The following is a 144,179-nucleotide window of genomic DNA, read 5'->3' on the forward strand; positions in this document are numbered from 1 at the left end:
ATGGCCATGCAGTTGTGGGTGAACAGGGAGTACAGGAGAGGGCTCAGAACGCACCCTTGTGGGGCCCCAGTGTTGAGGTTCAGCGGGGTGGAGATGTTGTTACCTACCCTCACCACCTGGGGGCGGCCCGTCAGGAAGTCCAGTACCCAGTTGCACAGGGCGGTGTCGAGACCCAGGGTCTCGAGCTTGATGACGAGTTTGGAGGGTACTGTGGTGTTAAATGCTGAGCTGTAGTCGATGAACAGCATTCTCACATAGGTATTCCTCTTGTCCAGATGGGTTAGGGCAGTGTGCAGTGTGGTTGCGATTGCGTTGTCTGTGGATCTATTGGGGCGGTAAGCAAATTGGAGTGGGTCTAGGGTGTCAGGTATGTTGGAGGTGATATGGTCCTGGACTAGTCTCTCAAAGCACCTCATGATGACAGAAGTGAGTGCTACGGGGCGGTAGTCGTTTAGCTCAGTTACCTTAGCTTTCTTGGGAACAGGAACAATGGTGGCCCTATTGAAGCATGTGGGAACAGCAGACTGGGATAAGGATGGATTGAATATGTCCGTAAACTATCCTCGACTTCACAATGTCATTTAAAAAATATACTCCAACATTCTACTCAACAAATTGGATGCAGTCTATCACAGTGCCATCCATTTTGTCACCAAAGCCCCATATACTACCCACCACTGCGACCTGTATGACCACCTGTGGTGGTCCTCATGAGAGCCAGCTTCATCATAACGCTTGATGGTTTTTGCGAAGGCGCTTGAAGAAACTTTGAAACTTCTTGAAATGTTCCTTATTGACTGACCTTCATGTCTTAATGTGATGATGGACTGCTGGACTGCCAAAATATATTTTTATTTGTTTAACACTTTTGTGGTTACTACATGATTCCATTTGTGTTGTTTCATAGTTTGATGTCTTCACTACCCATTTGGGGGCAGAATAATAGAATAATAGAAGTTATTGGCCAGTATTCCAGTTATTGCCCTGAAGCTCCTGCACTACCCCATCTGAGTGAAGGAAGCGGGGAGAACAAGCCATGGTCGGGTGGCTGGGGTCCACGATAATCTTCTTGGCCTTCCTGCAACACCTGGTGTTGTAGGTGTCCTGAAGTGCAGGCAGTGTGCACCCAAAGGGGCGTTCGGCTGAGCGCACCACCCTCTGTAGCTCCTTGTCGTCCGTGGCGATGGAGTTGCCGTACCAGGTCGTGATGCAGCCCGACAGTGTGCTCTCAATGTTGCTCCTGTAGAACACTGTAATGCCCTCTGGGACGGGATGAATTTCTTCAGCATCCTGACACCATGGTGTCCTTGTAGTTTGACCATTTCAGCTTCTCAAGATGTGCATGCAAAGGAAGTTGTCCACAATCAGCTCCTTTGTTTTGCTGACGTTGATGGAGCGATTGCTTACCTGGCACCACACCATCAGAGTGCCTACCTCCTCCCTGTAGGCCATCTCATTGTTGTTGGTAATCAGGCCTACTACTGGCATGTCGTCAGCAAACTTGATGATGGAGTTGGAACTGTGTGTGGCCACTCAGTCATGGGTTTACAGGGAGTACAGGAGGAGACTGAGGATGCACCCTTGTTAGCATTGCCTACCTTCACCACCTGGGGGTGGCCGTCAGGAAGACCAGGACCCAATTACAAAGGGAGGAGTTCAGTCCCAGGGCTGTGAGAGTTGCAGTGAGCTTAGATGGCACTATGGTATTGAAGGCTGAGCTGTTGTCGATTAACAGCATCCTTACATATGCCTTACTTTTGTCCAGGTGGGTAAGAGCAGTATTCAGTGCAATGACGATTGCGTCGTCTGTGGATCTGTCAGGGCGGTAGGCGAATTAGAGAGGGTTAAGTGTTTTGGGGAGGGAGGAGGTGATGTGGTCTTTGACCCAACGTCTGGAAGTACTTCATGATGATGGAGGTGAGTGCTACAGGACGGTAGTCATTCAGTTCAGTTACTTGTCTTTCTTAGTCTCAGGGATGATAGTGGACATCTTGAAGCAGGTGGGGGTAGCGGCCTGAGCTAGAAAGAGACTGAAAATGTCAGAGAACACAACAGCCAGTTGGTCTGCACATACTGTACGCTGAGGGCGCGGCTTGGGATGCTGTCTGGGCCAGAAGCCTTGCGAGGGTTAACACATTTGAATGACCTACATACGTCCTCCACGGATACCGTACGTACGTAGCCCTAGCTGTCCTCTGGGGCTCTCCTAGGCAGCTCAGAGTCTTTATTGTGCTGTGAAGGTGTTTAGCTCGTTTGGTAGGGCAGTGTTGATGTCCACAATGTGGCTGGCTTTCTTTTTGTACTCCTGGATCATTAGGAGCCCCTGCCACATACGCCTCGTGTCTGACCCGCTGAAATGCTCCTCCACTTTAATCCCTATACTTGGGTTTCACCATCTTGATCGATCTGCGTAAGTCGTCATTTCCCTGTTTAATTAACCAAACTATTGTCCCCGGTCACCTTGCCATGTTCATAAGCAACATCTCTCTCCTTCAGGTTCCGTATAAGGGTGCCATAAATCTACGGTTTGGATTCAGGTAAGTTTTGATCACTATCGGTATCACATCATCTATGCATGTTTTTATGAAACCAGTGACTGAATCAACATATTCATTGATGTTATCCACAGAGGCGACCCGGAATATATTCCAGTCCAGTGATCAAAATGGTCTTAGAGCGTGGATTCTGATTCTTCAAACCAGCGCTGTACAGACCTGACCCCTGGAACTTCCCTCAAAACTTTGTTTGTAGACGGGGATAAGCAAAATGGCGTCGTGATCAGATTTACTGAATGGAGGACAGGAGACAGACTGCCTTATACCTGTGTCGAAAAGGCGTGTACTGTAGCAGTCAACAAGCTTAGAATTTCCACAAGTATGAAAGTTCATTTGTTGGTAATAATTTGGGAGACGGACCTCTAATTATCTTTGTTGAAGTACTCTGCATCTGGGTATGCGGGTATGCGATCTTCAGTGGAGAGCATTTTTGGTGTCTGCTTGGGGCGGGATGTACACAGCCGTGGCCAAGGGTTAAATGGCTGATGTCAAGGGTTAAATGGTTGATGTCAGGGTGTAATGGCCCTCTGTGTGGGGAACCCTTAGATCACTGAGAGGGTGTTGAACATGTGTACTTAGATTGGGAGATAGATTGAGATAGTGACAAGTGTATGTTTTTTGAGGGGGGATTGGCAATTGGCTAAACTGTAAGCATGGACAATTGTAGTGCTAATTAAACCTGAATTTGATGGAAGTCCTAATCATAGAGTGGTTATTCTGAATTTACAAATGCCAGATATCCCAACAATATGTATTAAAAACAGAATAATCCCTGTTTTGTAGCCACTCCCCTCACTAAATCTTGTTGTCCCAGATTAATGCCGGTGCTGGTGCTGTGGCCAGGCACTGGCTGTGTCCAGGCAGGTAGGGGCTCAGGCCAGGCCAGTGCAGCGCGTCGCTCTCTCACCAGGCCTACAGATTAGAACACGTCCCCCCCCCACCCGCTTTCATCCACAGCCAGCTCCCCAGCAGAGCACAGACAAGAGACGGATCCGCTTTCTCTCTTTTCGCTCTCTCCCCCTCCTCCTCCACCTCATCCTCCCTCTACCTCTCCTCTCACAGGGGGATAGAGAGCTGAGGCGCGCAGGGACAAACCTGGCGCCGTGGAAAGAGGAGGAGGAGAGAGAAAGGGGAGAAAAGGAGAAACGTGCATTGTGCTTTTCAAATGGATGGGAAATGATTCGGTGGGATTTGCTGACAATTATACGGTGGGGTTTAATCAATTCGGCCCATTCACAGTATGGAGAGGGCTGATCCTCCAGTACAAAGGGTCTGGCCATAGGGGGGCGGTACCTGAGAAAGCACCGGCCTGGTGTAAGTAGCATGGGGCAACACTCCCCTCCTCACACACGGCATAGGAGCATATGGCCCCGCTCTGAACTTATTAACTGCCGGATTAAGGGCAATTGCAGAGACCTAAGGGCCACTGTCCGCCCCCCTCCTCACCCCCAGGAGTAGGGTTGACTGACAATGGACATTGTGTGAGGTACCCAGCTCGTCACACCCCTTACTTACCCTGTCATCCGCTCCTGTTTGATGAGGTTATTTAGAGGAGAAACCTGGTTCTGAACAACCATCTACATCCGTCAACACACTTGTCTGGGGACTTTGTTCTGTGTTCAAAATGTTTAACTTCTTAATTCCAAAACTACCTAACACACCCATAGTTTCTACTGTATGTTTTTTTTTAAACATGTTGTACCTAGAGATTTCATATTGAATAGACTAAGTGCACTTGAATGTGCCCACAGATCTAATAATCGTTGCTACTCATCAGGCCTGCTCAACATGAGGACTACGGGCAGAGAAAAGGCCAATTGGCCATGGGGTTGATTAAAGGTCCAGTATGCACCATTGTAATTAGTGTCTGGCTAAGAGTAGAAATGTATGGGAACCGAGAGGGGCTTGGTGGTGGAGTGTGTGTCTAGGGGTGTCGACACGATCTCACGGTATTACTAGTTTGACTTCAGAGTCTGACGCTTATCCACGTTTCTACAAACACACAATTTTGAAGTTGCTCCAAATATCAAATTTCAAAGTGTTTTTTGACACCCTCAGTTGCTAATCCTGCTCGTATAATTTCGAGGTGAAGTGTTAAGGTTTTGGATATGGTTAAAACATTCCATTTAGGCATGAACATCAAACATTCGGATTCGGAGTCATGGGATTGCGCACATCCACCTCCCCCATCCACAACGCCCTAGCAAAACCCAAGCCTACTTAATGGCAATAGCCTAACCCTAATCCTTTTCGTCATGAATCTTGTTCTGGAGGTAGCTCTGCAAAGTGGTCACAAGCTGGCACAGTCACAAAGTTAGAAAATCTGATTTTTAACCTAACCCTAAGCTTAACCATGACCTCAACCACACTGCTAACACCAATACCTAACCATAACCTTAAATTAATTTTGTTTTCATAAATATTTACAATAAAGGCCATTTTAACATTGCACCTGGCCTATATAACGGGAAATCTCTCAGTTCCCCATCCAGGACAATAAACGTCAACCTGCGTCTTGGACAGGAGCTATAGCTGGGAGAGTTCACCCAGTAACACCTGTCTGGCCTGTCTAAGTATTCATGGGGAGATTTGAAGAGAGGGGAGCCTCTCTAAGCCCTCATTTGACCTAGAGAGTGGCAGGTGATCCTGGCTCATTTTGTGTAGCACTGTGGGGGTCCATCTACCCAAGTGACCTCCCTTACCTGGTGTCTATCAGCGTACCTCATTTACGGGGGAACAGAAGGGCTAATGCAGCCTCCGGTGCCCACCCATAGTGAAGCTCCACCTGGTCTCACAGGGTGCAGGGTCACTCGGTCAGCTCCAGACTGCGACGGTGGGGATTTTTGGGGCCTTCTCTGCTAATCCACTCAAACAGAGCAGACCCAAAGGTCAAGGCAGAGCAGAGGAGTCCATCCTCCTCATTCTTAAAACAGGATTACAGGCCCAGCAGGGGTGGGTCTTCAGGAGCCTGGACTCATGCCGGAGACCACAGAGAGACCATACAGAAGACTACAGATAGGACCCTTAAGAATGGACAGACGTGCTCAGCCATCTTCCCCCTCTCCTGAGACCACCTGTGACCTCTGACCTATAATACACTTCAGGCTACACACCACAGCCCTACAAGATTGACAGCCAGTCACACCTCTTTCAAAGCATCCATTCGGGGTCCGTCTCTGCTAATGTCTAGAATCATGTGCCTGTGTCTTATGGTTACCTCCGAGTGTTTGTTTGTTTTCTTCCAGGAAGAAGGGCTCGTTAGTCGGGTGCTGAGCGGTTGATCTTTAATGAGAGGGGAATTGCTCTTCCCCCCTGCCCCCTTTTGCTGCACGGGCTCTCTCTCTATACCTTATCTTTAAAACCCCTCGCTGGCTTTCATGTGGCTTGTCGTTGCAAGGTGAGCGGCTGCTCCTCAGAGAGGCTTCTGTCTTTGAGCACCACTGATTAATGCTCTTTGAGGACAGGCGAGAGGCAACAACACCTCCCCTATTTTACATACAAAGCAAAGAGACCCTGTTTTCTACACAAACAGTAATGCCACGGAGGAAAATGAAAAGCAGAAATATACAGCCCTTGCTGGCATTTCATATTCATGTAGGTAAATGGCTGCCTAATGGTGGAGTCTTTTTCTCTCCCGATCGCTTCCCCACACATGGGCTCAATCAGATGTTTGTGTGTTTTATATCTCACCGCTGGCTTTCTTGACACTACCTCACTTTTCCAAACACTTTGGTAATCCAGTATCATTAAAATTATTTATCGTGACAAAATTAGCCACAGTATGGGTTATGATAGCTATTTCAAGAATGAATAAAAAGAGGTTAAGAAATATAGAATTGCAATGCACTCAACACATATCTTAAAAGCGCAGTGCTGTCACAAATGTGATTTTCCTGTGTTTTATATATATTTCCAAGAGTTTTGGAGTTTTGGCCTGACTGGCAACATCACCAAGTGGTAAATTAGTTAAAGTTGCAATATTTAACTTTTTGGGTGACCCAACCAGATCCATATTGAAATGTGAGTTATAGATCTGTAATTCACATTTAAAGCAAGTCTAAGAAGCAGTAGATCTGTTCTAAGTGTGCTATTTCTATGCTTCCCGTTCTTAAATTTAGTTTTTGCGTCTTTTACTTTCGGTTTTGTAAACCAGCTTCAAAGAGCTGAAAATAAATATAGTTTGTTATTGAAAATATATTTCACAGCGGTTTAGATGGTACAATGATTCTTTACTCTATACATTGCTTGTTTTGTCACATAAACTGAAATTAGGCAAATTATTCACATTTTTTAAACCAGGAAATGGTTGAGCAATTTTTGCAGATTGCACCATTAATAGACTCCAAGTCAAGCACTGGCCTAAACATTCATACATCATCAGATAGAATTGATAGCAAGCATTAGCGAGGGGGGTGGGAAAATTAAAGGGATATAAATTGACAGTAATAATAATTATATATTTTATTTGGCAGATGCCTTTAAGGACACTCAAGGACATCTTACATAAAATCCACTGGTGTAAATTAAATCTATTTAATTTAGGCCTATGTAATGAATTTGAATTATGCTTGATTATTTACTGGGAAAAAACAATAAAAGCAAGTTGTAAAAATAAAAAACTTTCTTATCAATTTCAAAATAATGGGCAGGTTCTGGCACATGTGCTACCCACCATTAGCCAGCTAGTTAAGACTCACTAGCCAATTTGGCTAGCAAAAACAAACAAAAAAGCCAAACATAGCTCACTGTTAACATTTTTCAAGAGGCCATGTATAGAAGAGGACATTGGAGAATTTGCCAAGTTAATTGATATCAGTGATTCCGCCATGAAGGGCTAAGTCCTCCTCCAAATAAATCACTGCTTGCATTGATCTAATCGATGACCCTAATGTCAGTTTCAGTACATTCAGAGACAATGATCAGCACTAAAACAATGTTTTATTTCAATTTATGCTCCGATGTGCTTGCAAGTAATAGGCTACAAGAACTACCCTCTTACCAGTGTTATCATATATTGTAGCTTGAGACTCTAGTTTTGATTTATAATGGGACTACATGGAGAAATTATTATGCATTATTTATAATAAAGGGTAGGCCTACATGGAGAAAATCAAACCTCTCTTATTATATATGAAAATAGGCAAATACATTAAACAATATTTATTTCCAGTCAATGAAAATAGCCTATACATTTTAGAAATTACATTTAATTGGAAATATAACTTTGCCCTGTGTTTTTTTTCCCATGCACTACAGTTAGGCCCTATTGGCTATTTATCATTTAATTGATATCACACAATACATTGTTGTCACACCCTGATCTGTTTCACCCGTCCTTGTGCTTGTCTCCACCCTCCTCCAGGTGTTGCCCATCTTCACCATTATCCCCTGGGTACTTATACCTGTGTTCTCTGTTTGTCTGTTGCCAGTTCGTAATGTTTGTCAAGTCAACCAGCGTTTAGTCTTAGCTCCTGCTTTTCCCCAGTCTCTCTTTTTCTCGCCCTCCTGGTTTTGACCCTTGCCTGTCTTCACTCGGAACCCGCCTGCCTGCCCACTCTGCCTGACCCTGACACTGCCTGCCGTCCTGTACCTTTGCCGCAAACTCTGGATCATCGACCCCTGCCTGCCTTGACCTGCCATTTGCCTGCCACTGTTGCTGTAATAAACACTGTTACTTCAACACAGTCTGCATTGGGTCTTACCTGAAACGTGATAATTGCAGGCACACTTGATCGCTTGCGCCCAGCAGAGAATTGAACTCAGTTTGCATTTTGACTCCTAAAGTGATCTCGACTAAGAAAAGGTAAGTGACAACTGTTCTAGTCTATTTAGGCTATGGTTGGTTATTGTGATTATTACTGTTATATCAGGGCATTATGTTCTAGTATCATAGTTTATTAACTATAAGCCTAGGGTTTATTATGTGTAGGTCTATGTGAATTACATGTTAAATGCAAGTCAAGGATTTACATAGGCCTACAACACTTTGGTCTGTAATGCGAAATCACATGTCAGATGGTTTATTGTGTGCAATCAATTACAGTAGGGCAGGAGTAAGCAAACCTGTTCCTGGAGTGCCACAGGTACTGCAGGATTTTGTTCCAACTAGGCACCGCACCTGACCAACTAAGCTAATTGACCAGTTCAGTGATTGCCCAAATTCAATACACCTGGTCTTCCAGGTTGGTTAAATCAAAGACATCACATACCTGCAGCACTCCAGGACCAGGGTTGCCTAACCCTGCAGTAGGGCATCCAGTGCATTTGGAAAGTATTCAGACGCTACAAGCTTGACACACCTGTATTTGGGGAGTTCCTCCCATTTTTCTCTGCAGATCCCTCAAGCTCTGTCGGGTTGGATGGGGAGAGATGCTGCACAGCTATTTTTATGTCTCTCCAGAGATGTTTGATCGGTTTCAAGTCTGGGCACTGGCTGGGCCACTCAAGGACATTCAGAGACTTGTCCTGAAGACTTGTCCCGAAGGCGTTGTCTTGAACGTGTGCTTAGGGTCGTTGTCCTGTTGGAAGGTGAACCTTCACCCCAGTCTGAGGTCCTGAGTGCTCTGGAACAGGTTTTCATCAAGGATATCTCTGTACTTTTGTCCATTCATCTCTCCCTCCATCCTGACTAGTCTCCCAGTCCCTGCCACTGAAAAACACCCCTACAGCATGATGCTGCCACAGCCATGCTTCATCATAGGGATGTGCCAGGTTTCCTCCAGAAGTTACGCTTGGCATTCAGGCCAAAGACTTCAATCTTGGTTTCATCAGACCAGAGAGTACTTTTAGCAAACTCCAAGTCAGCTGTCATGTGCCTTTTACTGAGATGTGGCTTCCGTCTGGCCACTCTACCATAAAGGTCTGATTGGTGGAGTGCTGCAGAGATGGTTGTCTTTTTGGAAGGTTCTCCCATCTCCACAGAAGAGCTCTGTCAGATAGACCATTGGGTTCTTGGTCACCTCACTGACCAAGGCCCTTCTCCCCCGATTGTTCAGTTTGGCTGGGCAGTCAGTTCTAGCAAAACAGAAATAGCTGGTGAAGGGTACCAGAGTCTTGGAGAGTCTTGGAACCACCAAGACTCTCCAAGACTCTGGTACCCTTCACCAGATCTGTGCCTCGACACAATCCTGTCTCGGAGCTCGAAGGACAATTCCTTCAACCTCGTGGCTTGGTTTTGCTGTGGGATCTTATATAGACAGGTGTGTGCCTTTCCAAATCATGTCCAATCAATTGAATTTACCACAGATGGACTCAAAGTTGTAGAAGCATCTCAAAAAGGATCAATGGAAACAGGATCACCTGGAGCTCAATTTTGAGTCTCATAGCAAAGGGTCTGAATACCTATGTAAAAAAGCTATTTCTGTTTTTATTTTTAATACATTTGAAAAAATATATACAAACCTGTTTTCACTTTGTCATTATGGGGTATTGTGTGGAGATTGATGAGGCAATTGTTTTATTTAATCCCTTTAAATAAGGCTATAACATAACAAAATGTAGAAAAAGTCAAGGGGTCTGAATACTTTCTGTATGCATCCTGACACATAAGAACACGCATGTGTGATCATTCTAAAGTGGTCCCTGCAGCATACGCTGAAACCTGTGTGATTAGAACACTTCATTAGAACGTCTAGTTACGATTGACACAACAGTCAGCGTTTGAGCTGGCCACACAGTTTTTTCACAGAAACATTTAGCAAAAACAGTCTTTCCAATGATATGTCCTCCATTTGAGCAGTTTATTTCCGGATGCAATGTTCAGACATTCACAGAAGTAGTAACAGCATAACAAAATGCTCATCCAAATCGGAATATGTAGTCTACATTAGTCCCAATGCTTATCGAGGAAAGAGTGAGCTAACACAAGCGGTCATATTTAGATAAATCTCAGCTGATAGAAATCATAATATGAATTAGCTAATAGCAGCTACTACAATTCATCAAATCCCGGATGAGCTCACCAGAGATTGAAATAATTTAGTAAAACACTTTCTAAATGTATAAAGTAATCCGACTGTGGGTAGAGTTTGTGCACGCAGCCATGTTTGTTTTTCTGCGTCAACCAAAGATAAGAAGAGTTGACAAGATAAGTTGGGTCTGATTGCAGTATGCATGTTGAAGGGGGTGTGTCGTCTACCATCACTCACTTCTGGAAATTTACTCAAAAGACGAGTGAACCATCCCTTTACCTAGTTTTGTAATAACCTCTTTGGTTTGACAACCACAATGCATTGTATGATGTCAACAAACATAGCTCCACACATAGCTGGCAATAAGCTTAGCATTAGCTCATCATAATTAGTACACCATCAAAAAAAAATGTATTTCACGCACATCATATAGTTGAAGTCGGAACTTTACATAGACCTTAGCCAAATACATTTAAACTCAGTTTTTCACAATTCCTGACATTAAATCCAGTAAAAATTCCCTGTCTTAGGTCAGGTAGGATCACCACTTTATTTTAAGAATGTGAAATGTCAGAAAATTTGTAGAGAGAACTATTTATTTCAGCTTTTATTTCTTTCATCACATTCCCAGTGGGTCATAAGTTAACATACACTCAATTAGTTTTTGGTAGCACTGCCTTTAAATGGTTTTACTTCGGTCACATGTTTTGGGTAGCCTTCCACGAGCTTCCCACAATAAGTTGGGTGAATTTTGGCCCTTTCCTCCTGACAGAGCTGGTGTAACTGAGTCAGGTTTGGAGGCCTCCTTGCACGCACACGCCTTTTCAGTTCTACCCACAAGTTTTCGGTGGGATTGAGGTCAGGGCTTTGTGATGGCCACTCCAATACCTTGACTTTGTTGTCCTTAAGCCATTTTGCCACAACTTTGGAAGTATGCTTGGGGTCATGGTCGATTCGGAAGAGCCATTTGCGACCAAGCTTTAACTTCCTGACTGATGTCTTAAGGTGTTGCTTCAATATATCCACATCATTTTCCATTCCTCATGATGCCGTCTATTTTGTGAAGTGCACCAATGCCTCCCCCAGCAAAGCACTCCCACAACATGATGCTGCCACCCCCGTGCTTCACGGTTGGGATGGTGTTCTTCGGCTTGCAAGCCTCCCCCTTTTCCCTCTGAACATAAACAATGGTCATTATGGCCAAACAGTTCTATTTTTGTTTCATCACACCAGAGGACATTTCTCCAAAAAGTACAATCTTTGCCCCCTTGTGCAGTTGCAAACCATATTCTGGCTTTTTAATGGTGGTTTTGGAGCAGTGGCTTCTTCCTTGCTGAGCGGCCTTTCAGGTTATGTCGATATAGGACTCGTTTTACTGTGGAAATAGATACTTTTGTACCTGTTTCCTCCAGCATCTTCACAATGTCATTTGCTGTTGTTCTGGGATTGATTTGCATCAAAGTACGTTCAGTTCTAGGAGACAGAACGCATCTCCTTCCTGAGCGGTATGACGGCTGTGTAGTCCCATGGTGTTTATTCTTGCGTACTACTGTTTGTACAGATGAACGTGGTACCTTCAGGCATTTGGAAGTTGCTCCCAAGGATGACCCAGGCCTTTTCTTATTGGCTGATTTCTTTTGATTTTCCCATGATGTCAAGCAAAGAGGCACTGAGTTTGAAGGTAGGCCTTGAAATACATCCACAGGTCCACCTCCAATTGACTCAAATGATATCAATTAGCCTATCAGAAGCTTCTAAAGCATGACATCATTTTCTGGAATTTTCCAAGCACAGTCAAAGGCACAGTCAACTTAGTGTATGTAAACATCTGACCCACTGGAATTGTGATTAAGTTAAATAATCTGTCTGTAAACAATTGTTGGTGAAAGTACATGCATCATGCACAAAGTAGATGTCCTAACCAACTTGACAAAACTATCGTTTGTTAACAAGAAATATGTGGAGTGGTTGAAAAACAAGTTTTAATGTCTCCAACCTAAGTGTATGTAAACTTCCGACTTCAACTGTATGTGTCCATTACAATCTGTGCAATAATCGGAATGCATGATTTGTCACCAGTACTTGAAAATGTGAATAAAACAGTATATAAATAAATTATTACCACACAAACCATTTTCTGATAATGATTTATTAATACTAGTGCCGCGTGCCGGAAGTCAATCACGTAACCGCTGACACCCACTCGGAACCATTCAGTGTTGTTGTTTATGTATGTAGTTAGTGGACTATGCTGTAGCATTAGCAATGTCTTTCGAAAGGAGACAACTCATAAATGTAGAAATTCAGAAGATTTTAGTTATTTATGACAATGATTCTGAGTATTAAAGTGAGGAATCAGATTCTGACAGTGACAGTGAGGAGCTGCCCCCCAACCTGCTGGCCATTGAGAACCCTGAATATGAAGACCCCTTGTCCACCAATGAAGTCCCAGGTTCCTCTGAAAATGCGGGTGGTTATGAAGGCAGAACAACAGTTGGTGAAGAATGGGAGGTCTGCGGTAGCTGTAAGGCCTCCAGCCATTTCACCCCTCCAGGCTTTGATGAGTTCCAGTCTGGAGTGAAAAGCCCCTTGCCATCTCCCTCTGAGGCAGAATGCTTCAAAGCTGTTTCTGACAGAAGAGCTGGTGGGAGACATTGTGGAGAAGACCAATCGCTATGCCTTGGAGCTACAGGAGAAGAGAGAGCCCGGAGTGAGGGGGAAGCTCGCTAAATGGGTGACAACCAAAAATAGTGAACCAAATACTCTTGGTGACAGTCCTTCTCATGGGAATAGTGACCTGCCATGATACTATGCCTTTAGGATTCGGGGATGGGAATGAAGTTTTTGTTGTTAAATCACTACACGAACATTTAAATCTGGGTTATGCGTATTAAGAAGTCGTCAGTCTTTTCTTGTGTTTTTTTTTTCTCCCTCCAGCAAAACTAGCTTTTGTTTTTGTTACCATTACATATGGTCTTTTCTTGCAGTTTTTTCCTCAAGTAAAACCGTAAAGGCGTGTACGTTCAAACTGTATGTGGCTCGCCTCATTAAAAGCTCGCCTCAATCTTCAGCAAGAAAGATGTCCGGCTCCAGTCACGATGTTGGCAAATAGTGTTCAATATGGTTTGTGTATGTGATTTTCCAAAGTACAGAGTAAAAAGGAATTATTAGTAATTAGAATACAATGTCAGGATACAGCAATAAAACAATATTACAGTGACGTGACACAATAACGCTGCTATAAACATAAGCTGCACTCACAAAATCACAACTAGAATGATATAAAACACAGTAAGAAACAGTAACTGAAGAGCTCCACAAGGGGGCAGGGCAGCTGAGAGCAGAGCTATGCTTAACAGGCCACGTGGATACACAGGCCATGGTCATGATAAGGCCAGGGCAGCTTCAAAGGAAACAACACAAACTAATACATCTGCATACTTGACCTGGGGAATTACTGGGGGAGTACTTGGGCTCTCATCGAAGAGAGAAGTTTGTCCGGCTCATCTAGCCCAACATTAGAATAGCATGCCTCAAACATAAATTGGTCTGCCACAGTGAAATGGGTTACTTCTACGTTAATTAATGAGGAGGCAGAACACACCTAATTTAAAACTGCTGTTTGAAAATAAACTTTTTTTGAAAATAATTTGAAGTTGAAACATAGCCTATAGATAATTAGCAGGCAGTGTGCCTTGGTTTAAGGGCAGTGAAGGGTTAACTGTTCTGTTGAGTAACAATCACATTTTGGAACAGTGAGCGCATTCTGATATTACACACATATAAAAACTCAGTCTGGGGGGACAGTTAGAGATATTTGGAACATGTAAAAAGGTTAACGGTGATTTGAGTGCCCAAAAGTGACAGTGAGAGATATTTGGAACTCACACATGAAAAGGTTCATGTTTTTATTGCCCGAATTTTGGCCCACATACATTTTTGCTAGCTCTGCCATCAATGGATTTCTTCCTATGCCACTGCCCCTCCCAGACAGTCCCAGCAAAATTCTTGCTTGAGGAATTTTGCTTTCTTTATTGACCATTTTAATTGAAAACAAATCACTTTAAAGTACTTGATTGTTAGCCAGAAATGATTTGATATTCAAATAAAATGGCTGCAATGGACCTTTCAAAGTTATCTTTAAATTAAAAATGTAGGCCAGATATTGTGTTCCTCATTGGCATTGATGGCTAGGAGAAATTAAGAGCCATCCAGACATGACTGAAAATGGCCTGGGATATACTTTTGATGATTGCAATGCGAAACCTTTGGCATGCCATAGTGTATTAGATGATCAAAATGATCAACCTTTGCAGAGTTTGAATACATGCGCAGACGTTAGCATTTCAGATTAACCTAATGCTAACCCTTTGGCTCATTTGGCTCATTTGCTGCTTAAAGGCTGAAAGAGATGCAAACCTGGCAGGAGTCCATCTCTCTTGTCATAGCGCTCTCTCGCTCACTATCAGAGCCCAGTCAAATCGAGTTAGCAAGTCAAATCAGGTTAGACCCTCTTTAGCGTCAAACTACACTTTTTTAATTCAGTGCATCACTTCATCAGCACCATGCTCACGAGTGTCAGTATGCCAACACCGACGTTCCTGACCTGAGAACTCGCCGTGGCGCTGATCCATGTCCGGCAGGGTCAGCCCGGATCAGGCCCAGTTTTTGGGCCATAGGATGCGGTTGTGTGAGGAGGAGAGGAGTTACTGACACTTCTGACTCTCCTTCACTGTGACGTGTGTTCAGAGGTCTCCACACACCTTGTCGTCCCCCTCTGTGCCCTGTCGGCTGTCACTGGGGGTTGAGTGTGTGACAGTGTGTCGCTGTTTGTGCTCCCATGGAGTGGGGTTGGAGGGGGTGGCAGGGGCCATGTCCTGGCTGCCAGTCACTCCACACAGGGTTGGGCCTGGTGGAAACACACACAGTCCCCACCTCCACCATATCATCCACTCTTCACCACCTTCCCTCCTGCCCCCAGTCACTCATGGATATGCCTACTCTCTGGCTCTCCCTTTACTCAAAGTCCACCTCAGTTGGTGACCAAAATTGTGCATTCCCAGACATGTGCCCAGAGACAAACAAAAACGGAGCGACACATGTACACACACACGCACGCTCACACACTCGCACACACACGTACGCATCTACTATCTATCTATCTATCTATCTATCTATCTATCTATCTATCTATCTATCTATCTATCTATCTATCTATCTATCTATCTATCTATCTATCTATCTATCTATCTATCTATCTATCTATCTATCTATCTATCTATCTATCTATCTATCTATCTATCTATCTATCTATCTATCTATCTATCTATCTATCTATCTATCTATCTATCTATCTATCTATCTGTCTATCTAACGCACGCACGCACGCACGCACGCACGCACGCACGCACACACACACACACACACACACACACACACACACACACACACACACACACACACACACACACACACACACAAACTGTTATCCCATCAAAACACATACACCCTATTATTCCACCAAAAACCTGTCGACTAATGCACCAGTCCATTTCCATTGGAGAAAACTGCCATAGAGTGAGATACAGGGAGCACATCGGGGAGAGATAGTCCTTTATTCTGATGTTGATACTCTCTCTACTGTTGCCTTAGGGCACCTTAACCTCAGCAGGGACTAATAGCAAGGGTCTGACCGTCTTTGCAAAATCAAAGAATAATGGGACTTAAACATGCATTACTGTAAGCACTGTGTCACCCACCATGACACACAAAACAACCACAACAACTGCTAAACCTTCAGCCTACAACTCATACAACATTGTTCTGATACAGACTTGGCTTCAATACAGTCTAAGTATACAAAAGAAACTCTACATCAACCACAATGGTTTTAGATTTAAGAAAAATATCTCTGCGTTATGTAAATAATTTTCAGGCATGACAGATCATTTTCAGGCATGACAGATGCAAAGGTCACTATATTAAACCTGAGTTGATTTGGCTGATAATTGTTAAAGCGCATGGATATAAGATATGAGCTTTATTTAGACTCTATTAGGGAGCGGAAATGCATGTATTTCTCATTTATCTGGATTTTCCTGCTTCATATTTTGCAAATAACAGCAATAAAGACACAGACACGGCAATATACACGGAATATACAAAACATTAAGGACATCTGCTCTTTCCATGACGTAGACTGACCAGGATCCATTATGCTATGATGTCACTTGCAACATCCACCTCAATCAGTGTGGATGAAGGGGATGAGCCAGGGTTAAAGAAGGATTTTTAAGCCTTGAGACAATTGAGCCTTGGATTGTAAAACTCAGCAAGAAAAGAAATGTCCTCTCATTGTCAACTGCGTTTATTTTCAGCAAACTTAACGTGTAAATGTTTGTACGAACATAACAAGATTCAACAACTGTGACATAAACTGAACAAGTTCCACAGACATGTGACTAACAGAAATGGAACAATGTGTCCCTGAACAAAGGGGGGGTTAAAATCAAAAGTAACAGTCAGTATCTGGTGTGGCCACCAGCTGCATTAAGTACTGCAGTGCATCTCCTCCTCATGGACTGCACCAGATTTGCTAGTTCTTGCTGTGAGATGTTACCCCACTCTTCCACCAAGGCACCAGCAAGTTCCCAGACATTTTTGGGGGGAATGGCCCTAGCCCTAGCCCTCACCCTCCGATCCAACATGTCCCAGATGTGCTCAATGGGATTGAGATCGGGGCTCTTTGCTGGCCATGGCAGAACACTGACATTCCTGTCTTGCAGGAAATCACGCACAGAACGAGCAGTATGGCTGGTGGCATTGTCATGCTGGAGGGTCATGTCAGGATGAGCCTGCAGGAAGGGTACCGCATGAGGGAGGATGTCTTCCCTGTAACGCGTTGAGATTGCCTGCAATGTCAACATGGGCCAGCATCCCTTTGGTACACTTTCGACACCTTGAAGAGTACATAGGCCAATGAATTGAGGCTGTTCTTAGTGCTAAAAGGGGGGTGCAACTCAATATTAGGAAGTGGTTCCTAATGTTTGGTATACTCAGTGTACGTCTCTGATGGTACGTATCGCTCTGATCTTCTTTATAAATACTATGTGGGTGGAGATTTGTCTAATACCTACAGTATGTGTACAAGCGCGTGTAAAATAACTTGAGGCTACTGAGGCTGCAGGTGTGAGTCATGCATGCAGAAAGGCAGCGGCAGGTGGCCTGCCACTGGGCACAGATGTCAATTCAACATCTATTCCACGTCTATTGCACATTTTCAAATTGTGATTTCCATTGGTGCAAAACCAACCCAATTGTCATACTTGAGTAAAAGTAAAGATACCTTAATAGAAAATTATTCAAGCAAAAGTGAAAGTCACCCAGTAAAATACTACTTGAGTAAAAGTCAAGTATTTGGATTTATTAAATATATTTACGTATCAAAAGTAAAAGTATAAATCATTTCAAATTCCGTTTATTAAACAAACCAGATGGCACCATTGATTTTTTTGTATTTTTTAAAAGCTTATGGATAGCCAGGGGCACACTCCAAAACTCAGACATCACTTACAAACAAAGCATGTGTGTTTAGTAAGTGCGCCAGATCAGAGGCAGTAGGGATGACCAAGGATGTTCTCTTGATAAGTGTGTGCATTTGACCATTTTCCTGTCCTTCCAAGCATTCAAAATGTAACGAGTACTTTTGGGTGTCAGGGACAATGTATGGAGAAAAAGTACACTCTTTTCTTGAGGAATGTAGTGAAGCAAAAGTAAAAGTTGTCAAAATTATAAATAGTAAAGTAAAGATCTTATTCCCCACCAAAATCTTTAAGTAGTACTTAAAATTATTTTTATTTAAGTTCTTTGTACCACTGATTATATTCTTAAAACATTCTAGTAACAAAAAAAAAATAGTATGCTTTGTTTTGCTTAAAGCTATTTATATAGTATAAATCTCCTGTTGTTGTCAACATAAAGTCATTCATTCAGACACATTGACTGACAGGAGGGATGTGAGTGTGTGTGTGTGAGAGAGAGTTCACTGAATCAAGGGGGCTGCAGGGTCTTGGTGTAGGCGTGGTACCCTAACCCTTCTCTGAATACTGCGTAGGCTGTGTTAAATACACTTCAGCCACAGCCTAGAGCCACTTTACCATAGGAGATAGCCTGAGGGGCCTCTTTCTCTGGTCCCCCCCCCCCCTCTGTCCCTCCCTCACCTCATTTTCAAACACGTCAATTTCCTCTGAATGAGGATTTCTAACCTCTTTCAATGGTACATGTAAGCTCTTTCTTTTCCTCGCTTTTTTGGTTGCAATGTATTGCACTCCAATGCAACCTAGTGTCATTGTGAAGAATACATTCATTCTCTAAATCAAGGCACATTTTGATTTAGGGGTTGTCTTTTTATTTTCTTATACCGAAGGTATAACTAGTTATTGCCTATCCAAATTATTTCTAATGGAATGAGGCCAACTTAGATTCCTACCAGCATGATTAAGATGTTGATTTAGAATTAGCAATAATGTGATCATCAAACTATTACAAAAGCATACACAGACAAACTGTAGTCCCTTTACATGTTTGTTACAATTCACATTATTTAATATTATTTAGTCCAATGCACATCGCCTTCTGTTTAATTATGAAAATGTTCAGAAGTAGGCTACAGCACAAGTTTTCAGAATATCTTTTTAACTCTGTATTTTATCAATAAAAATACACAATATTGTAACGCATGAAATATACTGTATGACTTAATCGTTTCGTAAAAGCGATTTTAGCATTTCAAATTATAAGTGATGCAACACAAAATTCAAAAAACAAATTAAAACATAGGGAGAGGTCTGCTATAGCACAGACCGTGATGGAAGTGAGATGTAGACAGAGAAAAGGATGATCAGTTTTGATCAGGAATTTCCCCTGGATAATTGTCAGGATACATTGTTTGGAAGGTGACTTACAAAGGAAAAATATGACACGGGTATTTGTTGGGGAAACATGAATATGTGTCAAACTTCCGTCAAACAAAGAAATACAATATTTATGCTGTTTTTGGGACTCTCTCTCTCTAGACACGTACACACACATATTCACAGATATGCAAAAAGCTCATTTCCCCGCTTTTTCCTTTCTATTCCAAAGCCTTTCCTATGTCGTCATACAGGCAAAAAAAGCTTGTTTACATAACAATGACAAGAGTCCTTTCAATAAGGCAACACCATACAGTGTGGAAAATCATCCTAATTATGTTATTAATGGAGGCAAATGCAAAATAGCAAAACTGTCACCGAAAGTATACTGAAAGGATGCATAGACTGAATAAAACCAAAAGTATGTATTCTGAGTTAAGTCCTTCTCTACTTCTTTTTAGAAGCAAAGAGAGAAAGACACACCAGAAACAGTCCTCAGTTGAATTAGATGAATGACAATTTAACATGCATTAATGATACATTTTACAGAAGCTGATTGAATGGTATCAATTAAATTGAAAATCACTTTATAGATACAGTATAAACCTCAAATTATAGCTCAGCCTTCTTTCCCACCATGCACAGATGTCAGTTCAACGTCTACAGTGGCTTGTGAAAGTATTCACCCCCTTGGCATTTTTCCTATTTTGCTGCCTTATAACATGGAATTAAAATGGATTTTTGGGGGGGTTTGTATCATTTGAGTAACACAACACGCCTACCACTTTGAAGATGCAAAGTATTTTTTAATTGTAAATCAAATTAGAAATGTGACAAAAAAAACGGAAAACTTGAGTGTGCAAAGTTTTCTCTCCTTCAAGTTGGAAGGGTTCCGCTAGTGTACAGAAATCTTTAAGTCATACCACAGATTCTCAATTGGAATGAGGTCTGGGCTGTGACTAGGCCATTCCAAGACATTTAAATGTTTCGCTTAAAACACTCGAGTGTTGCTTTATCAGTTTCTGATATTTTTTTTTATAACCCAACCCTGATCTGTACTTCTCCACAACTTTGTCCCTGAACAGTTTGGAGAGCTCCTTGGTCTTCAGGGTGAGGCTTGCTTGGTGGTGCATCTTGCTTGGTGTTGCAGACTCTGGGACCTTTCAGAACAGGTGTATATATACTGAGATCATGTGACAGATTATGTGACACTTAGATTGCACCCAGGTGGACTTTATTTAACTAATTATGTGACTTCTGAAGGTAATTGGTTGCAGCAGATCTTATTTAGGGGTTTCAAAGCAAAGGGGGTGCACAGACCACTTTTCTGTTTCTTGTTTTCTTTTTACATTTTTTGAAATAAGTTATTTTTTTCATTTTACTTCACCAATTTGTACTATTTTGTGAATGTCCATTACATGAAATCCAAATTAAAATCTATTTAAAATACAGGTTGTAATGCAACAAAATAGGAAAAATGCCAAGGGGGATGTTACGTACGTTGTTAGAAGGAGACCAAGGTGCAGCGTGGTAGGCATACATTATACTTTTATTTTAAATGACACCAAAAAACAACAAAATGCAAAACGAACATAAAGCTATATGCAGTGCAGTAAGCAACTACACACAAACACAAGATCCCACAAACTCAGGTGGAAAACAGGCTGCCTAAGTATGATCCCCAATCAGAGACAACGATAGACAGCTGCCTCTGATTGGGAACCATACCCGGCCAACAAAGAAATAGAAAACTAGAATGCCCACCCAAATCACACCCTGACCTAACCAAATAGAGAATTAAACAGGGTCTCTAAGGTCAGGGTGTGACAGTACCCCCCCTCAAAGTTGCGGACTCTGGCAAAAAACCTGACTCTATGAGGGAGGGTCCGGGTGGGCATTTAGCCTCGGTGGCAGCTCCGGTTCGGGGCGTGGACCCGCTTGCTGATCCCTATACTTCCGTGGAACCGGACTGTGGATCGTCGCTGGAGGCTCCGGACCGTAGATCGTTGCCGGGGACTCCAGACCGTAGACCGTCGCCGGGGACTCCAGACCGTAGATCGTAGCCAAGGACTCCATACCGTAGCTGGTCGCTTGAGGCTCCGGACTGCCGACCGTCGCTGGAGGCTCTGGACTGCCGACCGTCGTTGGAGGCTCTGGACTGCCGACCGTCGCTGGAGGCTCTGGACTGCAGACCATAGCTGGAGACTCCGGACCTTGGATCTTGACTGCAGGCTCCGGGCCATGGATCATCACTGCAGGCTTCGGGCCATGGATCATCACTGCAGGCTTTGTGCCAAGGATCATCACTGGAGGCTTCGGCGCATGGATCCTGGATCGTCACTGGAGGCTTCGGCCCGTGGACCGCCTCAGGAGGTTCTGGACTGTGGACCGCCTCAGGAGGTTCCGAACTGTGGACCGTCTCAGGAGGTTCCGGACTGTGGACCGCCTCAGGAGGTTCGGACTGTGGACCGCCTCAGGAGGTTCCGGACTGTGGACCGTCTCAGGAGGTTCCGGACTGTGGACCGCCTCAGGAGGTTCCAGACTGTGGACCGCCTCAGGAGGTTCCGGACTGTGGACCGTCTCAGGAGGTTCCGGACTGTGGACCGTCGCCAGAAGCTCTGGACTGGGAACTGTCGCCGGAAGCTCTGGACTGTGGAGGCGCACTGGAGGCCTGATGCGTGGGACCCTTACATGTGGCCCCGGGCTGATGACACGCACCTCAGGGCGAGTACAGGGAGGAGGCATAGGACGTACTGGACTGTGGAGGGACACTGGAGGTCTGGAGCGTAGAGCTGGCACAACCCATCCTGGCTGGATGCCTACTTTAGCCCGGCAAGTGTGGGGTGCTGGCACAGGACGTACTGGGCTATGAAGGTGCACTGGAGACACGGTGCGTAGAACCGCATAACATGGTGCCTGAACGGCGACACACACCCCAGGGTGAGTGCGCGGAGTAGACACAGGACGCACCGGACTGGTGAGGCACACCAGAGGCCAGATGCGGTGCACATGACACCGGACTGGTGTCACGCTCCACAGCACTGCCCGCTCTGCAGCGCTCTCAACTCCAGCACTTCTCTCCGGAATCTTGCGCCGAGCTCCTCACTCGACTGGCTCTGGTTCAACCCTCGGCTCCGCCGACCACTCCGTGTGCCCCCCCCAAAAAATGTTTTTTGGAGCTGCCTCTCGTGCAAGATTCCTGATCTCGTCGCCGTTCCTATCTCGCTGCCTCCGCCTTCTTCCATGGCAGGGTCTTGTCCCCTGCCATTACCTCCTCCCAGGTCCATGATGTCCTTCACTCCTGGGCATGCTGCTTGGTCACTTGGTGGTGGGATCTTCTGTTACGTCCGTCGTCGGGAATGAGACCAATGTGCAGGGTGCTAGGCGTACATTATACTTTTAATTTAAATGACACCAAAAAACAACAAAATGCAAAATGAATGTAAAGCTATATGCAGTGCAGAAAGCAACTACACACAAACACAAGATCCCACAAACTCAGGTGGAAAACAGGCTGCCTAAGTATGATTTCCAATCAGAGACCACGATAGACAGTTGTCTCTGATTGGGAACCATACCTGGCCAAAAAAGAAATAGAAAACTAGAATGCCCACCCAAATCACACCCTGACCTAACCAAATAGAGAAATAAACAGGCTCTCTAAGGTCAGGGCGTGACAGGGGGTGAATAGTTTTGCAAGGCACTGTAGTTTTGATTTACATGTGGTTGAGTTGTCAACTAACGTGATATCAACGTGAAATTCTACCAAAAAAATTGAATTGATTTGAAATCAACAAAACATTTCACAGTCATTGGATTTAGGTTAAAAGTATTAGTTATATTGATAAATTATATAAAATCCAATCAGTTTTCCATGTTGATTCAACATCATCACATGGACTTTTTTGGTAAAAATGACGTGGAAACAACATTGATTCAACCAGTTTTTGCTTAGTGGTTTACCACTTGACTTCACTTATTCATCCCAATTTCCTTCAATGCAAATCCCTTCAAGACAACAGAGACAGTTTCTTTTGGTATACAGTATACAAAGAAACTGTGCATTTGCTCATATTGCATTGAAAGATGGGTTTACAAAAATACTAACTGAGATGAAACACAGAAAAATTAAGGACTTAATTGTGAATGAGATATTATTACTTTTAATGCAATCAAAAATAGCAAATTGAACAGGGCATGGGAAACACATCAAGCTATACACACACGGTTGTCTTTAGAGTCATTGTGTCTGACATTGTACTTGTGAGAAAGAATGTACAGTGAGATCTTTCTTTCCTTGTTTCCTGAGCAACCTAACCTCCAAATTAATTATAGCCTTCTCCTCTATACACCTCTGGCATAGACACAAGCACACACACACACAAACACATGCACACGCACACGCACACACACACACACACACACACACACACACACACACACACACACACACACACACACACACACACACACACACACACACACACACACACACACACACACACACACACACAGAAAACACAAACCTCACAAAGCATTTCATCCCCAGCCTTTGGGGGAGGGCCTTATTCTCTTTTGGGGGATTCTGGTGCAGGATTTGTGTTGGTTTTAGTTTTGCACCCTCAATCAATACCTAACAGGAAGTGCTTTAATCATGTTTTTAATGTGGTGGTACAAGAGGTGGGCAGGGTATTGTCCACATGTGAAAGGCTGGTCGGAGGGGAGTCCTTTGGTGTTTCTTTACATTCACCTGCTGGGCCCTATTGGGTCTCTTTCAGAGAGAAAGGGACTGGGGAAATGAATAAAGAAAACAGGCAAAGGGGTCCGTTAGACTGGACTATGGTTTAATAAAGGGCTACCTGTAATCTCCATAGTGTCTCACAGTGCTGGCGGTTTGTACGTCTACAGTGCTCCCCCCCCCACTCTCTTTACCATGGCTATTCAGACCCACAGAGAACCTGAGACAAGACAAACAGGGTGGCCCATAATACAACTATGAGCTAATAATATGCTGCTCTAATTTGTGTGTGTGGAAAAGAAAGCGAAAAAGAGTGAGCGAGAAAGAGGGAACGGGATATAGGCTATACATAGCTTGCGCCATTAAGAATATTGCCAAATCGTGATGGGCATATCCCAGCACAAATCAATTAATATCGTAAATATTATAAAAAACCCACGGTATGCTAGTGGTTGATGTAGAGCAGTTTCTGTGTTGGGAGATTGTTAGGTTGAAAAATGAATCCATTAGCCTGTTAATAACGCATAGTGATGATCTAAACTATAAATTAAACAGTAAGAACATTACTTTTCTGGGCGGTCCTTATTAACTTCTATGTGAACAATAACCATATGATTTAAATATACACCACACTGAAGACATTTCCCATGAAAGTTAACAAATGCATCCTTGCATTCCTTTACCAAGAGTATTGTCCAACGCATCAGAAACCCACGTGATAGTACCTTGGCACCATCTAGTGGATATTATATTTACTATAACTATACTATAGTTAACTATACTATAGTTATCACTCAAGCTGGGTGATATTGGTCTTTTTGTAGGTGCATCATACACACACACACACACACACACACACACACACACACACACACACACACACACACACACACACACACACACACACACACACACACACACACACACACACACACACACACAGATAGAGAGATCCTTAAAATGCATAATTCCGAATAAAATAGCATACCATTTAAGACGAAAGCACTTCCTACACAGAAACCCAAAGCTTTTGCTATTGACCGTGCACATGAATCAAGCCATCCATACCTTGGAAATTGCTTGAATCAAATCAATATTTAGAGTGCTGTTGAATTGAAATGTGAGAGAAAATTAAAGAGAATTCATGGACCCATAGGCAATATGGGCTTAATCAATTTGTCTTTATAGTTAGCAAAAGGGATGCTTTATATAGCCTACAATAAAAATGCAACTTGCACATACCAAATTGTATTGTCTATTCTCTAAATAATGATTTGAGAAATTAATTTGTTCCAAAAATAAGAGGAACAAAAATGATGAGCAATATGCTGTGCACTTTTGGAAATTAATATAGCTTAATTCTAAATGCTAAAATCCCTGCATGAGCAGCATGATCAAAATGCCTCAGTTAGAAAGCGTTCAATTGAAAACAGGTCTAATGCAAATATATGTTGTATTATATGCCAGTCGTTAACTTGTTCCCAGTATACCATACCCCTCTGGATACACACTGGTTGAATCGATGTTGTTTCCACATCATTTCAAGGAAATTACATTGAACCGACGTGGAAAAGACGTTGAATTAACGTCTGTGCCCAGAGGGATGCTATTGTTTAACTTGTCTCAGTCTCATGTCAAACCCCAATCTTTTTAGGTGTTCACTAAAAGGTTAGGACTTCCATTTGCAATATTTATAGAATAAAATGCTTGTAGTTGCCAAACTACTAGAGTGTTTTAAAATGATTTGAGTGTGATTTAAACTGCACATTTGTCAGGGAAAACAGGGAACTTGTGACTGCGATGCCTGATCCACCTGCCATGCATTTTGTTGAAGTCCCTGGAAGGCTTGACACGTTCAGCGGTGAATCATCACTGGCCATTTAATGCTTTTCATGTGAGGGAAGACAATTAAAGACGACATAGATCATAGGGGCACCTCGTGATTATAGTGCAGCACTTCAGCCAATCAACACCCAGCTTCTAACCCTCGAATTTCCAATCAGTAATAAAAACTAAAACAGCCTCCATAAACTCAAATATTGCCGTTTTTTCCCCCCGTACAGCCTATCTCATGTCTTAGATTAGCCTATTTGAAAATGACAGGACATCCCTGATAGGCCTACTAGTAATTTTTTTAAATCTATTTATTTAGCTCAAATAAATCTAAGCTTCACCACAATGTAGGCTAATTGATGGAATGCACAACTATTACAATATCAGACAGAAGGCCAATGGAAACATGGAACAAATGTCGCTTGTTTTATCACCGGTAGGCCTATTTGAAGCACTGAAGCGTTGATATTTCATTAAGCAATAGGCTATATTATATGACAATACAAACAAGGTTAACAAAATGGAACAAAATATTTTCGCTGTGCGTTATTAACAGGCTCATGTGTTAATTTTTTCAAACAAACAAACAATCTCCCAACACGGAAAAAGCTCCACATCCACCACTAGCATACAGTGAGGTTTTCAGATATTTAAGCTACTCATTGATTTGATTTGGGATATGCCCATCATGACTTGGATATATTTTCAATGGCGCAAGCTATGTATAGCTTATATCCCGTTCCCATCTCAATTCCAGTAGCTACTAGCTTACAAGAAAATCAGAGGAAAACCTCTGCACCAAACCACGAGTAGTAGGACATACTGTAAAGGTCTTCATTCAGTCAACCTTGTGCATCTTTCCATTGGAGCCTCTCATGTATTTCTCCATACTTTACACTGCTGTCCATGGAAATGTTCATTCTCACATGCTCTCTCTCTCTCCTCTCTCTATTCGATCTCACTCTCTCTCTCACTCACTCACTCACTCACTCACTCACTCACTCACTCACTCACTCACTCACTCACTCACTCACTCACTCACTCACACACACACACTCACTCACTCACTCACTCACTCACACACACACACACACACACACACACACACACACACACACACACACACACACACACACACACACACACACACACACACACACCAGAGGGGCAGACAGAGAACACATTGCACAGACAGGTCATACATTACTCAAGCAGCAGCCTACATGTATCCATGTCGGTGAAATGGGCTGGCTATTTGGAAAGGTACGGACATGGCACATTGATATAAAGGGTCATTTGGAAGACTTTGCAGGGGCTGTGTACTGTGAAGGATTGGATTTTCACATGAATGCCTGCACTTTCACATCTCTCTCCCCTTTTCACCTCGGGATGGAGACAGTCTGAGTGACAGAGCACAATATGGGTCTTCAGCCTGTGTCCACATATGTATCAATATTTACAAAGACATACAGTACCAACCTTGAAACACAGCCTCTTACCCAAACTTTTGTAGTAGGTCTACACTTGCAGCTAACATTCACACACTAATGGATCCATAAAACAACAAAAGCAGAAACATTGCCATAGCAGATTTGTATTCCTGGTGAATGCGTTGATAAATTTGATCCAATAACTTGTCCATTGGTATATCCGAGGAGGGATTCTTGAGTGCAGCCCAACCATTGTCTACCAAGGACATCTCTATTAGACTTCTATTAGACTGTGGAGCATCTGATTTCAGCGAACCTTCAAGTCAGTCTTTTGAATGAATCCAGAAATTAGTTGAAATGTGAGCAAGATCCAGCCAATAGGTGAATAAAAGATTGGCCTTGGGGTCTTAACATTCCCCTTAAGGATGTGCATACATCTTTAATGTAGCTTGGAAGGTACATTGGGGTTGTAATTCAGACCAGATAAGTAATATTGTACTAATAGAAACACTTACTTCTGTCAGAATTCCTTACTTCGCTCTGTATGTGTGTGTGTGTGTGTGTGTGTGTGTGTGTGTGTGTGTGTGTGTGTGTGTGTGTGTGTGTGTGTGTGTGTGTGTGTGTGTGTGTGTGTGTGTGTGATATATCACCATACATTTATGGAAATAAACAGCCAGCAATTTATTTCTGCCCTTTTCCTCCCCTTTCTTTGCTCCTCCCAGTGTGGATGGCTAGATGGATGAATTGATGTGTTTCCAGGGGAGAGGAGTAGAGCTGGTTCCCTGCCTGTTAAGAATGCACATCACGTAAAGCAGGTCCGTGTTCCTCATTTAGTGCGCTACTGTACAGCTGTGGAGTTGGCGCACAGCGTATGCAAATGTGTCTGGATTTGAATGGAGAGAAGGTAGACACAAAGCTCAATTAGGGAGAGGGGTGGAAGGGGAGCGCTAGCTGTCTGAGGGAGAGGGGGAGGGGAGGGAGGAGGTTTAATGCCAACCTGGTTGGCTGGAGAAACCCATACACACTCAGACAAACACACACACATACACACACACATATACACACGGGCACTCTCACAAGTTAATCTGATTCAACAGAGAGCACTTACATTGTCAGATCAACAAGCTTGGTGACATAATGTATGTAGGATATATCCATATAAAATAAAGACGAATTTAATAACAAAAATAAATAAATTGGGTTTCATTACTGATCAAGCACAGGATTCGATTCTGTACCAGTGTAATTCCATTCACACACTCTAGTGGTGGTGAGGTGTGCTCTTGAGGGAGCTCTATGTCAGTACTCACCTGACCCAATGCATGTCCTTGGGGGAGCTACTGACATTACCACAGCAACTCCTGGTCACCATGGCAACCACTGCATCAAGGGTGGGTAGGGAAATTAAAAGGGGTGGGTATTGTGGAGAGCAATAATTAATATTGGGATTTAAATAAGGAATTACCTGAGTGTGTCTAAGCCAGAGTACACATTGATAAAACAAAAAGTGACACTGATTGTCATATGTAATATGACTAACAGACTAACATGTTGGTAAGGAAGAACGGGCCATAAAAATAACATGCATCATTAAGAATTGATACACACATCTGTACAAATAAACAGAATTTTAACTCCAATCTCAAACCAAATGTTATGTAATTTTCAGTCAATGACCACTGCCAATACCTGAATGCCATAACATGATTCTGAGAAAAGTTAATGACAACCATGAGAATTAAAAAACAAACCCAAAGGTAGGAACCCATCATTATCATCATCAACCTGGTCAACACCCTCATAATCATCATCATAACCATCATCATCATCATCATCATCATTGTTTCATGGTCATCATGGCTCTATTCAGTTTTCTTCATCATAATCCTAATCATACTGACTGGGTCCACAACATATAAGGTTGATTGGTAGAGCAAGTAGCCTTCCCTTTGGCCTGTCTTGTCCCTCATCATGGTAACCACCTTACAGAGGACAGGTGTGTAGTGTCTTTAGAGAACATTTAGAGCTTCTAGATTCACAAGGAATAATAAACAGTAGGCTAGTATTGGACCCGCTAATTTTAACTGCACAAAACATATATTCAATTTGAATGGAAATCCTTTAGTGTCTGGTATTCCGTATGTGGTACAGTGTAATGCTTGTAAAAAAAAAGAAGTGTCAATCAATCACTCAGATAGCAATATGCACTACAATCAGATCATGACTACGACATCACAAAAAGCATCATCACAGTAAAGTACAGCCAACAAGGCAATCCCCATTCCACACTATCATTCCTATTTCATATTCAAATTGCTGCTCAAAGACAATCTCTATGTGAATCTCTGGAAGTAGCAGTAATGTGTCAATGCCTAAAGCTTTTTAGAGGAAGCAATATTTTTGCATCGTGCTGCACAGGCTAGTGCGAATGCAGTTCATTTTAGACTAAATAAGAGTAACTCGATCAGGGTGTTGCTCAGATCATTTGGTTGATCTGCTGATGCCAAAGCAACCCTGCTTGATTTCCCACCACTCACATTCTGTCAGAACGCATAAACACAGCCCTTAGTCACACAGATAGCAATATGTATTAAGACTCTCTCTCTCTCTCTCTCTCTGTCTGTCTGTATTTCTCACTCTTTCTTTCTTTCTTTCTGTCTCTCTCACACACACACACACTCACACACACACACACTCACACACACACACACACACACACACACACACACACACACACACACACACACACACACACACACACACACACACACACACACACACACACACACACACACACACACACACACACACACACACACACACACATCCCATACACAGGCGGAAAATAATGCAAATAGGGAAACTAGGCTACATCTTGTTGACAACAACAGGAAAGTGTAGATTTATGCTATATACATGCCTAGCTGCATGTTATCAAATGCAGGGTAAAACCACCTAGAAGTGAACACGAACACACCCACATACACGCACATATGCACCATAGCTTATATACGTTGCTATGGTCTCATCAATAATGCATTGATGCTTCATGTTTATGCAATTCACAGGGCAAAGAACGAGCGGTTGGTATTGTAGGCTAGATACAAGCTCCCTGTACATAGCATGCAATAATAAAACCATATCTGTTAAAACGCTCAGACTGAAAATGTACTGCCGATTGACAGCGTGTGCAAGAAATAAAAATATTGCAAAGTCCCACATACCTGCTAGCATTTCCTTTGCTTTTGGTTCAATATGCAGGCTTTAAGGGCTTCGTGATAACACCGCACACAGGACATACAACAGTAGTGCTATGATGATATTCAAATGAATGGCTCCCACTGAACGCAAGGACATTTATTATTCATAAATTACTAATGTTTATGCAAATAAGGCAATATGGAACCACTAGGTAGAGTGGGGGTTGAGTAAACCTTTTTTTGTTTTCAGTTCAGTTGCTGGTTTTCATATTTCAATTAGTAACCTTTCTCAGAAACACTACATTTGCCCTTGATTTTTTTTCATCTAACTAGGCAAGTCAGTTAAGAACAAATTCTTATTTTCAATGACGGCCTAAAAACAGTGGGTTAACTGCCTGTTCAGGGGCAGAACGTCAGATTTGTACCTTGTCAGCTCGGGGATATGAACTTGCAACTTTTACAGTTTCTAGTCCGACACTAACCACTAGGCTACCCTGCCACCCCATTGACTGGCTAAAGGCTAATTAATATCCCCTTCTATGTTTTGGCCATAGCCTATGATTTTGGTGGGACGGATCTGACAAATAGACAAATAAAATTGGCCAGGAGATGACATGGCTTTTAGTTTGGTGAATAGATGTGGGGGTTTCAGTGATTCCAAAGAAATGTCTTGTCTTTAGCATGTAGCAAGCCTCTGCATACTTGTTATTTCAAATGTCAAGAGAAAATGGAACTCAACGGGTTGTTAAATGGACATTTATTTGATATTTAATAAAAACTCATCACTGTGTGCTGACATTGCCTATAACAACAACTAAACAATCATCTATGTTGATGCCCAAATGTTGCTAAATGGAATAGGCTACCATTATTGATGGTAGCCTAGGTTATGTTCTCCTCTGGCCAAAAGGCCAGCTTGTGTATCCACACCAACCTTGGTCTTTCAATTTCTGACATTCTTCTCAGCATAAAGCCCTACCCATAATTGTACTTACAGTGGGGCAAAAAAGTATTTAGGCAGCCACCAATTGTGCAAGTTCTCCCACTTAAAAAGATGAGAGAGGCCTGTAATTTTTATCATAGGTACACTTCAACTATGACAGACAAAATGAGGGGAAAAAAATCCAGAAAATCACATTGTAGGATTTTTAATGAATTTAATTGCTGCTCTCTTTCTCTCTCCTTCCGCTCACTCTCTTTCCCACTCTTTATCTCTCTTTGTGTGTGTGTGTGTGTGTGTGTGTGTGTGTGTGTGTGTGTGTGTGTGTGTGTGTGTGTGTGTTAGATAGATATGGAGAGTTATGTTGACGAGCTGTTTGCCTTTGATATAATCAGTTATCAAAATCACACTACCACAGCTTTATGCCCTGAACAAAAGAGCCCCAGCTGTGATGATAAAAAATCATATAAAGGTGTAGTCTAATTGTTCATCCTAGGTGATCTTGACTTTAACCCCTACATGCACCCTACTGTACAGTACAGCAGGTTGACGTGTAATTGTCATGAATCTTGCCCTGGAGGCCGCACTGAGCAATTTCCATTTGATGTGCCAGCTGCTGAGTCAAAATTGTATATATGATAACATTCATGAAAACAAAAATGTGCTTATTGGTCTTAATTAAAGGTTCGGTTTAGTCATTAGGGTTAGCAGTGTGGATAAGGTTCAGTTTTACATTGTTTGTTTTACTTTGTGGCTGTTCTAGCTACTCACCACTCTTAAGAGCTGCCTCTGGGTCAAGCTTCATGATAATAAATGCTACCTGCCCACCTACGTGCGCATATCAATTTGCGCACTTTACCATATATTACGGTACAACTACGCAATGGACATGCTGTTGATATGAATGTGCAAGCTACTTGCTAAGATAGTTAGTTACTTTCAAAATCATAAAGATATTAATAGTTTATCGAGCTAGCAAGTTAGTTATATCATAACGTTTGTACGGATCATCTGGAGTTTGATTAGACAGCTCGTAGAAGCTTCGCTAACAAGTCGAACAGCAACGACCGACTAGATAGTGCTAGCCGGCTGTTGCTAACGCCTTAGCTACCATCGGCTAGCTAAAAGGTAAGGAAAGAACGGGGCCTCTTCTTCTTCAATGTTGCCAAGCAGCTTGCTTAATACTCGCTACCGCTTAACGTCACTTGCTTCTTTAAACTAGCTATAATATTTTCTATTGGACAGGCAACGAACTATCAAATGCTATAGCATAGGCTAATCCGTTTGTTGGCTTGCTAACGTAGCATGCACATGTGATGTTGTGTAACTGTTATTCAAGTAACAGTATTTGACAATCAATTTTCTGTTATGTGCAGTCAGAGCTTCACCATGTTTCACATTAGCTCACAGAAAAAGTACTGGACATTCGACAATGAAGAAAGTCTGGAACAACTGAGATGTGAAGCCAACCAGAAATATCGCAACAAAATGCTTGCCAGTGGGAAGGTAAAATTATTTAAAACATTTGACATTAGGCTAGTGTTAAAAGGCCAGGTGCAGACAACGTGATTTCCTGTGTTTTTATATATACAGTTGAAGTCCAAAGTTTGCATACACCCAATGGTGTGACTCTGACCCAACACACAGTAAGGCTGTAAATGTGTGCTCATTTTGTTTGCCGACCTCCCAACTTCCCAAGTTGGAAGTTTACATACACCTTAGCCAAATACATTTAAACTTAGTTTTTCACAGTTCCTGACATTTAATCCTAGTAAAAATTCCCTGTCGTAGGTCAGTTAGGATCACCACTATTTTAAGAATGTGAAATGTCAGGGTAATATAGTAGGGAATTATTTATTTCAGCTTTTAGTTCCTCACATTCCCATTGGGTCAGAAGTTACCATACACTCAATTAGTATTTGGTAGCATTGCCTTTAAATTGTTGAACTTGGGTCAAACGTTTTGGGTAGCCTTCCATAAGCTTCCCACAATAAGTTGGGTGAATTTTGGCCCATTCCTCCTGACAGAGCTGGTGTAACTGAGACAGGTTTGTAGGCCTCCTTGCTCACACATGCTTTTTCAGTTCTGCCCACAAATTTTCTATGGGATTGAGGTCAGGGCTTTGTGATGGCCACTTCAATACCCTGACTTTGTTGTCCTTAAGCCAAGTATGCTTGGGGTCATTGTCCATTTGGAAGACCCATTTGCGACCAAGCTTTGACTTCCTGACGGATGTCTTGAGATGTTGCTTCAATATATCCACATCATTTTGGATATATGCCATTATTTTGTGAACTGCAGCAAAGTACCCCCGCAACATGATGCTGCCACCCCCGTGCTTCACGGTTGGGATTGTGCTATTTTTGTTTCATCTTACCAGAGGACATTTCTCCAAAAAGTATGATCTTTGTTCTCATGTGCATTTGCAAACTGTAGTCTGGCTTTTTTGAGCAGTGGCTTCTTCCTTGCTGAGCGGCCTTTCAGGTTATGTCGATATAGGACTCGTTTTACTGTGGATATAGATACTTTTGTACCTGTTTCCTCCAGCATCCTCACAAGGTCCTTTGCTGTTGTTCTGGGATTGATTTGCACTTTTCACACCAAAGTACGTTCATCTCTAGGAGACAGAACGCGTCTCCTTCCTGAGCGGTATGACGGCTGCGTGGTCCCATGGTGTTTATACTTGTGTACAATTGTTTGTACAGATGAACTGGTACCTTCAGGCGTTTGGAAATTGCTCCCAAGGATGAATCAAACCTGTGGAGGTTTACCATTTTTTTTCTGAAGTCTTGGCTGATTTCTTTTGATTTTTCCCATGATGTCAAGCAAAGAGGCACTGAGTTTGAAGATAGGCCTTGAAATACATCCACAGGTACACCTCCAATTGACTCAAATGATGTCAATCAGAACCTTCTAAAGCCATGACATAATTTTCCAAGCTGTTTAAATGCACAGTCTAAGTGTACGTAAACTTCTGACCCACTGGAATTGTGATACAGCTTTGGACTGCCTGGTGAATTAGGCCTAGTTAACAGACCTATAAGAAAGAGTTCCAAACCTCTCTGCCAATAACAGCTAATTTAAAGTTTTCCACTCCCCACTCAGACCACTCCCGCAAAATTCTTGCTTGGTACTTGCTACACAGAAATGATTTGATTTAGACATTTAAAAAAATGGCCTCATTGGATTTTTAACTTCGATTATAGTTGCCACCTGCTTCCAACATTGAGTTTGTTAATGCCCTTGTTGTTCCCCCTCTCATCCTTTACTTTGACCCTGCCTTGATAAAGCCTGGGGTTAGTGACGCCGTGTTCCTGGAGGCTCACGAGGAGAATGTCCTTTTCAGACACTATGAGAAGAGACTCCTTGACTTCTGTAATGCTTTCAAGCCTGTGATGCCCAAGTCTGTTGTGGTATGTATTTTGTAAGGGTACACTGTAAATCAGATCTAGTCCACCTGGATTTATCTAAGGGGCTTAAGAGTGCAATCATCTCAACAGGGTACAGCTATCATGTATTTCCGGAGATTTTACCTGAACAACTCACTGATGGAATACCACCCCAGAACAATCATGTGAGTAGTAAAGGGCTTGTCTTTGACCAGTAGTCCCAGAGCCTTATGTTAAGAAACTCCTATTTAGATAGATGCACACTTTATTTTCTGAACTCACTGTACATAACCTCTCTCGCCCTCATTCTCTCCACGTCTTTCCCTTCTACCAACCTTCCTTTCCTCTGCTCTTTTTTTTCTCTCACCCAATCTCCTTGCCACCCTTATCCCTTTTTGGCCCACCTCTTCCCTGTCTTGCTTTCTTTTATTTTCTTTCAGGCTGATCTGTGCCTACCTGTCCTGTAAGGTGGATGAGTTTAATGTGTCCAGCACCCAGTTTGTGGGGAATCTTGTGCAGGAGAGTGCGGCCGGGCAGGAGAGGGCTCTTGAACAGATTTTGGAGTATGAGCTCCTTCTCATTCAGCAGCTCAACTTCCACCTGGTGGTGCACACCCCCTACAGACCTATGGAGGGCCTGCTCATAGACATCAAGGTGGGTAAGCTGGAAATGGAGATACTTAGTTGGTCAATGATGCACAGCAGATGAACATAAACCTGTGTTGTGCAATTATATGCTGCTGAGATTGAAAGAGCCATGTTGTGGACTTAGTTGATTCTGTAAGAATAGAAAACCCAGCAGGTTATGTGCCAACTAAGGCTTCAGTCAACAGCTCTGTCTATTGGTGACCTTTTCCGCAGACAAGGTACCCTCTTCTGGAGAACCCAGAGTCTCTGAGGAAGAGTGTTGATGACTTCCTGACGCGGGTCACCCTGACAGATAGTGGGCTGCTGTTTCCCCCATCTCAGATAGCCATGACAGCCATCCTGAACAGTGCGTCGCGGGCCGGCCTCAGCATGGAGAGGTAGGCCACTAACAGGGCTCTGTGTTCTAGACTAGAGCAAGGCCATGTTCCAGGGGATATGGGCTGAACATGGCCTAGAGAGCAGCAAGTGAAAACATTCTTCCATAGTGTATTGTAGACAGGGTAGTATTCTCACAATCTGTTTTCATGAATTATGATCAATTTAGTCTTGAACTAGTTTTGTTGTCCCTTTTGTTATAGCTATCTGACTGAATGTATGGGACTGAAGGAGGACAAAGAAACACTCTTAAAGATGTACGACGCGATGAGACGTGAGTAGTTTTTGCCTGCATTGTTGCATTTACCAATTACAACCACTTGGTGGCAAGTTTGATCTGTTTGACAGCACATCAACATTCTACAAAGCAACATTAACATGTTGTTTCAGTGACAAACATCAAAATGTGTTTTTCCTTTTCATACAGGGATAAAAAGTCTCATGAAAAAGTATGAACTTCCAAAACCAGACGAGGTGAACGCTTACAAAGTGAAACTGGAGAGGGTCCATGCTGACTTTGGCACAAACTCCAACATGTACGTATAGCCTTCTTGAGTGCATGCATCTGTCAGTTACAAACGCACGCAATTGTTAGATTGTATTTGTGCAGAGTGTATGGTTACATGGTGCACTACCGCACAACTAGGGAGTGAATTTCAAGGTAGAAATGTTCAGCTGACTTGAGTAACAGGTTAATATTGTGTGATAGGAATGGCTGACTGGTAACGAGAGGATATTCCTGCTTCTGAGACTACTACAACAATCAGGACTCATCCAAACTCCCTTCATAATAAATAGTCTAGCAGCGATACCTTTCTCCATACATACTAAGTTTTTATTTAGCCAGGTCGATCAAGTGTATATAAGATGCAAAAGATTTACGATTCTGTCTATCAGATAGAAAAATAAACACATCAGCTATATGAAATAAAGAGGAAGCAGAACAGTTTCACGCTCCATGAAGCACAGCTGACATTTATATATTTGAAGAGTGGGGTTTAATCTCACCCATATCTCAAGTCTATGAACACTTGGGTGAGGTTTGTAAAGTCCTGTATACTCTTCAGTGCATCTAAATTGAGTCTGACTTTTAGAGGGGTTTGTATGAGCAGTATTAGGTCAGCCAGTTCTCATCCAAACGACAGAGAGGTGAATCTGTATATGGCCTGCACAAAATTATTCAATTATCTTGGTCAGTGTGGTGTTGGCTTGTTATCACCAAGGGAAGTGGGTTAGTGAGGGTTACATTTGAAGTTGCAAATATATGAAAGCTTCAGTTGATGTGCTCAGGCTTAAAGGGAGGATTTCTCAGTTCCTTTAGTTTCTCAGAGCAGCACATACTGTATGTAGGCCCAGTCATCGGCAGTTTCCATAGGGTTATACATGCACATGTTACAAATAGTTCTTACAAACTGTTAGCTTATCATACAAATGTTAACCTATCATACATAAACACTGGTTTTGTCATATAACAGGCAAAGCAGCATACAAAAGATATAGCTAGTAGCTTCAGTGCTATATACAGGTAACTGAAAAAATAAAGATAACCCCAAGTGTCTTAATAGGACGTTGGGCCACCACAAGCCGCCAGCTTCAATGCGACCTTGGCATAGATTCCACAAGTATCTGGAACTCTATTGGAGGGGGGCAACGCCATTCTTCCATGAGAAATTCCATCATTTGGTGTTTTGTTGGTGGTAGAAACGCTGTCTCAGGCACCACTCCAGAATCTCCCAGATATCTGGTGACTGAGACGACCATGGCTTACATCGTTTACAAGCTCATCAAACCATTGTGACCACTCATACTTTGGATGTGGACCTAAACCATGCCAGGAAAATGCACCCCACACCATAAGAGCCTCCAGAACCCTCATTTACCCAGGGGTTTCCACTATTTTGGCAGTTACCTGTATAATAAGCTAGTGTGAATTGTAAACTGCCATTTGAGTTGTGAAATCAAGTGGTGTGTAAAGTGAGTTAAGGCTTGTGTCTTGGAGGTGCTATGTTAGATTTCCCTGAAGATCGTTGTTATCGATACGATGGTTTGGCTCACCGCTGCCCCGAGGTCCCCTGGGAAGGTTCCACTGTTGAAAAGGCAGTGTCTCTAGGGTTCAACTCAGGCCCCCTCCCAATTTCAGGACAAAGGCCAAGCCAATCATTATATAGGTGATCCAGTTCAGTTTTCTTTTGCTGTCTGTAAGCTATAATAACTGGCAAAATAGGCTAACAGTGTCCTGTTCATGTCGGTCTGGCCCTCTCAGCTTGAATATAGTTCAACCTAGCATTGGGTAAGGAGTTCTTCCTTATTTCACCAGTGTCTGTTCCAGGGCTTTGGGACTGGTAAGAGATTCCCAGATCCAGTCAGCTATAGTGGACCGACACATCCAGAAAGCTACATGCTCAATACAAATTCACCTAGTCTCCGGTCCAGGGCTTGATGGCGGTTTGGTTGACTGACCAACCCGTCCAGTCTTTGTAGAATTCACATTACCTGGATGGTGGCAGCCAATGCCATGATGGTGCACTCAGTCCTGCAAGACAAAGTGTACGCTGTTGAAAAGGCCTCAGATTGATCAGTTACATCTAATGCCATTTATTTAAGACTGCCACCCTACCCCTTCTATATCCATACAATCGGATATGAACTCCGGAGTCACTTTGCAGGGTATTCACCGTGGTGTCATGACAGATGACATGGGACTGGAGATGTTATCCCTTCAAGTCATGCACATGTTTAACAAATGTGGCCTGCTAAAACAGCTTCCAGCAGACCGATCTCCATGATCCTTCCATAAATCCAGTCAGTTTTAGCCTACCGGTCACCAATACTTCATATACCACCCAAACATTGTGCGCTCTTTCATCTGACAGTTAAATCTTAATCTGTTCTACAGGAAAAGAAAACGAGGATATGAGGATGACGATCATGTAGCGAAAGAGCCCCGCATGACAGAAGAAGTGAGTGAAACCACATACATTTTGGCTACCAGTGCCTCTACATTTCATGTCATTAATAGCTTGCTGTGTTTTCTAGGAGGAGTGGACGGATGAAGATTTGGATGACTTATGAAAACAATGTGCTTTATTCAATCTGTATCCCTGAATTTCCGATTCAGCGTTTACGCTCTGCTAACATTGCCTTTAACGCTGAACTTCTGCCATATGGATTGAATAGATCACCCAACCATTTTGCCACTGAAGGATCAGCAATATTGTCTCACAGGTGGTCTACCCAGTGTGGGGGGGGGGGGAAATCCACCATTAGTGTTTTTCTTTGTTCTTATCAGGCCATACATTATGGTCTTGTAATATAATAAACCTATTTTTGTACTTGTTTTATGGTGTCAACCTTTAAATACCAAATGTGTTTCTCTTGTGATAACATGGTATAACTGTATGCTTTTGAATATTCCATGGAAAAAGTTTAGGTGGGCATCCTGTGTCTGAGCAGAGCTTCAATACACTATGATACAGAGCTACACTTCTCCTGAGAACACATGTCTGAGATTTAGAAATACACCAGTTACCTGGGGAAGAAAAGATTCCACTATCTACTTTACAAAAAAGTTTAATAAGTGCATGCATGTCTGATACAATCTGTACTGCTGTTTCTTTGATTATGTATCTTGTCTGGCATTGAGACTGAACTAAACAAACATGATACAGTTGGAAAACAAAACAATTCAGTTTGTCTCAATTATATACTCATGATTCCAGCAAGAGAATTTGACATACTTTCTGTATTAACATTTCCAAACTAAAACAACATACAAGAAACGCTAGTTTCAGCACTTTGTGGATATTGTCACAACCATAAAAGGAATCAAATTACAGTATAAAAAGCATTATCGCTCATAATCCAGTTATAAGAAACAGGTTTGACTTTCCTCATAATGGAGATGGCAAACATGTCTTGGGTATGTGACGCTTTGCTTTGAAATAAAATCTTTGACCCTTGTAATAAAAGGGGTACGATACATACAGAATCATGAACAGTTTGGTACTGGCTCTGTTTGCCGCTGTTCTCATGGCATGGGAAATTTTGGCGGGATGGTGGGCGGGGCTTTCGGAGATGAGGGGTGGGTTGCCATGGTGATGAGTGGAGCATGCTTGGTCGGTTCCCGTGTGCAACTCCGTGCGAGGAAAAGGCGGGATGGATGGAGAGGGGAGGAGTGCTGTACTACCTGTTGCTGTTGGACATGGCATAGTGAACCTGTTTCTGCTGAAGGAGCTCAGTGATGGCCAGTAGCTTTTTCAGCACGTGCTACAAAGAGAAACATGAGACAGCCATGGTTTACAATCATCATGGCATGTTTGGTACCATGTCATTAACAGATTCAAAAATACTTTTTGGCCTTTCAATTGCTGGTTGAATGCACTTGCCACACACACACCTGCTGTGCTCCCCTCTCATTGCTCAGGGTGCGGAGATCGTCTGAGTGAGAGACACAGATCTCATGCAGGGCTGCAAGGTCACGGGACAGGTCTGTCCTAAAGTGCTCTGTAACTTCAGGGAGGTCAGGGACATTCTGTGAAGGACACGCATGTTAACATCTGACCTAGACATTGGAACAGAACTGCCACATGTCTGTCTGCAGGTTCCTAAAGACTTCCAACAGTGTCTTAACAGAAATGGAAACAAGTAACCTACCCCCAACTCATCCAGAAACATGATCATCCTATGTTTGTTGTTTTTGATGAAGGGGTTCACACCCTCCATGTAGGGCTCCTGGATTGAAAAGAGGAACACACTCCATTAACATTTATGTCAGAAAGTAAAGATATAAATACTGTTCCCTGAAGGATAGAAACAAGGTACAACACACAGCTATGGAGGATTGCGCTTAGACAACAGGGATGCAAACGTTCCTACACGGAACAGTGTAGGAGCTTTAAGGTGGTCGTACCTTAGCACCAAACTCCACCAGGTTAGCCAGGTTCTGGACAGACTTGGCAATCAATGTGAGGGTACGGCCTGCTGTTGCAGAGGGAGGGTCTACAAAAAAAGATGAACAAGTAAATTAAGTAATGTATGGACCCACTCTTCATTCCATGCTAAGAAATAATCAATTTATGCAATACCAAATACAAAGGTTAAAGGCTCACCAGCAATGATGTTGAACATTCTTGGGTTGAGGATGGCAGGACAGATCAGTCTCAGGAACACAAAGCCACTGGAAGAGCGAAACAAGTATCCGTTAGATCAATGCTTCCCAAACATTCCTGATATAGGCCCCCCTTGACCAAAGGCACCATAACACTAGAATGGTTTCTAATGATCTAATGCTGTGAGCTGCCTATCCATGAGGGTTGCAGATGGCAAAGTAGATCCATGGTGTGTACAGTTAGTTACCTTACGACTCTGGTTCTCATGGTGGTGTTGGCCGGCCATTTCTGCTGCACTGATTTCTGCAGACACCCATAGATATACCTTAGAGTCCTGGAAGGGTCATGGAAGAGAGAGTGAGACTGAATTTTCTGGAACATGATTTAAATAGAAATGTATGAACTTCAAGCTAGCCTATGGATGTATTTAATGTGTTCAGTTCATTTGTTGGTTTGTCTGATGACATAATAGATTGACTGTACTACAGGAGAATGTCATGATATACAGGGTTCAAACTATGGAGATGGTTATTTAAAATGGCAGTGTATATTTAACCGGCAGAATATGAATGGCGGCGTTACGCTAACCCCAATGTTACTTTTATGCCTCACTGAGACTATTCCTAACCTTAACCTCAATTTCGACCCCTATGCCTAAACTTAAGTTTTCGTTCTGCCGGTCGGATATACACTTCCTTACTTATTAGGGTTGGGCCGATGAATGATGTCATCGGGTGACGATAATGATTGACAGCCATCGTCGATGGGGACGTCATCGTCGATGACAGATGATAGCCTATTTACACTTGACAAAGCAGAACAGTACAGACAGTGACATTTCAGAATTCTAGTCAAATTAACGGATTGATTCGTCCTTTTGTTAGTCCAAATCAATGAGTCCCGATCGACGATATGCCAAAAGTTCATACATCGCCCCAACCCTATGTGGATGGTTCCCGTGTTAGTTTGTTGGTATGTGCAACGTGGATTGGTGTGTGCTTACGGGGGCAGGATCTCAGCAGCCATGAAGATCTTCTCCACCAGCTCAGACAGGATGTTGAGGAGGTGGGCTAGGTTCAGATTCACATCCTCGTTCTTCTCCAGTTTTGAGGGATTCAGCTAGTGAGGGGGACACAGAAAAACAGGAAAGGAAAGAGAGATGTTTCATTATACAGATAGAAGTGTGCTCGTGAACAAAAACAAGATGGGCTACATAAGATTATTTCACAAGAGTAGGATTTACTGTTGAAAGCAACTGTGGAAGAGAATGTGTAATGCCCTCTGTTCCACTGGAGCAGACAGTCAGTCTGAAGAGTCCTGTGAGATCACAACAGCACTGTGAATCTGTGTCATTGTGACAGGAGTTACTGTTTTGTCTTCTGTGTAGCCAAAGTACTGATATGATGTTATAAATGCCAAGTGTTCCACTCCACTCGGGAGATAAAGTGAAGAATAGCTGAGTTGTTGCCCACACACTTCTCTGCTGAAAGAGTTGACTGAAGTAACTTTACAGACGTAAGATGTTGCCAAACTGATACAGTAGGTAGAGCTTGGGCTAAACGAAATAAGGCTAAAGCCTTTCTGCATGTCAGAAAATGTTGTGTTGTGTGTTTACCTCGCAGGACTGCTTGCTCTCCATGATCTTAAGGATGGTGTCTTTGAGGGCGTGGTGGACGAAGGGTGTGGCCGTGGCCTTCATGTACTGCTCCATCAGCGTGCTGGCCAGCGTGGTCGCTCGGAACAGGGTTGTCGCCTCGTCTGGGAACCACCAGAGAGAGGGGACTTCTCATCAGCCAAGTGTGTGTGTGTGTGTGTCATAGCTTTCATGTTGGAATCATAAACACAAAGTATCTAAAAGTGGAGATTGGCTCTTTATCATTGTGAAGCAGGCTTTCACAATGTCACTACAACATGCAGAGGTGTGTGTCTTTGTCTTACCCTCCATGTTGATCTCTCGGTCATTGAGTGTCCTGAGTAAGGGGGCCTCCGTCTTCTCGTGTCTGAAGATGCGCAGCAGGATGCTGGCCAGCAGGGTGCGGTCCTGCCCACACACATGGGCCAGAGCATAGATCACATGGAACTCTTTCAGCAGGATCAGCTGTGGGGATACACAGACAACCAGACAGAGTCAATGTGACCTATGGTCAATCAAGCGGCCATCATTTTGACATGTAGTTTTCCAGGACACATACTATGTACCTCACACGTAATACAGTATTTGTTACTAACTGCTGATCCATGTTTTGGTGTCTCACTTATTGCAACAGAGTGCTGGTCTTTGTACCTTGACTAATGGTAATCCTTAATTAACCTCTCTAGGGTATGTGGGGCGCTAGCGTCCCACCTGGCCAACATCCAGTGAGATTGCAGAGCGCCAAATTCAAATACAGAAATACTAATTATAAAAATTCAGAAAACAAAACATATTTTACATAGGTTTAAAGATTAACTTCTTGTGAATCCAACCACTGTCAGATTTTTTAAAATGCTTTACAGCGAAAGCATACCGTACGATTATTTGAGAACATAGCAGACAAATCATTACAAACAGTAACCAGCCAAGTAGAAGAGTTACACAAGTCAGAAATAGAGATACAATTAATCCTTACCTTTGATGACCTTCATATGGTTGCACTCAGAAGACATTCATTTACTCAATAAATGTTCCTTTTGTTCAATAAAGTCACTTTATATACCCGAAAACATTTTGTTTTTGTTTTCTTCAGTAATCCACAGGCTCAAACGCAGTCAAAACAGGCTGACCAAAAATTGTATCCGTAAAGTTCATAGAAACATGTCAAACGATGTTTATATTTAATACTCAAATTGTTTTTAGTCTAAATGATCTATAATATTTCAACCGGACAATAACGTCGTCAATATAAAAAGGTAAACAAGAAAGGCACTCTCTGGTTGCGCGCATGAAAAAGCTCTGTGACACAGCAGGGTCCACTCATTCAGACTGCTCTTACTCACTAATTTTTCAGAATACAAGCCTGAAACAATTTCTAAAGACTGTTGACATCTAGTGGAAGGCATAGGAACTGCAATTTGAGTCTTAAGTCAATGGATACAGTAATGGCGTTGAATAGAAAACTACAAAACAAAAACCCTGCTTCCTGAATGGATTTTTCTCAGGTTTTCACCTGCCAAATCAGTTCTGTTGTACGCAGACACTATTTTAACAGTTTTGGAAACTTTAGAGTGTTTTCTATCCAAATCTACCAGTCATATGCATATCATATCTTCTGGGCCCGAGTAGCAGGCAGTTTAATTTGGGCATGCTTTTAAACCAAAATCCCGAATACTGCCCCCTACCCTAGAGAAGTTAATGAATGACTTCATCATCATCTTCATTAATAAGTGTGTGTGTGACCTCTTTGAATTCGCTGTACTCCTCCTCAGGCATTATCTTCTCCATGGAGTAGCGGGCTCGCACCCTCAGGGAGCCCGGCTCGATGCCTTTCAGAGGCACGTGGGAGCTCAGAGGGAACCACTCGTCTATCATCTGGCCCTTCTGCAGTCGGCTCAGCTGGCAACGCATGAATACTGAAGGAGAGGGAGAGAGACATTTAGTGGAACACAGATAATAAAACGCTGTTTTTCTCATATCAATATGGAATGGGATTATAAAGAGATTGTTAGATTTCGTGACATAGCTCTAGTCTAAGTAGAACAGACTCACAGATGTCACTTTCTTTGCTCTTCTTTGTCTTGTTACTCAGGCTGATTTCAAACCTGTTGATTTCACTCGACAAGTCACTGAAGGGGGTAAAAAAATAGAACAATAACTGTCTGTCAATTTAGTGAACCCAAACATGATTGGACAGCTGATGGCAATGATTACATCAGTAAGTGCAGTATGGAAGCCAAATAAAAATGTCCCAATTCCCCCTAAATTGCCAATAACACTTTGAATGAAGATGGAATTAGGACTCACTCAAAGATGAACTCCTCAGTGAAGACTGGGTTCTGGCCCTCTCGAGGGTGGGTCTTGGCCACCTGCACACTGTTCAGGTAGATGTTGCAGTAGGGGTTGGTGAAGTGCTTCACCGGCAGCTTGTGGGCCTCCTCCACGTACAGGACCAGACTGCTCACCTGATGGGACACATACCAGGTCAATAGTCAGGCAGTCAGTCACAGCCAGGGCTTCTGATGACTCAGCTGCTTGGAACTACAAATTAGTAGGTTTGAATCCCGCATGGGCCACCTACATGTGTTCGCTGTAAGACACTTTGGATAATGGCATCTGCTAAAATGTCCAAATCTGTAATTAAACTTTTTTCTTTGGGGAGTGAAGGCCCAACTTGGATTTCAAGATTCAATACTTGTTTGCCATATCAAACAAAGGAATTTCATTTGGCGCAGTTAAAAATAAAAAGAGAAACACATAGTGCATATATTTGTAAAAATACTTTTTTTTTTTAAATGATAAAAGCACAATAAAAATAGCACTTGACAGTGCGTTTGTACCTGTCGGAGCCTCTTGTTGGGAGTGGGCTGGGTGGGTTTCCTAAGGTTACTGCAGAACGTCTGCAGACATTTCATCCAGTCCTACAAAGAGAGAAAAAAAAAACACTGTTAGAAAAAAGAAAGGTGTGATTGAAGAATGTCCCAAAGAGAGAGAGTGTGCGAGACAGATCAGTACAAACCTGTGCCTGTTCAGGGGTCTCGCCAGCAAAGTAGAATATGTACTGTTCCTCACTAAAGTGCTGGATCACAACTTGGAAACAGTTTGGCCTGCAAACAAAAACAGGAGCAGATTGTTGTGACTCAACAAGCACGTGCCCAATCGAATGTATGCACTCCTATCAAACTCAGAAGAACTTAAAGAAAAGACTCAGCCCAAAATGGCTACAAAAAAATTAATAAACAACCATAGGCTTATGTTCTGTCGCAATGATTCGTTCTTGTCCCATTCAATGTTCTCTCAGATCTAGGATCAATGGTAAATGGGTGAAATGTCTCACCTGCCAAACAGACTGTCGTGCACGCCATACACCGAGCACACGCTCAGGTCAATCAGGCCTTTGGGTTTAGTGGCCCTCTTCTCACTCTCAAAGTAGATGAGCTGGGCGTCGTTCCCCTCCAAGATGAAGTAGAGGTTCTTCCACCGCTTGCCTTTGCCTGGGGGTAGGAAGAGGAGAGGGGAGAAGACATGAGGCCAATTCCCTCCCATCTGCCTGCACTTGTTCACTCCCTCTCAAGTTCAGGGGGGAGTTTGCATCATATTTATTATTACACCAATCCGTGCCTTTTAAATCCACGAGGGGTGGTATGCCAGTGACCACTTCAGGGAGAAGTGGGAGAGAGAGAAATGGCCTAAGGTCTGGAAGATTACATTTCCAGGCATTTGAGCGTAAAAACATATGGGTACCTTTGTTGAATAGGAGGTAGCCTTTCTTGACAATGTTTTTGTAGAAGGCGTCTTTCGTTTTCCGTCTGATAGTGTTATAGATCTCCTTGCCGTCCACCAAGTCTGAAAGCACTTGTTCCTGTTGCTGAAATACACGAATGTCAATAAAACCCCACATCAACACAATTAAATACCTGTACATCTATAGACGTCTCAAACTGTTATGGACAGGAGTAGCACAACGGAGGTTAGTGGACTCAGGCTTACCTGTACTGAAACAGCATCTTTCAGGTTGTAGCCCTCCACAATCTGCTCTTTCTTATAATGCTCAATAATGTCATCAACACTGCCAGAGAGAGAACAGACAGAGCACAGCAGTTATTTCTAATGACCAGCACTAACCACCATACTCGTTCCTAACGCATCAGACTTTTATATAGTCATTTCTATATAACCTCCACTTCTATGTGGAACTGTATACCTGGATATCACCACAGCTTTATACTGTATGCTTACAGGTAATGCCAAAAAGGATTTCCTGACCACATCCCACGACCAGGAAAACCTCCCGGCACCATTTACAGGCCAGGTTATTTTCTGATTCATTAAAAATCTTGATTCATCACTACTGCACTTGGAGATGGTACGTGCCCCTGCTACACATACCTGTTGTAGTATCTCCCCCCCATCATGTACTGATTGTTGGGCGTGGGGCATATTTTAAACCTTTGGATGTTCTCATTGGTGCGAAAAAACAGGGAGTAGTCCCCAGGTGTGTTGTCTGACGGCCGGACCAGGAAGCTGGACACTTGGCCAACTAAATAAGGGAGAGAGAAATCACATTGATTGTTGACATTGACAGTATTGGAACATGCAGTACCAGTCAAAAGTTTGGACATCTACAAACATCTACACATTCCAGGGTTTTTATTTGACCATTTTCTACATTGTAGAATAATAGTGAAGACATCAAAACTATGAAATAACACATGGAATCATGTAGTAACCAAAACAAAAAGTTAAACAAATCTAAATATATTTTACATTTGAGATTCTTCAAAGTAGCCACCTGTGCCTTGATGACAGCTTTGCACAACCAGATTCATGAGCTAGTCACTTGGACTGCACTTCAATTAACAGTTGTGCATTGTTGGAATTTCTTTCCTTCTTAATGCATTTGAGCCCATCAGTTGTGTTGGTATACAGAAGATGGCCATATTTGGTCAAAAGACCCAGTCCACATTATGGCAAGAACAGCTCAAATAAGCAAAGATAAACAACAGTCCATCATTACTTTAAGACATGAAGGTCAATACGGAACAGTTCAAGAGTTTTGAACGTTTCTTCAAGTGCAGTCGCAAAACCCATCAAGAGCTATGAAACTGGCTCTCATGAGGACCGCAACAGGAAAGGAAGATCCAAAATTACCTCTGCAGCAGAGAATAAGTTAGTTATCAGCAATTAACTGCACCTCAGATTGCAGTCCAAATAAATGCTTCAGAGTTCAAGTAACAGACACATCTCAACCTCAACTGTTCAGAGGCGACTGAAATCAGGCCGCCATGGTCGAATTTCTGCAAAGAAACCACTTCTAAAGGACACATGTTCAGGGGCGACAGGTAGCCTAATGGGTAGAGCGTTGGACAAGTAACCGAAAGGTTGCAAGATCGAAATCTGAACAAGGCAGTTAACCCACTGTTCATAGGCCATCATTGAAAATAAGAATTTGTTCAACGGTCTTGCCTAGTTAAATAAAGGTAAAATAAATAATAACACCAATAAGAAGAGACTTGCATAGGCCAAGAAACATGCACAAAGGACAGTAGACCTGTGGAAATATTTCCTTTGGTCTGATGAGTCCAAAATTGAGCTCTTCGGTTCCAACTGCCGTGTCTTTGGGAGACGCAAAGTAGGTGAATGGATGATCTCCGCATGTGTGGTTTCCACCGTGAAGCATGGGAGGTGGTGGTGTGATGGTGCTTTTCTGGTGACACTGTCAGTGATTTATTTAGAATTCAAGGCACACTTAACAAGAAGCATGGCTACCACTGGTTTGCGCTTAGTGGGACTATCATTTGTTATTCAACAGGACAATGACCCAAAACCCACATTCAGGCAGTGTAAGGGATATTTGGCCAAGGAGAGTGATGAGTGCTGCATCAGATGGCCTGGCCTCCACAATCACCTGACCTCAATCCAATTGAGATGGTGTGGGATGAGTTGGACTGCAGTGACGGAAAAGCAGCCAACAAGTGCTTAGCATATGTGGGATCTCCTTCAAGACTGTTGGAAAAGCATTCCAGGTGACTACCTCATGAAGCTGGTTGAGCGAATGCCAAGAATGTTCAAAGCTGTCAAGGCAAAGGGTGGCTACTTTGAAGAAACACCTTTTTGGTTACTACATGATTCCATATGTGTTATTTCATAGTTGAGGTCTTCACTATTATTCTACAATGTATAAAATTGTAGAAATAAAGAAAACCCTTGAATGAGTAGGCATGTCCAAACTTTTGACTAGTAGTGTATATTTTAGCAACAGAAAAGGTTTGTTGATAACAGATCACAGATATGGGAGCATAATCAGATTGTACTACATTAATCGTGAGGAGAATGTAAAATCTAAAGACAGAATATTGTGCTTGCTACCTGTCATCAGCAAGTTGTAGGCCTCTTGTTTGCTGATCTTGCCGTGATACCAACTACAGAGAGGATGAGGGTGGACCATTAGAGATGAAAAAAGGGAGAGAGGAGGGAAAGAAAACCGACAGATCAATAATGTGCTGGGTTTAAAGGGGGTGAGGGGTTTTAGAAGGGTCAGATCAGAGTCTACGATGATGAATCACAACCTGATAGATCCTATTGGTGAACTCCAAACAGCAAGTCATTCATTCTTTTTTAAATTTTTTATTTTAACCACCTTTTCTCCCCAATTTCGTGGTATTGAATTTCTTTAGTAATTACTATCTTGTCTCATCACAGTGCGCATCCAACCTGGAAGCCAGCCTCACCAATGTGTCGGAGGAAACACCGTGCACCTGGCGACCTTGCACTGCGCCACAGGAGTCGCTGGTGCGCGATGAGACAAGGATACCCCTACCGGCCAAACCCTTTCTAACCCAGACGACGCTAAGCCAATTGTGCGTCGCCCCACGGACCTCCCGGTCGCGGCCGGCTGCAACAGAGCCTGGGCGCAAACCCAGAGTCTCGGTGGAACAGCTAGCGCTGCGATGCAGTTCCCATTTTGTTTTAGTAATTACTATCTTGTCTCATCACTACAACTCCTGTACGGGCTCGGGAGAGACGAAGGTCGAAAGCCATGCGTCCTTCGAAACACAACCCAACCAAGCCGCACTGCTTCTTAACACAACGCGCATCCCGGGAGGCCAATGTCAGTCATTCTAACGTCATCTCACTCCAAATACTCAACTACTCGTACAAAACAAAGCAACTTTAGTTAATTAACAGATACAATACAATTTATTTAATGTTGGATTTGTAAAATTCATTTTTCACATTGTACATACAGTTGAAGTCAGAAGTTTACATACACTTAGGTTGGAGTCATTAAAATGGGTTCTTCAACCACTCCACAAATGTATTGTTAATTAACAAGCTATAGTTTTGGCAAGTTGGTTAGGACATCTACTTTGGGCATGACACAAGTCATTTTTCCAACAATTGTTCACAGACAGATTATTTCACTTATAATTCCCTGTAACACAATTCCAGTGGGTCAGAAGTTTATATACACTAAGTTGACTGTGCCTTTAAACAGCTTGGAAAATTCCAGAAAATGATGTCATGGCTTTAGAAGCTTCTCATAGGCTAACTGACATCATTTGAGTAAATTGGAGGTGTACCTGTGGATGCATTTCAAGGCCTATCTTCAAACTCAGTGCCTCTTTGCTTGACATCATGGGAAAATCAAAAGAAATCTGGCAAGACCTCAGATTAAAAAAATGTAACCGCCACAAGTCTGGTTCATCCTGGGCGCAATTTCCAAATGCCTGAAGGTACCACGTTCATCTGTACAAACAATAGTATGCAAGTATAAACACCATGGTACCACACAGCAGTCATACCGCTCAGGAAGGAAACAAGTTCTGTCTCCTAGAGATGAATGTACTTTGATGCGAAAAGTGCAAATCAATCCCAGAACAACTGCAAAAGACCTTGTGAAGATGCTGGAGGAAACAGGTACAAAAGTATCTATATCCACAGTAAAACGAGTCCTATATCGACATAACCTGAAAGGCCGCTCAGCAAGGAAGAAGCCACTGCTCCAAAACCGCCATAAAAAGGCCAGACTACGGTTTGCAACTGCACATGGGGACAAAGATTGTACTTTTTGGAGAAATGTCCTCTGGTCTGATGAAACAAAAATAGAACTGTTTGGCCATAATGACCATCGTTATGTTCGGAGGAAAAAGGGGGAGGCTTGCAAGCCGAAGAACACTATCCCAACAGTGAAGCACGGGGGTGGCCACATCATGTTGTGGGGGTGCTTTGCTGCAGGAGGGACTGGTGCACTTCACAAAATAGATGGCATCTTGAGGAAGGAAAATTATATGGATATATTGAAGCAACATCTCAAGACATCAGTCATGAAGTTAAACCTTGGTCCCAAACGGGTCTTCCAAATGGACAATGACCCCAAGCATACTTCCAAGTTGTGGCTTAAGGACAACAAAGTCAAGGTATTAGAGTGGCCATCACAAAGTCCTGACCTCAATCCTATAGAAAATGTGTGGGCAGAACTGAAAAAGCGTGTGCAAGTAAGGAGGCCTACCAATCTGACTCAGTTACACCAGCTCTGTCAGGAGGAATGGGCCAAAATTCACCCAACTTATTGTGGGAAACTTGTGGAAGACTACCCAACTTATTGTGGGAAACTTGTGGAAGACTACCCAACATGTTTGACCCAAGTTGAACAATTTAAAGGCAATGCTACCAAATACTAATTGAGTGTATGTAAACTTCTGACCCACTGGGAATGTGATGAAAGAAATAAAAGCTGAAACAAATCACTCTCTCTACTATTATTCTGACATTTCAAGTTCTTAAAATAAAGTGGTGATCCTAACTGACCTAAAACAGGGAATTTTTACTGGGATTAAATGTCAGGAATTGTGAAAAACTGAGTTTAAATGTATTTGGCTAAGGTGTATGTAAACTTCCAACTTCAACTGTATGTCTGTCTTTGGGAAGCCGGCAAACAAAATGAGCACACATTTACAGCCTTACTGTGTGTTGGGTCAGAGTCACACCATTATTGTTAGAGATTCATTGAGCCGTGTAGATGCAAACATGGATTATGTCAAAGTCAGTAACGGCGCATACTGTATACGGTATGCTCTCAATCAAGCTTTCCTACCCATTCATGCACCACATGAAAACATAATTTGGCTAGAGGATAGGGTAAACATGGGTTGCGTATGTCGAGGCAGCCAGAAGGCAGGGACGTAATGAACCTCAAATTATAGGCTGTCTAAAAATATCCAAACAGCCATTTTCCGGAATTAATATCACCTATTGAGTGAATGTTTTGTGGGGGGTTGGATAATGGTGGGTATTGAGAAAAGTGTTGATGAAATTATCTGTATTGACAAAGGATTACATATGAAATAACATAGACATTATGGCAACCTAAGAGGAAAAAGCCAAATCAGAACTTACACTTTGCCCTCGTGTGGGTCCTCCTCCCGTCCCTGAAAATAAGCACGAACAAATCAGTGGAGACGTAACAAATGAAAAAGAAAACACCTGAATAGACCCATAAAGACTCCAATTGCCAGCTGAGTAGAAAAGGTTGAGAAAATAAATGTTTAAATGGCAAACCATGACTGTCCCAAAATGCACCTTATTTCCTGTATATAGTAGTGCCCTACATAGGGAATAGTGCAATTTGGTTACGGGTTAGGGCTGATCCCAGACCTGTGCAGAGCAGACATTGTGCTGTACTCAACTCACCACCTCCTCCACCAGGTCCTCCACAATGAGGCCCTGCTCCTCCGTCCTCACGTTGGTCACCCACATCCAGCCGTCATCCAGTTCATTGTGAACGATAAACATGTCCCCTTTCAGGAAGCTAACAGACATGGAGAGGGAAGAAAAATAAAAACTGGGGGCAAAAAATGTGTTACCATCTTAATGTGCTGCTACACATGAACTCACACCTGCATCTTCTGTTTCACAAATGCACTAGAAACAGTCTGTTCGTTTCAATTACAATTAACTATTTAGTTATGAGATCTAAAGGCAGTGCGGACGCTTGAGGCTTTACAGCTTATTCCCAACTGAACTATTTTTTAAATATATATATATATTTTTTTTTTTTACATATGGTAGTCTTTGGGTGTCGTACCAGCCATTCTCCACAAGGTGTCTCATGTAAGCTACCAAACACCTTTGTGAAGAACGATAGCATGGTTCTTTCCAGCCAGCTAAGTCTGTGCTAGCAGTGTGTCTGTGTTAAGGGTTCAGACATTTTCTCAGATCTGACAACATGAAGAATAGCCAGGCTCATCTGTTCGCATGCTGGGATTTGCTAAATGAAAGGGAGAGGTCTGTTTTTGTCCTATTCAGATAATGTGATCTCCAACAGGGCAAACACACACTTTCACCTTCCACAAATGTCTTAAGCTTCTTGTAGGGCTTACCTGATCTCATCGGTCTCTGGCACTTTGGTGTATGGAAGAATGGCTCTCACTCTCCTCCTGTCCTCCACAGGCTACACACACGAGCACAGACAATAAAAACACAGAACTGCACATTAACCCATGCCTCCACAAAAATCTTCATATCTTCAACTCCCCTCGGAATTCCAAATTAAAAGTATTCCACCAGACACCCTCCAGGATGATTTCACAGCCTCACACCACTCATTAGCATTATGCCTGCCTTCTCTCCTGAGAGTGGTTATGATATATGGCCTGGGGTGTAGGGGGAAGTAGATATTTCCCAGATATATTGAGTATGTGTCTAAGAAATTCTAACTTCCATTTCTACTCAAGTGCAATGAAATCTTACTTCTGGGGGTGCCACGGGCGATAGCAGCTTTTCACCTTTCAGCAGGCAAGACACGAAGCTGTAATAACCAATCAGGTCCGACAGGGACGAGAACCGCCGCCCGCCTATGTAATAATCTCCACACATGGCGATTATCCTGTAAACACACACAACACAAAGAATGATTAACTGATCAGCACAATGCATGCACAGACTGCAGAATGTATGAAAATACAAATAGCCCAAAGCTAAATTGACAGTTTGAACAATTTATCAGCAGACAACAGGTCTACATTTGCCACAATGACCCAAAACATCAAAGAGTACAAGAGCAGAGCAGCACAGTGCTAAAATTAGGCCCAGTTGCCCTGGCATCTATGAAACAAAAGGAAAAGACATGCATTAAACCACCATGGCTCATCAGATAATAGTCTTGTGTGAAATTGCTCGAGTAATGATGAAAATTACATGATTGAAGTCTTGGCGAGGCAGCGAACAGAGGGGACATCTCAGTCTGACTATGCGGTAATGTAGACTAGACACCATTCAAATACATCTTCTTATGGTTAGGCTACATGTTTAACCTTGCCTTCCTAATACCAATCCACACGGGTTCCTATAATGCAATGTTGTGAATGAGATGTCATCATTTCCTTGTATGTTATCAATCGTCTACTGAAGTGCCTGGTGTTGATCAGGTCTAGGAGGTATTGGTCATCAATGAACGTCGGACCTCATTGACAGGTCTAGCAAACGCATTGGAACAAATACAGTTGAATAAAATAAAAAAGTTTAAAACAGTATGCACTAGGGCTGGGAATTGCCAGGGACCTCACGATGCAATATTATCACGATACTTAGGTGCCGATACAATATGTCCTGTGATTATCAAGATACAGCTGTGAGTCTTTCTGGGTAAGTCTAAGTGCTTTCCACACCTGGATTGTGCAACATTTTTCCATTATAATTTTCAAAATTCTTCAAGCTCTGTCAAATTGGTTGTTGATCATTGCTAGACAAGCATTTTCAGGTGTTGTCAAAGACTTAAGTAGATTTAAGTCAAAAATTGCCACTCAGGGTCTTCTTGGTAAGCAACTCCAGTATAGATTTGGCCATGTGTTTTAAGTTATTGTGCTGAAAGGCGAATCAATCTCCCAGTGTCTGAACCAGATTTTACTCTAAGATTTTGCCTGCGCTTAGCTCCATTCGGTTTCTTTTTTATCCTGAAAACCTTCCCAGTCCTTAACGTTTATAGCAATACCCATAACATGATGCAGCCACCACTATGCTGAAAATATGGAGAGTGGTACTCAGTAATGCGTTATATTGGATTTGCCCCAAGCATAACACTTTGTATTCTGGACTAAAAGTGAATTGCTTTGCCACATTCTTTGTAGTATTACTTTAGCGTCTTATTGCAAACAGGATGCATGTTTAAGAATATTTTTATTCTGTCCAGGCTTCCTTCTTTACACTCTGTCAATTATATTGACTTACTGTAGCAGTTTTGCACCAATCCACGCAGCTATGGATGCCTCCATCCGACAAAACGGATGTTCCGCTCCATTTCCCGGGTTACGCTTATACACAGGTGTTCGGAGCACGCTATATCAACTCTACATTTTATTTGTCACATATACATGTGACATGTGGGTGTAGCAAAATGCTTGTGCTTCTAGTTCTGACAGTGCAGTAATATCTAACAAGTAATCTAACAAATTCACAATAACTACATTATACACAAAATGTAAGGGGACGGAATAAGAATATGTACATATAAATATATGGATGAACGATGGCCGTGCGGCATAGGCAAGATGCAATAGATGGTATGAAATACAGTATATACACATGAGATGAGTAATGTAGGATATGTAAACATTAAAGTGGCATTATATGTAAAGTGACTAGTGATACCTTTATTAAGTACATTTCTTAAAGTCTCCAGTGATTTAGGTCTGTATGTTGGCAGCAGCCTCTCTACATTAGTGATGGTTGTTTAACAGTCTGATGGCCTTGAGATAGACAGAAGCTTTTTTTTTTTTTTTTTTTTTTTTCCCCACTCGGTCCCCACTTTGTTGCACCTGCACCGACCTCGCCTTCTGGATGATAGCGGGGTGAACAGGCAGTGGCTTGGGTGGTTGTTGTCCTTGATAATCTTTTTGGCCTACCTGTTACATCGGGCGATCACCCACGGTGATGCGTTGTGCAGACCTCACTACCCTCTAGAGAGCCTTACGGTTGTGGGCGGAGCAGTTGCCGTACCAGGCGGTGATACAGCTCGACAGGATGCCCTCGACTGTGCATCTGTATTTTGTTTTTAGGGTTTTAGGTGACAAGCCAAATTTCTTCAGCCTCCTGAGGTTGAAGAGGCACCGTTACGCCTTCACCACGCTGTCTGTGTGGGTGGACCATTTCAGTTTGTCCGTGATGTGTACGCCAAGGAACTTGAAACTTCCCACCATCTCCACTGCTGTCCCGTTGATGTGGATATGGGGATCCCTCTGCTGTTTCCTGAAGTCCACAATCATCTCCTTTGTTTTGTTGATGTTTAGTGAGGTTGTTTTCCTGGCACCACACTCCGAGTGCCCTCACCTCCTCCCTGTAGGCTGCCTGTTGGTAATCAAGCCCACTACTGTTGTGTCTGGAAACTTGATGATTGCGTTGAAGGCGTGCATGGCCACGCAGTCATGGGTGAACAGGTAGTTCAGAGGAGAGGGGCTGAGCACGCACCCTTGTGGGGCCCCAGTGTTGAGGATCAGCGAAGTGGAGATGTTTCCTACCTTCACCACCTGGGGGCTGCCCGTCAGAAAGTCCAGGACCCAATTACACATGGCAGGTTTGAGACCCAGAGCCTTGAGTTAATGATGAGCTTGGAGGGTACTATGGTGTTGAATGCTGAGCTGTAGTCCATGAACAGCATTGTTACGTAGGTATTCCTCTTGTCCACATTGGATCGGGCAATGTGATGGCGATTGCATAGTCTGTGGACCTGTTGGAGCCGTGTGTAAAATGAAGTGGGTCTAGGGTGGCAGGTAAGGTGGAGGTGATATGATCCTTGACTAGTCGCTCAAAGCACTTCATGATGACAGAAGTGTGTGCTACAGAGCGATAGTCATTTAGTTCAGGTATCTTTGCCTTCGTTGGTACAGGAACAATGGTGTCCATCTTGAATTTAGCGACACCAGACTTGGATAGTGACTGATTGAATATGTCCGTTAAAACACACCAGCCAGCTAGTCTGCGCATTCTCGGATGATGCGGCTAAGGATGCCGTCTGGGCCAGCAGCCTTGCAAAGGTTAACACGTTTAAATGTCTTACTTACGTCGGCCCCTACCTCTCCTCCTCTGTGCCCGACGTGAGTAAGATATTTAAACGTGTTAACATTTGCAAGGCTGCTGGTCCAGACAGTATCCCTAGCCGCGTCATTGTCTGAGGCTTCCCGGAACATTTTCCAGTCTAAGTGATCAAAAGAATCTTGAATCATGGATTCCGATTGGTCAGACCAACGTTGAATGGTTCTAGTCACGGTTACATCCTGTTTGAGTTTCTGCCTATAGGACTGTACGAGCAAGACGGAGTCGTGGTCGGATTTGCCGAAGGGAGGATGGGGAGGGCATTGTATGCATTGCAGAATTTAGAGTAGCAGTGGTCCAGTGTTTTGCTTGAGCAGGTACCACAGTCAACGTGCTGGTAGAATTTAGGTAGCCTTGTTGTCAAATGAACTACTTAGCACAGGTGGTCGGCTCGTCTTCCGTCTGTTTTCCATAAACAAGTGCTGTAACATGGAGATATGGCCGTGTGGGAACACTAACCCTAACCGTTTTAAGGTGTGTATCAATTTAATTTCTTACTGAAATGAAAGATAAGATCCAAAACCGTACATGCAAGCAATGCATGTTAATGTTCAGACAGAGTGTCAGGGGATCTTAAAACTGCCCCTTACAGAAGACACCTTTGTCCAATTACTTAATGTTTAATGTAATGGAACTGAGTCATGATTAAGGCTGTTGTGGTCACGGAATTGTCAGCCAGTGATTGTTAAGCAAATAACTGGTCAGTCTCAAGGTAATTGACCATTAATTAACAAACATATTTAGCATCTCCTAGCTTCCACACATAGGCTTTTTAAAATGACTTTTTGGCTAATAAATCCATTTTAAAAAGCCCAATAAATCCATTTTAAAAAGCCCAATAAATCCATTTTAAAAGCCCAATAAATCCATGTAATATAGCCTACACCCTCCCAATAAATCCATTATAGACAGGTCTAAAGAAGACCAAGACAATGTTTGATTACATTTGCATTGATGTCAGATTGATTAGAGGGACAATAGCGTGCTGAGTACCAGGCAGTTAGCAAGTTTGGTAGGCTACTAATGGCAAATCAGCAGCATCAGAGCTTGGAGAATTGCCGTGACTAAACGGTCATGTGGAATTTGACTGCCTTTATGACTCATGACCGCCGGTGTGGAGGTAATATGGTCACCGCAACAGCCCTAGTCATGATCAAGTGTTTATAGGCTCAGTGTCTCTCTCGGTCTGTGTGGGTACTGACCTGAAGTGGTTGACCACACTGGTCATGCTGAGAAAGGACAGGACAAAGGAGCCGGGCCGGCGGTCACTCTCCCTGATGAGGTAGCTGCCGGGGGTCCTGGCCTGCCGCAACCGCTCCTCAGCAATGGTCCGGTCCAGCTTCCCATGGTACCACCTGACACACAGACAGGGAGGGAAAGCTACAGTCAGCCTCAGATGAATAGACCTGCATTTACATTATGTTGGACTCCGTTGGTTTTTTCCCTCTCGGGAAAACGTTGTCAACACGAAGACTATGTGCTCTATTTAGCGTACCATCCGAGAGGATTCCAGGAGGGAGTGACATGTGCACAGTTACACACAAACAAGGTCTTCATGTAGGCTTGTTACACGGCATGACATTATTCAAACATACTTCATTCAGCCTAATAGCCGTGCAAGTTCAAATTTGGTTCACATCGTAAACACTATGAATAATTAAAATCACTGAATTGATGAATAAATATGTTGGGGTCATAAATAAAATAGCCTACTTACCTCATTCACCCAAACACCCACTCCCTTCGCCCATTATTTTAGGCTACCCCATTTCAATCAAATTAACTATCACTACTCGACTATTCACTAGTTCTCAAATCAACCACTCAGTTTGTCACACTTGTTCCCTCACATGCATAGACTCAATGGACATTACACTCGTTTGTTCATTCAAGCTGCAATATTTAACTTTCTGGGTAACCTGGCTAAATTCGCATAGAAATGCGAGTTATAGATCTGTCATGCTCATTGAAAGCGAGTCTAAGAAGCAGTAGATCTGTTGTATGTGCAATATTTCTATGCTTCCCGGTCTTAAGTTTTGTTTTAGTCTTACTTTTGGGTTTTGTACACCAGCTTCAAACAGCTGAAAATACAATATTTTTGGATATGTAAAAACAACAAATTCACAGCGGTTTAGATGGTACAACGATTCTCTACACTATACTGAAATTAGGCAAACAATTCCAATTTTAGCAACCAGGATATGGCGGAGCGATGTCTACATAATGCATATTTAACACTCATTCATAATAATACACAGATTTTTTGGGGACGGATTCAAATAGCCTACTGCTAAAAAAATTACGTTGTAGTCCTAGTAGGCTGGGTCTTGACTGGGAGTGCTGTGGGCTTGACTTGAATAAAATAAAAACTGCGGGTGTGAGCAAAACATTACATTGATATCTTCTGAAATATTAAGCCAGTAAGAAACCGCATTTTAAGATTACCCTTTAGTGTACCTAGAGAGCATTCACTCAAAAACAGGCGAGAGGAGAGTGGAACGGAGCGCAAATGCTAAAAGCTTTTTAAGCTTCCGCCTCACCATTAAAACCAGGCTGATTTTTTAATTAAACAGTAGCTTTTCAAACAACACTGGTTAAAATTTTAGCAGGTTACTGACTTGACACTCCTGACAGATGGAAGGGGGGGGGGTGGATGTACTCGCTGGCCCAGATTTGGGCTAGCGACCTCAGGACAGGGGGCCTGGGGAGGCGGGATGCATGAGGTGCTGCAGTAGCTCTTTTCACACAGGACGTTAAGGGCTCCCATCTGGCTTAGAAGAGCAAGGGTCTGCACTTGTAAAATAATAATGAGAATGTGAAGTCTGTGGTGTGGAGGCAGGCGTGCTGTGAAGGAGGAAATGGGCCAGTGGAGCTCCTGGGAGGGGGTTAGGGGACTGGCTAAAGGATTTGTGTGATTGAGAGAGTATTGAGGAGGACAGATGTGAGAAGTGAGTATGTGATTGAGAGAAGAGCTAAGGAGTAGGGCCTATGACTTAAAGAATGATTGAGAGCAGTGAGTGCAAGTGTATCTGTGTGTGGACTACACTTAATATGTAGCTTACGGGTGGAGTGCATGAGAATAAACTAGGTGTGTGAAGTAAGAATAGGCTAATGGTGTACACGTGACACCCAAGCCAGGGCCATTTCAAAGCAGTTTTCAGCAGTAGGCTTATGTGAGGAGTTAAGGTCCAGAGTGTAGTATCTATAAGAGAGGTCAATCAGTGGCTGTCAGAGGTAGTGAAATAGATATGCTGGTCAAGATGTGGTTAAATTCAATGTCATCGAGGAAGTTGACGTTTAAAACATTGAACATTTTGCCCTCAACTACTGATGGCAGGGCCGGCTCCCAGTTACAGAAAAGCAGACATCCCTGTGGCATAGGCCTTAATGGGCAAGGGGTTGGGGGAAGGCACAGGCGGAAGGGGGCCTTCTCCTCCCACCTCAGTCATATCTGTCAGCATGGACAAAACATGAGACTGACTGTAGTACAGCTGAGTGGAGTGCCTCGCATACAAACCAGGTTGGCCAGAACCAACAGTGTTGCTGCGGAATTGGATGTTCAGGTTTTCCTGGGAGAGAGAACGGACTCTGTCAGTTAGAGTTTTGCTGACAGCGTCTTTCCAACACATCTGCCTCATGTAAAGGGGCATTTTTGTTGTTTTGGAACATACATTATGTGCCTGATTGAAAAGTCGGGTTTGTCAAGTGTATAATTAGCCTAGGCCTACTGCAATTTCGAACTCTGAAAGTACTGAAGAAATTGCATCAAATATATCTGTCCACTATAGAGAACCATATTAGGCTACATTCACCCAACGTTTGCTTGCAGCAAATAAACGACACCAGCCTGTATAGGGAACTCACATATTACCTGCGCCATGAGATGTGTGCATAGTAGGCCTAGGCGAATTAGACAGTGGGGGTCCATCCTGAGGCAGCTGAGAGAGCGCTGTGCACTTATGGGCTTCCTTATTAAACCTTCCAGTAAGGTTGGGGGTCAAAGCCCTGTTCTATAGAAGGTCCACAGTAAACAGTGTGCAGATTTACACTGAGTCAAGTGGAAACACTAAGGCAGCAGAAGATGAGTTCCATGCAGAGAAACTCCTCCAGGCTGTGTTTGTCTTCCGGAGCTCAGGTGTACTGGCCTGCTATGGGTTAGACAGATGTCCAGGTATAGGCTACTGTATCAACTGATGGGCTAAATCATATTGCAACTGCATCTGAGTGAATTAATTTCACCTAGATCAGAACTGTCAATAGCTGTTGGTCACTATGGTGTCTGATAGAGGATGTGAGTCTAGCTGTGAACGTTTCTTGGCTCATACTGTATTCTTGCATACATTCAAAAACTGCAACTGCAGATGTGATTTTACTGAATCATATGAGATGTTTGTCATATTTAATTGCACCACCCGTCATAAAAGTGTTCCAACCCCGCCATGTCTGAAAACGCTTGTGTGCGCAAGTTAATGAACTGCAGTGAGATAAATATTCCACCGACCTATTTGCAATATCCCTAACCAGCTAAAAGTTACTCAACAAGCTACTGCACACAATAACTTTAAAAGCAACAAAAACATGGCAACCAAACGAGATGTCTTATCAACATTAAAATAAGTTGAAGGCTACGAGCAACGCAGTCCTCACTAATGTACGAGCTTATTTTCAATAGGCCTGTGTGTACGGTAGAACATTTTGGAGGATGGGTAGAGGGGTTAGCCAGGGTGTTGTGATATGTGCAGTATGACCATAACCCATGACAGCAGCGATAGGACACGCTGGTTTTATCAGTCTGAGGAATGCCTTGTCGTGTCAGTGCATGAACCGAGAGCAGCAGTGACGCTCTATTCTGCCTTGCTACTAGTTTAATAACACTCAAGCACTACTCTGAAATAAGGCTGCTCCCTCTGTATCCTGCATACTGTGCACTTCAAAAGAGCAACAACCGAAACTTGTCAACAATAAAACTGATTGGTCATGCTGCAAAAAGAATTGCATCAATAGGCTAGTTAAAAACCAAAGAAAACTTCTGCACAAACATACAATGCAGACCTGATCTGACATAGGTTTGGTAAAATAGAGCCCTAACACAATGTTAAATCTTAGCCCTGGTAGTAGCGTTACAGGTTCGGGGGTGTCCAAAATATGTGCCATTTTCACAACCGGAATTATGGGTGGAGTAGCGCGAAAGAGCTGGGTTTTGTTGAATAAACAAGCTGTGGGTGTGTCTGGAGCCCCTCACTGGCCAATCAGAATGTGCTCCATGGCTAAATACGTGGTTGCTTCAAGTTGTGTATTTACGGTCTTTAATGTAGTGTGCTGTCATCAACTAAAAATTGAATTTTAGTCTGTTAATGGACTAGTTTGTTAAATAGCCTGCACCATATTAGCTAAATATTTTGTGTTTGCAGTCAACATTGTTCTAATTGCATTGCTTCAACATGGAAATACATTGGTAAACATAGGCTACAGCAATCGCACTATATCTATATTATGTTGTAAATTGATGTCCTAACCAACTTGCTAAAACCATAGTTTGTTAAGAAATTTGTGGAGTGGTTGAAAAACGATAGAGATAGATATACACACACAGTTGAAGTCAGAAGTTTACATACGTTGGAGTCATTAAAACTTGTTTTTCAACCACTCCACAAATTTCTTGTAAACAAACTATGGTTTTGGCAAGTCAGTTAGGACATCCACTTGTGCATGACAAGTAAATTTTCCAACAATTGTTTACACACAGATTATTTCACTGTAACACAATTCCAGTGGGTCAGAAGTTTATATACACTAAGTTGACTGCGCCTTTAAACAGCTTGGAAAATTCTAAAAATTATGTTGTGGCTTTAGAAGCTTCTGATAGGCTAATTTACATAATTTACATAATTTGAGTCAATTGGAGGTGTACATGTGGATGTATTTGAAGAACTAACTTCAAACTCAGTGCCTCTTTGCTAGACTTCATGGGAAAATCAAAAGAAATCTGGCAAGACCTCAGATAAAAAAAATAAAAAGTTTTAAACTGTAGACCTCCACAAGTCTGGTTCATCCTTGGGAGCAATTTACAACCGCCTGAAGGTACCACGTTCATCTGCACAAACAATAGTACGCAAGTATAAACACCATGGGACTACGCAGCAGTCATTACCACTCAGGAAGGAGACGTGTTCTGTCTCCAAGAGATGAACCTACTTTGGTGCAAAAAGTGCAAATCAATCCCAGAACAACAGCAAAGGACCTTGTGAAGATACTGGAGGAAACAGATACAAAAGTATCTATATCCACAGTAAAACGAGTCCTATATCGACATAACCTGAAAGGCCGCTCAGCAAGGAAGAAGCCACTGCTCAAAAACTGCCATAAAAAAGCCAGACTACGGTTTGCAACTGCACATGGGGACAAAGATTGTACTTTTTGGAGAAATTTCCTCTGGTCTGATGAAACAAAAACGGAACTGTTTGGCCATAATGACCATCGTTATGTTTGGAGGAAAAGGGGATGCTTGCAAGCCGAAGAACACCATCTCAACAGTGAAGCACGGGGGTGGCAGCATCATGTTGTGGGGGTGCTTTGCTGGAGTGGGGGGGGACTGGTGCACTTCACAAAATAGATGGCATCACAAGGAATGGAAAATTAAGTGGAAATATTGAAGCAACATCTCAAGACATCAGTCAGGAAGTTAAAGCTTGGTTGCAAATTGGTCTTCCAAATGGACAATGACCCCAAGCATGCTTCCAAAGTTGTGGCAAAATGGCTAATGGACAACAAAGCCAAGTTATTGGAATGGCCATCACAAAGCCCTGACCTCAATCCTATAGAAAATTTGTGGGCAGAAGTGAAAAAGCGTTTGTGAGAAAGGAGGCCTACAAACCTGACTCAGTTACACCAGCTCTGTCAGGAGGAATGGACCAAAATTCACCCCATGACAAAAGGCAACCAAGACACAATCACTACAACAACATGAGAGAAGAGGGCCTCCATTTTTCAATCAGTGTAGATGAATCAGGGTTAATGGGCAAGACAGGATTTAAGTGCCTTTTAACGGGGTATGATAGTAGGTGCCGCCAGGCATACCGGCTTGTGTGTGTCAAAAACTGCAATGCTGAGTTTCGCGTTCAGCAGTTTCCCGTTTGGGTAGTAGACTATTCTTGATGCAAAGGACATCAAGCCTACTTGACAACTGTGGGAAGCATTGGTGTCAATATCAGCCAGCATCCCTGTGAACACTTTCGACACCTTGTAGTCCTTGCCACGACAAATAAAGGCAGTTCTGAGGGCAAATAGTGGGGTGCAAATCTATATTAGGAAGGTGTTCTTAATGATCTGTACACACACAAAAAGTTGACACCTACTCATGCAAGGATTTTTCTTTATTTTTACTATTTTCTATATTGAAGAATAAAAGTGAAGACTTTAAAACTACGCAAAAACACAAATGGAATCATGTAGTAACCAAAAAAAACTTAAACAAATCACAACATTTTACATTTGAGATTCTTCAAAGTAGCCACCCTTTGCCTTGATGACAGCTTTGCATACTCTTGTCATTCTCTCAACCAGCTTCTTGAGGTAATCACCTGTCATTTTAATTTACAGATGTGCAAAGTTAAGTCAATTTATAAAATGTCTTTCCTTCTTAATGCTTTTAATAATAAACAATGGCAAGGACAGCTCAAATAAGCAAAGAAAATGACAGTCCATCATTACTTTAAGACATGAAGGTCAGTCAATCTGGAAATTTCAAGAAAGTTTCTTCAAGTGCAGTCATAAAAACCAAGCGCTATGATGAAATTGTTTCTCATGAGGACCACCACAGGAAAGGAAGACCCAGAGTTACCTCTGCTATAGATAAGTTCTTCAGAGTTAACTGCACCTCAGATTGCAGTCCAAATAAATGCTTCAGAGTTCAAGTAACAGACATCAACATCAACTGTTCAGAGGAGTAAAAAAAAATAAAAAATAAAAAAAATCAGGGCTTCATGGTCAAATTGCTGCAAAGAAATCACTAAAGGACACCAATAAGAAGAAGATACTTGCTTGGGCCAGTAAACACAAGCAATGGACACTAGACCAGTGGAAATCTGTCCTTTGGTCTGATGAGTCCAAATGTACAACCGCCGTGTCTTTGTGAGACGCAGAGTATGTGAACGGATGATCTCCACATGTGTGGTTCCCACCGTGAAGCATGGAAGAGGTGGTGTGATGGTGCTTTACTGGTGACACGGTCAGTGATGTTTAGAATTCCAGGCACACTTAACCAGCATGGCTACCACAGCATTCTGCAGCTAATTGCCATCCCATCTGGTTTGCGCTTACTGGGACTATTTGTTTTTCAACACGACAATGACCCAAAACACACCTCTACGCTGTGTAAGGGCTACTTGACCAAGGAGAGAGTGATGGAGTGCTGCATCAGATGACCGGTCCTCCACAATCACCCGACCACAACCCAATTGAGACGGTTTGGAAAGAGTTGGACAGCAGACTGAAGGAAAACCAGCCAACAAGTGTTCAGCATATGTGGGAAATCCTTCAAGACTGTTGGAAAAGCATTCCCCATGAAGCTGGTTGAGAGAATGCCAAGTGTGTGCAAAGCTGACATCAAGGCAAAGGGTGGCTACTTTGAAGAATCTCAAATATATTTATTTAACACTGTTTTGGTTACTACATTTTATAGTTTTGATGTCTACACTATTATTCTATAGAATAATGGTCTATATGTAGAAAAAAGAAGAAAAAAAACTTCAATGAGTAGGTGTCCAAACTTTTGACTGATACTGTATATGGATCATTTAAAGCCAGGCAAATGTAATAGTTAATTAGGTCTACAATCAATAGCTTAAGTTGATGTTTCATGTCTCCTCAATTTTCTTAGACAATTAGGGTAAGGCAAGGGCTGGTTCCACACCTTTGCTGCTGCTGCCTCCGCCGCATTGTTCTCAATCCCAATATGCTGGTTAACTTTGCTATTATGCACACAGCAATATGGGGAAAGGCACCAATTCTACAGCACACTGAAGATTACGTTTACAGAACCGCGGACTGTGACCGTAACCAACACTGGAGAAAGCGCATTTGTTATACATTTTCTTGGGGGAGAATTTATTAGAGTTTCACCATTATTTGTAGATAAGATACACAATATTCAGTCTCACGTCTTAACTTCTTGGATATAGGGGGCGCTCTTTTAATTTATGGATAAAAAAACGTGCCCGTTTTAAGCGCAATATTTTGTCACGAAAAGATGCTCGACTATGCATATAATTGACAGCTTTGGAAAGAAAACACTCTAAGGTTTCCAAAACTGCTAAGATATTATCTGTGAGTGCCACAGAACTCATGCTACAGGCGAAACCAAGATTAAACTTCAAACAGGAAATGAGCAGAATTTGAGGCTTTGTTTTCCATTGTCTCCTTATATGGCTGTGAATGTGCCATGAACGAGCCTAAGCTTTCTACCGTTTGCCCAAGGTGTCTGCAGCATTGTGACGTATTTGTAGGCATATCATTGGAAGATTGGCCATAAGAGACTACATTTACCAGGGGTCCGCCCGGTGTCCTTTGTCTAAATTGGTGCGTAATCTTCAGCTGCAGGCATTTTCCCATGGGATTCAGAGGAGAAAGCACACTTCCACGAACGATATATCATCGAAGAGATATATGAAAAACACCTTGAGGATTGATTCTAAACAACGTTTACCATGTTTCAGTCAATATTATGGAGTTAATTTGGAAAAAAGTTTGGCGGTTTGATGACTGAATTTTCGTTTTCTTTTGGTAGCCAAACGTGATGTACAAAACGGTGCGATTTCTCCTACACAAATAATCTTTTGGGAAAAACTGAACATTTGCTATCTAACTGAGAGTCTCCTCATTGAAAACATCCAAAGTTCTTCAAAGGTAAATGATTTTATTTGAATGTTTTTCTTGTTTTTGTGAAAATGTTGCCCGCTCAATGCTAACGCTAAATGCTACGCTAGCTATCAATACTGTTACACAAATGCTTGTTTTGCTATGGTTGAAAAGCATATTTTGAAAATCTGAGATGACAGTGTTGTTAACAAAAGGCTAAGCTTGAGAGCTAGCATATTTATTTCATTTCATTTGCGATTTTCATGAATAGTTAACGTTGCGTTATGGTAATGAGCTTGAGGCTGTATTCACGATCCCGGATCCGGGATGGCTAGAATCAAGAGGTTATTAAGAGTGATAACTGTGCAGTTCCGCAATGGATTAGTCCACTGAGACAGGCACAAATAAGACAGGTGTCTTGTGCACCATAAAAAAACTAAAATTGCAACTGCCCAGCTAAAGAAATCTTGGTCCACCAACAGCCTATCGACCAAACGACTAAATGTGGTCAGCCCTAGAAACATTGTAACATTTAGGCTACCTGATTTTGTGTGTGATTTCTCTACAGATTTCTCTACACACTGAATGGTATTTTCAGTATGTAAAAATGGCCAATTAGAAGCAACAGGTTTAGAAATGAGCTTTTCACCACTTGAGCGACAACTTCGACCCTGAAATGGTTTGAACACAAGGCAAAAGCCTATATACCATGTACTGCCCCCCCCCAGGCTCCTCCTGAGATGAAGCAAAAATGCTTCTGTGTTGTTTGACTATTCAGGACGTGACCTCTGGTTAGACCTGGACGGCTGGCGAGCAGGGATGGAGGGAGAGCGCGGGACTGAGACCTCTCGATTTGCAAGGGCTACATCTAAGGCTTAGAGGGCACTTGGCTTGTTGTTGCTTGAACGAGGACTGAGTCTTATTCTCTCGCTCACTAGTTTTCCCTTGTGCATTTGCCTCTGCTGTTTTTCCCCTCCCTTCGCCATGCAAAAACATCTCCGAAGTCGTCCAGTCACTGCTCATCAACGTCAACAAATAATGAAACTGCACCACCACTTTACATTAGCAATATGCCTCGGCGGAGCTGCCAGCTGTCAGAGGGGAAATGGAGCTCATCGTGTCTTCTCTGCACGGATAGGACTGTCCTCTGTCACTGGCACTAACAATGTTTAGCCAAACAGTCCATATTTAAATGTGTATTCTACATAGCCCTAAATTGGAGATAATGAAGCTTGTCCTAATATTTATTGACACTGGCCTACAAAAATTCTAGAGGAGCATCTAGTTGTAACTACAGGAGGAAAACATTGGGGACATATTTCTACACCATTATATGCACACACACACCAGCTTTTTAATCTATATCAATGAATCCAATTAATGTGGACTCAATCAACAAATATATGAATGTAAACTAGAATCAAAGCAATAACTCACCCAAACACAGCTCCAAACAAAAGCAAAGCATTACGAAAATATATTTAGGGGAAAAGGTATGGGTAATTCCAAAAACCCAACTGTCTGGGAGAGATTAATAAACAGAGAGAGACAAAGAGATAGAACATGCAAATCCTATATATCCTGTCCTACCAGCCTGTTAAGAGAGTAAAAGGAGAGCTGGCTGGCTAGGTGCCCCACTTACGCAGAGTTGGCTCTCTGCTGCATCTTGTCGTTTGTCCCGCTCTCTCACAAGGTGTGCCCGCTCCACTGACGCTACTTATTCTGCTGCTGAGGAGAATGTTGAGTCGGAGTGACTAGGGTCTTAATGCTCCGGCACGGAAAGCAACTCAAACACAACTCTAAATCAGTCTGTGCCATGATGCTATAAACCTGCTGTCCCGATAAAGTCAGTCCACACTCTAGGGTCTGTGAGCAGCAACCGAAGGGGGCTGCTGGACTGGACCAGACCTCACATATGCTGGAAGCCTTGCTAAGCGATTTGAAAATATTCTGATAAGTTGTCCAGTTTTATTATCGTCCAGAAGGTTTGAGGGAAAGTTTTTTTCTTACAGGATGAGGACGTTGAGTCAGTCTGCATCTTAAAGGCAAGCAGAAAGAACGTCTCTCTTTCCCTCCCTTTCTCTGGAGTCTAAAATAAAGCCACGCATCATGATCATGCAGCCAATTGGCTTTAGGAAAAGTGGGGCAGTGTAGATAGGGAGTGACGTCACACGAGTATGGTTGGAAAGCAACAACACATCAGGGCTTGACATCCAGGTAAATTTGCCAGTGGCACACTGGGCCTGTGCCAACAATGCTACTGGTCAGAATGAAAATACTGGCCCAAGAAAGCTGGTGACGCACGCATAATTTCAATGCATCTTTTTTTACATTGTTGGTGCAAATGTTTTATTTTCCCCCCTCAAACGATCTAAAAAAGGGTGTTATTGTTCGCGATTTTCAACAAATCAGCAGTCTATATTTTAGGGCCCTATAAAGTCAGTTTTATTTTTGCTAAATTCAATTTTTCCGGTTTTGATTTTCCAGGTTCCAGAGTTTCTTGTTTTTTTCAAGTTCACTCACACACACTTTTGTTTACATACATACATAAAAATATAAAAAAAATACACATTTGATGTTCTAAGTCCACAACAATACGTTTCTAATTCATTTGTGCACTTACCAAGAGAAAATTGGGTTTGGCGAGCAGCGTTTCTGTACAATGTACAGCGTAGGCTAAGTGTGACGGCAGGTTGCAAAACAAATTGATACAAATCCACATGATATCACTCCGCCAGGTAGGCCTACTTTGCAGTTAACATTTAAAATTGTTAAGGTTTACAGGGAAAGCCTATAAAAAGTTTCATTCAAACTAGAGGTCGACCGATTAAATTGGAATGACCGATTAATTATGGCCGATTTCAAGTTTCATAACAATTGCAAAATGGTATTTTGGACACTGATTTGGCAGATTTCTTTTTTACACCTTTATTTAACTAGGCAAGTCAGTTGAAGAACACATTCTTATTTTCAATGACGGCAAAGGAATGATTGGTTAACTGCCTCGTTCAGGGGCAGAACAACGTAATTTTACCTTGTCAGATTCCATCTTGCAACCTTACAGTTAACTAGTCCAACGTTCTAACCACATGGTTACATTGCACTCCACGAGGAGCCTGCCTTGCAGTAAGCCAAGGTAAGTTGCTAGCTAGCATTAAACTTATCTTCTAAAAAACAATCAATCATAATCACTAGTTAACTACACATGGTAGATGATATTACTAGTTTATCTAGCGTGTCCTGCGTTGCATATAATCGATGCGGTGCGTATCGTTGCTCCAATGTGTACCTAACCATAAACATCAATGTCTTTCTTAAAATTAAATACACAGAAGTAAATATTTTTAAGCCTGCATATTTAGCTAAAAGAAACACAGGTAAGCAGGCAATGTTAACCAGGTGAAATTGTGTCACTTCTCTTGCGTTCGTTGCACGCAGAGTCAGTGTAAATGCAACAGTTTGGGCCGCCTGGCTCAGACTTTTACGTAATTATGAAATAACGTTGAAGGCTGTGCAATGTAACCTGGAATGTTTAGACTTAGATGCCACCCGTTAGATAAAATACGGAACAGTTCCGTGTTTCACTGAAAGAATAAACGTCTTGTTTTCGAGATGATAGTTTCCGGATTCAACCATATTAATGACCTAAGGCTCGTATTTCTGTGTGTTATTATGTTATAAACTAAGTCTATGATTTGATAGAGCAGTCTAACTGAGCGGTGGTAGGCAGCAGCAGGCTCGTAAGCATTCATTCAGACAGCACTTTCGTGCGTTTTGCCAGCAGCTCTTCGCTATCGACTCCCGAGATTAGGCTGGTGTAACCAATGTGAAATGGCTAGCTAGTTAGCGGGCTGAGCGCTAATAGCGTTTCAAACGTCACTCGCTCTGAGTCTTGGAGTAGTTGTTCCCCTTGCTCTGCAAGGGCCGCAGCTTTTGTGGAGAGATGGGTAACGCTGCTTCGAGGCTGGCTGTTGTCGATGTGTTCCTGGTTCGAGCCCAGGTAGGGGCGAGGAGAGGGACGGAAGCTATACTGTTACACTGGCAATGCTAAAGTGCCTATAAGAACATCCAATAGTCAAAGGTTAATGAAATACAAAATGGTAGAGAGAGAAATAGTCCTATAATAACTACAACCTAAAACTTCTTAACTGGGAATATTGAAGACTCATGTTAAAAGGAACCACCAGATTTCATATGTTCTCATGTTCTGAGCAAGGCTCATGGCACATATTCCATTTTTACTTTCTTCTCTTTGCATTATTTAAACCAAATTGAACATGTTTCATTATTTATTTGAGGCTAAATTGATTTTACTGATGTATTATATTAAGTTAAAATAAGTGTTCATTCAGTATTGTAGTAATTGTCATTATTACAAATACATTTTAAAAATTTGGCAGATTAATCGGTATTGGCTTTTTTTGGTCCTCCAATAAATCGGTAACGATGTAGAAAAAAATCATAAACGGTCGACCTCTAATTCAACGGTTCATGATGACTTAAGACTAAACTTTTAGAATACCGATTGTTGTCTAAGCATTTACTGGTAGATAAGTTTAAATGTATTTCCTACCTACCGCTGTCATTCTTCATTCTGTGAGCTCTTTCATGCAACAACCAGTTGAGAGCTGCGCGCTCTTGCTGCCTGACAGATTATGCCGCTCAAACTAGGGTATGTGCGCATGTGATATATAATCTATATAACGAACAGCTTTGGGAATTTTTTATATATTTTTTAAATTATAAATTATATAGCCCAGATTAAAAAATAGCATTGTGATAATCTTTTTTTTCCCACTGGCCCAAGCAGACCACTGATGTGGATGATTGACTGGCCCAGAGGGATTCCAAAACCTCCACTGGCACGGTGAGCAGCCCTGTATGTCGAGCCCTGAGCATGCTGCCATAACCTCTGTGGGGCTTCTGTGGGGGTCTTACATACAACCACATGTCACCTGTAACTAGCTGTGTGCGTGGTTCAAGACACACTCACCCTGAAATTCCATATTGATTACAAACTCCAGGATTATTTTGGTAAATGTACAAAAACACAACATCTTCAAATGTAAACACTACATGGGTTTATGTACCAACCGGATCATTATGCAAATTGTGATCTGGGTATTTCCATCTAAAAATGACCCATGTGCACCAACATGAGAAGTTTATAGGAGCATGTCACATTGTGTCAAATGAAAGCTAAGAGTCTATACTTTTATAAATTAAAGGCATATACATTTTTCAACCACTTCACATACAAAACATTTGGAAAAAGCAAAGGCTTGATTACAGCTCTATTTTTCTTCACAGATTGAGTGTCACAGCTTGTTACCCTCAGTCAGGGAGAGAGTGACAGCACACAGGGACTAGCTGACGCACACAGATGGAGGGCTAAGGGCATCCTCCAAGACTTTAAAGCCCAGTCAGAATGTTGCCCCATCTCCATCACAGTGCCCACACAGAGAAAAAATCTCCAACCTTATGGTTGCCAATCAGGTTCCCTACAAAAGCTACTCAAAGCTTTTGACCCATTTAATCAGAGGGCCATTATGGGAATTCTGACTGCTTTGCTCCTCCAAAATGACTAGCAATCATGTTCCATCGGATTTAACCTGTTAAACTCTGACCCATTTTGATGGCATTTTCTAAACAACGCAGAATATTGTATACTACCCTACAGGTACATTTTGGTTTCAAAACTACAAGTCCTACCAAAACCTGCTTAGTACTGTTAGTACTTTAAGAACTGTGGGATTATGATAAAGTTGTTACTACTACAGAGGCAACCCCCAGAAGCGTAGCAGTTATTGGCTCAAACCGGTGCACCTGGCACCTACTACAGTGGTTGCTCAACTAAAGATTTTGAGATTATGCTGCACGACTTAGGTCATTTGTGGTTTAGTACGGTACCTTGCGTCACTGCTTCATTGCTCCAGACCAGCGCAAGGTGGAGTTAGAGCACTGATTATGCTTTTGGGTCTGAAGGCGCAAGTGTCTAACTGACAATGATTGAATGGATGACATAAACCAAAAAGAAACTGCTAATTGTGCATGACTTCAAAATTGAATTTCAATTAACTGAATGATGAGGATGAAGGTGATTGTATTTAGAACAATAGTGTAAGAATTGCAATTCCTCTGTCCTGCATGCGCACACCCTAAAAAATAAAAAATAAATGGTATTCTACTTGTCAGTATTACTTACTAAAAAAAACTGTTGCACTAAGGTTTTTATTCTAAGAGAAACTAAAATGTTCAATTATATTCTTAAGATATATATGTCGGCTAAATAAATCAAGTTGACGGCGCAGGCATATAGCCTCGGCACCTACATAAAGTTGAGTGACTCATTCATGGATTTGGATCAAAATAGACCTGGACACTATGTATAATAATAGCCCATTGTGGGCTATCAGCAGGACAATAGACTCTTGCCAACACCTCCCTGTATTTTGATACTTTGTGGAAGGCAATTGATCAGCATTAAAAACGTTGTGGATGGGGCCTCCCGAGTGGCACAGCGGTCTAAGATACTGCGGTGCAAACTGAGTTGCTACAGATGCTGGTACGATACCTGTGCCTGCCGCAACCAGGGGACCCACGAGGCAAATAGTGGGCTTTTGGTTTCTCTCCCTCTAAAAACAGAAACAAACAACTAAATAACAAACTGACGTTATTTACAAATGAGTAAGAATGCCTCACCCCATGTTCAAGAACGGCCTTTTTCCTCACTCACTTTAGGTTATTTGAAAACGAAATCTCCAAAATACACTGCTCAAAAAAATAAAGGGAACACTTAAACAACACAATGTAACTCCAAGTCAATCACACTTCTGTGAAATCAAACTGTCCACTTAGGAAGCAACACTGATTGACAATAAATTTCACATGCTGTTGTGCAAATGGAATAGACAACAGGTGGAAATTATAGGCAATTAGCAAGACACCCCCAATAAAGGAGTGGTTCTGGAGGTGATAACCACAGACCACTTCTCAGTTCCTATGCTTCCTGGATGATGTTTTGGTAACTTTTGAATGCTGGCAGTGCTTTCACTCTAGTGGTAGCATGAGACTGAGTCTACAACCCACACAAGTGGCTCAGGTAGTGCAGCTCATCCAGGATGGTACATCAATGCGAGCTGTGGCAAGAAGGTTTGCTGTGTCTGTCAGCGTAGTGTCCAGAGCATGGAGGCGCTACCAGGAGACAGGCCAGTACATCAGGAGACGTGGAGGAGGCCGTAGGAGGGCAACAATCCAGCAGCAGGACCGCTACCTCCGCCTTTGTGCAAGGAGGAGCAGGAGGAACACTGCCAGAGCCCTGCAAAATGACCTCCAGCAGGCACAAATGTGCATGTGTCTGCTCAAACGGTCAGAAACAGACTCCATGAGGGTGATATGAGGGCACGACGTCCACAGGTGGGGGTTGTGCTTACATCCCAACACCGTGCAGGACGTTTTTCATTTGCCAGAGAACACCAAGATTGGCAAATTCGCCCTTAGATATTCTCACAGATCAGATTTGCCCTAACAAAAAATGCCCCTTAGATATTAATTTAGAATCCTCCAATCCTCTAAATCCAAGGGACATTTTTCATTAGGGCAAATCTGATCTGTGAGAATATCTAAGGGGCTTTTATATAATTCTAAATTAATTAAATAATAATCACTTTGCTTAAAAATAATTATATTTTGAGATTTCGTTTTCAAATAACCTAAAGTAAGGGGAGAAAAGATCATTCTTGAAAATGGGGTGGGACAATTACTAAATTTGTAAATAAAGCCAGTTTGTCATTTAGAATTATTTATTTCTGGTTTTAGAGGGAGAGAAACCAAAAACCCACCGTCGCCTCATGGGTCTCCGGTTGCGGCCGGCACCGTTATCGAACCGGCATCTGTAGCAACGCAGTTTGCAATGCAGTGTCTTAGACCACTGAACCACTAAGAAGGCCCCATCCACAAAGTTACTGCTGATCAACTGCCTTGCAAATGATCTATTGTCCTGCTAATAGCCCATAATGGCACTGTACAACGTGACCGGTCAGGAGTAGGCTACAGTACTAAAGTAAGAGCAAAATAATCTTAACATTTCCAGACCCTAATTGAAGTCCAACCAACCAATCAGAGACTGAGGGAAAATAAAAATCTCATTGATTTATCAAGACCAGTCCCCATACTTGTCTCAGAGCAGCACCAAACGGTACTGAAATAGTTGACCACACGCTGGTAGGCTATTGCTTCAAATCATATTCCTTCTAACTTAAGTGTTTTTTTAAATAAGACCTACACCACATTATTCAACACTAGTGAGACTCATGTCGCATACGGTAGGCCTATAGTAACACACACACATATACATACATACATACATATACACATACACACATATACACATACACACATACATACATACACACCACCAATTGTGCAAGTTCTCCCACTTAAAAAAAATGAGTGAGGCCTGTAATTTTCATCATAGGTACACTTCAACTATGACTCACATAATGAGGGGGAAAAAATTCCACACATTTTTAATGAATTAATTTGCAAATTATGGTGGAAAATAAGTATTTGGTCAATAACAAAAGTTTCTCAATACTTTGTTATATACCCTTTGTTGGCAATGACAGTGGTCAAACGTTTTCTGTAAGTCTTCACAAGGTTTTCACACAGTGTTGCTGGTATTTTGGCCCATTCCTCCATGCAGATCTCCTCTAGAGCAGTGGTGTTTTGGAGCTGTTGCTGGGCAACACGGACTTTCAACTCCCTCCAAAGATTTTCTATGGGGTTGAGATCTGGAGACTGGCTAGGCCACTCCAAGACCTTGAAATGCTTCTTATGAAGCCACTCCTTCGTTGCCCGGGCGGTGTGTTTGGGATCATTGTCATGCTGAAAGACCCAGCCACATTTCATCTTCAATGCCCTTGCTGATGGTAGGCTTTGTTACTTTGGTCCCAGCTCTCTGTAGGTCATTCACTAGGTCCCCCCGTGTGGTTCTGGGATTTTTACTCACCGTTCTTGTGATCATTTTGACCCCACGGGGTGAGATCTTGCATGGAGCCCCAGATCGAGGGAGATTATCAGTGGTCTTTTATGTCTTCCATTTCCTAATAATTGCTCCCACAGTTGATTTCTTCAAACCAAGCTGCTTACCTATTGCAGATTCAGTCTTCCCAGCCTGGTGCAGGTCTACAATTTTGTTTCTGGTGTCCTTTGACAGCTCTTTGGTCTTGGCCATAGTGTGGAGTGTGACTGTTTGAGGTTGTGGACAGGTGTCTTTTATACTGATAACAAGTTCAAATAGGTGCCATTAATACAGGTAACGAGTGGAGGACAGAGGAGCCTCTTAAAGAATAAGTTCCAGGTCTGTGAGAGCCAGAAATCTTGCTTGTTTGTAGTTGACCAAATACTTATTTTCCACCATAATTTGCAAATAAATTCATTAAAAATCCTACAATGTGATTTTCTGGATTTTTTTCTAATTTTGTCTGTCATAGTTGAAGTATAACTATGATGAAAATTACAGGCCTCATCTTTTTAAGTGGGAGAACTTGCACAATTGGTGGCTGACTAAATACTTTTTTGCCCCACTGTGTGTGTATGTGTGTGTGTATATACAAATTCAATGACGTGATTCTCTGCCAATAATTCGATTTAGAGGATTGGTGGATTTTAAATTCATTTTAAATTATTGGTGGAGAGTCACGTCATCAAAAAATAATAATAATAATATATATGTGGGAAGGTAGTGTCCCACTTGGCCAAAAGCCAGAGAAAATGCAGTGCACCAAATTCAAATAAATTCCCATAAAAATCTAACTTTCATGAAATCACACATGTAAGATACCAAATTAAAGCTACATGTGTTGTGAATCCAGCCAACATGTCAGATTTCAAAAAGGCTTTTCGGCAAAAGCAAACGATGCTATTATCTGAGGATAGCACCTCCGCAAACAAAAGAGAGAAAACATATTTCAACCCTACAGGCGCAACACAAAATGCAGAAATAAAAATATAAAATCATGCCTTACCTTTGACGAGCTTCTTTTGTTGGCACCCCAATATGTCCCATAAACATCACAAATGGTCCTTTTGTTCGATTAATTCCGTCCATTTATTTGGTGCGTTTGATCCAGAAAAACACCGGTTCCAACTTGCGCAACGTGACTACAAAATATCTCAAACATTAGCTGTAAACTTTGCCAAAACATTTCAGAACTACTTTCGTAATACAACTTGAAGTATTTTTTAAAGTAAATAATCAATAAAATTGAAGATGGGCTGATCCGTGTTCAATACAGGAAGAAAACAAACTGATGCTAGCTCTCTGGTCATGCGCCTCTATCAAACAGTACACATGAAGTGACCCTCGTTTTGAAAAGGGCTACTTCATTACAGAAAGGAAAAACCTCAACCAATTTCTAAAGACTGGTGACATCCAGTGGAAGCGGTAGGAACTGCAAGCAAGTCCCTTAGAAATCTGGATTCCCAATGAAAACCCATTGGAGTGACCTCAAAAAGAAAAAGCTGAATGGTTTGTCCTCGGGGTTTCGCCTTCTACATAAGTTCTGTTATACTCACAGACATGATTCAAACAGTTTTAGAAACTTCAGAGTGTTTTCTATCCAAATATACTAATAATATGCATATCTAATCCTCTGGGGATGAGTAGCAGGCAGTTGAATTTGGGCGTGTTTTTCATCCAAAATTCCAAATGCTGCCCCCTATCCTAGAGAAGTTAAGGAGAAGTTGATCTTTAATCATATGTTTAACACTCGTATCTTTAATCAATGTTTATGATGAGTATTTCTGTAATTTGATGTGGCTCTCCGCACTTTCACCGGATGTTTGCTTGAGACAATGCATTTCTGAACATAACGCACCAATTTCAAATGAGATTTTTGGACATAAAGATGAACTTCATCGAACAAAACACTTTTGTCTAACATGGAGTCTTGGGAGTGCCATACGGTGAAGATCAAAGGTTAGTGATTCATTTTAACGCTATTTCTATCTTTTGTGACATCTCTCCTTCTTTGGAAAATGGCTGTATGGTTCTCTGTGGCTAGGCGTGACCTAATATAATCGCAAGGTGTGCTTTTGCCGTAAAGCCTTTTGAAACCAGACTCTGTGGCTGGATTAACATGAAGTTGATCTTTAAAATGGTGTACTTAAGTAACTTGCTAAAATGGTGTACTGAAGTAACTTGCTAGAAGCATGCGTTTCAGACATAAGGAAGTGGATGGCTGAAAACGTTCTACTTTTAAAACTCGGACAAAACAGAGATGCTTGTTCTAGGTCCCAAGAAACAAAGATCTTCTGTTGAATCTGACAATTAATCTTAATGGTTGTACAGTCGTCTCAAATAAAACTGTGAAGGACCTCAGCGCTACTCTGGACCCTGATCTCTCTTTTGAAGAACATATCAAGACCATTTCAAGGACAGCTATTTTCCATCTACGTAACATTGCAAAAATCAGAAACTTTGTCCAAAAATGATGCAGAAAAATTAATCCATGCTTTTGTTACTTCTAGGTTAGACTACTGCAATGCTCTACTTTCCGGCTACCCGGATAAAGCACTAAATAAACTTCAGTTAGGATTCTAGCAGCTGTATTTAGCACTGACTAGAACCAAACAATTTGATCAGATTACTCCAGTGCTAGCCTCTCTACACTGGCTTCCTGTCAAAGCAAGGGCTGATTTCAAGGTTTTACTGCTAACCTACAAAGCATTACATGGGCTTGCTCCTACCTCTCTCTCTGATTTGGTCCTGCCGTACATACCTACACGTACGCTACTGTCACAAGACGCAGGCCTCCTAATTGTCCCTAGAATTTCTAAGCAAACAGCTGGAGGCAGGGCTTTCTCCTGTAGAGCTCCATTTTTATGGAACGGTCTGCCTACCCATGTCAGAGACGCAAACTCGGTCTCAACCTTTAAGTCCTTACTGAAGACTTATCTCTTCAGTGGGTCATATGATTGAGTGTAGTCTGGCCCAGGAGTGGGAAGGTGAACGGAAAGGCTCTGGAGCAACGAACTGCCCTTGCTGTCTCTGCCTGGCCGGTTCCCCTCTTTCCACTGGGATTCTCTGCCTCTAACCCTATTACAGGGGCTGAGTCACTGGCTTACTGGGGCTCTCTCATGCCGTCCCTGGAAGGGGTGCGTCACCTGAGTGGGTTGATTCACTGATGTGGTCATCCTGTCTGGGTTGGCGCCCCCCCCCCCTTGGGTTGTGCCATGGCGGAGATCTTTGTGGGCTATACTCAGCCTTGTCTCCGGATGGTAAGTTGGTGGTTGAAGATATCCCTCGAGTGGTGTGGGGGCTGTGCTTTGGCAAAGTGGGTGGGGTTATATCCTTCCAGTTTGGCCCTGTCCTGGGGTGTGCTCGGATGGGGCCACAGTGTCTCCTGACCCCTCCTGTCTCAGCCTCCAGTATTTATGCTGCAGTAAATTGTGTCGGGGAGCTAGGGTCAGTTTGTTATATCTGGAGTACTTCTCCTGTCCTATTTGGTGTCCTGTGTGAATCTAAGTGTGCGTTCTCTAATTCTCTCCTTTCTCTCTCTGAGGACCTGAGCCCTAGGACCATGCCTCAGGACTACCTGACATGATGACTCCTTGCTGTCCCCAGTCCACCTGGCCGTGCTGCTGCTCCAGTTTCAACTGTTCTGCCTTATTATTATTCGACCATGCTGGTCATTTATGAACATTTGAACATCTTGGCCATGTTCTGTTATAATCTCCACCCGGCACAGCCAGAAGAGGACTGGCCACCCCACATAGCCTGGTTCCTCTCTAGGTTTCTTCCTAGGTTTTGGCCTTTCTAGGGAGTTTTTCCTAGGCACCGTGCTTCTACACCTGCATTGCTTGCTGTTTGGGGTTTTAGGCTGGGTTTCTGTACAGCACTTTGAGATATCAGCTGATGTACGAAGGGCTATATAAATACATTTGATTTGATTTGTACAATACTTGTATGTTTGAGGAATTTTAATTATGAGATTTGTTTGAATTTGGCGCCCTGCAATTTCACTGGATGTTGGCGAGGTGGAAGGAATATTATGTGGATATATTTCAGCAAAATCTCAAGATAGCAGTCAGGAAGTTAAAACCTTAGTGATCCCTTCACGCGCAACGGGATTGATTTGACAAGACCCAGTGAAATAGCAGAGTGCCAAATTCATGAACAGAAATACTCATAATAATTCACAAATCATACAAGTGTTAAACACCAGTGTAAAGCTTGGTTGCAAATGGGTCTTCGAGATGGACAATGACCCCAAGCATACTTCCAAAGTTGTGGCAAATTGGCTTAAGGGCAACAGAGTCAATGTATTGGAGTGGCCATCACAAAGCCCTCACCTAAATCGCATAGAACATTTGTGTGCAGATTTGAAAAAGCATGTGCGTGCAATGAGGCCTACAAACCTGACTCAGTTACACCAGCTCTGTTAGGAGGAATGGGCCGAAATTCACCCAATTTATTGTGGGAAGCTTGTGGAAGGCGACCCAAAATATTTGAACCAGGTTAAACAAATGTATAGGCAATGCTACCAAATACTAATTGAGTGCATGTAAACTTCTGACCCAATGGGAATGTGATGAAATAAAAGCTGAAATAAATCTATTATTCTGACATTTCACATTCTTAAAATAAAGTACTGATCCTAACTGACCTAAAACAGGGAATTTTTACTGGGATTCAAATGTCAGCAATTGTGAAAAACTGAGTTTAAATGTATTTGGCTAAGGTGTATGTAAACTTCCGACTTCAACTGTGTGTGTGGCATACGCACACACAAAATCAAAATAGCACATTTACACAAGTATTCAGACCCTTTACTCAGCATTGTGTTGAAACACCTTTGGCAGCGAAAACAGCCTAGAGTCTTCTTGGGTATGACGCTACAAGCCTGGCACACCTGTATTTCAGAGTCTCAAGCTCTGTCAAGTTGGATGGGGAGCATCGCTGCACAGCCATTTTCAGGTCTCTCCAGAAATGTTTGATCAAGTTCAAGTCCAGGCTCTAGCTGGGCCACTCAAGGACATTTATAGACTTGTCCCGAAGCCACTACTGAGTTGTCTTGGCTGTGTGCTTAGAGTCGTTGTCCTGTTGGAAGGTAAACCTTCGCTCCAGTTGGAGGTCCCGAGCAGGTTTTCATCAAGGATCGCTCTGTACTTTGCACCGTTCATCTTTCCCTCGAGCCTGACTAGTCTCCCAGTCCCTGCCGGTGAAAAACATCCCCACAGCATGATGCTGCCACCACGCTTCACCGTAGGGATACTGCCGGGTTTCCTACAGACGTGACGCTTGGCATTCAGGCCAAATAATGCAATCTTGGCTTCATCAGACCAGAGAATCTTGTTTCTCATGGTCTGAGAGTCCTTTAGGTGCCCTTTGAAAAACTCGGAGCGGCTGTCATGTGCCTTTTACTGGAGGAGTGGCTTCCGTCTGGCCACTACCATAAAGGCCTGATCGGTGGAGTGCTGCAGAGATGGGAGAAACTTCCAGAAGGACAACCATCTCCACAGAGGAACTGGAGCCATGTCAAAGTGACCAACGGGTTCTCTGTTGCCTCCCTGATCAAGGCCCTTCTCCCCCGATTGTTGAGTTTGGCCAAGCGACCAGCTCCATGAAGAGTCTTGGTGGTTCCAAACTTCTTACATTTAAGAATGGAGGAGGCCCATGTGTTCTTCGGGACCTTCAATGCTGCAGAAATTATTTGGTACCCTTCCCCAGATCTGTGCCTTGACGCAATCCCTCCCAAGTGCTACGGACAATTCCTTCGATCTCCTGGCTTGGTTTTTGCTCTGACATGCACTGTCAATTGTGGGACCTTACATAGACAGGTCTGCCTATCCAAATCATGAGCAATTCATTTACATTTACAAAAAGGTGGACTCCAATCATATTGTAGAAACATCAAGGATGATCAATGGAAACAGGATGCACCTGAGCTCAATTTCCAGTCTCATAGCAAAGGGTCTGAAAACGTATGTCAATATAGCAGTTTTAACCAAAAATCTCCAAATTTGGACTCATCAGGACACAAGACAGATTTCCACCGGTCTAATGTCCATATACTCGTGTTTCTTAGCCCAAGCAAGTCTCTAATTCAACACGCAGTCTCCTCTGAACAGTTGATGTGTCTGTTACTTGAACTCTGAAGCATTTACTTGGGATGCAATTTCTCAGGCTGGTAACTAATGAAAATATCCTCTGCAGCAGAGGTAACTCTGGGTTTCCTTTCCTGTGGAGGTCCTGAGAGCTAGTTTCATCATAGTGCTTGATGGTTTTTGCAAAGTTCTTGACATTTTCCAGATTGACTGACCTTCATGTCTTAAAATCATGATGAACTATTGTTTCTCTTTGCTTATTTGAGCTGTTCTTGCCATAATATGGACTTGGTCTTTTACCAATCCACAAATTAGTGTGCCTTGTTACAAGTTCATTGAAATGCATTCCAGTTGACTACCTCTTGAAGCTGATTGAGAGAATGCCAAGAGTGTGCAAAGCTGTCAAGGCAAAAGGTGGCTACTTTGAAGAATCTCAAATATATTTGTTTTAAAACTTTTTTTCGTTACCACATGATTCCATAGTTGGTCTTCACCATCATTCTACAATGCAGAAAATAGTAAAAATACATTTAAACCCTGGAATGAAGTGTCCAAACTTTTGATTGGTACATATATTCTAAAAACCTGTTTTCGCTTTGTCATTATGGGGTATTGTGTTGATTAGGGAAGACGCATATTTTTATTCCATTTTAGGAATAAGGCTGTAAGTTAATCAAATGTGAAAAACGTCAAGGGGTCTGAATACTTTCCAAATGCACTCTCTCCCCTTCGCATAGAGTTTATCAGGCTGTTGACTGTTCATTAGCTGTCTGGTCTCAGTCGATCCCGCAGGTGAAGATGCAGGATTTGGAGATCTTGGGCTGGCGTGGTTATACGTTGTCTGGGGTTGTGGGGCCGGTTGGACGTACTGCCAAATTCCCTAACAGAACGTTGGAAGTGGTAGATAAAAGAGAATTACATTCTCTAGCAACAGCTCTGGTGGACATTCCTGCAGTCAGCATGCCAATTGCACACTCCCTCAGAACTTGAGACATCTGTGGAATTGTGTTGTGTGACAGAACTGCACATTTTAGAGTGGCCTTTTATTGTCCCCTGCACAAGGTGCATCTGTGTAATGATCATGCCGTTTATTCAGACGACAAACTTCATTTAGCAACAACTAAAGAACTTTCAACCAGCATCCAGGCAAAACCAGATAAAGCTGAACACTGCAATACAAGCTGCATTTAGTTTTAGTGGCGCGGCTTGTGGTTTTTCAGTTGTGGCATTGCAGAAATTTCAAACGCTAAGGCCCAGGAAATTAGGCTACATTCTTAATAAGGCTCTCCGAAGCCTACACTAATTCTAATTGTTGGGATTACCAGTCACCAAATCTTTGCAACGACAGACAAAAAAGTGAATTGTTATAAAGGACTGTCTCAACAAGGGGATAGGTATGTGACTGGATCCTCGCGGCTTTAGGAATTCCACTGGGTACCACATGTCAAAAAGGCAATTAGAGAGTGTGGGTGCTCATTTAGCCCTTCAGCAAGCAACGTTTTCATGACCAACTGCTTATCTGGCAAACTCAATCACACACCCACTGATCTACAATGCCTTCAGAAAGTATTCACACCCTTGATTTTGTGTTACAGCCTGGATTTAAAATGGATACATTTTTAAATGTCACTGGTTTACACACAATAGCTCAATGTCAAAGAGGAAATGTTTGACATTTTTACAACATAATTAAAAATGAAAAGCTGAAATGTCTTGTGTGAATAAGTATTCAACCACTGTTATTGCAAGCCTAAATAAGATCCGGAGTAAAAATGTGCTCAACAAGTCACATAATAAGTTGAATGGACTGTATGCAATAGGGTTTCACATGATTTCTGAATGACTACCTCGTCTCTGTACCCTAAACATACAGATAATTGTAAGGTCCCTCCCCCATGCAGTGAATAAAATAAAAAAAAGATTCAACCACAAAAACCAGGGAGGTTTTCTAAAGCGTTGCAAAAAAGGGCACCTATTTATTTTATATATATATATATATATATATATATATATATATATATATATATATATATATATTTATATATATATATATATATATATATATATATATATATATATATATATATATATATATATATATATATATATATATATATATATATATAAAAATAAAAATAAAAAAAGCAGACACAGAATATGCCTTTGAGCATGGTGAAGTTAAGAATAACACTTTGGATGGTGTCTCAATACACCCAATCACTACAAAGATGCAGGTGTGCTTCTTAACTTAGTTGCCTGAGTGGAAGGAAACTGCTCAGAGATTACACCAAGAGGCCAGTGGTGACTTGAAAACAGTTACAATTTAATTGCTGTGCTAGGAGAAAACTGAGGATGGATCGACAATATTGTAGTTACTCCACAATACTAACCTAATTGACAGAGTGAAACATATTCCAAAACATGCATCATGTAAGGCAGTAAAGTAATACAGCAAAAAAATGTGACAAAAATGATTTTGTCCTTAAAACAAAGTGTTATGCTTGGGGAAAATCCAATACAACACATTACTGAGTACCACTCTCCATATTTTCAAGCATAATGGTGGCTGCATCATGTTATGGGTTTGCTTGTAATCGTTAAAGACTAGGGAGATTCAGGATAAAATAATACACAGGTAAAATCCTAGAGGAAAACCTGGTTTAGTCTGCTTTCCACCAGAAACTGTGAGAAGAATTCCCCTTTCAGCAGGACAATTTTCTAAAACACAAGGCAAAATCTACACTGGAGGTGCTTACCAAGAAGACAGTGAATATTCCTGAGTGGTCAAGTTGCAGTTTTGACTTGAATATGCTTGAAAATCTATGGCAAGACTTGAAAATGGTTGTCTAGCAATGATCAACATATTTGACAGAGCTTGAAGAATTTTGAAAATAATAAAAAATGGGCAAATGTTGCACAATCAAGGTGTGGAAAGCGCTTAGAGACCCAGAAAGACTCACGGCTAAAATCTCTGCCAAAGGTGCTTCTACAAAGTATTAACTCAGGGCTGTGAATACTTAGGTAAGATATTTCTGCATTTCATTTGCAAACATTTTCAAAAGCATGGTTTTCATGTCATCATTATGGTGTATTGTGTGTTGATGGTTTAGAGAAAAAAAATGGAATTCCATTTTGAATTCGGGCTGTAACACAAAACGTGGAATAAGTCAAGTCGTACCAATACCTTCTGAAGGCACTGTACAACTCCCCCCCTTAGGGAGACAGTTTACGACTCAAAATCCTCTTTAATCTTCATGGAAACTCAAAATCAACAGCTTGTTTCCTAGTGCCCTATTTGTTTTAGTTCAGGCACAGGGACGGTGTTCTCGGAGGTGGGGAGTGTGGCATTAGGGCTCCTGACGCCTCCCTTGCCTTCTTCGCTAAGCAGTTGTTAGCGTGAAACCCTGATCCCACCATTGTTGATGAATAAGCCTCTGTTGTACAGTAGGTGTGATCGAGTCGCCCTCTCCGTGGCGTGCTACAAAGTGCTATGTTTAGCAGACTCACACTCTGGAAGAAAGAGTAGAGAACCATGTCCAACTCTGTGAATGATTACCACCTCACTCCCGGCCTGCATGTTGGTGCCAGCTAACATGACACAGAGGAATAGCCTACACGTCCAGTCATGGAGCCTGATCACAGGACTCACAGAGAGGGGGGGGGGGCTAAGAATCATAGAATGTGACAGACCACGGAACAGTAGATAAGCTGCAAATAGCAGGTCACCTCAGAATTGGAAAGCTTGACGACAGGCAGTGCAGAACTAAGGGCCACGTTGCTAGCCAAGTAGACAGACCTTCTCAACTAGCTAGCTAAATGCCTTACTCTAACGTTACAATGTTACAGACAGTATGATTACTTTGGTTTGCAAGTCCATAAATATGGATATTGTTGTACTTTCTTTTATAGACTTATGTTGGATCTTATTTTATTTCAACCAGGGGAGAGCCAGTCTCCAAATAGAGCTTTCCAAAGAGGATGAATAAACATTGTCACTGAATAAAACCATTGCCAGTTCATCTTCTAGATCCATATTCCTAAAGCATCTTAAAGTAGGAGTGCTGATCAAGAATCAGACCCCCCCTCACTTCATTCTTAACCCTATCCTGAAGCAAGCAAATTCAAGAGGAAACCTAGCCAGCTGATTTCCCATCATGTAACAGGACAATATCTCTAGGTCCTTGCTGGGTTAATCACCTCTAGGTCTGTGAGGGACATGAAAGAATGACTGCTCAGAAATTAGGCTATTACTATCTGTATATTTGTTACATGTCCAAATGCAACTGAATAAGAAAAGTGAGTGGTGTTTGATGTCAATTGTTAACATTATGGATTTTTTTCCAATTATTAATTCATCAAGAAGCTAAAATAAAAGTTATATTTTTACTTTGTTACAGTAGAACAATGATACATGGGAAGTTCTACAGATAAAAGCAGATAAAAAGTTGTACTGATAAATACAAACAGAACAATAAATGTTTAGTGACAACAGTTGACTGAGCCTAATCCTGACAGGGTTTGACTGTCAGACTAAGCCAACCACATCCCAAGCTAGCCTGGCACCTAAAGCTGTTTCAAATCACAACGGGAGCATTTCTCCACTCCAAGTTGGACCTCATCCACCCCCACAACTCACTGTACTTCACTTTTGAGAGAATGTTTCTTTTAAAACCAGGAAATGCTGTGAACTCTGCCAGGTTTGGTTTTGAATAGCTCTGCCTCCCTGACAACCTCCACAAAAGCTAAAATGTCCCTGGTCTGTCAAGCAGCATGATGGACAGCAGGTAGCCTAATGGTTAAGAGTGTTGAGCTATTAACCAAAAGGTCTCTGGTTCAAATCCCTGAGCAGACGAGGTGAAAAATGAATGCCTCCAACTCAACATCTGGTTTCCATCAAGTCATCAAGTACACCAATGGACTTGCTAATCCTGTCTGCTGCTTGCTCAGTTATGTTTGGACCCAGGCTCTTCAAAATTGACTTAAAAGAAGTTGAGGTGTTCCAAGTCAAGAGTGATATTCTTTCCCTTCCCATTCCCGAACCAGGTAAGACTGTGCCAACCAAGGGCAAAGACTTGCAAGGTCAGTAGACGGGTACTGCAGGCATAATGGCTTTGACCATAGGCCTTGTAGAACAGAGCTACAGTGTATAACCTCAACCTCTCCCTCCTTTACTGCATCCTGTATGTTGGACAGGAAGAAGGGGTCTTGTTTTTGTGGTCCCCCTCACTAGACCCGGGGCGTATTCATTATGAAAACCATTTAAGAACCAAATGGAACAAAACAGGGGGGCTTATTTGAATTTGTCCAATAGAAACTTGTTTGCATTAACTGCTCCTATAGCAGCATCAACACCAACCCCTCCAAGAGCAGCCATTGTTATAATTTGACTTCAGCGCCCAGTACAGGTGCCACTCGTTGATTATCTGAGGACGTTGATTGGTTCAGCCATATGGTGGACGAAAGGGGGGGCTCAAAGGGTTTGAATCTTCAAAATCATTTTTTTTTTTAATGCACAAAACTATTTTAGGGCAACAGGGCTCTTGATCCAGGAGGGGATTGGATGTCTCTGTTGTAACCTAGAAGCTTGATATCTAGCAACTTAGTTAAAGAACCAAATGCCAGTGGTGGAAAAAGTACCCAATTGTCATGCTTGAGTAAAAGTAAAGATAGCTTAATAGAAAATTACTCACAAAAAAGTGAGTCACTCAGTAAAATACTACTTGAGTAAAAGTATTGTTTTAAATATACGTAAGTATCAAAAGTATATGTAATTGCTAAAACATCAAAAGTAAAAAATAAATCATTTCAATTTCCTTATATTAAGCACACCAGATAGGATAGCACCATTTTCTTTTCAAAATGTACAGATAGCAAGGGCCACACCAACACTCAGGCATCTTTACAAACTAAGCATTTGTGTTTAGTGAGTCCCCCAGATCAGTGGCAGTAGGGATAACAGTGGATTTTATTTTGAAAAGTGTGTGAATGACACATTTTCCTGTCCTGCTAAGCATTTTGGGTGTTAAGGAAAATGTGTGGAGTAAAAAGTACATCATTTTCTTTAGAAACACAAGTTGTCAAAAATATAGTCAAGATACCCCCCAAAAACCCTACTTAAGTAGTACTTTAAAGTATTTTTACTTAAGTACTTTGCGCCACTGACAAATGCATAGCTGTAGCCCTGGGCTGGATATGATTTATTTGAAAATCATGTCGTGGGTATTCCGAAATACTCCAGTATACGGTTTATCGCCCAAGCCTACTGCATATAGAGAGAAAGCACTGGGGGCTCCCGAGTGGCGCAGGGGTCTAAGGCACTGCATCTCAGTGCTTGAGGCTTAAGATATCACACAATGTGTCGATTTAAACGTTTTGTATTTTCCTGCAACTTTCTGAAACGGCACAGGAATGCCCGTCTATATACGTAGAGTGAACAAATACATCTGCTCAGTTGCGGTCATTTATTTTTATTTTTCCAAAGGTTGCCTTAAGAGGGTGCTCTACGAGCTGCTCATTAAACATCATTCAGCCCTAAGTCACAACGTTGAAGAGAGTAGGCATGACAGACAGCAACCATGCATTTGAATAAGTAAATAATCTACACATCACCAAGCAAGCAGCCCTGTCCTCATCACATTCTTACTTAGTAAACAATATTTGAGATGAAATTGTTCATTTTGTCATTATACAAGCTTGTGTTGCAGCACAAGTCAACTACAAAATGCAATGCTCTCTCTGGGCTGGATGGCTAGTTAGCAACCAAAACGTAGCTACACACAATAATACCAAAGTCAATATCAGTGTTACGCACGCCTCTTGGAGGGAACGCAATGCCCTGCTACACTCAACACCCCGTGGAGTGAAAGAGGTATGTGACTGTAGTTACGGGTAAGGATGACAGAGAGAATTTTACCGTTAACAGGGAATTTATTCCTTCACACAGAAATTTGGGGAAAAGGGGTCTGGACAGAACCAAAGCAAAGAAAGTAGAAGTTAGGACTCTAACCTCTCCTACCTACCCACAACATACCTAACAGGCACCACCTGGCGCACTAACCAAACTACAGGGGATGGTCCGCCCAGGTCTTACCTAGGGTGCATAGACAGAGTATATACTAAAGGTATATGTATGCCCGCAGGCCTCTTGCCTAAACACTTCCAAGGTGCCTTCCCCTTCCCCCTGGGAACAAAAACAGAATAATACTAACTTAACGTGAACAATTTCAATAATCAAAACACAGTCCTTATGATAAAAACATAACTCAGCAGCACCGGCTACAAAATACTTTACAAAAAAAAACATGCGCAACAACCAACACAGGACATACTAATAAGCTCTCTCTCTGAGCAAAGCAACACTGGCTTTTATACAGCTGGCGAAAGACTATGTAATTGCAGACAGCTGTATCCCCTGACGAGAGGGCGGGGTCAGCTCCACTATGCAATGGGGCCGACCAATCAGCTGCTTGGGGGAATCCAGGAAGCCATTTCCTGAAATACATACAAACAACCCACAACACAGAAACTGGGGAACCAAACACACCCACCCCAAAACCTGCAAATCCTCAGTTACTAAACCCGTGATAGAGCATCGGCAACCACATTCGCCGAACCCTTCACATAGTGAATCTGTACATTGTATCCTTGTACAATCAGAGCCCACCGCACAAGGCGGTATAGGAATGTAGTTAGCACTGGCTAGATGGAGACTATGTTCGAACACTGGACTGGTGCCAAAATGAACACACACACTTGATACAAAGACACCATTACTGTCTGGGCCTATTATGTTAGTGGGCTTATTTTATTAGTTTTCCGAAATTTGCAAGACAGTTGGCGCAGATCTATCATTTGGACCATGTGATTGTGTTCATGAGGAGATAAGATTCTAATTTAGCTAGCTAAAAACAATGTGTGAAACTAAAACGAGAGCAGAAAGCATTTCCCTGCATGCGTATTTGTTAACTCCTTGGAGCATAATGTGTTAAAAGTGTGTTTTTCATTCTACAATATAGCTTCAGATATAAATCGGCATCGGACCCAAAAATCACATATTTGTCAGTCTCTACCAAAAACCTTCTTAATTAAAATGGTAACTACAAAGTAGTCTATGCCTGCTTGGCAGAATTATATCATGAATTTTGCATCAATCCAGTAGCCATTTGTTTTTCAAACTCTGCAATCACATGACACTACAGAAACAACGGTTTATTGCTGGTGCACACTTGCATTAAAAGGGTAACTATACACAAAAATCTATTTTCCCAGGGCTCAAAATTGGCCTGCTGATGTGGTTTAAGCGCAGTTGTGGACTTAATAGAACAATTTAGTTGTTTTTCTACAAAATACATATTTTGCAAAAACCTGTAAAAAAAAACTGGGAAGAATGTTAACCTGGAAAAACTAAAACAGAGAAAATGGAATAAGAGATTTTATAGGATCTTAACTGTGCACTTGTCTGGCACCACTGCTTCAGACAGTCACCTCTCCACAGTGGATTAGTGGCACATGCGGATAAGACCCGCGTCTTAACTGGGTCATCATTTCGTGGCAAGGGCGGAATCCTCTCAACTACACTGTCCTCAAGAGGCATCGATTACACTGCCAGGGATGTTAGGATGTCCAGCCCTGAGAGTGACAGTGTAAGGAGTCACCTATGGACCTGGTGGATGGTGTGTCACCACTCTAAGGCCCTGGTCGACAGTGTGTGCACTTCAATCAGCGAAGGTGTGCACTTCAATCAACTTGATAAACAGTGCTGATAATTCCACTTGGGCTAGATAGCTAAATTAGCCTACAGACAACATTTTGTCATTAATAATGCTGTTACAACAACAAAACAGTTGGAAACAAATATTTGGTGAAACCGTGATGTATGACAGGATTGGATGTTGCATGCAATTTCAATGTTGTTCGAGTTGCTTTGTGTATTGGCAAAATTGTTTGAGAAAATGTCACTGCAACACTGCATCCATGTTGCTTCAAAGAACCACCAGTCAAGGCGAGCTCCCCATCCACTCAGCCTACTAGCTCACCACCCACTCAAGTCTGTCTTTTCGGACATCCTGGTAGTTTAACATGAGAAAAAAAAACTTGTACATTTTAGGGGGGGGGGAATATACTATACAGTGAATTCGGAAAGCATTCAGACCCCTTGACTTTTTTCATATTTTGTTATGTTACAGCCTTATTCTAAAATTTATTAAATAGTCCCCCTCATAACACCCTATAATGACAAATAGCGGTAAGCTCACAGAACGGGACAATGCTGTTGAAAGTTGCTCGTAAAAATGGTCTGTCCTCAGTTGCAACACTCACTACCGAGTCCCAAACTACCTCTGGAAGCAACATCAGCACAAGAACTTAGTCGGGAGCTTAATGAAAGGGGTTTCCATGGCCGAGCAGACGCACACAAGCCTAAGATCACCATGCAAAATGTCAAGCGTCGGCTGGAGTGGTGTAAACCTCACCGTAACTAGAGACTCTAGAGCAGTGGAAATGTATTCCATGGAGTGTTTGATCACTCTTCACCATGTGTTAGTCCGATGGACAAATATGGATGCCAGGAGAACGCTACCTGCCCGACCTGACCGTCCGACGAGCAGGTGTATACATACATTTGGTCATGTAGCATTTCATGTTTTATCAGAATAACTGTTTGAGACTTTTAAGGCATGAGCTAAAATGTGTTAGGGCCTCAACTATGTGTCAACGATAAGTGATGATGGAAAATTGCTGACTGCAGCAGATCTGTAGTGCTATGCTACATTGACAACAATAAATATGAAATCAGCCAAAGAAGCCATAATGCTTAATGCAAAATAGTTTCTCGGAGTCTTGATGTTGAATTGCAACGCACATTGTTTTGTCTGACAAGACTGTGTACGTACGGTAGGGTAATTTGTAACCTTTGGCACAGCATGTCACACCAGGCACTAAGCCTGAACATGCTAGTTTACAGTGGCCAGGTCACCACAACTCAACCCACAGACCAGATAAAGAGGACTTGTGTTGCAGCAGATTCCAGTTGTGTGAAATGTCCCTATAGTTGATTAAAAAATAAATTTAAAAAACAATTCTGACGTCTCTCATTGTGAAAAAAAAAACAAGGGTAAAAAAAAAAATGTCCCATTCATTACACGTGACATTGTGTCACTGGCGCCCCTACAGAAAGGGATATAAAGGAAATTGTGGTGAAACCACTGGCGTTGGGCTAAACATTTATTTTCACTGCTTGTAAGCAGTGGATTTCCAGTTGGGCTGCTTCCAAAGCGTTGTTCATCACAAATGTAGAGACGAATGGGAGCTAAAAAGCTGGCCTTCCCCCTTCCTCTGCAATCTGACAGGGAGATATGTAGCTCCTAAAATAAGAGCTGATTCCACACTTCAGCCCCAGTCACTTCCATATCTCACAGCGTGAGGCCAGAAATGATAAAGCTCAGCACTTCTCTAATGAGACTGTGACAAACGCGAGTGCCACAAGCACACACACACTACAAAGAAAATATACATAGGCATATGATTGTGTAGGGAAACCCAATAAGTTCCATCTCCCACAATGGATAGTCCTACTGCAGCACACTGACACAGAAGCCTACAGTCGGAGGGCATAGGCTAGCCAAATACCTCAACTCCATGATGATTTCTCCATGGAGTTGAAGTGCAGACTAGCGTTTTTGAAATTACCTTGGACTTGAACATTTACATTTCTTAAACATTTACCATGTAGACCTACCTATGATTGTCCTGTTGTAGCGTGCTTTTTTGTTTGCTGAAATGTAATAAAATGTTAATGAAATTACAACCACCGACTGTTCTTATTGCTGTTGCTCTAAGATAGAAACTCAGTGTGAATGCCAATTCAATTGCAAGAAGGAAATAGTCAGTGGTTTTAATTGATTAACGTTTTATCTAAGAAATGTGGATTTCAGCAAACAGACACGCAACAGAGAACAAACATATGTACAGTTTAAATAATTTACATTTGAAGTATCGACTGCATATTGACTCAAAGTAGTCTGTTTTTTTTTTTTTTTTAACTCTACATTAAAAAAAGGACTTCTGCGCCATCATATTTTGTACCTTTACACGATCAATGTATGTTTCATGGCGGAATTATACGGTCTGTGGTAGAATTTACTTAAGGGGATAATCCACCACAAACCACTAATTCATATGATTAACAGTGGTAAAGAGCCTTAAATAACACTAATATGTGAAAATAATTATTTGTGAAGAAATTGTTCATTTTGTCTTTATATAAAGTTGGTAGCAACATGTGAAAATCATTGCAGAAATCTGTTGCAGCTCAACTACAAAATGCAATGCTCTCTCTGGGCTGGGTGGCTAGCTAGCTACAAAACATAGTTACACACAATATCAGCATGAGAAGTAGCTAGCTAGCGAGCTGTAAAATCACATAACAAACTGGACTATTCATTTAGGCGTCTATCTCACAGAGTTCAACTGCAGTTTGCCTCTGCCCAGTGCAGAATACGCAGCTAATGCAACAATGGCCCTTCCCCAGGTTACCCACAGGGTGCTGTGCGATACTTGAAGGAGAAACCGTTTAGACACCGTTTAGATTGAGCACATCTAAGCGAAATATATACTTTGTCAAGATGATATAGACCGATGGATGTTTTTAGACAAGTATGCCCATACCCTCTATTGGATGATTTGACGATCTGTAGTGCAGGTAATTGTTTTAAAAGCGTTATGAAATGTGATAGTGTGTTATCCCCTATCTCCAGTGACGAGAACCATGTAGCTATGACGCGTTCCTACACAATTTCCTGATTTCACAAATGGACCACTTAGAAGTGAAATCATAGCGATTGAACCTAGGCGTAAAAAAAAAAAATTGAATGACTTATGTCTGGCTGTGGATTATCCCTTTAACTCAGTGGAACTTGATGTGCAGCAGATTAATTCATGTAGAAATTAACTAATCAAATTTCCTTCTGTCAAAAATGTATATATTTTTTAACTAAGTTAAATGAACAACCACATGTAAAAAGTTGAAAGTTTATGTAACTGTCACTGTTGTTAAACTGGCCTGTTGGTTTGTTCCCTGCACTACACTGTTTACTACTGGCTTAGGAGTTGGCAGAGAAGCTCAGAAGAGAAAGAAGCAGATGGGTGTACAAAGCTCCCTTCACTATACCAGTTATTTGGAAATAAATCTTTTGAATGTAAAGGGAATTTTTCATTTAGTAGTTAGGACAAACAACTCAAAGTGCTAAAACTGACAACATTCATTTGGGAGGTACTGGTTCTAATCGAGTTGAAACATGAATACATTTTATCAATCGGACAATCATTTAAAATTATTATTTCTCAATTGCTTGTGTTTCAATAACAGAATTTTAAAAAGTAGATCTGTATTAATAATTTTTTACATTAAATGATCTGTTTCCATTAGGTGTAAACTATTGTCCTAAAATGTTATTGTCGATCCAAATATAATTTTGTGTGTAGTCTGAGCCCAACTCTGGATGAAATCATTGTGGAGTTCTTGGCTAGGCATGGGCTAGCCTTATTCAGGAGGGGGACATGTGAGATTAATTATTTCATGAGAACACCAATAAGAAAACCATAGTCAATTAAAAAGAAAATTAAAAAAGATGACCACAAGATTCTGTGGATTAAAAGAAGATCCTAATCAGTGCTCAGAATGATGAAGCAAAAATATTTTTGACAGGTGCTAGATAGGTTTCACATCTGCTACACCTGCCACAGGCTGGCCAAATAACTTTAGTGTGTCCTTGAAAGAAACGCATTACAATTATTCCGGGAATCATATTGCATTCATAATTGTAAGCAAGTGAACAAACTGGTTTAGTTGGGAAAATAAGTATGGGGCGGCAGGGTAGCCTAGTGGTTAGAGTGTTGGACTAGTAACTGGAAGGTTGCAAGTTCAAACCCCTGAGCTGACAAGGTACAAATCTGTCGTTCTGCCCCTGAACAGGCAGTTAACCCACTGTTCCTAGGCCGGCATTGAAAATAAGAATTTGTTCTTAACTGACTTGCCTAGTTAAATAAAGGTAAAATAAATAAATGCAAATATTTCTCTACATTGAGAGATTAATGGTAATTGTTCCCATTACTTCACTAGATTTGTGATTAACAACAACAACAACTAGGTTAATGGAACACCCTGACATCTACCTCCTTAATTTGACTTGCGACATCAGCTGCAACAAGTATAATAGAAACTTGAGCACTGGTGATGGCCGCAGCAGGAAGAAAATATACCCGGGTCGTTTTGGTTTTCAAACTAAGTGTCAATGAACAATACACAGAACAATTTGAGTGTATATAAAACAAATACTTACTGGTTCGTGGGCGGCGCTGAGAGGGGGAAGACCACCTCCTCTTCCTCGTATTCAGGTCCATCCTGCATGTCGCTTTCATCCACAGTTCCGAGTCCCCCGTAGCCTGGGGGCGGTGGGGGAGGTGGTGGCAGAGGGGGGAAGACACTTGACCCGTCGGGACCCACCGAGGTGGGTGACATCCGGATGCCGGGTCCCTCCGAGGTGGGGGAGTAGCACACACTGCCAATGGTCCCTGAACTTGTTCCTATAATAATTGCATGTCCGCCACTCCCTGTAGCGGACAAGGCAGGTCCGGCAGTATCTCCTCCAGACACGGGGTAAATCATACGTATATCAGGGGGGGAGTCTGGGGAGGTGTTCAACGGGTGGCGGAGGTTTGTTGCAGCTCCCTGGCCCAAATCAGTGACCCGCACTCTGGTCGGGTTGGGATAAAACGGAAAATGGGCCGTCTCTGGGCCTCCACCGCCCGCCACCCCTTTCCCTGCCGAGACAGAGCCCGTATCCTCGCTACTGACCTCCGCAGCCATCATTTTCGGAAAATACGTAGAGGGGAATAAGTCGAGAAGGGAACCTGCCCTTCCCCTCTAGTCTTGCAGCACCCCCTCACTGTTTGGGTTGGTAAAAACAACACCAAAAGTTTATTGGAAAACAACACATCAACGGTAGCCAGCTAGCGCTAGCTAGTGGTTAGCTGATAACGCAAACTCGTAAGCTAAACTCTAGCCAAAGCTAGTTAGCTACAGTAGCTAGCTTATGAAGACACGAGTTTTCATGAGTTTAAAGTTCTACTAGAATTGCGGTTTTGAAAATAACGTTTAAATACCTGAAGGGAGAGGCAGATGACGTATTTAATTCCTTTTTTTCCCCTAGTCCAGCCTGCTCCCTCGGCAGCCACCAGTCTACTTGTCGGTAAGTATTGTTTTATTGTCACTGCCTGTGTGTGCAATCCTGTAATGTGCTGTTGTTTTGCTCCTACGGAGTTCCCAAATGTCTTAAGGTTGCCACCACAAACGGCCCCTTCTGTCGCCTGAATCTTTGGTGGACTTAGTTTAGCCGATGTAGCCCACCAACTGAGCAAATTACAGCACTTCGTTCTTGCTTAAATTCGCGTTTCTTTCTCGATTACGGGGCTGGAGGCTTGCTGCCGCCGCTATTCGCTCCCTCCCTCTCCCCTCTCTGCTCGCGCAGGCCCAGCCAAGAGAGTACAGAGTAATTGCACGACGCGAGCTGCATCCATTATATCTGCTATCGGTGGTGAGGAAGTGAAAAGCAGTCTCGACAGAGGATTAGACTACAAACCCTCCATTAAAAGGAGGGAATTATCATACCATTCACGTGATGAATGTGTCACGCCACAGGTATGATACGCGTTACCTTTTGAATAGTAATTCAGAACCAGCCACACACTGTACGGGACCCTTTCAATGGTGATTTTAACTGAGACGGCGTGCGCATGTTCACCATAGAAGCCAAAACATTTCCCGGGATTTATTTTGTGTCAACTTCCTGGGTTTTCATATTTAGATTTAGCATGACTTATAAAAGCATGCTTGAATTATGAATTGGTGAGCTGTTTAGACCCTGATTGTAATAGTTTCGTAGTCTCTGAGCTAGCTAAATTAGCAAGTATTGACAAAAGAATGTTAGTTACGGCAGCTAGCTATATAAAAAATGTTTTTTTTAAAGATTAACTAGCTAACGTTAGATGTAATTTCTCTGTTCCACTCTGGTCTGTGCCCACTCTGTTGACTTCTCCCATCACTCGGGTGTGTTCAACAATTCCTTTCAATGTTTGTCTCAAAATAATAAGTAAAACACTGACGGGTGAAATATATGATCAGATTAACTAGCTACTTGTCATTAGCCTTTTAATTGGGAAATCAGCAGTTTCTACATACATCTTTGGACTTATAAATGAATTATATGTACCCATTGATTCTTGAAGAATATAACTAATGCCTTATGAGCTTAGTTCAACTGTCATACCCCCACCAGAACCCCCATTATAAGATTGTTTTACTCCAATGTTTGTAAACAAAATAAATGAAAACACTGTATAGCATCAAGCAATATCATGGATGGTCAGTCCTAGCTTCCATTGCTCTGTCTAAGAATTTGAGAGTGGTAACATTTCTCCAGCCCTGTCAAATACAGTATATATATAATTTTTTTTAACCAACACAGAGACATGGAAGAAAATTAATTGCAGCTTTAGTGCTTTTCATTAGCTTCATATTGTAACCTGCAGTAGGCTATCTATGTGAGTGAAGTACAATGAAAAGACTGGTTCCAACTACCCTGACCAAGGGCTGTTGGTCTTGCTGGCAAAGGCTAATCCCCTGTCAGTTAGACCAAATGGCCTGAAGGCTCTTATTCAAAGACTAGGAAACACTTACTTATACCCATGGTACAATTTAATAGTTCATATCTTTGTTGTTGTTGTAGGAAGACACCTCATAATGGCTAACATCGGGGGCATCTTTGTGTATTTTCATGAACATGGTATGAAAAGGAGGTCCTTAGCCCTGGTGATGGAGGCTGCTGCAGCTACAGGACTACCTGTGTCTTTAGTTAAGGTATGGAATGGAGGGAAGAGGTGGGGCGTGAGACGAAGGGAGGTGGAATTAGAGACGTGACTATAAGGTTGGTGGATTTTGAGGGGTTAGTGGCAAGAGGGGATTGGGGGGACAAATTAATTTTGGGGAGAGTGGGGAAAGAAATAGGCTGTGTTCTGATACCCTGCATCCAGAAGTGTTCACACTTTCATTTCACCCACTGCATTTAAAAGCATTGGATTGGTGCAAGCATAATGGGGAGACATTCCACCATAGCACAAAATTACTGACTGACCCCAGGCCAAGTTTTTTTCTTTCCTAACCCCCTGTATTATTAGAATATGGGGGGGGGGGCAATCCACTACCTAAAACACTGCAGATTAGGGAAGAGCAGGCAACAGTGTAAAATCATGTTTAATTACTGTACTGTAAACAGCTTTTTATCAACATAGAAGTTATACAGTGTTATGCTTGAATGTTTATAGTTGACTTACATCTAATGACAATGCTTTCCTTTGAAATTACAGAACTGGATTTGTAACTATGGGTGTTCACTTAATACCTCCTGCAACACCCGGCGCCGCAAAGCTGCTGGTTATAAGTGCAGTGTCTGCCTATAACTTGTTTTGCGCAGAGCTGCTGAAGGGGAAAGGTATGTATTCTCAGATTAATGTTTATTCCAACATAAAAATCTAGTCCTACATTCTGATGTGAAATGTTGAGAATTGCTCTATCACTTTCACTTCTCCATTCCATAATGCGTCTTTCCACAGTAGTCCTATTTTAGTCAGAAAAATATGATATATTCCTCATTTCAAATAAGACTGTTTCCTGCTGGATGTTTTTAAAGGGGGTTTTAAGTAAGAGTTTTATTTAAACAATGGTATTAATTCATTTTAATTTGGCGGACGCCTTTCAGGACACTCAGACATCTTACATTAAAAGTAGGCCTACATCAAATGAAATGTGGTACATAAAGTCATAAAATGAAGTGTGTCAATCAACAGTGCAATATAAAATAGAAACAATCTAAAATCAAAGGACCAGACAAAATAGGACAGATAAAAAGAGGAGGGAGGGGTTGGGAAGAGGATACAAACCCGATTTAGGGCAATGGTTTGGTTTAAGGTGGTAGGTTACCCAGTTTAGGGTAAGGATTTGGTTTAAGGTGGTGGGTTACCTGGTTTAGGGCAAGGGTTTGGTTTAAGGTGATAGGCTACCCAGTTTAGAGTAAGGGTTTGGTTTACGGTGGTAGGGGTACCCAGTTTAGGGTAAGGGTTTGGTTTAAGGTGGTAGAGTTTGGAATAGGAGCTAAAGGCCCGGGCACCCATGGTGGAATGGGGGGAGACAAGGAGACCAGCAGAGGAGGAGCGGATGGAGCGGGAGGGGGCATAGACTCGGAGAAGATCAGAGAGGTAGGTTGTGGAGGGCTTTGTAGGTGAGGAGGAGGATTTTAAAGTTAATACAGGATACCACAGGGAGCCAGGATTGGTTTGATGTGTTCAGTTGATCTGGTGCTGGTGTGAATTCTGTCAGCAGTTCAGAACCAGTTGGAGTCTAATGATGAGTTTGGTGGGGATCTGGTGAGGAGAGTGTTACAGTAGTCTTGTCGGTGTCACGTTCTGACCTTAGTTCCTTTGTTTTGTCGTTGTTTTTGTATGGTCAGGGCGTGAGTTGGGGTGGGCAGTCTGTTTGTTTTTCTATGTTGGTTTTTGTGTTCAGCCTAGTATGGTTCTCAATCAGAGGGAGGTGTCGTTAGTTGTCTCTGATTGAGAATCATACTTAGGTTGCCTTTTTTCCACCTGGGTTTTGTGGGTGTTTATTTTCTGTCTAGTGTTTGTTGTCACCTTACAGAACTGTTTCGGTTTTGTTGATTCACGTTTATTATTTTGTTCCAGTGTTCAGTTGTGTTTTTGAATGAATCAATATGGACACTTAACACGCTGCGTTTTGGTCCGATCCTTACTCCTCCTCAGACGAAGAGGAGGAAATCCGTTACAGTCAGGAAGTAACGAAGGCATGGATGATGGTTTCGGTGCTGTAGTGGCGGAGGTGGAGGAATGCTGTCCGGGTGCTGGTTTTTATGTGGAAAGAGGGAACTATTCAGGAAGACACCGAGGCTTTTGACTTGTTTAGAGAGGGACCAGGAAACCATCTTTGGTGATGCTTTGAAAGAGTGGATTTGGCGCTGATGAGCATGACCTCTGTTTGTTGCTGTTGAGTTTGAAAGGGTTCATGCTCATCCAGCTCTGGATGTTGTGAAGGCAGGGGAATGGTGGGTTTGGTGGAGAGGTAGAGCTGGGTGTCATCAGCATAGCAGTGTAAGTGAACTTTGATGTTGCATGATCTTGCCCAGGGGTACGAGGAATATGGATTCTTCTGACAATAAGAATGCATGGTTGAGGGAGATTTTTGCACATTAGAAAGTGATTTACAGGAATGAGGTCCATGGTTTGAATCACAAGTGAAATGTATTCAGAAATCTATTACTTAAAACTATGTGGCTCACTACAAATCACTTGTCAATCCATAATAATTCAGCAGTTGTGAAATGGGATGCTTTACAGTAAGTGGTAATGACAGTGTATCTATTCACACAACATCAAGCTGCCCTCAAACCTATATAACTAGTACACAATAATAAATGCAGTATCAACATTGTTCTGAAACATGTTGACTAGAGTTGTGCTGTTATCTAACAACCAGTACTGCTTGACTGTAATTACATAGCAGTTACATAGCAGTAAGTACAAAGTGATGCCATGTTTCTTAATTAGTTTCCAAGTGAACAGTAAGAAAGCTTTTTTATCCAGCCCGGCACTCACACCTGAATTGCCTGGCCAACGAATCACAAAGCCCTTGATACAGCCGAATGCAATTAGATAGATTTCAAATAAACAGCAGATTTATTTTCTGAAGCACCAATATCTTTCAGCACCAATATTAGAGAGTCACATCTCTATAATCACCATTGGAGCGCTCCGCATTAATATCACACAATCTTCTTACAATGATCCTATCACCAATATATACTTATTAGCTTTCACTTTAAATTAGAAACAGCAATACATACAAAGGTTTAGGGAGGCATGCCCAGGGTGAAGGAGAGTTTATCCTAGCTGGAGGTCATACTTTTGCCGTACTTACAATTCAACTACCAGGCTGCCTTTACTGGAAATTTGGTCTAAGTCACCTTCACTTCTCTTGTCCTCTGAAGGCACTCCAACCTTCACAATTTAAGGGGAATCCTCTGGCCACTGGGAAACACTGGAAATGTATAGGGAGAACCCCACCCACCAATAACGAGACTCATGTAGGCACAATCACAATTAGGTGACGCATGTCACACCAATCAAACATTCGACTTGGGTATTCCGTGATGTTTAATTAGAGAACAATTTAAAAGTGAATTGTTTTATTACACTTGTGCTCTTCATTACATCAAGCAATTTGTTTTCAACATATTTAGAAAGAGGTTAAGCTACACATGCCTAAGTTGCATTACTAAGTCGCTTAAAAGTGTCTGCTTAATAATGGCGTATATTATTAGATAATATTATGTGTGGACTATAAAAACTTTATAATGTTGATATATCATGGGTCACGTGTGTTATTGTGTGTTTATAACCTACTGTATCTGGCCTGTTAATCAGTTGAATATCTGATTAAATAGTGAAAGAACATGGTATGCTCGCCTTAGCTCTGTCACGGTAGAACTGTATCCCGAGCAAGAGCGCCCATTGTCTTGTACTACCGCATCGGTACAATAAACCAGAGATTTGTGACAGTTTTTGTACGTTTTTGTGTGCTATTTTGAGGGGCTACACTGCTAAATGCAACGTCTCCTATGGTGCGGAGCCTGGTGCAAGGAATTATGAGGAGGCCATTGTTAGAGGAGTGCAGGTCGGAATGTAGGGGTGCAGAAGGTCAGTAACGTATGATGGCGCCAGTCCATCGGGTGCTTTGTAGGTGAGCATTAGAAGTTTGAAGGTGATCCTGTATTGGTCAAGTAAGCCAATAGCGCACAACACTTTCACCATGACAATATCCTCTGTTATAGTTGACATCAGTAGACAATATTGTCATCTCAGGTGATCCTACAATCCTCAGTGGCAGGTGGGGGAGTTTAGGTGAGATGGAGAGGAGGAAATTCCAGAAGATGGCTGAGGAGCTCAGGGAGTCAAGGGATAAAGGACAGATGACTGAAGACGTTACGGCAAGAAAAGTTGATGACCACGGTGCACAACTGAGCAAGAGGACAAGTACATTGGAGTGTCTGTTTCTCAAACTAGACGCCTCACAAGTCCTCAACTGGCCTTCTAGGCAGAGTTGCAAAGAAAAAGCCATATCTCAAACTGGCCAATAAAAATAAAAGATTAAGATGGGCAAAAGAACACAGACACTGAACATAGGAACGAACTCTGCCTAGAAGGCCAGCATCCCGGAGTTGCCTCTTTACTGTTGACGTTGAGACTGGTGTTTTGTGGGTACTATTTAAAGAAGCTGCCAGTTGAGAACGTGTGAGGCGTCTGTTTCTCAAACTAGACACTCTAATGCACTTGTCCTCTTGCTCAGTTGTGCACCATGGCCTCCCACTCCTCATTCTATTCTGGCTAGAGACAGTTTGCACTGTTCCGTGAAGGGAGTAGTACACAGCGTCTTCAGTTTCTTGGCAATTTCTCACATGGAATAGCTTTAATTTCTCAGAACAACAATAGACTGACGAGTTTCAGAAGAAAGTTATTTGTTTTTGGCCATTTTGAGCCTGTAATCGAACCCACAAAAGCTCCAGATACTCAACTAGTCTAAAGAAAGACAGTTTTATTGCTTCTTTAATCAGAACAACAGTTTTCAGCTGTGCTAACATAATTGCAAAAGGATTTTGTAATGATCAATTATCCTTTTAAAATGATGAACTTGCATTTGCTAACACAACATGCCATTGGAACACAGGAGTGATGGTTTCTGATAATCGACCTCTGTACGCCTGTGTGTAGATACTCCATTAAAAATCTGTTGTTTCCAGCTACAATAGTCATTTACAACATTAACAATGTATTTCTGATCAATTTGATATTCATTTAATCTACAAAAAATGTGCATTTTTTTCAAAAACAAGGACATTTCTAAGTGACACCAAACTTTTGAACTGTAGTGTATGTTATCCACGCCAAGCTCTCTGTGTCTTCCCTGTTAGATGAATGTGGTGAAAAAGGTTGGTTCCCTTATTGCTCTTTTGAGGAGAGGACCGTAATTCGATGTCTGGGGCATGAGTTAACCATCAAGCGACCGTCATCTTATGGAAAGAAACAGCTGGAAGACATACTGGCAAAGGCAGGGGACTTCGAATTCAAAATGATTTTTTCTCATTCTGTCTTGTTTTTGTTCAATTTTCCAATGAAATGTGTACTTGACATATACTTGAAATGTATACTTGAAATTCATTAAAAATCCTACAATGTGATTTTCTGGATTTTTTTCTCATTTTGTCTGTCATAGTTGAAGTGTACCTATGATGAAAATTACAGGCCTCGCTCATCTTTTTAAGTGGGAGAACTTACACAATTGGTGGCTGACTAAATACTTTTTTGCCCCACTGTACATTTAAGCAGTGCATTGTAGGTACACAACACCACAATTTTGAATGGTAGGACATACAGTAGGTACTCTTTCCATTTGTCCTATTGAAGTACACAGAAAACTATAGTATTTAGCCTAAAGCAGGATATTATTTTACAGTAGGCTGTAGTGGTAGGCTAAAGGCTATATTCACATGGCACTATGTTAACATGTTAGAGAAACACATTGGTCTGAACAACTTATAGTCTCTTAGTGAATGTCTCTTGAGAAAAATGAGAGAAAAAAATTATCAAAATGTATGAGAATATTGCATTTTGAAATACAAATTCTATTGAATCTGTAGGAAATTTGAAATAGTGATCCCAACATCAGTGGACCTGCGTGAGGGGTGTGTCAGATTAATTAGGGAGTTTTGGAGGGGCTGAATGTTGCACCATTTAAGCCTAGGTGACAGCCGGGAGCCTCCTGTGGGTCTACTTTCTCCTGATGAATTTGTATGACAGACAGACAAGAAGTCAGAGAAATATACAGTAAGTAAGGAACGTCAAAAAAGGATGATAAAGAAAAATTATAGGCCTAACATCCAAAACATGCAGCTGCACAACAGAATGAACCACTAGTAGTCCACTTTCCACTATATTATCGTACTTGTAGAAATTGTAGTCTACTTAAGGCAAATATGTTTGATCGATTCGTAACAGAGAACAACAGTCGATGTTGTTATATGGCTGACATTCCTTCAAATCGCCTAATCGGCCTATGCGATATTAAGCACATCTTTATAGTGGAGTTTATTATAGGCTTAAGGATGCGACAGGTGCATCTATCTGCTTAGGCTCTATAGGCTACTACTTGACATTGACCTACGTCTATATGTCAACATAGCCTATATTAAAACAATGCAAATAAGTGTATGTTCTAACACGTGTGGTGGTAGGCTGCTTGCATCAAGTGGTGCTGCAGCACAGAGGAAATATATGTGGATGGATAACATGTGTCCATCTGCTTGAGCCCTACTTGCAAACTTCATCAAAAGTTAAAACACATCATGGCACTGCCATCTGCATGATAATGAATTCAGTGCATCATTGTCAAGCAATATCCTAAATAGACATAGGGCCGCTATTGTTATTTTACTGCTACTCTTGAATGATTTATTTTTGGTAGTTTTTGAGGTTCTAATGTCGATATAATTTCAGTTTAATATATACATTTACATACTTGTTTGACCTATTATTCAGCTTTTGACGTCCTAAAACCCATGTGTTTATCATGCCAGATCTGGTCATGTATGCAAAGATAGACTTTCTTGTCTTTTGTAGCTTAGACTTGGTGTTTGGCACGAATACGTATTTGGGATGATTCTGATTTTTTCTCCTCCTGCCCCATAGGAGCACATGGGGGGGGTGCACATGGGGGCTCAGTGGTGCCCCTAAAGGTCAATGTTAACCACACTTTAATGATTTGTAAATCATGACTAGATTGACATATCATAACGTAGCTGAACATGAAGGTTCACTAAGGGACACCTATTAAATAATGTCAGCCCCACATTTCAAGCTTGAATCTTAATAACAGAAAAACACATTTAAAAAAGTGCACATCTTAAAACATTGAAATGGCATGTGCTGATGTAATACAGCTTTATTTAGGTATTAATGAAGGTACATGTCATATTACACGTCAATTGGAATGATATTGGTGAAGATATTGATAAAGAAGATCAACCGAGCAAGGGTTAGGGTTAGGAGAAAAAACTACAAAATATGGTGCCATATTTGTAGTTCACAACTCTTCTGGTTTCTGTAACAATGTCAGTTGTTAGCCTATTTGTTACATACATTATTTAAAACAATCCAATGTTATATACGAAAACGTAGTTGTGGTTTAAATGAAAGAACGATAGAGCAACAAGAATTGATTAATCAGAAAATTCTGAAAGAATCACAGCTGAGACATAGGCTATAGAAATGTAAAGGGCATTTCTGATTGAGCCGATGTATGCAGCATTCACCGTGAATGCAGTCTCCGCGAAAGCGGGAACATTTCATTTAAATTTCAACAACTTGTAGGCCTATGTATGCTGTATATGAAAATGTGTAGCCTGGCCTATATGATGAGTATGGTTAACCCTAGCCAAAGTAGTGATTCAGGTGTTCAGATAGTGAACAACTGATGCGTTTTAAGCTCTCGCCCAAAGCCTGTTGGCTTGGCATGTGGACATAAACTCTCTGATCAATCAAATATAAGCTTATTCTTATCATTAAAAGTCTCTAGTGGTACAATCAAGCTGTTTCCCAAGTTTACTGAGGAGTATATTCAACCCTAGCTAAAAGCCTAATGACCTATTTATAAAAAGTTCTCCACTCCTCAGTGTACCGCTTCTCTTCATACGCCCGCTTTCTGAGGGAATGGAGCACAAAGAGCCTTTGCTTGAGGTGAAACTCCCCATTCTCCTCTGCTCCTCCTGCTCTCCATTAACAAACAGTGCTGTCCACCTGCACTGCATGCTCATACACCAGGGCCCGTGGGAGCTCTGAGGACGAACCTTGTCTCCTCAGGTTGTAGTCCTGCACAATTTGTTTTATGCTACTATCGCCCGTGGCAAAATATGTTGAAGGTAATTCAATCTAAACAATAAAACATTTGAAAATGACAAAAGCTGCTATACAATTACTCTGTTACCATCCAACAATAGATCATAAGCAACAGAAACCAAGTTCAAGAACAACCAAAAATAAAAAATATTATTCTGTTATCAGGCCACAGAGGAACCTCCGTTCTAGCACCAGACTGAAGGTTACCTCCAGATTGATCCTCAATCTGTTACTCTGCTGTCCCGCCCTGATCTGTTTTACCTGTCCTTGTGATTGTTTCTCCCCCCCCCCATGTGTTACTTATTCTCCCCAGTATATTTATCCCTGTGTTTCCTGTATCTCTGTGCCAGTTCGTCTTGGATGTTTCCAAGTCAACCAGCGGATTTCCCGTTTGCCTGCTTTTTGCATTCTCCTTTTTAGAGTCCTTCCGGTTTTGACCCTTGCCTGTTTCTGGACTTTGTGTCTGCCTGCCTTGACCACGAGCCTGTCTGCCACTGTGTACCTCCTGGACTCTGATCTGGTTTTGACCTTTTTTGCCTGTCCACGACCATTCTCTTGCCTACCTCTTTGGATTAATAAACATTGTAAGACTCCAACTACCTGCCTCCTGTGTCTGCATTTGGGTCTCGCCTTGTGCCTTGATAGTGAGGGACCATCGATGGAGGATGCTGTTCTTCCTCTCCAATGTTTTTGAGTTTTCTGTAATCAGAAAAGTTCTAAATAATTTGACCAGGGAGATCAATTATATTCATTGATCTAACAATTGCACTGTTAACTGAGGAAGTACCTCTCGATCTGCACAAGCTGACACACAGCTGTTCCATCTCCACTTTCCTGCTCACCCTGAAAAGAGGGCATACAATTAATGCAGGCCTAAAAATAACTTTGTTTAGTCATTTGAAATGAATGACATGCATTATAATTGTATGTTGCTGTAGCATTGCAACATATTGCTCCTCACAGCACAGAGAAGGTTTTTGCCTCAAGTTTGACACTGACATTCCTGCCCCAATTCCTAATGGTGTCCAGTGTTGTTCCTAAAACATTTGCCTGAAGCAGATCACACACAGTGGTGCCAGGTTCAGTGCCTAAATGGATGTTGCATGAGACAACCGATTATATTGCATTCAACATACACAATACCAAAATACTATCTCCAACCTTAAGACAACTAAGTCAAACAGATGAAGTGGAGGGATAACTGCACCATTTAAATATGAATTAGTGGCGATCTTTTATATCATGAGTTCAAATAATTCTAGATTTTGTCACATTCTCTTCCAGTCGTGCATAAGGTAACAATGGAAGTTATCCTTAAAATGCAGTGCATATTACGTTCGGGCAGTAGCCCTGTTGGTGATGGGCTTACAAATGAATCGATCCACATCAGCTTGGTTTGCAAAGTACTTTTCCTTATGTTTTGGTTGCTGATAACTTGATCCAGACTATTTTTTCCTAGGCAAACCTAAAAGCCCTTTTCTGCTACCACCACTGTTCCATTGTCCTGTAAAGAGATGTCAAATATACTTGCTTTATAGTTTTTGGACCCCAGGAAGAGTAGCTGCTGCTTTGTAACAGACCACGGGCATCCCAGTAAACAAATAAAATGAAAGACTGGAGGTCTGTTAGTCTGTATAATTGTTTGACAAAAATGGAACAGAGATGTTTCTAATAGATCGTTTCTGTTTATTAGAGAGGGAGACATCACAATTGATATCTTAGGCCTTAAATGTGTTTTTTGGGGTGATAAAACAAATTAAATAGGCCCAAAACATACAACAAACCTTGGGACAGAGCGGGTACTGGGTTCCATCTGCAGTTTCTGGGGCCAGACTGCGCAACATATCAAGTTCCGACATAGCATGTCGGAACTCCTCAAAGGCCTCATTTGTCAGGGCAGCATACAAGTCTCTTCCCTGAAATGAATATACAGAGTCACTTAAAGACACTGATTCATTACTGCATCCCTTTAGAGTAGGACATCAATACATACAGCAAATTCATCTTCACATACAAGTAGCACATGGTTTCTGTGACAGATCTGTACATCAAAACAGGAATTTGGTTATGAACTTTTGCAGGCAAAGTAGACATAGTATAGAATCAGATTATAAAAGTGACTACTTATTGTCCTATGAGGAACATTTTATGACAGGCATATAGCCCTCTGCCCTCCGCTTGAGTAGTGAGCAAACCACTGCTGATCATGCACTCGGCCTGAAAGAACAAAAATAGTTAGTCATGAAAAGTTCCAATAAAAAGAATGGAGCAAATATTACACATTTTCCAATGTAAATATAAATTGTTTTCTTTGACATATTTGTGATGCCTAACAACACAATACGCGGACAGGAATTCAGTTTCACCATCATTCGTGGTCAACAACATAGAAAACTTTGCATTTCACAAAGTCAACATAACCAACAAGCTTAAGAAGTTTAGTTGGTGAAAAATACATGGAGAAATAACGTTACCTCTGAGTGCACTATCGTTAGCATTGTCCCAGTCATAACAGCCCATAGGGCAGAAGCCTATCTCCTGTTCAGTAGTGTGAGGCAACTTGATATACAAGTACAGTATACCCCTTGGACAGGACGCTAGTCTACCGCAATGCCTTACCCCGAATCCATTTGCTTAATGTGGAGTGCCAAGCAGAGATATATTAGGACCCGCTTTTTAGAGTATTTGGTATGACAAAACTGGGGATCGAACCCAACCTTCCAATCTCAGGGCTGACACTAACGACAAGGCCACTGAGTTGATGGGTGCATTCAGCATTAAATAAAAAACATCTGCTGCTGTAACTCAAAACGGATGTTTTATGTTTTCTCCTTTAATGATTTGAGGGCAATCGCATACCAAAACTGTCTTGTTCACTTTTAATATCTGCAAAACCCTGTATTCCGAGTTGTAAAGGGGTGGCCAACCACATAATTAAACTCAGCAAAAAAAGAAATGTCCTCTCACTCAATTGCGTTTATTTTCAGCAAACTTAACATGTGTAGTAAATATTTATATGAACATGACAAGATTCAACAACTGAGACATAATCTGAACAAGTTCCACAGACATGTGACTAACATACATTTAATAATGTGTCCCTGAACAAAGGGGGGGTCAAAATCAAAAGTAACAGACAGTATCTGGTGTGGCCACCAGCTGCATTAAGTACTGCCCATAGCTGACGTTGTTGCCGATGATGTCTGGTGAGGACCTGCCTTACAACAGGCCTACAAGCCCTCAGTCCAGCCTCTTTCAGCCTATTGCGGACAGTCTGAGCACTGATAGAGGAGTTGTGCGTTCCTGGTGTAACTCGGGCAGTTGTTGTTGCCATCCTGTACCTGTCCTGCAGGTGTGATGTTCGGATGTACCGATCCTGTGCAGGTTTTGTTACACGTGGTCTGCCACTGCGAGGACGATCAGCTGTCTGTCCTGTCTCCCTGTAGTGCTGTCTTAGGCGTCTCACAGTACGGCCATTGCAATTTATTGACATCAGTAAGGTATCATATATTTCACCTGGATTCACCTGGTCAGTCTATGTCATGGAAAGAAATGGAATGTTTTGCATACTCAGTGTATATCATTTAAAAATGCAAACAAAATTGCCTTGAACAAAATTGCCTTCAAAAACACTTAAAAGCTTATGTAGAGATTAAGTTGAACGATATTTGTTTACTGCATTGTTATTTAAGGGCTTGTAAGTAAGCATTTCAATGGAATTTCTACATCTGTTGTATTTGGCGCATGTGACAAATACAATTTCATTTGATTTCATTTTGATTTGATATTACTTACATCAAATACCCTCAGAAGTCTACTGTGGTAGAGTGAGCACTTATGACCTTCTCTTCGCCTCCAGTGCCATTCGAAAGCAAACGGAAGGGTCCTTTTAAATTGACCATCCTTAAGAGGAAGAGTATTGGTTAAGAGTTTGAGCTTGGTTTCAATGATTTAGCAATGGCTAAAAAGCATGACCTGGTGAAAATAAGTAAGTTGTGGGTTGAAATATGTATCAGATAGAGAGAGACAGAGAATAAATACATTTTGTTGATCAGTTTAAATGCAACTGCAAAGGCCTCAGACACTGACCATTTCACTTAACTTATGTTTGAGAAATTAGTTTCTGTGTCAATTGGGCACATGATGAAACATTGTCAATGATAATTACCTGCCAGATCTCCAGGTAGTGCACAATGTTCTTGTCTTTATGGGTGGCCACCAACCAGTAAAAGAGAGCAAAATATTGTCTCAGCCCCACAGTCAGTGGACTGCGTACATATACAGGGTACATATACCCCCCCCCCATATACATATACAGTACCAGTCAAAAGTTTGGACACACCTACTCATTCAAGGGTTTTTCTTATTATTTTTTACTATTTCTACATTTTAGAATAATAGTGAAGACATCAAAACTATGAAATAACACATATGGTATCATGTAGTAAGCAAAAAAGTGTTAAACAAATGACAGCTTTGCACACTCTTGGCATTATCTCAACCTTCATGAGGTAGTCACCTGGAATGCATTTCAATTAACACCTAATATACTGGTGTGTGAGGAAATTCATGGCCTATCTACATGAAATTCTTTATACAGTAATACAAATTGGGAAAAAGGAAAATTGCCTTGCCAAATATTGTCCTTCTAATAAAAAGAAAATCACCACCCATTCCACTATTCATCCCTATCTAATCCTACTCCAGACCAACAGTCTGAGAGGACAGAACAATACCACTCAACACCCCCTGCAACTTTTCTGCCGTAGGCTAAATCCTCGCCATCCCAAGTACTTCTCTACCGCTGCCACCACAACCTCTATTTTCAGTCAATTCTGATCCATTTCTGCAGTACAATTGACAAACATGTCTAAATGCTAAAAGGCCCACCTTACTGAAGCACATCAGTGGAATAAGGGGAGGACCATCCTCCTCAGTGAAGTTCATAAAAAAGAAATATATTCACGTCACCGAAGAATTGATTAAAACACACTGTTTTGCAATGAAGGTCTACAGTAGCCTCAACAGCACTATGTAGGGTAGCACCATGGTGTAGCCAGAGGACAGCTAGCTTCCGTCCTCCTCTGGGTACATTGACTTCAATACAAAACTTAGGAGGCTCGTGGTTCTCGCCCCCTTCTATAGACTTACACAGTAATTATGATAACTTTCAGAGGACGTCCTCCAACTCATCAGAACTCTTGCAGCATGAACTGACATGTTGTCCACCCAATCAAAGAATCAGAGAAAGCATAAGCTACAGCTAGCTAGCACTGCAGTGCATAAAATGTGGTGAGTAGTTGACTCAAAGAGAGAGAAAAACAATAGTTTAACAGTTTTAATCAAAATGAAGGAGAAGCAAGAGCAAGAGAGCGATCGATTTTTTTCAGTTTCAGTTTCACTTACTTAGCTAGCAAATGCCGCTAGCTAGTTCAGCCTACTCAAACACCCTGCTCAAACAGAGGGATGCTATGTTAGCTAGCTGGCTATAACTATTCAACACAACACTTTGAAATCTTCCAAGCCAAGGTAGTGTAAGCTTTTGGTTTCACTAATGTATTGCCACCGGGGCCCACCGATGTAACTGCTAAACTGGTTACTGACTATACACTGAAACATTACTGCATGATTGTAGCGGGTTTGCTAACGAGTTAGTTCTATTAGCTATGTTGTCTATGACATTATTTGAGATAATATGGTGGTAACGATGTATGCCGTGTGTAGCGGTTCCGATATGGTTTGCTTGGATTTTTTTTTCTCACCTGGTCACATACAGCTGATGTGTTGTGCATTGAAGTCCACAAACAAAAGGGAAAAGATGAGAAGAGGAGGAGAGCGCATAGACGCGAGAAGAAATTCAACGTGGCTGCTATGAAAGTGAACTGTGTTCACGTGTGCACAGTGGTGTATTCATTCTGCCGATTCTGGTGAAATACTTTTGAAGCAAATGTAATGAAACAGGGATAAACATACCTGAGTTTGACCAATAGAAACGCTTGTTTGCAAAGGTTGGACAAATGATTACACCTATAACAGCTAGATGCAGGCTAGAGTGTGCAAGGTGGTATTGAATGTGTCACTGTCTGTCACCTCAAATGGTTCTCTTTGTAGCAACCTCATGATGGGTATAGGGGAAATTTGAGTATCATGTAGTAGCCTAAACCTATCGATGTTACATTGAACTGGGCGAATGGAATATGAATGACAGACATCCAATATGTTGTAATAGAAGTAATGCCATGCTCATGAGATTTTTTTTTGTCCTCCCTCATCATAAACGGCACTGACTACCAATGAATCACATATTCTTCCCATGACTCTCTCTTGGTCTCTGCCAACTCACAGGAATCCTCTCAGTATCCCTCACCCTATACCATCTTCCTCTACTCTCTTCACTGCTTTGGCACACAGCACTTTCTGTACTACTCTAACCCTGGCAGTCTCTATTTTTTTTCTCTATTTTCTAATCTGGAATAGTTTATTATTGTTCTCAGACTATAATATACATTAAATGTAGGCTTAGTCTAGCTAGTATTTCAATAATTAAGCCCTCAGGCATTTTTTTGTCAGAGGTATTCCTTAAAATCTAGTAAATTAATTCCAGCTGTATTAAACACAATGCTGTCTTACACTGACCAAGATTAGTACAATGTACAGTATATGGTTCATGTTACAGGAGTGATGATGGCTTTTACATTAATCATATAACATTGCTATCATGCTTTATGACAGGTGTCGATCAGGTGTTACAGATAGTATAATTTCGATATATTTATTTATATACAGCATCGTTTTTTTTTAAAGAAAGAGAAACACAATATCAACATATATAAATATATATACACAGTACACAGTACATATATATATCAACATAAATATACTGTATATACACAGTGCCTTTAGAAAGTATTCATACCACTTGACTTATTTAACATAGTGTTTTGTTACGGACTGAATTTTATATGGATTATAAAATTATTTTACCCATCTACACACAATAACCCATAATGACAGTGAACAGGCTTCTTCCTTTTCACTCTGTCAATTAGGTTAGTATTGTGGAGTAACTACAATATTGTTGATCTATCCTCAGTGTTCTCCTATCGCAGCAATTAAAGTCTGTAACTGTTTTAAAGTCACCATTGGCCTCATGGTGAAATCCCTGAGCGGTGTCCTTCCTCTCCTTCACTGAGTTAGGAAGGACAGCTGTATCTTTGTAGTGACTGGGTGTATTGACACACCATCCAAAGTGTAATTAATAACTTCACCATGCTCAAAGGGACATTCAATGTCTGCTTTTGTTTATTTTTACCAATCGACCAATAGGTGCCCTTCTTTGCGAGACATTAGAAAACCTCCCTGGTCTTTGTGGTTTTAAATTCACTGCTTGACTGAGTGACCTTACACATGATTGTATGTGTGAGGTTCAGAGATGAGGTAGTCAAATTAAAATCATGTTGAACACTATTATTTGCTTGCAAATTATTATGTGACTTGTTAAGCAAATTTTTACTCCTGAAGTTATTTAGTCTTGCCATAACAAAGGGTTTGGCTACTTATTGATGCACAACATTTCAGCTTTTCATTTTTAATTCATTTGTAAACATTTCCAAAAACATAATTCCACTTTGACATTATAGGGTATTGTGTGTAGGTAGGCCAGTGACAAAAACCCATTTTAAATTCAGGCTGTAACACAACAAAATGTGGAAAAAGTCTGAATACTTTCTGAAGGCACTGTATATGCTGAATAATATATTCAAATGTCATCTCAGTGAGTTTCTCTTTATCTTTCACCATGCCTGAGTGGATGTTTCCCGATGTGACTAATAACCATAAACGTAATGTAGTCATGGGAACCGGAGAGCTGCTACAAGTACATATGTGTGTCATCCCTCTCCACTGGTGTCTTTGATCTGATAACACTGCAAACTCACCCTCTAGTTATCCTCCTAATGATCTTGCCAATTCACATTAGCTCAATGTCTGTGTACCATGTGGTTTAGGTCATGTAATTAATTGCGTTGGCCTGTACAGTAGGTGGTCGGAAAACGCCCAGCCAAAGACATGACCTATATAAACATTGTAAACCCTGCTAACCCTGCTATCGTGGTTAAGAAACCACATTATCAGTCCTCAGTGTATGGCATGATTGTGTTCACTGCCATGATTTGTGAACCATGCTTTGCTTCAAATAACACCTCAGCATCATCTAGGCTAGCCTGCCATATTTTGTACACTCCGCTGTTTTGTTATATTACATTTAGAGTGCCAGAGAACTGTAGAGGCACTAGGGGAGATAAAAGGCAGAGTGCAATACGTTTTGACAGGTAGAGCAGGCCAGGTGCGAGACGACGTCAAAGACCTTTCTCAGCCGCTCAGTGGGATATGATTGGCCTAGTGGCATACACTGTGCGGCAGCCAGCTGCTGAGTCGAGTGAAGTTGCACCTAGACACTGATCTATGGCTATTTTTTAGTTGTTCTCTCGAATGGTTAAGAATAGGATTTGGGCAGGTAAGCCGTTCCTTGATCTGCAACTTCTACCTCGGAGCAACAGGCTTCAGAGGTGGGAGGCAGCCTCCTGTGGTGCTACTCCCACCTCCTCCTGCTGTGCCCTCGGGTGTCTGTCTGCCATTACCTCCCCACCACAATGCTGCTGCTTTGTCTGAGAGCTTCGGACACATACAGCATTAAGCATCTCTCTCTCTCTCTCTCTCTCTCTCTCTCTCTCTCTCTCTCGCTCATTCTCTCTCTCATTTCAATTTAAGGGCTTTATTGGCATAGGAAATGTGTTTACATTGCCAAAGCAAGTGAAATAGATAAAAAACAAAAGTGAAATTAACAGTAACAAATTAACAGTAAACATTACATACAACATTTCCAGAAGAATAGACATTCCAAATGTCATGCTATGTCTATATCCAGTGTTGTAAGGATGTGCAAATACTTAAAGTAAAAAAGGGAAAATAAATATACATAAATGTAGGTTGTATTTACAATCCCCTCTCTCTCTCAGTTCAGTTTCCACCTCATTTGTGGGTAGTGTGCACTTAACTTGTCTTCTCTCAAGAGCCAGGTCCTTCTACGACGGCCTTTCTCAATAGCAAGGCTATGCTCACTGAGTCTGTATATAGTCCAAGCTTTCCTTAATTTTGGGTCAGTATTACTCTCTGTTTATTCTTTACAATCTGTTAAGTAATAATGTTTCTTAGAGCTTTTTAGAGCGAGAATTAAGACAACTTTCGAGTGGTAAGACATGTATAAAAGCAACAGATACCATTAATAAGAAGGGGCTAGAAGTGGTATCGGAAGACATCCTCTTCTGCAAACCACTGGAAACCAGGACAACAGGAGAGGATATTTTTAAAGTACTGGACAGGTTTTGTGACATCAAATGGACTTTGGTGGTCAAGATGTGTTGGTGTCTGTACTGATGACGCAAAAGCCATGAGAGGGAGACATAGGTATTTGGTATTTTATTAGGTTCCCATTAGCTGTTGGAAAAGCAGCAGCTACTCTTCCTGGGGACAACACAAAACATGAAACATGACATAACATCAATAGACAAGAACAGCTCAAGGACAGAACTAGATATACATTTTTTAAAGGCATATGTAGCCTAAATATCAATGCATACACACAAACTATCTAGGTCAAATAGAGGAGAGGCATTGTGCCGTGAGGTGTTGCTTTATCTGTTTTTTTAAACCAGGTTTTCTGTTTATTTGAGCAACATGAGATGGAAGAAAGTTCCATGCAATAAGGGCTCTATATAATATTGTATGCTTTCTTGAATTTGTTCTGGATTTGGGGACTGTGAAAAGACCCCTAGTGACATGTCTGGTGGGGTAAGTGTGTGTGTCAGAGCTGTGTGTAAGTTGACTCTGAAAACAATTTGGGATTTCCAACACATTGTTTCTTATCAAAAGAATAAGAGACACAGTCAGTCTCTCCTCAACTCTTAGCAAAGAGAGACTTGCATGCATAGTATTTATATTAGCCCTCTGATTACAATGAAGAGCAAAACGTGCCGCTCTGTTCTGGGCCAGCAGCAGCTTAACTAGGTATTTCCTTGCAGCACTGGACCACACGACTGGGCAATAATCAAGATCGCCGATATCGATACAGATTATTGGAGGACCAAAAATAGCCGATACCGATTAATCGGACAACTTTTTTTATTTATTTGAAATAATGACATTTACAACATTACTGAATGAAAACACTTATTTTAACTTAATATAATACATCAATAAAATCAATTTAGCCTCAATTAAATAATGAAACATGTTCAATTTAGTTTAAATAATGCAAAAACAAAGTGTTGGAGAAGAAAGTGCAATATGTGCCATGTAAGAAAGCTAACGTTTAAGTTCTTTGCTCAGAACATGAGAACATGTGAAAGCTGGTGGTTCCTTTTAACATGAGTCTTCAATATTCCCAGGTAAGAAGTTTTAGGTTGTAGTTATTATAGGAATTATAGGACTATTTCTCTCTATACAATTTGTATTTCATTAACCTTTGACTATTGGATGTTCTTATAGGCACTTCAGTATTGCCAGTGTAACAGTATAGCTTCCATCTCTCTCCTCGCCGCTACCTGGGCTCGAACCAGGAACACATTGACAACAGCCACCCTCGAAGCAGCGTTACCCATGCAAAACAAGGGGAACAACCACTAAAAGTCTCAGAGCGAGTGACGTTTGAAACGCTATTAGCGCGCATCCCGCTAACTAGCTAGCCATTTCACATTGGTTACACCAGCCTAATCTCGGGAGTTGATAGGCTTGAAGTCATAAACAGCGCAATGCTTGAAGCATTGCGAAGAGCTGCTGGCGAAACGCACCATTGTGCTGTTTGAATGAATGCTTACAAGCCTGCTGGTGCCTACCATCGCTCAGTCAGACTGCTCTATCAAATCATAGACTTAATTATAACATAATAACACACAGAAATACGAGCCTTAGGTCATTAATATGGTCCAATCCGGAAACTATCATTTCGAAAACAAAACGTTTATTATTTCAGTGAAATACAGAACCGTTCCATATTTTATCTAAAGGATGGCATCCCTAAGTCTAAATATTGCTGTTACATTGCACAACCTTCAATGTTATGTCATAATTACGTAATATTCTGGCAAATTAGTTCGCAATGAGCCAGGCGGCCCAAACTGTTGCATGTACCCTGACTCTGCGTGCAATGAATGCAAGAGAAGTGACACAATTTCACCTGGTTAATATTGCCTGCTAACCATTCTTTTAGCTAAATATGCAGGTTTAAAAATATATACTTCTGTGTATTGATTTTAAGAAAGGCATTGATGTTTATGGTTAGGTACACGTTGGAGCAACGACAGTCCTTTTTCGCGAATGCGCAACGCACCGATTATATGCAACGCAGGACACGCTATATAAACTAGTAATATCATCAAACATGTGTAGTTATAACTAGTGATTATGATTGATTGATTGTTTTTTATAAGATAAGTTTAATGCTAGCTAGCAACTTACCTTGGCTTCTTACTGCATCCATGTAACAGGCAGGCTCCTCTTGAGGCAGGTGGTTAGAGCGTTGGACTAGTTAACCGTTAGGTTGCAAGATTGAATCCCTGAGCTGACAAGGTAAATATCTGTCGTTCTGCCCCTGAACAAGGCAGCTAACCCACCGTTCCTAGGCCTTCATTGAAAATAAAAATGTGTTCTTAACTGATTTGCCTCGTTAAATAAAGTTGTAAATTACCGATTTTCCGATTGTTATGAAAACTTGAAATCAGCCCAAATTAATCGGCCATTCCGATTAATCGGTCGACCTCTGATTTGTATTTGATAATGTGTATGTTTTTGCTGTTTGTTCTTTGTTGTTGAGCCAAAAGGATTGGAGAAGTGGTTTATTCATACATCTCCATTTTAGATAGATAACTCTTCATTTTGTTATTTGTTTAGTGTGTTCCAATTTTCCCAGAAGTGGTTAGATTCTATGAATTCTTCAATTACGTTGATCTGATTTCTAACGTGCTGTTCCTTTGTTTTCTGTGGTGTATTTCTGTATTGTTTTAGTGATTCACCATAGTGAAGGCGTAGGCTCAGGTTTTCTGGGTCTCTATGTTTTTGGTTGTATAGGTTTCTCAATTTCTTTCTTAGGTTTTTGCATTCTTCCTCAAACCATTTGTCATTGCTGTTAATTTTCTTATGTTGTCTGCTTAAGTTAGGTTACTGATTAGGTTTTCTACTGCCAAGTTTACACCTTCATTACTACAGAGAAACATTTTGTCCAGGAAGCTGTCTAAAAGGGTTTGAATTTTTTGTTGCCTCATTGTTTTTCGGTAGGTTTCTACTCTACTTTGCTTCCATCTATAGCGTTTCTAAATATGATGCAGTTCCTTTGTCTTTGATACCTCATGATTGAGCATTGCTCTGTTCAAGTAGACTGTGATTTTGCTGTGATCTGATAGGGGTGTCAGTGGGCTGTCTGTGAATGTTCTGAGAGACTATGGGTTGAGGTCAGTGACAAAGTATTCTGCAGTACTACTGCCAAGAGATGAGCTATAGGTGTACCTAGTATAGGAGTCTCCTTGAAGCGTACCATTGACTTTGTACAGACCTAGCATGCGACAGAGCTGTTTTGTCATATTTGTGTCTAGGGGGGCATATTTGGGAGGGAATGCTGTCACCTCCAGGTCGGTGTTTGTCCCCTTGTATGCTGAGAGTGTCAGGTTCTTGTCCAGTTCTGGCATTTAGGTCGCCACAGACTAGTAAATGTCTCTGGGCCTGGAAATGGTTGATCTTCCCCTCTAGGATGGAGAAGCTGTCATCATTAAAGTATGGGTTCTCACTCTCTCTCTCTCCTCCCTTCCTCTGTATCCCTCTCTCTCTAATCTCTTATTCTCTGCATCCTTTGGACTTTCCTTTCTCTATATATTTCAGTCCTTCTACCCTCTCTCTAAATTCTCTCTCTTTCCCAGGGCATGGATGGATATCACCATCTCATTCTTGATGACAGCACCACTGTACATTCCACAACTGGAGTGATTTCACATATTTTCAGGGCACAAGACTGGGATTTAAGGAGAGCCATAGAGAGAGGGAGAGAGGGAGAGGGAGAGAGAGAGAGAGAGAGAGAGAAAGTAAGTAAGTACTGGGTGACATCTCCTGTCTCTCCCTATCTATGTTTCCACGTGGTGGCCTGGGCTAGCCCCCTGCTGACTCACACTCATTTGTTGATCTAATGTGACTACCATCCACTTCACCCCCCCTTTCTTCTACCCCCACTCCTCCGAAAGACTGCTGGGCCGTTCCACGAAAAGAGCGCATTTGGATATTTTAAGTAGAAATTTAAAACCCTGTTATATTAAATGAAGGGCCCTTTAATATAGACTACATGAATAAAGGCTTGCTAAAGTGTCAAAATTCAACATTTTGACTTCTAGGAAGATTTGAACCTTCTTAATCACAGCACTTCTCAGTTTCACCCTAGTAATTTTGTTGCTTTGACAAAGTCATTTCTGAAGATTAGTATGTATTTAATGTGATTAGTGATTTATTTACATCTGTCCCTCCTTTAAAGGTCAACTTGTTACTCTCCTTTTAATATGGTGAAACTATTCATTTTGAGAAAAAAAAAATTCAAAAGAAACATTGAACATCTAATAGTCAAATCGTTGCGTAAAAGCAGTTCAGCTGGTTCTTATTTTTTTTGTGCTAATTTTCTGTTATTTTGTGGTGGAAACAAACAACATTGTTTAAACAATTTCATTTGTTTTTTTGTGAAGCTTGCATTCAATTGCCACTCCCTGTTGCACAAAACAAGCTTCCATTCCTCCTGTCACAAGGGGATTTATGTATGATTTAATTAAGAATAAATAGTCAACCCTGTTACAGTCAATCCTGTTACATAAATGCACAGACATCCACATACACATCAAGAATGTTGCTTGATTGGAAGACAGAGCCCCTTGTGGCTAGCACTTTGGCTAGCACTTTGGCTAACGCTCCAGCAAGCATGGTGAGACCAGTGTTGTTTGGCCTGGTTTGGTGGTGTAATCTGGGGGAGCAGGGTCATCACCTGTCCCTCTGCCTGTGTAGCTGTATCCCGCCGGGGCCTCCCAGGCTGAAGGTAATTAGATTTCCGGCAGGATGTGGCTAGTCGCTTTTACCTGGAAGGCAGACTGGGTGGAAGAGGACCAATACCCAGTGCTTAATTTGTAAATCGGGAGGTGCCGGAACAAAAAGTGAGTGGAGGGGGGGTTGACCTGGGGAGCTCTGAGGTACCGGAACGCATGAGTAAAAACATCATTGCATGCATATCATTGCATTTACGTAGTGGCATAGAGCAGTAGAGTAGAGGCACACATGGGGGATCATTTTTAGTAGCCTAGGGTCTGGGAAAAATGTGGCCTTTTAGAAACGCATTTCATGCAATTCTAGGTGAATTTACACAACTGGAGACTTCGGCAGAATATTTTTTAATACCGCACAAATGATCATAATGGCAGACTACTTTGACACTGACAAACTGAGATAAAATAAAAACCTTGTCTTGAATCCACCAATAGCCTAGACCTAGGTGTTTGGAAACTGTAGGTTCCAATATGAGGAGAAAATTATAGTCCTAAAAATGTTTTCCAGTTTCACTGACTCACAATGATCACAATGATGCGCAGCTCACTTCTTAGTGATGGCCCAGGTGATGCTCTTCCCAAAAGCCTATATCTCTCTCTTGTTTAACTTTTTAATAATATTTGGAAATGTATCAAATATTTTGGTAGTCTAAAGCAGACAGATTAGTCTTCTCTTTTCAGGAGGAGCCATTTGCTTTCCAACCTGTGTCTTCCTGCTATTGCATTTGAAATATTGTGAAAGGCATGTTGTCTGCATGCTGTTTGTTTACTGACAGATTTGCTGCACGTTCCCAACTGTAGACTAAGTCTGGTTATTGGGCTACATCCACAGCTAGGCTATTTAAAAAATCAAGATATTGATCCTCTGAAGACAATTTTTTTCATTCTTTAACTTAAGAACAATTTTTTTTATCAGCGGTGCTGAAGCTCTTCTGAAGCCCTTTGCGCAGCTATGATTCTATAAGGAAATAAATTATGAAGTGCAACGCTAGAGAGATGAGAGTTGCAGGCCCATGTCTATCAGAGAAGAGAGAGATCATAGAACATCAATCTGATTCTAGTTCTGTGAGAGAAACTGGCGCGCTTCTCACACAGCGACAGCCACGCAAGTTGGTCTCATACATAGATTCCAATATATTGTGCAAACCATAAGCCCGGGTCCTGTTCCGGCAGGATGCGGCTAAAATTAAGCACTGCCAATTCCTGCTGAGAAGTGGAGAACTCCACCCTCGGCCTCACCTATTGGTGGAGGAAAGCAGTAGTTAAAACCTGGAAGGAGTTAGGCGGAGCCACTGGGAGAGCAGGGGGTATTCTGACAGACAGTCAGAGGGAGAAAGGGTGTATGAAGGAGAGCAAGAGGGCAAAGTCACCATTCTGCTATGTTTCATAGTAACCGGTTTGTCAGATGAAAATACCAGGCACTGATTTGAGAATAGCGGGAGCCTGACTGAGTGCAGAGATGTTCTCATTCATATTCAACACTGAATTATCATAAGGCTTCATTCAGCAGACCTCTCAATCAAAGTCACACTTTGAAGCGTCATTCTTTGTTGTTTTCCATGAATGGTCTTAATGGGAGCTACTATCAGACATAACATCCCTTGGGTCATCCAGATTGTGCATGGCAGAACTCAGTCTAGAATAGCACCATTCTAACTTCCTCCCCTCAGCTTCCTTATTCACCAGGCACTATGTGATATGTCTCTGACCCCGTCATGTCTGTTTTAAGTGCCTAGGTAAGTGGGGAACATCTGAAGGGGAATCCTCTGTACACACATTGACACTTTGTCTCCAAGCCTCTGGACCAGTGCACTTGTCCAAATTGCCTTTACTTCCCCAAATGAATGGGGGAAGAGAGACTGAGACTGAGTGACACATGAGGGTTGGCATGACTGAGGGTCGTTTGGGAGGTAACATCTTGGTTCTTCAACATTACTATCCTGGGACCTAAAAAAAATTTGCCATGTCCAATGTTAACCACCTGCTTATTAAAAATGTATGCTATCTGCACTTTCGATTTTAGAATGAAGTAGTGCTATGAAACATTAAGTAGGCTAGTCCTCCAGTAACAAACTCCGATAAATATTTTTCTTAGAGTGTGCTGAAGAAGATTGTGCAAGGACAGAAAGGTGTGTTCCCAAACTCACTCTCACATCCAAAAGTACACACCGACACACAACTACACACAAATGCACACACACTTGCATACGCACAAGTACACACAAGTGATTCCAACATTTTAATTGGTAACGTAACTGATTTTTGTGATCATATACACAAGTACACACACACCCTAACGGCTTATGTTTCCAAAGGTCGACCCTGGTCTACATCTACGTCAAGAAGAAAACATCTTCTTTTGGGTCATAGAGAAATGCCATCTCAGCATACACTCCCGCTGCTGTACTCTCTCCATGAACACCTTCACCTGAGATGGGCCTCGCTTTGCTCACCAGGAGTGTAAACAGTTCCCTCTGTCCCTCACACATGTCGGCAGAAAAACCTGTGAGTGTGTGTCTGTGTACAGGGTGACGAGTCACTGAGTGCCTGCCTGGGGCATGTGTGTGTGTGTGTGTGTGTGTGTGTGTGTGTGTGTGTGTGTGTGTGTGTGTGTGTGTGTGTGTGTGTGTGTGTGTGTGTGTGTGTGTGTGTGTGTGTGTGTGTGTGTGTGTGTGTGTGCGTGCGTGCGTGCGTGCGTGCGTGCGTGCGTGCGTGTGTGTGTGTGTGTGTGTGCGTGTGTGTGTGTGTGTGTGTGTGTGTGTGTGCGTGCCTGTGTGTGTGTGTGTGAGAAAGAAAAGTAAAGTGTATGTGACAAGTGCCAGCAGAAAGTATTCACACCCCTTGATTTTTGTTGTGTTACAGCCTGAACTTAAAATGGATTACATTTAGATGTTGTGTCAATGGCCTACACACAATACCCCATAATGTGGAACTATGTTTTTTGAATTTTCTTTACTACTTTTTTTTTAAATGGAGAGCTGAAATGTCTAATAAGTATTCAACCCCTTGTAATGGCAGGCCTAAAAAAGGCAAGGAGTAGACATGTGCTTAACAAGTCACAAAATGAGCTGCATATACTCACTCTGTGTGGAATAATAGTGTTTAACATGATGTTTGAATGACTACCTCATCTGTGTTCTTTATTTTACTAGGCAAGTTAGTTAAGAACAAATACTTATTTTCAATGATGGCCTAGGAACAGTGGTTTAACTGCCTTGTTCAGGGGCAGAACAACAGATTTTTACCTTGTCAGATCGGGGATTCAATCTTGCAACCTTCCAGTTACTAGGCCAATACTCTAACCACTAAGCTACCTGCTGCCCCGTGTACCAAAAAATGCATCCTGTTTGCAATAAGATACTAAAGTAAAACTGCAAAGAATGTGGAAAAGAAATTAACTTTTTCCTAAATACAAAGTGTTGTTTGGGGCAAATCCAACACAACACATCACTGAGTACCACTCTTCATATTTTCAATAATGGTGGTTGCTGCATCAGGCTATGTGTATGCTTGTAATCGGCAAGGCCTAGGGAGATTTTTTAAAGATAAAAATAAATGGAATAGAGCAAAGCACAGGAAAAATCCTAGATGGAAACATGGTTCAGTCTGTTTGACAACAGGCACTGGGAGACAAATTCACTTTTCAGCAGGACAATAACCTAAAACACAAGGCCATATATGCACTGGAGTTGGTTATCAAGAAGAAAATGTAATGCTCATTAGTGGCCTAGTTACAGTTTTGACTTACAGTAAATTGGCTTGAAGATCTATTGCAAGACTTAAAAATTGCTGTTCAGCAATGATCAACAACCAATTTGACAGAACTTTAAGAACTTTCCAAGAAAAATGTGCAAATATTGTACTGTTAGCCAGCCTACCAGCTTAGTGGAGTCTGCCACTAGCACAGTCAGTGTAGTCAGCTTAGCTATCCCCATTGAGACCGTGTCTGTGCCTCGACCTAGGTTGGGCATAACTAAACATGGCGGTGTTCGCCTTAGTATTCTCACTAGGATTAAGACCTCCTCCATTCCTGCCATTATTGAAAGAGATCGTGATAAATGATCATAATGATCAAAATAGGGCTACTTAATGTTAGATCCCTCACTTCAAAGGCAGTTATAGTCAATGAACTAATTATTGATCATAATCATAATCTTGATGTGATTGGCCTGACTGAAACATGGCTTAAACCTGATGAATTTACTGTGTTACACTAGTGACCATATCCCCCGTGCATCCCGCAAAGGCAGAGGTGTTGCTAACATTTACGATAGGAAATTTAAATTTACAAAAAAAAAAGACGTTTTTGTCTTTTGAGCTTCGAGTCATGAAATCTATGCAGCCTACTCAATCCCTTTTTATAGCTACTGTTTACAGGCCTACTGGGCCATATACAGCGTTCCTCACTGAGTTCCCTGAATTCCTATCGGACCTTGTAGTCATAGCAGATAATATTCAAATTTTTGGTGATTTTAATAATCACATTGAAAAGTCCGCAGACCCACTCCAAAAGGCTTTCGGAGCCATCATGGACTCATTGGGTTTTGTCCAACATGTCTCTGGACCTACTCACTGTCACAGTCATACTCTGGACCTAGTTTTTTCCCATGGAATAAATGTTGTGGATCTTAATGTTTTTCCTCATAATCCTGGACTATCGGACCACCATTTTATTACGTTTGCAATCGCAACAAATAATCTGCTCAGACCCCAACCAAGGAGCACCAAAAGTCGTGCTATAAATTCTCAGACAACACAAAGAGTCCTTGATGCCCTTCCAGACTCCGTCTGCCTACCCAAGGATGTCAGAGGACAAAAATAAGTTAACCACCTAACTGAGGAACTCAATTTAACCTTGCACAATACCCTAGATGCAGTTGCTCCCCTAATAACTAAAAACATTTGTCATAAGAAACTAGCTCCATGTATACAGAAAATACCCGAGCTCTGAAGCAAGCTTCCAGAAAATTGGAACGGAAATGGCGCAACACCAAACTGGAAGTCTTTCCGACTAGCTTGGAAAGACAGTACCGTGCAGTATCGAAGAGCCCTTACTGCTGCTCGATCATCTTATTTTTCCAACTTAATTGAGGAAAATAAGAACAATCCGAAATGTATTTTTGATACTGTCGCAAAGCTAACTAAAAAGCAGCAGTCCCCAAGTGAGGATGGCTTTCACTTCAGCAATAATAAATTCATGAACTTCTTTGAGGAAAAGATCATGATCATTAGAAAGCAAATTACGGACTCCTCTTTAAATCTACGTATTCCTTCAAAGCTCAGTTGTCCTGAGTCTGCACAACTCTGCCAGGACCTAGGATCAAGAGAGACACTCAAGTGTTTTAGTACTATATATCTTGACACAATGATGAAAATAATCATGGCCTCTAAAACCTTCAAGCTGCATACTGGACCCTATTCCAACTAAACTACTGAAAGAGCTGCTTCCTGTGCTTGGCCCTCCTATGTTGAACATAATAAATGGCTCTCTATACACCGGATGTGTACCAAACTCACTAAAAGTGGCAGTAATAAAGCCTCTCTTGAAAAAGCCAAATCTTGACCCAGAAAATATAAAAAACTATCGGCCTATATCGAATCTTCCATTCCTCTCAAAAAAAATGTAAAAAGCTGTTGCGCAGCAACTCACTGCCTTCCTGAAGACAAACAATGTATACGAAATGCTTCAGTCTGGTTTTAGACCCCATCATAGCACTGAGACTGCACTTGTGAAGGTGGTAAATTACTTTTTAATAGCGTCAGACCGGGGATCTGCATCTGTCCTCGTGCTCCTAGACCTTAGTGCTGCTTTTGATACCATCAATCACCACATTCTTTTAGAGAGATTGGAAACCCAAATTGGTCTACAAGGACAAGTTCTAGCCTGGTTTAGATCTTATCTGTTGGAAAGATATCAGTTTGTCTCTGTGAATGGTTTGTCCTCTGACAAATCAACTGTAAATTCCGGTGTTCCTCGAGGTTCCGTTTTAGGACCACTATTGTTTTCACTGTATATTTTACCTCTTGGGGATGTCATTCCAAAACATAATGTTAATTTTCACTGCTGTACATTTTAATGAAACAAGGTGAAGGCCCAAAATTGCCCTCGCTAGAAGCCTGTGTTTCAGACATAAGGAAGTGTATGGCTGCAAACTTTCTACTTTTAAGCTCAGACAAAACAGAGATGCTTGTTTTAGGTCCCAAGAAACAAAGAGATCTTCTGTTGAATCTGACAATTAATCTTGATGGTTGTACAGTCGTCTCTGTGAAGGACCTCGGCATTACTCTGGACCCTAATCTCTCTTTTGACGAACATATCAAGACTGTTTCAAGGACAGCTTTTTTCCATCTACGTAACATTGCAGAAATCAGAAACTTTCTGTCCAAAAATGTTGCAGAAAAATTTATCCATGCTTTTGTTACTTCGAGGTTAGACTACTGCAATGCTCTACTTTCCGGCTACCCGGATAAAGCACTAAATACACTTCAGTTAGTACTAAATACGGCTGCTAGAATCCTGAATAGAACCAAACATTTTGAACATATTACTCCAGTGCTAACCTCCCTACACTGGCTTCCTGTCAAGGCAAGGGCTGATTTCAAGGTTTTACTGCTAACCTACAAAGCATTACATGGGCTTGCTCCTACCTATCTCTCTGATTTGGGCCTGCCGTACATATCTACATGTTCACTACGGTCACAAGACACAGGCCTCCTAATTGTTCCTAGAATTTCTAAGCAAACAGCTTGAGGCAGGGCTTTCTCCTATAGAGCTCCATTTTTATGGAATGGTCTTCCGATCCATGTGGGAGACACAGTCTCGTTCTCAACTCATCTCTTCAGTAGATCATATGACTGAATGTAGTCTGGCCCAGGGGTGTGAAGGTGAATGGCAATGCACTGGAGTGACGTACCACCCTTGCTGTCTCTGCCTGGTCGGCTCTCCTTTCTCCACTGGAATTCTCTGCCTCTGGCAGAGGGAGTTTTTCCAAGCCGCTGTGCTTCTACACCTGCATTGCTTGCTGTTTGGGGTTTTATGCTGGGTTTCTGTACAGCACTTTGAGATATCAGCTGATGTAAGAAGGGCGATATAAATGCATTTGATTTGATTTGTACAATCCAGCTGTGCAAGGCTCTTAGAAACATATCCAGAAAGACTAACAGCTTTAATCGACACCAAAGGTGATTCTGACATGTATGAATACTTATGTAAATTAGATATTTCTGTATTTCATTTTCAATGAATTTGCAAAAATGTCTAAAAACATGTTTTAACTTTTTGTTGTGTCTCGATGGGTGAGAAAACAAATATATTGAATACATTTTTAATTCAGGCTATAACACAACAGAATGTGAATGAGGTCAAGGGGTAGGAAAACTTTCTGAAGGCTCTGTATGTGCCTGTAAATGTATACGGTTGAATATAAGTTTAGGAATTTATGAGTGTGTATTGGTGTGTGAGTGTGCCAACTTTCCTTGCCTGTTTCCCACTGTCCTAATTGGTTCTGTGGAAGCCTCCTGCTGCTCTCTCACAGAGGCCCTGCTCTCCAGTTGTATCGTACAGATACAAATGGGCCGGAGAACGTATGGCACAGGCTGCTGATCCACACCTCCCACAATCCCCTGAGAGGACGGGGAAGCAGATGGGGATTCTTCCGTGGTGCATTATAAGTGGATCACCGGAGGCTGTGTGTGTGCGTGCATGTGCGCAGTTGTCCTGAGACTGCACAGAAAAGCCAGGACCTCAGCTCAATGGAGACACTCAAGTTTTTTAAAAATCCTGTCGGAGTCTCCCGTGCCAGAGTCTCCCGTTCGTCCGGTGCTGCCGGAATCTCCCTTCCATTCGGGACCCGGGGCTAGGGTCCCCAGTCCGAAGTCGGCGGCAAGGGTCGCCGCTCTAAAGAGGCCACGGCAGCAGGTGAAGAAGCGGACAAAAACTATGGTGGAACCCTATAGGTTCAGGTTTTGAGGCCGGAGTCCGCACCTTTGGGGGGGAGGGGGTACTGTCACGTTCTGACCGTAGTTCCTTTGTTTTGTCTTTGTTTTAGTATGGTCAGGGCGTGAGTTGGGTGGATTGTCTATGTTCCCTTTTCTATGATTTGGGATTTCGGTGTTTGGCCCGGTATGGTTCTCAATCAGAGGCAGCTGTCAATCGTTGTCCCTGATTGAGAACAATATTTAGGTAGCCTGGTTTCACCTTTGAGTTGTGGGTGATTATTTCCTGTTTAGTGTTTTTGTCATTCACCTTACGGGACTGTTCGTTTGTTATTTATTGTTTGGTTCAGTGTTCTAGTACTTAATTAAAAGCTATGAACACTTACCATGCTGCGCATTGGTCCTCCTCTTCTTCCACCACAGGCGAGCGTTACAGTTAGACCAAGGCTCCACGTCTGTTCTCATGCTCCTAGACCATAGTGCCGTTTTCAACACCATTGATCACCACATTCTTTTGGAGAGATTGGAAACCCTAATTCGTCTTTGCGAACAAGGTCTTGCCTGGTTTAGATCTTATCTGTCAGAAAGATATTAGTTTGTCTTTGTGGATGGTTTGTCCTCTGACAAATCACTGTTACGTTTTGGTGTTCTTCAATGTTCTGTTCTAGGACCACTATTATTCTCATTATATATGCTACCTCTTGGTGATGTCATATGGAAAAACACAATGTCAACTTTCACTGCTATGCAGACGACACACAGCTGTACATTTCGATGAAACATGGTGAAGCCCCCAAATTGCCAACCCCCGTAGCCTGTGTTTCAGACATAAGGAAGTGGATGGCTGCAAGTATTATACTTTTAAACTCGGACAACAAAAAAAAGATTGTTCTAGGTCCATAGAAACAAAGAGGTCTGCTGTTGGATGAATCTCGATGGTTGTACAATCATCTCAAATAAAACTGTGAAGGACCTCGTCATTACTCTAGACCCTGATCTCTCTTTTGATGAAGATATAAAAATTATTTCAAGAACAGCTTTTTTCCACCGTCGTAACATTGCAAAAATCTGAAACTTTTTGTCCAAAAATAATGCTGAAAGCTCATCTATACTTTGTCACTTCAAGATTACATTACTGCAATGCTCTACTCTCCAGCTACATGGATAAGTCACTAAATATACTTCAGATAGTGCTAAATACAGCTGCTAGAATATTGACTAGAACCAACACAATTTATCATATTACGCCACTGCTAGACTCGGCCTTACTGGCTTCCTGTTAAGGCTAGGGCTGATTTCAAGGTTTTACTGTTATCCTACAAAGCATTACATGGACTTGCTCCTACTTATCTTTCCAATTTGGTACTACTGTACATACACTACATTACCAAAATTATGTGGGCACCTGCTTGTCGAACATCTCATTCCAAAATCATGGGCATTATAATGGAGTTGGTCCCCCCTTTGCTGATATAATAGCCTCCACTCTTCTGGGAAGGCTTTCCACTAGATGTTGGAACATTGCTGCAGGGACTTGCCTCAATTCAGTCACAAGAGCATTAGTGAGGTTGGACAATAATGTTGGGCAATTAAGCCTGGCTCACTGTCTGCGTTCCAATTCATCCCAGAGGTCATCCCAATTCATCCCAATGGGGTTAAGGTCAGGCTCTGTGCAGGCCAGTCAAGTTATTCCACACCTATATCAACAAACCATTTCTGTATGGCCCTCGCTTTGTGCACTGGGACATTGTCATGGTGAAACAGGAAAGGTCCTTCCGCAAACTGTTGACACAAAGTTGGATCGTCTAGAATGTCATTGTATGCTGTAGCATTAAGATTTCCCTTCACTGGAACTAAGGGGTCTAGCCCGAAACATGAAAAACAGCCCCAGACCATTATTCTTCCTCCACCAAACCTTACAGTTGGCACTATGCATTGGGGCAGGCAGCATTCTCCTGGCATCCGCCAAACCTAGATTCGTCGGTCGGGGCAGCTATAGCAGGCATAAATTTCACAAACTGATTTGTTGGAAAGGTGGCATCCTATGACCGTACCACGTTGACAGTCACTGAGCTCTTAAGGACATTCTACTGCCAATGTTTGTCTATGGAGATTGCATGCCTGTGTGCTCGATTTTATAAACCTGTCAGCAACAGGTGTGGCTAAAATAGCTGAATCCAGTAATCTGAAAGGGTGTCCACATACTTTTGTATATATAGTGTACCTATACGTACACTATGGTCATAAGACACAGGCCTTCTTATTGTTCCTAGAATTTCTAAGCAAACAGCAGGAGGCAGGGCTTTCTCCTATTGAGCTACATTTTTATGGAATGGTCTTCCGATCCATGTGGGAGACACAGGCTCGTTCTCAACTCATCTCTTCAGTAGGTCCTATGACTGAATGTAGTCTGGCCCAGGGGTGTGAAGGTGAATGGCAATGCACTGGAGTGAAGAACCACCCTTGCTGTCTCTGCCTGGCCGGCTCTCCTTTCTCCACTGGGATTCTCTGCCTCTGGCCCTTTTACAGGGGCTGAGTCACTGGCTTGCTTGCACTCTCCATGCCGTAACTAGGAGGGGTGCATTATGTCATGCCTGTCCGGTTTTGCACCCCTTCGGCTCATGCGGTGGGGTAGATCTTCGTGGGCTATACTCATTCTTGTCTCAGGGTATTAAGTTCGAGGTCTGTTGATATCCATTTGCTGGTGTGGGGGCTATGCTTTGGCAAAGTGGTTGGGTTTATATCCTGCCTGGTTGGCCCTGTCTGGGGGTAACTTTGTGTCCCCCAACCCCCCCCCCCTGACTCAGTCACCAGTATCTATGCTGCAATATGTGCCGGGGGGCTAGAGTCACTGTCAGGTCTGTTATAATTCTCCTGTCTTATTTAGTGTCCTGTGTGATCTTAGGCATTCTCTCTGTCTCTGTCTCTGTCTCTGTCTCGAGATCTGAATGCTCGGCTATGACAAGCCAATTGACGTTTACTCCTGAGGTGCTGACCTGTTGCACCCTCTATAACCACTGCCTCTTCTTTGCTTTCTTCCTAGGTTCCTTCCATTGTAGGTAGTTTTTCCTAGCCTCTGTGCTTCTACATCTGCATTGCTTGCTCTTTGGTGTTTAAGGCTGGGTTTCTGTATTAAGCACTTTGTGACAACTGCTGATGTAATAAAGGCTTTATAAATAATATGATTGATTAATACACAACACTGCATATACACTCAACAAACTGTGCTTTCTAGTTTCAGATGTAAGGAGGTTTAGCTATCTATCTGATGACCACAGCAAACCTCTGTTCAGCCATTTTGTCTCCTACTGACATTGACATTGTAAGCTACAGTGAGTTTGAGCAGAAGGAATCTCCCTGTAAAGTAGACCCACTTTCACTGGGCAGACTGGATGGCTGTTTCTCTTTTTTTGGGAAGGGGGTTGGGGGGAGGATTGCAGCTGCCACTCGATGGCACATATAGGCAGCAGGGTGGTGGGACCGGGTAGAGGGGGAGGCACATGGCTCCCTCAGTCACCTCTATGAGAGGGATGATTGGAGGAACTGGGCTGAGGTCCACATCACGCATCTGCTTCAGTGTGTGGGTCGACAAAGGAAACTTTCCAAATACTGAGAGAAACAGAAAGAGGGAGAGAGGAAGAGACCAATAGAAACAGATGGATATGGTGTGTGTGGGTGTGTATCTGAATTTTGAGACATTAGCTGCCGCTGTTTTACAGTCAGACAAAGCCAAACTATGCAGATTAAGGCCTGTTGTATAGCTGCAATCACACAGAATGTATACTACAATATTTTCATGTAGATGCAGAATCAATTATTGTGTTGAGGAATTTGGTTTCCCTTAAAAAACAAACACTGCATTTATTATGCATCCTTAAGGTCATAATCAGTGTAAAAATTGCTACTGTTGGACTGCCTGGCTGTTTATGGCAACATTTGATGTCTTTTTTTTTCTTTGTCAAAGCACCATAGACTATATACAATACAAATAGAAACACTGCAATTAACACCTCAGACCATCAATGAGAACAGACAGACTGTAACGATCGTTGCTGGAAGGATTGGACCAAGGTGCAGCATGGAAGGCGTTCATCATGTTTATTAATGTGAACCAGCAACCAAAACAATACAGAGTAACAAAATGAACGTGTAGCTTTGTAGTGCAAAAAGGCTACAATACAAAAACAAGATCCCACACACAACAGGTGGAAAAAGGCTGCCTAAATATGATCCCCAATCAGAGACAATGAGTAACAGCTGCCTCTGATTGGGAACCGTACTAGGACAACCTAGAAATGAAAAACCAAATAGAGAATTAAAAGGATCTCTAAGGTCAGGGCGTGACACAGACAGTTTACACAGACAGTTTTCTGAATCTCATGCTTGTTTATCCTTATTTTCAGAGCATCTTTTTCCCTTTCTGTTTCACACAGGCTAAGACAGTATGTGAATGCCTTTTGAGGGCTGCATAGTGGAAGGAAAGAAACCGAAAAATGTGTGGCAATCAAATGTATCCCCACTGCCAGCCAGCCACGCACGGACGCACACACGCATCACACCAACTCATTTGCATTCCGTTATGAGAGTCGTAACGCTAAACAGAGCATTGTCACAGCAAATTACATGTGTGAGTGTGGTTAATAACTTTTAATTGGGAAGGATCGTTAAATCAGAGTGGTTTGCCACTGGTTTGGAAGGTTTGGGGAAAGTCAGTTATCTGTTTGCATGAATGAACATTTAAGACTTTCATGTTTCCTGCTTTTGTTTTCATGCTGTAATAGGATTGGTTGTGTTAGGGTTATGATGGCCCAAGTGGAGAAGGGTGTGCTAAGTATATAGATTTGAGGGAGTTTATAAGTGAATGACTGTGTGTGTGTGTGTGTGTGTGTGTCTGTCTGTCTGTCTGTCTGTCTGTCTGTCTGTCTGTCTGTCTGTCTGTCTGTCTGTCTGTCTGTCTGTCTGTCTGTCTGTCTGCCTGCCTGCCTGCCTGCCTGCTTGTGTGCGTGTGTGTATTTAATCTGATCTTGAGCATAGCTGCATGTCTTATAACCAAACCTTTTTGAAAACACTCTTGTCCAGATGGACACTTGTGGGAAGTCAGAGCACTCAAGCACAAATAGAGTGACATCTGATACCAACCCATAGCCATCTAATGCAGTACAGCAATAAGCCACTGAACTAGTGAGATACAAGTTCTATCGATAGTTAGCCACTGATTTTACAATTTCAAGGTAGACAAGTATGATTTTGAACCGCAAACCTTCCAAGTTAAGTAGTGTGCATGGCTTCCCATCTATGTATTGTAAAAAAAAAGCATTTGTCTTTCAGACATATGTTATGTCAATTTCAAGTTTCAATTGTAAGTTTGAAGTTTTATTACATCGATTCCACCTTGCCTCTGAAGTATCCTGGAAGTCCCCGACGTCGCCATTGCCGAGAGGACCCGAGGCTACTTGAGTTCCCTCAAGAGTCTCCGAAGTCTGCCAAATCACCTCTTCCTCAACCGATGCAACTAGGCAGAGCTAGGCTGTGCCCAGCCAAATGTCTACACCGGCTTCACATGAAGAGTTGCCTGTATTGCGAGACGACTGGTCATTTCATGTCCTCCTGTACACTAAAAGACCAGGCTCACCAGTAGGGGAGAGTACTCTGGTGCGTCATACGGATAACTTTTCCTCTCCCCTTACTCGCACCCATTTCCATGCCATCCTGCTGTGGGGGAACCAGTTGAAATCTCTCCGGGTACTCATCGACTCTGGGGCCAATGAGAGTTTTATGGACGCTACACTGGCGTCCGAGCTGGGCAACCCCACTCAGCCCCTCTCCATTCCCATGGACGTTAGAGCATTGGATCGGCGCTCTATAGGCCGGGTCAACCACAAATACCACTCCCATCAACCTACGAGTGTCAGGGAACCACAACGAGGCTAAGTCTCCTCAGGTTCCCGTGGTATTGGGATTCTCTTGGCTCCAGCGACACAATCCCTTTATTGACTGGACTGCTGGTGCCATCATGGACTGTAGCCCGTTCTGCCACTTGCCTGAAGTCAGTGCAGCCTGCCCCGCGAAGTCTTCCCGGTGGGCTCGGAAGTTGCCCTGCCAGTCCCACGGAGTATCAGGACCTCTGGAAGGTTTTCAGTAAGGCACGGGTCACTTCACTTCATCTGCACCGACCATATGACTGTAGGATCGACTTTCTCCCAGGCACCACACCGCCCCAGGGATGACTGTATCATCTTTCGGGTCAGGAGACAAAGGCTATGGAGACCTACATCGATGACTCCCTAGCTGCAGGGTATATCTGTCCTTCTGCCTCCCCCACTGGCGTGCATTGACTACCTGGGCCTCAATGACATCACGGTGAAGAACCGCTACCCTTTGAGCCGCTCCAACGGGCCACCATTTTCTCCAAGTTGGACCTACGGAACCCCTACCACCTGGTGCGGTCAGTGGTCACTGTGAATATCTGGTCATACCATTTGGCCTCACCAACGCCCCAGCAGTGTTCCAGGCCCTGGGCAATGACATTCTCCGCGACATGTTGAACTGGTTCATCTTCGGCTACCTTGACGACATCCTAATTTTCTCCCACTCAGCCCAAGATTAGGTGCTCCACATCCGACAGGTCCTCCAGCATTTTGTGAAAGCGGAGAAATGCGAATTCCATTGCTCCACCATCCCCTTCCTTGCTTACATCATTGTTGCAGTGAATGTACAGATCAATCCCGGGAAGGTGAGAGCAGCGTTGGATTGTCCCCAGCCTACGTCCAGAGTGCAAGTGCAACGTTTCCTGTGATTTGCCAACTTTTATCGCCGCCTTATCCGGGGCTACAGCAATCTGGCTTCCACCATGTCTGCACTCACCTCTCCCAAGGTTCCGTTCACATGGTTCCCAGCTGCTGACCAGACGTTCCGGGACATCGAGCACTGCTTCACCACAGCCCCCATATTGGTTCATCCTGACCCGTCCCGTCAGTTTGAGGTGGAGGACGATGCTTCAGATGTTGAAGTGGGGTCTGTCCTGTCCCAGCGTTCTGCCCTGGACCTCAAGTTACATCCCTGCACCTTTTTCTCCCATCGCCTCAATGCCAGAGGGAGGATTTACAATGTGGGAAATTGTGATCTTCTCGCTGTGAAGATGGCATTGGAGGAGTGGAGACACTGGTTGGAGGGGGCGGAACATCAGTTCATTGTGTGGACGGATCACAAGAACTTGGAATATCTCCGCACCGCCAAGCATCTCAATTCCGAGCATGCTAGGTGGGCCCTGCTTTTCACCCGGTTTAACTTCTCCCTCTCCTACCGGCCGCAATCCAAGTATATCAAGCCGGATGCGCTATCATGCAGCTATAGCCATGTGGTAAAACCCTAGGACCCCGAGACCATCCTTCCCACCTTGTGCCTGGCGTCCACACTCAGCTGGGGAATAGGGAAGCAAGTCCATGAGGTGCAGTGTTCACAGCCGAACCCCGGAGTGAACCCCGGAGTGGGCCCACTCCTCCAGGCTTGCCTGCCACACAGGTTCCTTTCGGACCCTGACCTTTGTGCGGCAATTCTTTGGTGGCCAACCATGGTCCCGGACGTCTCCGCGTTCCTTGCCGCCTGAACGGTCTGTGTGCAGAACAAGACTGCTCGGCATGCTCCAGATGGTCTCCTTCAACCACTGCCTGTCCCTCACCGTTCCTGGTCTCACATAACTCTGGACTTCATCACGGGTCTTTCCCCATCTGATGTCAACATCGCCATACGGTAGTGGACTGGTTTTCCAAAGCTGCCCACTTCATTCCCCTCCCCAAGCTACCCTCTGCCAAAGAGATGGCCCAGCTCATGGTGCAGCATGTCTTCCGGATCCACGGACTCTCCGTGGACACGGTCTCGTCCCGGTTCTGGAAGGCATTCTGCACGCTCATTGGGTCGTCGGTCAGCCTTTCCTCTGTGTTCCACCCTCAATCCAACAGCCAGTCAAAACGAGCCAATCAAGATCCTGGAGATGACTCTTCGCTGCTTTGTCTCCGCCAACCACACCACCTGGAGCCTGTAACTTGTGTGGGATGAATACGCCTGCAACAACCTCCCCTGCTCTGCTGCTGGGCTCTCGCCTTTTGAGTGTTCCCTGGGTTATCAGCCACTGATCTTCCCGGAGAAAGAGTATGAGGTCGGTATACCCTCGACCCCGCTGTTGCTGTACCTGGTAGAGAGCCCTGTCAGCTCTTCTCAAGAAGAGGACCTTCACCAAACCCCGGCTCCCTGTATCGTCTCGGGCAGAGGGTATGGCTTTCCACTTGAGGCATGCCCCTCTGGATGGAGTCCAGCAAACTTTCCCCCCGTTTTTTGGCCCTGTCCCCATCTCCAAGCCTCTCTGCTGTTTGTCTTCTGTTGCCCCCGTACCCTCTGTATACATCCTACATTTCATGTGTCTAGGATGAACCTTTTTGGGAAAGGGGGCAGCATTTTCACCTTTGGATGAATAGCGTGCCCAGAGTGAACTGCCTCCTACTCTGTCCCAGATGCTAATATATGCATATTATTATTAGTATTGGATAGAAAACACTCTGAAGTTTCTAAAACTGTTTGAATGATGTCTGTGAGTATAACAGAACTCATATGGCAGGCGAAAACCTGAGAAATATCCAACCAGGAAGTGGGACATCTGAGGTTTGTAGTTTTTCAACTCTTTGCCATTCCAATATACAGTCTAAATGGGGTCATATTCCCAAGGCTTCCACTAGATGTCAACAGTCTTTAGAACGTTGTTCCAGGCTTCTACTGTGAAGTGGGGGCGAATGAGAGGGGACTGAGTCCGGTGCCTGGCAGAGTGCCACAGGCTCTGAGGCGCGATCATGAGGGATGTTAGCTCTTGTTTCATTGCTTTTCTACAGACATAGGAATTCTCCGGTTGGAACATTATTGAACATTTATGATAAAAACATCCTAAAGATTGATTTTATACTTAGTTTGACAAGTTTCTTCGGGCTGTAATATAACTTTTTGAACTTTTTGTCCGACGTTTCGCTGGATCTGAACGCACGTTTGGATTTGTTTACCAAACGCGCTAACAAAATAAGCTATTTGGACATAAATGATAAACTTTATCGAACAAATCAAACATTTATTGTGGAACTGGGATTCCTGGGAGTGCATTCTGATAAAGATCATCAAAGGTAAGTGAATTTTTTTAATGCTATTTCTGACTAATGTTGACTACACAATATGGTGGATATCTTTTTGGCTGCTTTGTTGTCTGAACGCCGTAATTCCATGTATAACACTTGTATTTTCATCAACATTCATGATGAGTATTTCTATGAATTGATGTGGCTCTCTGCACAATCACTGCATGTTTTAGAACTACTGAACGTAACGCGCCAATGTAAAATTAGATTATTTGATATAAATATGCACTTTATCGAACAAAACATACGTGTATTGTATAACATGAAGTCCTATGAGTGTCATCTGATGAAGATCATCAAGGGTTAGTGATTAATTTAATCTCTATTTGTGCCTTTTGTGACTCCTCCCTTTGGCTAGAAAAATGGCTGTGTTTTTCTGTGAGTTAGTGGTGACCTAACATAATCATTTGTGGTGCTTTCGCTGTAAAGCATTTTTGAAATCAGACACTGTGGCTGGATTAACAAGAATTTTATCTTTAAAATGTTGTAAAATACTTGTATGCTTGAGGAATTTTGATTATGAGAATTTTGTTGTTTTGAATTTGGCGCCCTGCACTTTCACTGGCTGTTGGCGAGGTGGGACACTACCGTCCCACATATGCCAGAGCGGTTAACCCTCTGTTTCCCCTCATGTCCTTGTCGGTGATTGTTTATTGTTAAGTGTATGTGTATGTCTGTACTGGTGCGCGTCGGGTTATGTTACCCATTTATTTTTATTATTATGTTTTCCGGTGGGTTTTTGTAAATAAACTGTGCCGTTGGAAACAGTTATTTCTCTCCTGCATCTGACTTCCCTGCCACCAGTTAAACACCCTTACAGGTGTTCCTCTTGTCCAGATGTGTTACGGCCATGTGAATAGCGATGGAAAAGGCATCTTCCGTGGATCTGTTGGAGTGGTAGGAAAATTGAGTGGGTCCAGGGTGCCTGACATGCTGGCCTTGATTTGAGCCATGACCAGACTCACAAAGCACTTCATGATGACAAAGGTGAGTGTGACGGGGTAATAGTCATTTGGGCATGTCATCTTGTTTTGTTGGGACGATGACTACAGCCTGGGAAGGGGACTGGTTGATGATGTCAGAGAAGATGCACGCTAACTGGTCAGCACACAACCTGAGGACGCGGCCAGAAACTACATCTGGGCCAGCGGCTTTGTGAGTATTCAGTTTTGATAGTTTTCCTTACGTCAGCCTCGGGAGAAGAAAAACCTGGTTGCCCGGAGCAGCAAGAGTTTTCCTGGATGCCTAGGTATTGTCTGCCTCGAAGCGAGCATAGAATGTGTTAAGCTTGTCTGGGAGGAAGGCTTCGGTGGGCACCACACACTGGATTTGTTCTGGGATTCATCCAATGGCATTGTGGAGTATTCTACCTCAGTCACCAGCTTCATCAAAAAGAACAGTGATGATGTCGTCCCTACAGTGATCGTGCATACATATCCCAACCAGAAGCCATGTATTACACCTGCACCAAGCTAAAGGCTAGAGCTGCCACTTTCAAAGAGAGGGACACTAATCAGGACACTTGAAATCCTGCTATCCTGCTAGCTCTCCGTAGCCGATGTGAACAAAACCTTTAAACAAGTCAACATTCACAAGGCCGCAGGGCCAGACGGATTACCAGGACGTGTACCTAGAGCATGTGCGGACCAACTGGCAAGTGTCTTCACTGACATTTTCAACCTCTCCCTGACTGAGTCTGTAATACCTATGTTTCAAGCAGACCACCATAGCCCCTTGTCCAAGAAGGCAAAGGCAACCTGCCAAAATGAATACCGGCCCGTATCACTCCGGTATGCCGGTAGCCATGAATGCTTTGAAAGGATAGTAATGCCTCACATCAACACCATCATCCCGGAAACCCTAGACCCACTCCAATTCGCATACTGACCCAACAGATCCACAGATGACGCAATCTCAATTGCACTCCACACTGCCCTTTTCACCTGGATGAAAGGAACACCTATGTGAGAATGCTGTTCATTGACTACAGCTCAGCATTCAACACCACCCACAATGCTCTAAGCTAAGGACCCTGGGACTAACCCATAACTGGATCTTGGACTTCCTGATGGGCGCCCCCAGGTTTTAAGGTTAAGCAACAACACATCTGCCATGCTGATCCTCAACACTGGGGCCTCTCAGAGGTGCTTGCTTAGTCCCCTCCTGTATTCCCTATTCACCCAAGCACGACTCCAACACCATCATTAAGTTTGCTGAAGACACAACAGTGGTAGGCCTGATCCCCAACAACAGCCTGTAGGGAGGTGGTCAGAGACCTGGCAGTGTGGCACCAGGACAACAACCTCTCCCTCAATGTGAGCAAGACACAGGAGCTGATCGTGGACTACAGGAAAAGAAGGGCCGCCCTTAACATCAAAGGGGCTATAGTGGAGCCGGTCAAGAGTTTCAAGTTCCTTGGTGTCCGCATCACCAACAAGCTTTCATGGTCCAAAAAACACAAAGACAGCCGTGAAGAGGGCACAAAAGACCTTGTATGGGTACCCTGATCCTCAAAAAGTTATACAGCTGCACCATTGAGAGAATCCTTACCGGTTGCATCATCGCCTGGTATGGCAACTGCTCGGCATCTGAGCGTAAGGCACTACAGAGGGTAGTGCGTACGGCCCAGTACATCACTGGGGCAAGCTTTCTGCCATCCAGGGCCTATATACTAGGCGGTTGCAGAGGAAGGCCCAAACATTTTTCAAAGATTCCAGTCACCCAAGTCATAGACTGCTCTCTCTGCTACCGCACGGCAAGCGGTACCAGCTTCTACCCCAAAGCCATAGGACTGCTGACCAGTTAATCAAATGTCCACCCAGACTATTTACCTTTACCCACCCCCCACCCACACCTTTGTTTTTACAATGCTGTTACTCGCTGTTTATTATCTGTGCAAAGTCACTTTACCCCTACCTACATTTACAAATGACCTCAACCAACCTGTACCCCTTGACTCTGTACCAGTGCCCCCTGTATATAGCCTCTTATTTTATTTTATTATGTTAATTTTTATATCTTTTTTTACATTACTTTATTCAGTAAACATTTTCTTAACTCTATTTCCTGAACTGCATTGTTGGTTTGGGCATTTAAGAACCGTAAAATGGATTATTGTAAAATGGATTAAAGTAGCTGTACTGTAAAATAAATTACAGTAATTTACTGGCCTATTGCTGACAGTAAGTGTCACAACTCCCACCAAAGGTGCCTCCTCCACCTGTTCGGGAGGCGCTCGGCGGTCGTCGTCACCGGTCTACTAGCTGCCACTGATCCCCTTTTCCTTTTCTGTTAGTTTTGTCTTATTGGTTACACCTGTTCCTTGTTTGGGTTTTGGTTAGGGCTATTTAAGCCGGTTATGCCAGCCTGCTTTTGTGCGGGCTTGTTCCTCTGTTAGTTTGTGGATGTGCATTTTATTTTCGCCGGACTGTTTGGGTCGGTCAGTTTTATGCGGCTAGTGTTTTTGGCTTAACCGTTTTGTACCGGAATAAAATACGATTGTCCTAACCCTCTGCGCCTGACTACAAACCCACTACTCCTAGAAGACCTGACAGTAAGTTACTGTCAATTTTACAGGAAATGTTTTACAGTGCACCGCTACCTCCTGCCCCCCCCCCCTTCTGCTTTTAGGCCCCTGTGTTTTATTCATGAACTTCCTATTGCTCCTGTCAACTCATATCGTGTCCGCAGGATGGTAGAGTGTAAATAATTGAGATTCCCCAAAGACAAGTTCAATGCTGGCCATCCCAGCTCCGCGCCACACTCCTGTGGAGGGGGACAGGAGTGAATCTCACTCTCCCTTACAAAAAAAACACATTACATTTCACATGTAAAAATATATATATATTTTTCTAAATCCACATAAAATGTTAATGAGTCGGATGTGGTTTTTGGACATGTGTGGAGTTTCACATGTACATTTTTCACTACTTAGACGTGGTTTCCAAACATTTCACATGTGATATTATAAATTCCTGGTGAGCTTTTGTAACTGGCGGGATTAAAACTCGGTCTCCCGTGGGAGAAGCCAACGTCTTTACCATTCGACCAAGTAGGCCAAAACTAATTTTGAAGTCTCTACAATTTCACATGTGCATTTTCACATTTTAATGTCACCGAAAGCTGTCAAAAAATATTTAAAAAAAATCTAGTTTATTGATGGATTCAGAACTTAGATGTTTTTAAATTTAAATTATTTTTCAAAATTCTTGCAACCAATAGAATGTTTCATATACACTGCTCAAAAAAATAAAGGGAACACTTAAACAACACAATGTAACTCCAAGTCAATCACACTTCTGTGAAATCAAACTGTCCAATTAGGAAGCAACACTGATTGACAATAAATTTCACATGCTGTTGTGGAAATGGAATAGACAACAGGTGGAAATTATAGGCAATTAGCAAGACACCCCCAATAAAGGAGTGGTTCTGCAGGTGGTGACCACAGACCACTTCTCAGTTCCTATGCTTCCTGGCTGATGTTTTGGTCACTTTTGAATGCTGGCGGTGCTTTCACTCTAGTGGTAGCATGAGACGGAGTCTACAACCCACACAAGTGGCTCAGGTAGTGCAGCTCATCCAGGATGGCACATCAATGTGAGCTTTGGCAAGAAGGTTTGCTGTGTCTGTCAGCGTAGTGTCCAGAGCATGGAGGCGCTACCAGGAAACAGGCCAGTACATCAGGAGATGTGGAGGAGGCTTTAGGAGGGTAACAACCCAGCAGCAGGACCGCTACCTCCACCTTTGTGCAAGGAGGAGCAGGAGGAGCACTGCCAGAGCCCTGCAAAATGTGCATGTGTCTGTTTCTGACCGTTTGAGCAGACTCCATGAGGGTGGTATGAGAGCCCGATGTCCACAGGTGGGGGTTGTGCTTACAGCCCAACACCGTGCAGGACATTTGGCATTTGCCAGAGAACACCAAGATTGGCAAATTCGCAACTGGCACCCTGTGCTCTTCACAGATGAAAGCAGTTTCACACTGAGCACATGTGACAGACGTGACAGAGTCTGGAGACGCCGTGGAGAACGTTCTGCTGCCTGCAACATCCTCCAGCATGACCGGTTTGGCGGTGGGTCAGTCATGGTGTGGGGTGGCATTTCTTTGGGGGACTGCACAGCCCTCCATGTGCTCGCCAGAGGTAGCCTGACTGCCATTAGGTACCGAGATGAGATCCTCAGACCCCTTGTGAGACCATATGCTGGTGCGGTTGGCCCTAGGTTCCTCCTAATGCAAGACAATGCTAGACCTCATGTGGCTGGAGTGTGTCAGCAGTTCCTGCAAGAGGAAGGCATTGATGCTATGGACTAGCCCGCCCGTTCCCCAGACCTGAATCCAATTGAGCACATCTGTGACATCATGGCTCGCTCCATCCACCAACGCCACGTTGCACCACAGACTGTCCAGGAGTTGGCGGATGCTTTAGTCCAGGTCTGGGAGGAGATCCCTCAGGAGACCATCCGCCACCTCATCAGGAGCATGCCCAGGTGTTGTAGGGAGGTCATACAGGCACGTGGAGGTCACACACACTACTGAGCCTCATTTTGACTTGTTTTAAGGACATTACATCAAAGTTGGATCAGCCTGTAGTGTGGTTATCCACTTTAATTTTGTGTGACTCCAAATCCAGACCTCCATGGGTTGATAAATTTGATTTCCATTGATAGTTTTTGTGTGATTTTGTTGTCAGCACATTCAACTATGTAAAGAAAAAAGTATTTAATAAGAATATTTCATTCATTCAGATCTAGGAGGTGTTATTTTAGTGTTCCCTTTATTTTTTTGAGCAGTGTATATATATATATACAGTACCAGTCAAAATTTTGAACACACCTACTCATTCAAGAGTTTTTCTTTATTTTTACTATATTCTAGAATAATAGTGAATACATCAACTATGAAATAACACATGGAATCATGTTGTAACCAAAAAAGTGATTAACAAAATATATTTTATATTCTTCAAAGTAGCCACCCTTTGCTTTGATGACAGCTTTGCACACTCTTGGCATTCTCTCAACCAGCTTCATGCGGAATTCTTTTCCAACTGTCTTGAAGGAGTTCTAATCACTCTGCGGTCCAACTCATCCCAATCCATCCCAATTGGGTTGAGATCGGGTGATCGAAGGCCATGTCATCTGATGCAACTCTAAATCACTCTCCTTCTTTGTCAAATAGCCCTTACACAGCATGGAGGTGTGTTGAGTCATTGTCCTGTTAAAAAACAAATGATAGGATGGTGCATCGCTGAAGAATGCTATGGTAGCCATGCTGGTTAAGTGTGCCTTGAATTCTAAATACATCACAGACAGTGTCTTATTTCATAGCTCCCTCACACCATCACACCTCCTCCTCCATGATTCACACAGGAACCACACACGCGGAGATCATCCGTTCACCTACTCTGCATCTCACAAAGACACGGCAGTTTGAACCAGAAATCTCACATTTGGGCTCATCAGACCAAAGGACAGACTTCCACTGGTGTAATGTCCATTGCTCGTGTTTCTTGGCCCAAGCAAATCTCTTATTATAGTTGTCCTTTAGTAGTGGTTTCTTTGGAGCAATTTGACCATGAAGACCTGATTCACGCAGTCTCCTCTGAACAGTTGATGTTGAGACGTGTCTGTTACTTGAACTCTGAAGCATTTATTTGGGCTGCAATTTCTGAGGCTGGTAACTCTAATGAACTAATCCTCTGCAGCAGAGGTAACTCTGGGTCTTCCTTTCCTGTGGCAGTCCTCATGAGAGACAGTTTCATCATAGCGCTTGATGGTTTTTGCGATTGGCACTTGAAGAAACTGTCAAAGTTCTTGAAATGTTGTCTTAAAGCTTATTTGAGCTGTTACCATAACATGTACTTGGTTTTTTACCAAATAAGGCTATATTCTGTATACCACCCCTACCTAGCCACAACACAACTGATTGGCTCAAAAGTATTAAGAAGGAATTAAATTCCACGAACGAACTTTTAACAAGGCACACCTGTTAATTGAAATGCATTCCAGGTGACTACCTCATGATAAACATCACATTTTTGTTGTTAGCTGTATAGATTATGTATTTTGGATGTTTTCAGTGTAATTTGAATGCTGAAAAAAAAATAGGCACAAACATTTTTAAAAATGTACTGATTACATCTGACAGTGCTAATTTTT

At 42.3% G+C, this 144,179-nt stretch overlaps 2 protein-coding genes and 1 long non-coding RNA gene across 8 annotated transcripts; 2 read left to right on the plus strand and 1 right to left on the minus strand.

Moving 5' to 3' along the window:
- The first annotated feature begins 32,360 nt into the window (after positions 1-32,360).
- On the plus strand, positions 32,361-39,266 carry ccnh (cyclin H). Of its 3 annotated transcripts, none has more exons than XM_024439534.2 (10): positions 32,362-32,646; positions 32,895-33,024; positions 34,809-34,931; positions 35,019-35,092; positions 35,348-35,561; positions 35,768-35,931; positions 36,133-36,203; positions 36,357-36,465; positions 38,826-38,889; positions 38,969-39,266. In XM_024439534.2, the coding sequence occupies exons 2-10, from the start codon at positions 32,908-32,910 to the stop codon at positions 38,999-39,001; spliced, it is 969 nt and encodes a 322-aa protein (XP_024295302.1). In that variant the 5' UTR covers positions 32,362-32,646; positions 32,895-32,907; the 3' UTR covers positions 39,002-39,266. The 3 variants fall into 3 exon arrangements, with proteins under 3 accessions (XP_024295303.1, XP_024295302.1, XP_024295301.1); XM_024439533.2 differs by having other exon boundaries at positions 32,363-32,646; positions 38,966-39,266; XM_024439535.2 differs by lacking the exons at positions 38,826-38,889; positions 38,969-39,266 and adding an exon at positions 36,639-37,594 and having other exon boundaries at positions 32,361-32,646.
- Positions 39,267-39,483: 217 nt separating this feature from the next.
- Positions 39,484-95,591, minus strand: LOC112263373 (ras GTPase-activating protein 1). Of its 2 annotated transcripts, XM_024439530.2 has the most exons (26): positions 95,062-95,591; positions 57,961-58,113; positions 53,423-53,558; positions 53,053-53,123; positions 52,364-52,481; positions 52,070-52,101; positions 49,040-49,092; positions 47,060-47,210; positions 46,661-46,739; positions 46,415-46,538; positions 46,008-46,164; positions 45,690-45,777; positions 45,511-45,591; positions 44,978-45,135; positions 44,723-44,799; positions 44,414-44,586; positions 42,976-43,135; positions 42,653-42,795; positions 42,041-42,156; positions 41,738-41,842; positions 41,285-41,371; positions 41,038-41,105; positions 40,839-40,927; positions 40,583-40,660; positions 40,326-40,460; positions 39,484-40,195 (listed from the first exon to the last, which is right to left on the minus strand). In XM_024439530.2, exons 1-26 carry the CDS (start codon positions 95,589-95,591, stop codon positions 40,112-40,114), a joined length of 3,246 nt encoding a protein of 1,081 aa, XP_024295298.1. In that variant the 3' UTR covers positions 39,484-40,111. The 2 variants fall into 2 exon arrangements, with proteins under 2 accessions (XP_024295298.1, XP_024295300.1); XM_024439532.2 differs by lacking the exon at positions 41,738-41,842.
- Positions 95,592-95,849: 258 nt separating this feature from the next.
- On the plus strand, positions 95,850-103,087 carry LOC112263375. Of its 3 annotated transcripts, XR_006084695.1 has the most exons (5): positions 96,284-96,419; positions 97,507-97,637; positions 98,144-98,268; positions 101,435-101,878; positions 102,814-103,087. It is a non-coding gene; the product is annotated as an uncharacterized LOC112263375 (long non-coding RNA). The 3 variants fall into 3 exon arrangements; XR_002955484.2 differs by lacking the exons at positions 96,284-96,419; positions 101,435-101,878 and adding an exon at positions 95,850-95,970; XR_006084694.1 differs by lacking the exon at positions 101,435-101,878.
- Positions 103,088-144,179: the final 41,092 nt, after the last annotated feature.

This window comes from Oncorhynchus tshawytscha, linkage group LG12, assembly GCF_018296145.1.
Source record: "Oncorhynchus tshawytscha isolate Ot180627B linkage group LG12, Otsh_v2.0, whole genome shotgun sequence".
In the NCBI taxonomy this organism is placed as follows: domain Eukaryota; kingdom Metazoa; phylum Chordata; class Actinopteri; order Salmoniformes; family Salmonidae; genus Oncorhynchus; species Oncorhynchus tshawytscha.

Bases quoted from the DNA above. Each gene is read 5' to 3' on its own strand.
- ccnh (XM_024439533.2), top strand. From the start codon at position 32,908: ATGTTTCACATTAGCTCACAGAAAAAGTACTGGACATTCGACAATGAA. The intron at 35,093-35,347 runs GTGAGTAGTAAA...ATTTTCTTTCAG, and splicing joins TACCACCCCAGAACAATCAT to GCTGATCTGTGCCTACCTGT. The intron at 35,562-35,767 runs GTGGGTAAGCTG...CCTTTTCCGCAG, and splicing joins GCCTGCTCATAGACATCAAG to ACAAGGTACCCTCTTCTGGA.
- LOC112263373 (XM_024439530.2), bottom strand. From the start codon at position 95,591: ATGATGGCTGCGGAGGTCAGTAGCGAGGATACGGGCTCTGTCTCGGCA. The intron at 45,136-45,510 runs GTACAAACGCAC...GTGTCCCATCAG, and splicing joins CCAACAAGAGGCTCCGACAG to GTGAGCAGTCTGGTCCTGTA. The intron at 42,157-42,652 runs GTAAACACACAA...CCCCCTCACTAG, and splicing joins AGAGCAAGCAGTCCTGCGAG to CTGAATCCCTCAAAACTGGA.